Raw genomic sequence first — 144179 nt, forward strand, 5'->3', positions numbered from 1 at the left:
TCTTTGTTGACAGAAGTATTAGCCATTATTCTCAATTCATTAATTGCAGTAGCCTTCATCTTGTAAGTTGATGGTAGGGCTCTCAGAACTTTAGAAACAATTTCATCTTCACTCAGAGTTCCACCACAACATTGAATTCCTATAACAATCTCATTTATCTTTTCCATGAATGCAATAATCCTTTCATCTTCTTCCATCTTAAAGTTTTCATATCTCACCCAGTAACCATCAAGTTTAGCAATCTTCATAGTACGGTCACCTTCATTAAGAGTCTCCAACTTATCCCATATAAGCTTTGTAAATGATTTGTCAGTTAATCCCATTATTTGTTGATCAGAAAGTGCACACAAGAGGGCTCCTCTTTCTCTACAATCATTCTCAAGCTCCTTATCCAAGTTTGTCGGAGGAGGATTTCCATATGTCGGATTATAAGGTGTAACACCATTCTGTGTGATCTACCAAATCTCCTTACCAAGACATGTCAGATGAGTCTCCATCTGAATCTTCCACGCTATGTAATTTATTCCATTAGGCCTAGGAATATCTATCCGAAAGATAGCTCCAGACGAACTAGATGAAATTGAACTGTTAGTCACCATAGGATCTTCCTCAAGTGGTTAATCTTTCTGTACACAGGACCAGAGCTCTAATACCAATTCTTAGACAGTTCAAATAACCAGAAGACAACTGAGAGGGGGGTGAATCAGTTGTCACAGATTACCAAAACATTTAGCAATTAAAAATTTAATACCGGAACCCAAAATATTAATAATGGAATTCTTAAACCAAATACTAAAACAATAGATAAACCAATTAAGCATAAAAAATAATCAAAGAATAAATACCATCCACATGACACCAAGATTTATACGTGGAAAATTTGATAAAAGGAAAAACCACAGTGGGAAGCCTACCCACAGTCAAATAATACTTTTGCAGTAAGTATATGAATTACAATTGAGGGACCTGTACTTGCAGGAAGGACAACATCCTAGACCAAACTTCTCATCACAAAAGGAGTCTCACTGACTACATATAAATCCAGACTACAATATGAAAGAATGAATGAACTGCAAAGATAGCATCTCCTATGCCTGAGTAGAGTTTCAGTTAAGCTCAATACCGAAGGACTAAATCCTCTTACATAAATCCAACTCAATCTCCAATGATCGACCAAATCCTCTGCCTAAATGATACTACATTATTCGCACATTACATATCCATATCCCTTTTCTATGACCACAATGATCTACAATGATATCTTACATCATGTAAATACAAACCCTCGACCACAAACAATAAGGTCGGCCACTAGACAATAAACGAATTACATAATTACAAAACATGTCGGCCTAAGACCAAAAAAATAATATCCAACCCATAAGACATCCCTGAAACACATCGAGAGGTCCAATCCATACGTTACATTAAGCCGATCCATAACCTAGATCAACCGGGACCCAATATAGGTCCACACGCTAAAGCAATGATCCCAATTCACCAAGTCTCAAACATGATCGCCATCAGCATCCTGAATCCATACCAGAAGTTGCACCAACACCACTTATGCATATCATCAAACATCTTCAATAAAAATTTGTCGATGAAACCCTCGTTGGAACCACAAACCAAGCTTCCAAACAAGCAGGATAGCATCCAATCACCAGACCAAAACCAACTAACTAAATATGAACATGAGTAGCATGAATAAACCAATTCCATACCCAAATCATACCGGATCATGCCGGATCCAAACCAGCCAAAAACCACACAACCTACTAGGACTAGAAGAATGTCGGTAAAGAATCCAAAATAGCTAGTGTTGACAACAATGACAAAACATCAATGCAACACATAATCAATTCCTCCAAATGGCCAACACCTTAAGCTGATCTCCATAGATTCCGGAAACAGGATCTTCCTCAAGTTGTTAGGCTTCCTTTGAGGCACCAAGTTGTGATACCAATTGTTGGGATTCAAGAACACTGAGAGGGGGGGAGAATCATTGTTCTAGCAGAATGGGGAAATTTAACCTTATCAATACAACAACTCAGCAACCGATAAACATAAAAGCATATAGCAATAAGCAACAATGCAACCACAAAGATAAACACTATAACACCACAGATTTATACGTGGAAAACCTCAAAGAGGAAAAACCACGGTGGGATTAGAGACCCACAATATCTATCCACTGATCAGATGAATAAATATTAGAATAAGGGGTCTGCACATGCGGGAAGGCCAACAGCCTAGAGCACACTACTCATCACAAAAGGAGTCTCAATGACTACAGAAAACATCAGACAACAATCCGAAATGAAGATTGAACTGCAAGTATAGCATCTCCCATGCATGAATACAGTTCTGGTTAAGCTCAATACCAGAGGCCTTAAACCTCTTCCACAAACCCAATTCGATCACCTATGATCAACCAAGTATTATGCATGAATGATTACAGCATTATTCATATAATCCCATACCATAAATGATCTCCTATGATCTACAAAGAGATCTTACATCATATATATACCAACACGGAACCTAAACAATTAGGTCGGCCACCTAAAAGACAATACAATAAATTCATAACTTAAACCTGCAATCTAATGATCAACCAAGTCGGCTTAGACCAAAAACAACATAATACAATCAATGAATCCAACCGGTAACGCATCAGGAACATCCTCCAACACGTTACAGAAATCGATCCATAACCTAGATAACAAAAAATAGGTCTGGTGCTAAATGCAACACCACCGATCAACTGGAACATGAACATGATAACCATCCGCATCCTAAATCCCTACTAGAAGCCGCACCAACACGTTACAAAAACTAGTCCATAACCTAGATAACACAAAATAGGTCTAGTGCTAAATGCAACACCACCGATCAACTGGAACATGAACATGATAACCATTAGCATCCTAAATCCCTACTAGAAGCCGCACCAACACCACTTATGCATAGTATTAAAAGATATTCATCAAAGCTCTATCGGTGAAACCCTCACCGATAACCAAAAGGCTTACTAGAACAAGTGATAGCTTCCAGATCATTAAATCCCAAACCAACTGAATATGATACACATCAGGAACACATGAATAACCAATCCAAACCAATTCCACAGAACAAAGCGTACCGGAGCATACCAAATCAACATGATCATACCAACCAGAAACCAAACATCCTACCGAGACTAATCAGATACCAGTAAACAGGCCAAAGAAGCTAGTGTTGACATCAATGACAAAACATCAATGCAACACATAATCAATTCCCCCAATTTGCTAGCAATATGAAAAGATGCACTTGAATCAATTAACCATGAATCATCATCTACATGAATAGCCAAAGCTGCAAAGAATGCATCACAATCTTCCTTCTCGGACTCAGAATCATAATTGAACTTCTTCTTTTTCTTCTTCTTTTCTTCTTTGTAGTCCTTATGGATGTGTCCTAATTTACTACAATTATAGAAAATGACTTTGGACTTTCTAAGAGATTTCAATCTCCCTCTGAACTTGGATTTATTACGCTTCTCATTATTTTCACCTTTTTCCTTAGGTCTTCCATGGATAGTTAGGGCTTCCTTCGAACTGGTGGATACCTTCCTCTGCATCTCTTTACCAAGCAGGGCACCCACCACATCTTTAGACTTCAAAACAACAAAAGTAATATTGATAGCCATAACAAAAGAATCCCACGAATCAGACAAAGAACAAAGCAAGATCTGATATTTCTCCTCTTCATCCATCGTAACACCAACAGATACCAATTGAGACACCAACATATTAAATGCTTCTAGGTTGTTTGTAATTCGTCCACCCTCTTCCATTCTGAAGAAATATAATTTCTTCCTTAATAAAATTTGATTTAATAAAGATTTGACTTGATACATATCACCAAGCTTAGTCCATAACTTCTTTGTAGAGTTCTCTTTGTGGACATTGATCAGAGAAAATTTTACAAAGAACAATCTTATTAGACCCTTGACTTTACGGTCCATAACATCATATTGAGCAGTCGTGATAGGATCTGAGGGTCTTGAGACATTCGCATCAACAACATCCCACAGATCTTGATCTATTAACAAATCTTCCATCTTCAGCTTCCACATCTCAAAAATACTTCTAGAAAATTTATCCACCTCTATTCTCCCTGACGAACTTATCATCTGAAAATTCTTGCAACAAGATCAAAAAGTATGTTCTGCACAAGCTCCCACTCAAATCTAGATTAATTCAAAAAACTCAACAACTCACAACTCAAACCAAAGGTGATCAAGCTCTGATACCACTAGTAAGGAAGTTAAGTAGCGGAACAACTTCCTACATTAACCTTGAGAGCAGCGTAATGCAAAAACTTTTACAGATTGCTATAACAGTTACAAAAATAATAGAAATAGACATAATAACATGCATACCACAATACAGTGATTTACATGGGGAAAACCCTTTTGGGAGAAAAACCCCACACTCCAAAAGCAGCTCAATATATTATTCAACAATCAATAACAAATTACAATATACTTGCAGAGAAATCTCTTTACAGGAGTACCACCAATAGGAGACTCAAAGGTAACACAATAGCCATAAGACTCTTACACACAACCTCTATCTCACGTATCTCATATATAGGAGATACAATACAAAAAAAATCGTCAAATGGTATTACAAAACCATGGGGTAAAACCATCCAATAAAGTAGAGACAACCTTATCTCCAATCTAGATGCCCTAGGATGTGTAAAATACATATCAACATGTGTTCCTCACTTTTACAGCTCATTTATGTGTCTGATGCAATTTTATATTTCTCATTCCAGGAGTCCAAACTTTCGGAGGCCATAACTTGTGAACTGAGTGTCCGCTTGACGAACCATTTGATACATTGGAAATCTCACAAATTTCTCTATCACCTTGTAACCTTTTGTGGTGGTTACACCCACTTTTTAGGTGTTTAAAAGGGTCTAAAATCCTCAAAATTAAATTAAAACCTTTCATCACACCTTCAAAAAATGGAAACTTTAATATCTTCAAAACTAGCTATGATCTTGCGATGAAAATTTACCGACATGCTTATCTAGTCAATCCAAAGATTTGGGGAGAATTTCGCACCATTTCGTGCTTTAAAAAATTACTATAAATAATAACCTCTTGTAAATGCAAGGTTGAGACACCATTTTCCCAACAATATGACCATGGCCCTTACATTTAACTCTAAATTGGCTATATCCATAGTTATTTTTAGTATTTAGTCAAATTGAGAATGAATTCTCGCTTAATCCTACTCTTAAGAACATAACATGTAAAATGATTATTGATAAAAGGATGGTTACTGAAATGAAATAAACTTCACTAAGGATGGGTTCCTAAATCCAAGGGTAACAATAGTCAATTGACACAACATACATATTCATGAAACCAAACTCAAATCCAACCATTTAATCTCAACATTCATGCATGACATAAACATTTATTCGCAACACACCAATAATTATACTTATAGATCACTTATTTGCATTCTCACACCACAGTAACATGACCATAGAATTTAATCCATTCCTTAAAAGAATATTGTAAATATGTCACGCATTCACATTTAAATTGCAAAGATAAATTGAAACATCCCAAACATTTCAATTCATATGACACAAAAACACAAATAAGTAGACAATTCTAGAGTATTTTCATTAATTCTGCAAAATGGTTGATACAATTTCATGAATTCATAATTTTGCAAAAAAATTCTATTACCAAAGCTTTTAGACACTTCTATTATACCCACCTAGTACAAAATTTCAAAAACATAACACCTATCAGTGATCTTGAATTCCCTTTTATATATTGCAAGGGAGAAAACAAGATTCAGGTCATTGATACACATGGCAAAATTTGATTTATTACAAAGGTATATACCCAAAGGTATCTTTAATTTTGCATAAGACAAAACATATTTCCACCTTTAAGAGGGAAATGCAAATATAACTGAATTTTTGTTCAAAGATGCTGATATGATTTGTCCTCTAGATGTAGCTCATCTCCAACTGACCTACTAACGTGGAATGTTGAACTGGAAATTGAAGAAAACAATTGAATTGAAGAAAATAAAGTGACAAGGCAAGACACTGAAACCTAGTGACTGATAGATCTATATTTCAATAAACACTCGGCTTCTTTCAATAACTATAAGGTACTCATGATCATATCTTAGATCTGGCAGGGTCCTTATATAGATAGATAGAATATAATTGAATATATAGTTTGTGCCTCCTTCCATTTCATTCCTCCTCTAATCCATGTGCCTACAATTTTCTTGATGCTAATCTACAACTACAAGCTCTGAAGGCCATTGAAATTGTTACAACTGGTGAACCCTAGCAAAATCTCCCTAGGCTTATTCTTAAGGGTTGCTTTGGTATCATTTATGATCTTCGCATACCTTTCATCTATAGCAATAATTCTATTTAATGTCAAGTGGTATACTGGGATTTACAACTTTTTCCTATCATCTCAAACTCATCTTCCAGTCTTCAAAGTTTTTCAACTCATTATATTTATTGAGCAATCCTGGAATTGGCCAATAAGTTAGAGTGTGGAGGAATTCTATTTTCACCTCTATTGCTTGCTCTTTTTTCTCTACAAATGGCAATTCCTTTACAAACATTCTAATCATTTTATATGTTTTTTTAATCTATGAGGGAGAACTTGGTAAGAATTGTGTGGCAAAAAATAATCTTTCATAAACATGTGCTTTAGGATGTCATTGCTCAAACATTGGTTTCAAGACAAGCAAGATTTATTTGCACTAATTCTCGGCCTGCAACAATGCTTGATAACTTTTATGTACTTCAATTTTATCCAAAATCTTTTGGAACATGTTCTTGAAAATACTCTACATGACTTCCAAGGCTTTGTCCTTAGCAATCTTCCTTGCCTAATACAACAATTCTTTGATTGATTCTATTCTATTTGCATAATCTTTCACTTTTTCCTCTAACATTGCAATCTCCTTAGCAAAGGGGTCACATTGTGTAGTACTGGTAGGTGGTTAGCAGATAGTCATTGTTCCTTCTAGAGTTGGAGAATGATCATCTTGTCCCAAGGCTTTCTTCAACCTTATATTTTCCATGTAAAAATTATTGAATGCTTCATTTAAAGTGACATGCATTTTCTTGAGATCATCTCTCTCTTTCTCTTGTTCCTCGGTAGTAACCTTGGAAAACATTTTTGAATGTAAGGTTACTGTGGAAACTTCTAAGGCAATCGTATCCTTTAAAGTTTCCACTACAGCATTGCCTATTTTTTCCTCCACTCTGTGCAATAATTTTGGCTTATTAATCCTTGGATCTTTTGTCCACTGAGCCAAAGATTTGACATTAGGATTTTATCTTGTGCCTCTTACTCCTTTGACACCTTCAAACTCAACTGCGAACATTGGATCTTCTTGATTTCTGATTTGATCCAACACAAAGATATCTTCAAGATTCCAATTTGGGTTCAATAACATCCTGGTTCCTTCACATTTTCTTGGCTTTATCTGGAGTTATGTCAATATCATCCACATTGAGGTAGGATACCTCTTACTCTAACAACTCCTTCATATTCATTTGTAACCAAAAACATTTGAATTTTGTAGTCTTGGTAAACTCATCATTTGAAACGAACTAAGTAGTAGAAATCATTCTCTCATCACCACTTGGTCCATTGGGATGGTATTAGGCATATTCACTCTATTTTCTGGTTTTTGTCCGTCATGTTCCCTAATATCTTCCCTTGGTGAAGATGGTAGTGGTTGACCAACTTCTTGATCAAACCTCATTTTTTGTATTGTATGTGTTTCCTCTTCAATGCCACCCCTTGCCTCTTTACTACTTTATGAGCATTATCATGAGGTCGCACTCCTGTTTCTTGCTCTTTTGTGGGGTGACTTGGGCGAAATAGCCTATGATGCTTGATCACCTAGATCAACAACCTCTTTCCCTTTATCCCACACTCGCTCTACACTTGGTGGAACTTGTTCTTGTCTCTTTCGTACTACAAATGGTTGAATTGTAAGTGATTGGCCATAAATTTGTTCAAAAATTGTCCAACGTGAGGGTCATCCTCTATACATCATCTAGGATTTCTGAATGGAAACCTTGAAAACTTAGGTCTCATTTTCTTCTCTCTTCTTAAAGCCTTAACAATATGGCCCATTTTTCCTATTTTGCAATGCTTGTGAATCATTGGGGAAATTCCTTATTACATCGTCATAAAAGATCAAATGGAAACATGGTGCCCTTCTTAATATTGTAGTACACAAACGTTTCATATATCCTTTATGATCAAAGTCTCTTAATCTTCCACTTTCTAGATTATACATATTTTTCATATGATCCTGAACCTTTTCTAATATGTTACACCCAACTATGAAGTCAACAAATTGGGAGTATCTAGGAATATGAATCCCTTTCTTTTCCTTCTCAATAATTTATATTTCTGTCCACATTATTTGCCACATGAAATCAAGGAAACGTAGTCTGGGAGAGACTATTATGGGAAAACGATGTGGTTCATGTGGGCATCTATAAACTCTAATTAGAGTAAATTATGAATAGAAGAACTAGTCACCAAAAGTGTGTGTGTGAATGCATCCTCAAGCACTGGTTTGTTTGTAGGTTTTCTAATTTTTTCTCTTAAGAGCTACATAATTTTAGGTGATAGTCTAGAGAAACTCAATCCACACTAGCTCAATATATTCATGGCAAAGTGATCATGAAACATCCTATAATTTGAATTCTTACATTTCCTGTCCCATATGTAGGTCCATCTATGCACTAGTTTGGGTCTACCCATATAATCAACAAATTTCACCTCCATGTTGGGAATCCATGTCATTCTATTTTGAAACAAAAGAATATGACACAAGAGGGAATAATATCTGAAATTTATGACTATAGAGTCATTTCTCACCCTCATTAATCCCTCATGAAACTCATTTGAAATATATGTTGCAAAATCATACTCTTCATTTACATTAGGGTGTTGTATCCTCATTGCCATCATCATCATATTTACATGAATCTTCACTATATTATCATCCCTTCCCAATATTTGGCACAATGCATAATATGTCTTCACAAAACAATTTTTAAAATTTATCAATTCAAAACATCCTTTTCTAAGAATGAAATGTCATTCCTTCCAATTAATTAATCTTTCTTTATCTAGGAATTTCATCACTTCTCAAGGTCCTCTTTTGAATCTTGTATTCCTCATCAAAGTTATCAAAGTTGATCTTCTTTAGGGCTTGCCTATTTAGGTCAAAATAGTTTATGATGGCTTGCCTACTCAAAGATGTCATTATCAGTCCTTCGACACTCATTGACTGTGTTGGTCTCAGGGTTATACCATTGAACTAGTATCCTAATCATGTCAGGTTCAATGAATACATCCAACACAACCAACTTCCCTACATCCAAAGTCCATGGGTTTGATACGGGAATATCTTTATCCATACCATAGAAAAACAGAACAAATCCCATCCTCTAATTGGTATAGTTGCATAGATCTGCAATTTGTACATCGGTCTGAAAAAGTTTTTCCTAAGCTATTCTCCATTCTTGGCCCTAGAAATAAGTCTTGAATATCTTGATGCAAACCCATAACATCCCTCTATGTTTTATTTTCTGCCTCAAGGCTCTCCTCTTATTGAATAAATGATTCTACTTGTTGTGCGGGTGAGTTTGTTTCCCTTTTCTTAGGTTTTGATATTTTACCTTATGTCGAAGCTAGGTCAGTGGTTGGTTTCCTTTTGGGAGCCATTCAAAGTTTCAACTATACTAGGTTTTTATTTATTTTAATTAAGTTACCCTAATTATCTTCTATAGATCAAGAAAACCAGAAAGAACATTGTAGAAGCACCAGGGTGACAAGACAACTTACTGTTTTTACGAACCTTGAAACCCTAGCTAGTCGCTGCAATTCTCCCATTATCACCTTAGATCTCGTTCACTTGGAATCTTGAAAGTAGGATGATTAAATTAACCTTGAAATTCAAATTTATCTCCTTAAGTTGCAGTTTCTCTATGTCTCATCACCATTAATTCACATCATCTGAGTGCTTGAGTTGCTAGTCATAATGCAATTCAAAACTTTGGCATTGATCTTATTATTGGAGGGTTGAGATTCACTTTGAGTTATCTTAACTTGATGAGCCGGCAAATACTCCATTGTGGTGCATTGTAGTTTCAACTTTTTGTCGGGCTCCTTCATCCTGCGTCAACTTTTTCTAGTGTTTAATCCTCGTGAGTCATGCAGAGCATGTCATCAAACACAAAACCAAACCAATTTACTCTCCTTGGAGTGCTTGCAAAACCCCAAAGCGGGAATCTTTCTCCCAACTCACCTAACCCTTCACTAGCCCAACTCTGTTAATTTTAGTACTTTCAGATTAGATAACACTCAGAAAATCAGAATTTGTTTCTAACTAGGTTTAATTAGATTTATTGTTTTCAGATTTAAGCATAGTAAGAAATGAATGCATAAAGACAAGACAAAGATACCCTGGGAAAACCTCCTAGGAGGAAAAACCCAGCCAGAAAAGATCCTCAGATCTGATTATGGTTTTAGATTCAATTGATAATTACACACTTATCTGGAGTATAGAAGTTGCAGTCACAAAGAAGATGATATAGAAGACTACACAAGTAGTTTGTTGGCAGTGATCATGATTTGCAGCCCTTCTACCTTGTCTTGTTGTGCATAACTAGAGTTAACTACACCTTCCCACTAGTTCACAGTCCTTTGATTTAGCCTTCAATGGAGATTACTATTTTAATGATGGCTTTGTTGTCTGTTGTGATCTACTTGGTGATCTGCTGCACATAAATGGAGTTCACTGTAATCTGCTATGCAAGACTGGAGTTCGCTGTAGTTCACAAGGGAGTTCGCTATGATCTGCTTCTTTCAAAAGAGTTTGCTATCTTGCATGTGTAATTCGCATTTTTACTTGAGCTGCGTTGATGATATTGTGAGGAGAGAATGCTTTATTTATAAGAGAGCAAACTCTTTAATCAAGTCGGCTTCACCCTTTTCATTTGCAAATTAATTTAATTTAATTTCTTTTGTTTGAGAGGATAGGGTCGGCCCTATTAAGGTGTAGCGTGGAGACCTTTTTGGATTTAGCTGAAGGTATAGGTCCTAGCCCTATATATTGGGAAAGGGGTTGGCCCCCTTAGGCGGATTCCAATGTTGCCTAAGGCAATTAGAATCCGCTAGGCCCTAATTATAAACAACACTCCCTCTTAATTAGGGCAGAGAATCATAACCATAATCTTCCGTCTTGCACACAAGCATAGACTGGATCCACCTTGCATTGCCCACAGAGGGTGGAGAGGATCTTTTTCTACCATCTTACATTGCCCGCAGAGGATGGTCAACAATTACACTAATACCATCTTATATTGCCCGCAGAGGATGGTTTAACAATTATACTTCTCCCTGAGAAGTTTTTACAATACCATCTTACACTGCCCACAGACGATGGTTTAACATTTACAATACCATCTTACATTGCTCGCAAAGGATGGTTACTAATTGCACTTCTCCCTAAGAAGTTTACAATACCACCTTACATTGCCCGCAGAGGGTGGTTAACATTTACAATACCATCTTACATTGCCCACAGAGGATGGTTAATAATTATACTTCTCCCTGAGAAGTTTACAATACCACCTTACATTGCCCACAGAGGATGGTTTGATACAACACAATGTATCACTGAGATTGAGACTCCCTCTCAATTAGGAGTTCATTTTCCACAATACCAAGTCTGTCCCTGAAGTACACAAACTTCACTTTGGATAGAGGCTTGGTAAGAATATCTGCAACCTGCTCATCAGTGCTGACATACTTCAGTTGGATAGCACCTCTTTGCACCATATCCCAAATGAAATGATAGTGGGTTTCCACATGTTTTGACTTGTCATGAAACACTAGATTGATAGACATTTTAATACAACTCTGGTTATCACAATGAATAATTGTAGAATCTCGTGGCTGACCAAACAACCCAGCAAGAAACTTACAAAGCCACACTGCTTCTCTGGAAGCTACACTTGCTGCAATATACTCAGCTTCAGCAGTACTCAATGCCACAGGGGATTGTTTTCTATAAGCCCAAGAGATCACTGCAGATCCCAAGCTAAAACAAATGCCAGAGGTGTTTTTCTTGTCTTTGATGCTTCCAGCCCAGTCTGCATCTGAATAACCTTCCAAGGTTATTGGAATGTTGCAAAGATACTTCAGCCCAAAACCAACTGTGCCTCGCAAGTATCTTAGGATATGCTTGGTTGCAACAAGATGAACATGTTTGGGCATGCTCATGAACTGGCTGAGAGCATTCACAACAAAACATATGTCTGGTCTAGTGTTAACTAGATACATCAGTGATCCAATCAACTGTCGGTACTCGGATGGATCTGCAAATTCAGAGTTAGCTACAGAAACACTTAACTTCTTTAAGTTTGATTCCATAGGAGTAGACATGGGTTTACAATCCATCATTCTAAATCTTTTCAAAATGTCAATAGTATACTTTCCTTGACTTAGAAAAATTTTGTTAGATCTTTGCCATACTTCTAGACCTAGGAAATAATGCATTAGACCTAAATCTTTCATTTCAAATTCTGAAGCTAGTTCTTTCTTGCATCTAATAATGAGTTCATCTTTACCAGTAAGAAATAAGTCATCCACATAAAGAACTAGAATTAGCATTTCATCATTGGCTACCTTAAAGTATATGTTAGAGTCAGCATCATTTTTACAAAAGCCTAGACTTAGCAAGTATTTATCAATTATTTCATACCAAGCACAAGGAGCTTGTTTAAGGCCATATAGAGCTTTCTTTAACCTGCACACATGGGTTAATCTATCTTGAATCTCATAACCCTCAGGTTGCTCAATATAGACTTCTTCCTCAATGACACCATTGAGGAAGGCGGTCTTAACATTCATCTGATGTAGTTTCCAACCCCTAGCAGCAGCAATGGCTATTATTGTTCTAATAGAAGTATATCTAGCAACAGGAGCAAATGTTTCTTCATAGTCTATGCCTTCCTTTTGAGAAAAACCACGAGCTACAAATCTAGCCTTATATTTTTCAATACTACCATCAACATTATGTTTAATTTTAAATAACCATTTAGAGGAAACAATAGATTTACCTTTCGGTCTGGGCACAATGTCCCACACATCATTCTTGATGATTGACTGATATTCTTCATCCATAGCAAGCTTCCAGGCATGATGAATCAAGGCTTCTTCAACATTGTAAGGTTCTGTTTCAATGAGATTGCACATCAAAGCAACGTAGTTGGAGAATACCTGAGGTCTCTTAGTTTCACGGAATGTGCCACTAGGAGCAGCAAATCTTTCAGCTTCTTGAATGGTGTTCCTTACCCAAAGAGGCCTCTTTTTGGTAATGACAATGTCACTAGGAATATCAGTGGGATTCATGGGCTTTGGTGGATCATCATGATCATCTTGAGGTGGAGGTTCAACTTGCTCCCTCTAAATCTCAGGGTTAGAATCAACATTTATATTTTAATTGTCATTAGCTTCATCAATAACACAAGAACCTTTTGATTTCTTAAAAGCAATGTCTTCTTCAAATGTAACATCCCTACTTACCTCAACATACCTTTGACCCGGGAAGAGAATCCTGAATGCCTTGGAGGATTCATTGTACCCGACTAGCATGCCTTTCTTTCCAGAGGGTTCCAACTTTGATCGGTTTTCCTTGGGCACATGAATATAAACAGGACTTCCAAAGATTCTGAGGTGACTAATGTCTGGTTTGGATCCTGTGAAGGCTTCTTCTCGGGTCATGTTCTTTAGAACACGATGAGGACATCTATTCTGGATATACACTGTTGTTCTAGAAGCCTTAGCCCATAGGAAGGTCTGTAAGTCTTGATCGTGGATCATAGCCTTTGCAGCCTCCATAATAGCCCTATTCTTTCTTTCAACAACACCATTTTGTTGAGGGTTGTATGGAACACAAAACTCCCTCTTAATTCCTGACTCAACACAAAAATCATAAAAGCTATCGGAGGTGTACTCACCTCCATTGTCAAATCTTAAACATTTAATTCTTTTACCAGAGGAGTTTTCAGTTAATGCTTTAAACTCTTTAAATTTACTTAAGACTTCATCAGATTCTTTAGATTTCAAGAAGTAGATCCAAGTTTTCCTAGAAAAATCATCTATGAAGATTACATAATAAAGAAATCCACTAGGAAATGCTATAGACATAGGACCACATAAATCAGAGTGAACAAGTTCTAGTTTGTCTTTAGCTCTATTTTCACTTTTATGAAATGGACTTTTAACATTTTTTCCTATAGCACAACCTTTACAAGTGTTATCATGAATTTGACTGAGTTTAGGCATACCTTTGACTAATCTTTCAAGGGATGGAAGAGCTTGATAATGCAAGTGCCCAAGTCTTCTATGCCATAACTCACAGGATTCTGGAGCCTCATTAATGAGGGCTTGAATAGGGTTAGTAGAGAGCTTATAAAGACTATCATATCTATGACCAATTATACGAGCAGATTTAAAACTAGCTTTCTTAGGCCAAGCAAGAACTTTTCCCTTAGAAAATGCAATTTGATAACCTTTATCTTCTAGAGCAGAAATGGAAATTAGATTTCTTTTAATTCCAGGAACAAACAAGATATCACTCAGGTGCAAGGAAATACCAGAATCTAAATTTAGAGAAGTAGAGCCAGAACCTCTTACCGAATAACAAGTGTCATCACCAATTACCACATGAAGGTTGGTATCCTTTTCTACTAAGCTTGAAAGATGATCACAGTAACCTGTAATATGTCTGGAGGCACCACTGTCAATCAACCATGTATTGCTATCTGAAGGAACACTACTAGACAGAGCAGAGATGAATAAGAAGTCATCATTTTGTTCTGAGACTTCATTTAGGTTGGCTTCACTTTGGTTAGGGTTGAACTGACATTCTTTAGCATAGTGACCAAATTTGTCACATCTAAAGCATCAGACATGCGAGGTATCTCTTGGTTTCTTCCAAGGGTGTTGGGAACTAGATGGTCTGAATTCCCTATTTCTTTTAGGATAAGGTTTCTTCTAATTTCCCCCTTTCTTGCATTGAGCTACAAGCATGTGATGATCATCTACATGGGGACTTTTGGTTTGCCCCCTTGTGATGAGGCGAGACTCTTCTTGGATGCAATCATTCTTAAGGCGATCAAGGGTAGGTAACTCAATCCTGCCACTTATGGTTTGGATAAATGACTCCCATGAGTGAGGAAGACCATTTAGGGCAATCATGACAAGGTCTTTGTCTTCCATGTTATGGCCAATTAAACCTAGCTGATTCTTTAGTTTTGAAATTCTCATAAAGTAGGAAATAACAGAATCTTCTTTAGCCATTTTGATATTAAGTAGTTGTTGTCTTAAGGTAATTGCCCTACTGAGATTGTTAACTTCATATGTACCTTGTAGGTGGTTGAACATTTCCCTTGCAGTGGTAAACGAGGCAATAGAGGTGACTAGGTGGTCTTTGATTGAATCAATGAGAATCTTCCTGGCCTTGACAGCATCTTTTTTGAATTGTTTTAGCTCGGCTGCATCCGTAGGCTCAATTAGCTCATTTGCTTCTATGAATTGGAGAAGATCTTCTTCCTCTAGAGCCAACTTGATTTGAACTTTGCATGCAGTGAAATTGAGATTCCCATCAAGCCTATCTTCAACCTTCAGCCCCATTGACCTGACCTGCAAAAGCGACAACAATCTGGAAATAAAGGCGTACCGAATTCTAAGTCTAAAGTTTGATCTAACCTATAGCTTTGATACCATGTTAATTTTAGTACTTTCAGATTAGATAACACTCAGAAAATCAAAATTTGTTTCTAACTACGTTTAATTAGATTTATTGTTTTTCAAATTTAAGCATAGTAAGAAATGAATGCATAAAGACAAGACAAAGATACCTTGGGAAAACCTCCTAGGAGGCAAAACCCTGCCAGAAAATATCCTCAAATCTGATTATGGTTTTAGATTCAATTGATAATTACACACTTATCTAGAGTATAGAAGTTGCAGTCACAAAGAAGATGATACAAAAGACTACACAAGTAGTTTGCTGGCAGTGATCATGATTTGCAGCCCTTCTACCTTGTCTTGTTGTGCATAACTAGAGTTAACTACACCTTCCCACTAGTTCACAGTCCTTTTCTTTAGCCTTCAATGGAGATTACTATTTTAATGATGGCTTTGTTGTCTAATGTGATCTACTTGGTGATCTACTGCACATAAATGGAGTTCACTGTAATCTGCTATGCAAGACTGGAGTTCGTTGCAGTTCACAAGGGAGTTCGCTATGATCTACTTCTTCCAAAAGAGTTCGCTATCTTGCATGTGTAATTCACATTTTTACTTGAGCTGCGTTGATGATATTGTGAGGAGAGAATGCTTTATTTATAGGAGAGCAAACCCTTTAATCAAGTCGGCTTCACCCTTTTCATTTGCAAATTAATTTAATTTAATTTCTTTAGTTTGAGAGGATAGGGTCGGCCCTATTAAGCTGTAGCGTGGAGACCTTTTTGGATTTAGCCGAAGGTATAGGGCCTGGCCCTATATATTGGGAAAGGGGTTGGCCCCCTTAGGCAGATTCCAATGTTGCCTAAGGCAATTGGAATCCGTCAGGCCCTAATTATAAACAACAAACTCAATGGTAATTTTTCACCCAACCTTAAGACAAACCCCAAAATGGTTTAATCTTTCAAGGGCAGACTTCAAAATTATTTAAGGGCATCTTAACAACATCCACCAAACCCTGGTTGAGGTCCCATAACTTGCCTTGAAGTGAGTTGCTTCACAACTAGGTTAGATTCCTTGTAGCCCTACTTAGAGGGTTTTTCCACCATAAATTTTGTACGGACAGTTTCCAGACAAAAGAAGGACATTTATGGATACCTTTTTGGCAGTTTTACAACATATCTAATTTTCCCCAGGGGTTGTTTTAGAAAAAATAGCTCTATTTTTTACTGGTAATGTGACTTTTAGGCCTAATTAGGCCACTTTTCCAAAGAAAGTACTAGAAATTCAATCACCAAACTTCATACCACTACTCATGAGGCTTAAAACCATCACATAGGGTCCCAATAATTAGATTTTGGCCTCCGTTTTTACTCACCAATTGCACACCAACAAAATCTTACTTCTACCTACACTTCTAAGCCCAACACATGAAGATATTAGGCTAGGACTTGCTCAAAAAGGCCTCAAACTTCATCTCCCGCACAAACCCTTCAAAACCCATCTAGAGAACCCCTATACCACCCATTCCATCGATTTTGGAAAGATTTAAATGATGGAATGGTGAGATATTCACATTTCATCGCTTCAAATCCTCAAAACAAGGGTTTCAGGGCAGTTTTCAAATATTTGGTTGTAAAACACTCAAAACTTCATGAAACCTCACAAAATTGGTACCAAATGAAAGGTAATATAATTATCTTTCAAATAAATCCAGCCTTGAGTCATAATATTTCCATATCCGTATGGAATAAACATTGCAACAGAAGAAAACTAGAGAAAATGCAGGAAAATGATACAATTCTTATTGCCATTCTTCAAATTTTGAACCAACAACCTTTGCCTCGTGTCTAAGAGGACAATATATAATTGCAACCATCACAAAAAGGTGGAAACCAATGGTCCCTAACTGATTTTTTGAACTCTTGATCGTTGGTCTTCCAATCAAACCCCAAAATACACAAAACAACATTGCAACTTTTGCAAAATGTTTCCAAAATTGACAAGACTTAAGATATGGACCCTACATGAATCAAGTACATCAAATATGGTCCTAAAGGACCTTATTACATCATGAAATGAAAAAAACCCAAACTAAACCCCTATTGACATCATTGGATCAAAATAGCTAGGGTGCCCTGCACCATACAACTGGCCTGAAAAAGATTCCAAGTCCTTTGGAATTAGAGTTGCTACATATCATACTTCTTCGCATCACCTCTTTGGGCTACAAATGCTCCTCCATTTGGGAAGCCTTTCCACTAAGTCAAAAACTGAAAACTTGCATTGTGTCTTGTGTTTGTGGACTTCTTGCCACTTAGAATCTGCTCCATCTTCACCATCTAACCCGTAGACTATCCCCTCATCTTTCCTTTGACTGAACCTAACGTTGAACTTACTTTCACATCTGCAATCTGACCTTTACCAACTCTGTCCAGGACTTTCCTCTCTCTTGTTGCATGCTCAAACTCAACTACTTGTCTTTGCCAAACACCCTTACTCACTTCACCTTTTGTCTTCACACCTTTTCTTAGGTTCTCTAGCCCAAATACCTATGTTTCATCAGACTTATTAACCTCAGTATTGGCATGATACAACTGCCCACAAACCTTTCTTCCAACTAAAGGACAAAGCATTGTCCCAACCACTATATCATCACACTTCTCCAAATTATTTGGATGCCTCGCAAACAATCCATATTTGGCCTTCTCTTGGCATGTCTTTGCCATCATCACATCTTTTTTCTTTTCCAATACTGAGACACCTTTCAAACTCACTATTTTGGCATCTTCACCTCTTGGGGTAGTTGCACCTTCTTCGTGTTTTTCATCCTTAACCTTCACAAACTCTTTCTTGCCCATCATTATGACATTGGTTGCCTTGGTCTTCTCCTTGACATCCTCATCCAATGGTGTTAATATAAAGGTGTTTCCATCCTTTTCAATTGTGTAAGTGTTACCCCTACCATCATATATGCTTGTCAAATTGTCATGGTCTCCCAAGTAATAAATGACAACAATCCATTGGCACAACATCACATGATATCCTATCCTTGTATCCACCAATCTGAAACTCAACTAAAGATTTTTCATTCACAAAAATGGACAAGTCATCATTCAACCAAGATATCTTATAGGGTGTTTCATGAGGAATTCTTTCTAACTTTAGTTTGTCTACCATTTCATTCGACACAATATTGTCGATACTTCCAAAATCTATGGCTATCTTGCATACCTTGTCTTTGCACATGCATGTGGTATTGAATAGAGTCCTCCTTTGTGTTATATCATTCTCCTTGGATGCCTTGATTATTGTTCTTCTCACCATCAATGATTCTCCCACTTCTGGAGAAGCAACATGACTAGAAAAATTTGTACTTTCACATTCTTCTTCTTGTACTATTTGAGTCATCCTTTCATTTCTCCTTTCACCACCACTTGAAGTAGAACCCTGCTTCTCAAGACACTTGAATGTTGGATGACCAAACTCATTACAATGATACCATCTACCTGAAAATGTATTTGAACTTCTACCTCCACCAAAACTGCCTCTAAAACCCTTGAATCCACCTCTTGAATCTACATCTTGGTCCTTGCTTTTGTTTGCCTCTTCTTGGTCTTAAAAGGACTGTTTTGATCCTCTTCCTCTACTAATGTTGTCTTTGCCCCTTCCTTGTCTTTCTTTCCTTCTCCTTATCCTCTCTTCTGCCCTCATAGCCATTTGGAAACATTCTTCCACTGTCCTAGGAGTATTCAAACTGGTTTCATCTTGTATGTTGTACCTCAAGCCATTTAGGTACCTTGCCACCTTCTCAACTTCATCTTCATGATGGCTTGCTCTAATACTCATTTTGTGAAACTCCTTGGTGTATGCCATGACATCTAATTCCTTTTGTTTCAGATTTTGCAACTTTCTAAAGGTTTGGATTACATAATCAGTAGGGAGAAATTGGTTCTTTATCTTCGCCACCATCCTATCCCATGAGCTTATCTTTGTCTTGTCTTTCTTTACCCTCTCCTCTTGTTCATAGTTCCACCATGTTAGGTAAGGTCCTTTCAACTTATTTTTTGCAAACTTTACATTCTTGTCTTCTGCTATCTCTTCATATTCAAAGTAGCTATCCAAGGTATCAATCCAACTTAGTACCTCCTCGTTGTTCATCTTCCCACCGTACATGGGTAACTCCATGTTCACCTTGGGACCACTTCCCTTAACATATTTAAGCATCCTAACCATTCTTGCCACTTCAAGGTCTAGTTCCTCTTCTTCCTCTTGGACTCCTGCACCTTGAGGGTTTCACTCTCCCCCTCGTCCTCTTGCTCACTTTGGTCACCACCACCACACCTCTTCTTTGATTCTTCTCCAAGGCTTCTATTTTGGCTATGGTTTCTTCTTGAGAATCCTTATAGAGCCTTTCCTTATGGAGCATATTTTCTTTCAACTCTCTAATCTCTCTAGCCATCGAATTGTTCTTAGGAGGTATTATGACAACCTTGTTTTTCTCCAACTTCAACTTTCTTCTTCCTTCCAATCAGAACCTAAGCTTTGATACCACTTGATGCAAATCAGGTCATCAAACACAAAACCAAACCAATTTACTCTCCTTGGAGTGCTTACAAAACCCCAAAGTGGGACTCTTTCTCCCAAATCACCCAACCCTTCACTAGCCCAACTCAATGGCAATTTTTCACCCAACCTTAAGACATGCCCCAAAATGGTTTAATCTTTCAAGGGAAAACTTCAAAAGTGTTTAAGGGAATCTTAATAACATCCACCAAACCTTGGTTGAGGTCCCATAACTTGCCTTGAAGTGAGTTGCTTCTCAAATAGGTTAGATTCCTTGTAGCCCTACTGAGAGGGTTTTCCACCATAACTTTTTGTATGGACAGTTTCCAGATAAAAGAAGTAAATTTATGGATACCCTTTTGGCATTTTTACAACATATCTAATTTTCCCCAAGGGTTGTTTTGGAACAAATGACTCTGTTTTTTACTGGTAATGTGTTTTAGGCCACTTTTCCAAAGCAAGTACTAGAAATTCAATCACCAAACTTGAAACCACTAATCCTGAGGCTTAAAAAAATCACATAGGGTCCCAATAAGTGTATTTTGGTCTCCACTTTCACTCACCAATTGCACACCAACAAAATATTACTTCTACCTACACTTCTAAGCCCAACACATGAAGATATTAGGCTAGGACTTGCTCAAAAAGGCCTCAAAATTCATCTCCTGCACAAACCCTTCAAAATACATCTAGAGCACCCCTAGACCACCCATTCCACCAATTTTGGAAATATTTCAATGATGGAATGGTGAGATAGTCATATTTCTTCGCTTCAAACCCTCAAAACAAGGGTTTCAAGGCAGTTTTCAAAGATTTGCTTGTAAAATACTCAAAACTTATTGAAACCTCACAAAATTGGTACCAAATGAAATTTAATTCAATTCTCTTTCAAATAAATCTAGCCTTGAGTCATAATATTTCCGTATGCATACAGAATAAACATAGCAATAAAAGAAAATTAGAGAAAATGCAGGAAAATGCTACAATTCTTATTGTCTTTCTTTAAATTTTGAACCAACAACCTTTGCCTCGTGTATAAGAGGCCAATATATAAGTGCAACCATCACAAAAAGGTGGAAACCAACGGAACCTAACTGATTTTTTGAACTCTTGACCGTTGGTCTTCCAATCAAACCAAAAATGCACAACAACATTGCAACTTTTACAAAATGTTTCCAAAATTGACAAGACTTAACATATGTACCCTACATGACTCAAGTACATCAAATATAGTCCCAAAGGACCTTATTACATCATGAAATGACAAAAACCCAAACTAAACCCCTATTCACACCATTGGACCAAAATTGCTAGGGTGCCCTACACCAGCGGGGATGGAGGGTAACAATCTTTATCCCCTTTCATTTACCCCTGTCATCATGCGGCTTTTTCTTTGACCTAGTCAATACCCTATGGGGATATTTATAGCTTTACATTCTCTCCCTTTGTTCGACAAATCATTTTTCATATCAATAGTAGAAATGTAGGACCATGGGGTGCATACTTCTAACTATTGGCCACTTGCTTGAAATATCTTCCTGCCATCTCGCGGTGTTCCTTTAGAATTTCTTGTTGAGTTGTGGGGTTGCAGGGTACCTTTCAAACTTTAGATCTCTTGCCCCCGCCACCCTGCACAAGGTTTGCAGCTAACATTATCCCTCTTGCGAGACTGCGAGGTGATTTCCTTCATTGCTTTTTCTTCCTCGCCATTCCACATATCTATTCTAACACTTCATATTAACTCATAGGGTTGTGGGGCTCCTTCTCAACACTTAACTCTTCAACCTTGCCATCCCACATTATCTCTATCACTGACATCATAAAGCTTGCAGGACCATGAGGTCCTAAGCCTTAACTGTGTTCAATGCACTTATTCTTCCCCACTACCATGCACTGAAAAGGTTGACCAAAGTCAGACCTCGTGAGGTTGCGGGGTGCATCCTAGACTTATGAATTTTAATATGCACGTGAATACTTTATTATAAACATTGAGGGGTAGAGGGTCATTGCCTAGGACACAAGTATTTATCCAATATAAGGACTTAGGCGAATAGAAGTCTAGTGCAGGGGTCGGTGATAATGATGACTTAAAAGACTCAAGTCACAACTTAACACCAAGGATGACCTATTCAACCAATCCATGAGAAACTAAGTCATTAGACAACAATGATTTATATGAGACCTTAGGGTTTTGTTAGCAGCAATCAAGGAGGAAGATTGAGAGGGGGGGTGAATCAGTCTTCACCGGATCTAGAAAATTAAACTTCAAAACAAGAACTGATAAACTGCAGCAATACTCAGATAACCAAATTAACAGCACAACACACAACACCAAAAATTTTGACATAGAAAACCCGGTTAAGGGAAAAACCATGGTGGGAACCTACCCACAGTAAGATGATACTCTGTAGTAGTATGTGAAAATATTACAATGGGGAATCCACATGTATTCAGGCACACTGCCTAGAGCTCACTTCTCAAAATATATTATCTCGGAAGGCTACAACCCTCGGGAAGTCTCACTGATTTACAATATGATTTGGACTACAATCCGGAAGGAATGAACTACAATGATAGCATCTACAAATGCCTGATGACAGTTTCGGTTAAGCACAATTGTATGCTCTCCAACACCAAACTCACCTCAACACCTCGATGAATGATATATCCTTGTTCGCACATTCATCTCTCTCTAATAATGCAGACACTATACCAACACATAAATTACATAAGCATCTCACCTATATATGCAAATCATCAACCTTGATAACAAGGTTGGCTAAACCCTCAACCCTCAACTTACAATTACAAAAATTACATTGCACGATACAAAGATCGATCATCAGACCAATGTTATGATTTACATTACATAGCATGGACCTAATTCAAATTCCCAAACGATCACATCCATCGAAAAATCCCGCTAAGACCAACCACAACACGCTTCACCACTAGAAATATCTCATAACACAAAAATCATCACTGGTTCATAAAAATCGCCAAAACTTGCACAACGATCAATGCAGATCACCAAAACAAACAAGACATGACTAGGAAACACCGCAAACACGTTAGAATCATCTGGAATAGTTGCATGAACACCACTTTTCAAATCTTCATCGATTACCATCTAGAAGCTCAAGAACACAATCAATCAGCAATTGTCACGAGGAAAGATAACTTGTGGAGCACATAATCATGAACCAACTGAAATGAAGATTCACAAGATCATCCAAGAGAATATCCCAAAGTATAAACACAAGATCTGATCATACTAGAATATACTAGAGGAAATACCAGATTCTGCAAAACAATGATCAACAAAACCAAACTATAAAACCAGATCAAAAAAATATTCCCAAACTCACCAAAATAGATCACTAAAATATATTGACATCAATGACAACAACATATCCTCGCAACAACAATGACCAACTAAATCCAACAATATCCCCAATAATCCAACAATCTCCCCCTTTGGCATTGATGACAACATATGAATGTGAAAAACAGTCAATGCAAAGAAAGAAGATATCATCAGCAAACTCCCCCTAAGATCAAGATAGATAGAGTGGATTTTCACATGATCTCTCTCCCCCTTTGACAGCAATGCCAAATATATGACTCTCTCCAAAAACATGAATCTCTCTCCCCTTTTGACATACAGCCAAATCAACAGACTACTCCAATAGAGGAGCACACCAACTCATCAATCCGAATAAAATAAAAAGACTGAATTCCACCAGATTGATGCAACTCAATGCATCTATTTCTCATTGGGAGGGGTGGATACCCCTAACTTGTCTCTCAAGTAGACAAATGTATCTACAAGCAAAGGCTTAGTTAAAATATCAGCAATTTGTTCCTTTGTAGATACAAATTCCAGCTTCACCTTTTGTTTAGTGACTTGCTCTCTTAAGTAGTTATATTTGATTGATATATGCTTAGTCATTGAATGTTGCACCAGATTCTTTGACATGTTTATAGCATTGGAATTATCACAGTAAATGGTAGTAGGTTCATCATGAATAATTCTGATATCTTTCAACATTTGCTTCATCCAAACTATCCGAGTGCAATTACTAACAGCAGCAATGTACTCAGCTTCGTCAGTAGATAGAGACACTGAATCTTATTTCTTACTAGCCCATGAGACCAACTTCTTACCTAAAAAGAATGCTCCACTGGTAGTACTCTTCCGGTCATCTACATCACTAGCCTAATCTGCATCAGTGTAGGCACACAACATGAAATCATCATTCTTTGGATACCATAAACCATAATCCTCAGTTCCCTTTAGATATCTGAATATCCTTTTAACAGCAGTCACATGACTTTCCTTCAGATCAACTTGATATATAGCAGTCATACATACAGCATGCATAATGTCAAGCCTAGTCTGAGTGAGATATAACATTCCACCAATCATAGATCTATACAAACTCTAATTATCTTTAGGAGATTCATCATTTTTAAACAATTTACAACCAGTCACCATAGGAGTTCCAACCGGTTTGGAGCTGTCTAATCCAAACTTCTTCAACAATTCCTTCACATACTTAGTTTCAGATATAAAGATACATTTTCATGTCTATGCAATCTACAAACCTAAGAAAAATTTCATCTCACCAATCATAAACATCTCAAATTCTTTTTGCATATCACTGGAAAACTTCATACTCATATCATCATCAAGCCAAAAATAATGTCATCAACGAAGACTTCAACAATCAGAATGTTATCATTTTCAATTTTAAAGTACAAATTACTATCAGCAACACCTTTAGAAAATCTCAATTTTAACAAATATTTGTCTAATCTAGCATACCAGGCTCTAGGAGCTTGTTTTAATCCATAAAGTGCTTTCTTCAACTTGCATACCATGTCTCCATCATCCGACAGTGAAAATCCATCAAGTTGTTCAATGTAAACTTCTTCCTCTAGATCACCATTCAAAAATGCAAATTTGACATCTATCTGGTATACCTTGAAATCTTTATAAGAAGCATAAGCAAGCAACAGTCTAACAGCTTCAATTTTGGCAACCAGAGTAAAAATTTCCTCATAATCAATCCCTTCTTGTTGTGAATATCCTTTGCAAACTAGTCTAGCTTTATTTCTGACTACTTCACCGACTTCATTCAATTTGTTTTTGAATACCCATTTAGTACCAATAACATTTTTATCCTTAGGTCTAGGCACAAGTTCCCAAGTGTTGTTCTTTTCAATTTGATCTAACTCTTCTTCCATAGCTCCAATCCAATTTTCATCTTTACAGGATTCAGCAACATCTTTAGGTTCAACTTTGGAAATTAAACATGCTTCTTCTGCAGCTAACCTTCTTCTAGTCATCACGCCTTTATTCTTGTCACCAATAATTTGATTCTCAAAATGATTCAATCTTACATACCTTGGAGTCTTCTGAATGTTCTAATCTTCATCACCGGCAGCAGCAACATCCGGATTAACAGTCTCATTCTTCTTAGGCTCTTCAGGCTGAATAGGAGCGAAAACAACATGTTGACCATCATCACAAGCTCTGATATCCTTCCCAAGATTCTCATCCACTCTCACATTTGCACTTTCAACTATCTTTCTCAGTCTCTTATTATAGCACCGGTAGGCTTTACTCTTTGTGGAATATCCCAAAAAGATACCTCCATCACTTCTAGCATCAAACTTTCCAATATCCTCATCTCTCTTGATATGATATTTGCTACCAAAAACTTTGAAATATTTCACAGTAGGAACATGACCAAACCAAAGCTCATAAGGGCTCCTACCGGTATCACCTTTGATATGAACTATGTTAAATGTATAGATTGCAGTGCTAATAGCTTCTCTCCAATAAACCTTTGAAACATTTCCTTCAATCAACATGGTTCTTGCAACATCCAAAATAGTACAGTTCTTCCTCTCAACAACTTCATTATGTTGTGGGGTCCTAGGAGCAAATAGTTGTCTTTTGATTCCATGCATCTCACAGAATGAGTTGAACTCACCAGAATAGAATTATCCACCTCTATCAGATCTTAGACACTTCAGCTTCAATCCGGACTCAGTTTCAACTTTTTCTTTGAATATCTTGAATTTATCAAATGCTTCTGATTTTTCCTTCAAAAAGACAACCCACATCATCTTGGAATAATAATCAATTAGTAGCATAAAGTATCTATCACCTTGCACACTTCTAATATTTGTAGATCCACACAGGTTAGTATGCACAAGATCTAGCAGTCCATCAGATGTATATTGTTTGTTCTTTAAAGAAATTTGTGTTTGCTTACCCAACTAACATTCCTTACATACTAGATTAACAGGTTTAACAATCTTAGGTAGATCTCTAACAACTTGCGTAGAACTGATCTTGATCAATGAATCAAAGTTTACATGGCACTTTCTCCTATGCGACAACCAACTCTCATTTATCTTAGCAATCAAACAACTTTTATCACCAACATTCAAATGAAAAATGTTACCTTCAGTCTTAGTCCCAGATGCAATCTCTATGCCGGAGGCATTCAAGATCTTGCATTTACCATTCTTGAATTGTAAATCATAACCCTTATCAACCATCTGTCAAACACTCAAAAATTATGCTTCAACATACAAGACATCATCAGTGTTATGCTTACCATCAAAGGAAATAGAACCTCTCCCACGGATTACACAGGCTTTGTCATCTCCAAATATAACTATTCCACCATCATACCTTTCCAAGCTTACAAATTTACTTTTATCACCATTCATATGATGTGAACAACCATTGTCAATCGCCCATTCATCTTTCTCTTCTACCTTAGCAGCCAATGCTCTCTCCTCAACAGAAAAACTAGTGGAATCACCAGGTACAGATCTATCCTCTTTAGTGGCAATAAACACAATTTCATCTCCTTTTGATTCATCATTTGTAACACCCTCATCTGCAGCATAATAACAGTTCCTCTAGTTCCTAAACTTTCAGTTAGACTTATAGGGCTTATCATACTTTTCATACTTCTCATATCTATCATTTCTATCATGCTTATCAAATTTATCATGTCTGTCATACTTAGCCATTCTCCTCGAGCATCAAGAAGCAAAATGTCCTATCTTATTACAAGAGAAATATTTCAAAGGCAACTTTCCATCATACTTACCGGCACCTTTAGGCAATCTCTAGGAAATCAATGCTTCAAGCTCATCAAGTTCTCTTTCTTGCTTTTCTATTTCTCTTCTTTCTCTTTCATATGTGGATATCCTGCACTCATCAGGATCATATTTCTGCTTACCGGACACAGATGTTGATGCTTTAAATGTTGTCTCAGACTTTCCATGTGATTCTACAAATTCACTCAGCTCAAATGAAGTAAGTTTTCCAACCAACATATCTCTTGTTACTATGGTCACAGTCCGGATCTCATCAATGGCGGCAACCTTATGCTTGTAAGCAGGAGGCAAAGATCTCAACACCTTAGCAACATCTTCCTCAATCTTTCCACCGGCACATCTGATACCAAGGACAAGTTCATTTACCTTAGCCATGTATGAGTGTATGTTCTCATCATCTCCCATCTTCAATGTTTCATACTTTCCTTTCAAACTCTGCAACTTAGCAACTTTCACTTGACTGTCACCTTCATACAGGATCTCAAGCTTCTCCCAGATCTCATGTGCAGTCTGAAGTCCCATAACATTTGTCATTTCAGAATTAGTCAGGGCACTAAGCAATGCTTCCTTCGCTCTGATATTATATTATGCTTCCTTAACCTCATCAGGAGTGGATGGTCCATTTCGAGGAACAACATAGACATTCTTAGTGATCTTCTAGTAATCCTCTCCTAGACATTTTAAGTGCACTTCCATCCGGCTCTTCCATACTGTATAGTTTCTTCCATCAAACCTCGGATTGTCCTTCTTGGAAAGAATACCTTGAGTTGTCATCCCCGATCTCCTCAAGCGATTAAGCTTCTACCAGAGGATCTAGCTCTAATACCAATTGTTAGCAGCAATCAAGGAGGAAGACTGAGAGCGGGGGGGTGAATCAGTCTTCATCGGATCTAGGAAATTAAACTTCAAAACAAGAACTGGTAAACAACAGCAATACTCAGATAACCAAATTAACAACACAACACACAACACCAAATAATTTGACATAGAAAACCCGGTTAAGGGAAAAACCACGCTGGGAACCTACCCACAGTAAGATGATACTCTGCAGTAGTATGTGAAAATATTGCAATGAGGAATGCACATGCATTCAAGCACACTGCCTAAATCTCACTGCTCAAAAGATCTTTTCTCGGAAGGCTGCAACCCTCAGGGAAGTCTCACTGACTTACAATATGATTCGGACTACAATCTGGAAGGAAGGAACTGCAATGATAGCATCTACAAATGCATGATGACAGTTTCAGTTAAGCACAATTGTCTGCTTTGCAACACCAAACTCACCTCAACACCTCGCTGAATGATATATCCTTGTTCGCAGATTCATCTCTCTGATAATGCAGACACAATACCAACACACAAATTACATAAGCATCTCACCTATATATGCAAATCGTCAACCTTGATAACAAGGTCGGTTAAACCCTCAACCCTCAACTTACAATTACAAAAATTACATTGCACAATACAAAGATCGACGACCGGACCAATGTTATGATTTACATTACATAGCATTGACCTAATTCAAATTCTCAAACAATCACATCCACTGGAAATCCCGCTAAGACCAACCGCAACACGCTTCACCACCAAAAATATCGCATAACACGAAAATCATCACCGATTCATAAAAATCACCAAAACTCGCACAACGATCAATGCGGATCGCCAAAACAAATAGGACACGACTAGGAAACACCGGAAAACACGTTAGAATCATCTGGAACAACTGCACCAACACCACTTTTCAAATCTTCATCGATCACCATCTAGAAGCTCAAGAACACAACCAATCAACAACTGTCATGAGGAAAGATAGCTTGCGAAGCACCTAATCACGAACCATCTGAAATGAAGATTCACAAGATCATCCAAGACAATATCCCAAAGTCTCAGCACAAGATCTGATCATACCGGAATATACCAGAGGAAATACCAGATTCTACAAAACAGTGATCAGCAAAACCAAACTATAAAACCGGATCACAAAATCTTCCCAAACTCACCGGAATACATCATAGGAATATGTTAACATCAATGACAACAACATATCCTAGCAACAGCAATGATCAACTAAATCCAACAATCTCCCCAATAATCCAACAGGTTTTACATAGACAAAAAAATTCTATCCGTAAGGGCTTCTAAAGACAAATTTAATAATGAACAAGCTTTAAATTCTGTCAAATTTTGACCTTCCCAACAAGCTCGATGGTTTACAATGCTTAGCAAGGCTTAGCATGATAGCGCTCTACCAAAGAGGTGGGCCCCAATTCCTTTTGTGACTGTGTGATAGCTTGGCATGTGGCACTGATGGTGTAAAGTGCATCTCAATTGGCATGCTCTGATTGGTTTGGGTAGGCTCAAGCATGTAGGCTTATTTTCAAATCTGATCTTTTCAATCTAAGTCATAGATCTTATCATGATTATGTTGAGTCAACAATGTCTGTTCAAACTTCAAAACAGTTAGTTCTTGTTCTATTGGCTGAACAAATGCACAGTAATGGCTAAAAGATTTATAGTCAAAAACTTTCTCATTTGATCATAATAAATACATGATTCAAATTGTGTTTGCAATAAATTTCATCTACAATCTAATTTGCTTAGAGTTTTGAGGTCTCTATGACATAATTGATCAAACTAGGGTTTCCTTCATAGTGGTTTGTAATTGACACTCTAAGCTAAAATTTTGCTCAATTTCCTGGAATTTCATGTTTTTTGGCTTTTAAGCAATGTTATAATCTAATCTAAGGTGAAATTCGAAGTGATTTCTATGAATTTTATATTTTGTTAAGCCCTAATCTATCTGCAAAACCCTAAGTTTGTAACAATGGCCATAGCATTTGGAATTAAAAAAGGGGTTTGAAGAGACCTTGTTCTTTTAGTGTCTTGGGTTTGCTTGAAGGATTGCAAACATTTGTGGCCTAGAAGGTCAGTATGGCAATTTTGTTGATGAGTTGGAGGGCGTCAGAGTTGCAAGGTTGTCAATCCCTAGATGGTCACTTTTCGAGCACTAGTATAGGAAGCAATTGTCACACTTCCCTTTGAGGAGCATATGGGTACTAAATATGGACAAATTGGTTATGCCCAATGTCTTTATTGATGTTTTTTTTTAGATGTGGCAAGGAGGTATGATGCAAAGACAAGGAGTGTCTTAGCCAATGTTGGAGCTCCAATGATATCCTTCACGAAGGCATATATCTTCGATGTGTTTACGTTGAAGAGAACATCAAATAAGGTGATTTCAGCACAAAGTACAAGTTGCACCAAGGTGTGTATAGGTTGGTGCATATTCCAAACCACGAGATCAAGGGTTCAGATGGCAAGCCTAGTGAGATTTCATTCATGGAGAAAGAGCCCTTTGGTCTTGAAACATTTGAAGACTATTTCATCAAAACCTATCATTTGTCAAATTGTGGGGGAAGATGCTCAATTCAAGATCTTGGTTCATCTGATATGTATAGGATCAAACATTAAAGATAACATGGTGAATGCAAAGTTTGATTTTGCTACTTTCTTGGCAGATAGGATGCATAGGTAGATGGTGGTGATCAAGGCTAATGATGCAAAATTCAGCTTCAAATGGTACTCTTTGATTGTCATATGTTCATCCATGTTGGCATTGGTATGTGGGATAAGACTCTGCAGGTTAGACGAGGAGATGAGGAAAAAATGCCCTTCTCGTTCAATGTTGGACTCACATATGGGATAGGGACTGTGATAGCTCAAGCTTCATTATCTTTGAAGAGTTCTTTGTGAAGAAGTTGCTTGGGTATTTTGGTGATCAAGTTGAAAGGATCCCAAGAGACATAATAAATTTCCAAAGACCAACTAAAAGAACACCACAATTGTGTATCAAACATAATTGGGGCAATTGGCATCTTGACCAATACTTCATTTAGGGTATATTGGTGCCCTATCAAGCCCCATCTCTTGTCAATATGTGTGCCTAGGAGGATATCATACTTGGAGACCATCTGGTAACTGAATGAATCTAACAAAACTTAGCTAAGAGGTCAAAAGAAAGGCTCATTCTTTCTCACTTTATTAAAATGCTCTGACTTCCAAGTTGCAAACAAGGATGGGCTAGATCAAATACATTCTCCGTTGAAGAAATACAAAATGCCACATGTTGGCTCAAGGATCAATTTTGATCTAGAAGGATTCATCAATGCAATAAGGGCTAGTGTGAAGAGACCTTCATTTTCAAATGAGATGGATTTTGATGAGGATGCTACAAGGAATTGTCTCTCAATTGAGGAGGTGAATAACAAGAGAAGAAAGTGGTTTAAGAATGTTAAGGCTGAAAAAGATGAAAATGCAAAAGGATTCTAACTTTCCAGACTAGTTTGCTAATGAGGATAACAAAATGGTTAGGATATAAAAGATGTTGGCCAATGCAGAGAAATTAAAGGTTGCGGAAGATGAGAGACCTACAATTCAAAGGGATCCAAGTGTCCCTATCAATCCATACGTCAAAGCAAGGAGGGAAGAACTAGGAGAGCAATCTCAAGTTGTTATCATGCCTGAGGAACAACAAATTAAGAGGAAAAAGACCTTTGATCACAAAGAAAAAGGGAAAGCAATGATTGAAATACTTGAAATTGAAGATTTTCCTAAGCTGCTAGAAGCTATTGAATATGAGTCTTCACCAACATGGATAATTGTCCCTAATATGCCTACAAATAGGAGTGGGGAGAACTTGAAGGTTGTCGTGAATAATATTGGTGACTTTAGGGCCTTGGCTTGTAAGAGATTCTTATCTAATGATGAGCTTGTAAAGACCAGAGAATTTATAGATTATGCAATTAAAGTCAAACAAGATGAATACCAAAAGAAAGTTGCAGAAGAAGGAACAAAGTTAACCCATCCCAATAGCAAGAGGTGGCAGAGCAAGTTTGCCACAACTTAATTTCAAAGTAGATAACATTACTCTTAACCAAGGTAGGCAAATGGTGAGAGATATGGGCATGTTATTGTTACTAAATTGGGACATAACAACTGCCCTTGAATTTGACACAATAAAGAGGTAGAATAAATAAATCTATATTACTAAGGAGCCAACTGAGCAAGCATTCTTTGGATCAAGGTTTATTCCTAGTTTCAAAACCCTTGCAATTTGTGCATTGGCTCCCAACACAGATAAGCTCAATGTTGTAAACGGTATAGAGGAGCTAATTTGAGACATTGTTGTGAAAAGAGTATTAGAGACTCTTGCCCCTGAGGTTGCATCCTTGGTTGTTAATATTGCTCTTTTTAGTGAAGCAATTGTGAAGAAGCTACAATGCGATCACAATGACTACAATAGAGATACATGCAAATTTTAGAAAAGCTTAGAGCATATGAAGAAAAGGAGTTAACATCTTCTAGTGCACATGTTCCAATGGTTACAAACCCTTCAAGCTCTACTAAAGTCTTTCCATTAGATAGAGAGGCTTTGCTCACTGAGATCAAAGAATTGAAGGAGCAAGTGCAGGAAATAAGAAAAGATAAAATTAGATTGTGAGCAGAATGCTCTCAAACTTGGTTAACCATAGGTTAACCCAAATAAATGGCAGGGTAGATGAAGCATATAAGGCTTATGCAAACCTCAATTTTGCTTTGGCTAAACATGGTCATATGATTCAAATAATCTTAAGGATATCAAAAATAAGTGCATGCCAAGGACTACAACAATTAGACAAATTGTCAAGGTGTCAAAGTTTGATCTTGAGAAGCTTGCAGAGCTGAAAGTTGTTGAGATTGTAAAAGCTTTGGAGGAGGTGTGGCCTACATGCTCAAGCTTGACAAATAATTGAGAGACGGATTGAAGCTAAATGACTCAATCGAGAGTAAAGTGATTTTTGGCATCAAAGAAAATAAGGTTTGAGCTAAAACCCTAGATCTATGGAAGGCATAATTCAATAATGTTGGCTCAAAGGTGGTATCCTTTGTTTGTATTAAGGATGAATTAAACATGGGTTTACTAAATTCAATATTAGATGAGATGTATTCTCTAGAGATGCTATGTGATAGTTTCAGTAAGGAAGCAAGGGCAATTTTGTACCAATCATAATGACAAAATTGTCAAAATTCAAGAGTTTCAATGGCCTAATGGGAAGACATATGTGGCATGGGAAGATAAGTATGAAGAATAAAGTGTATTTGCATTTCAATCGGCCATCAAATTTAAATCAAACCAAATCCAATTCAACAAATGGCCTCGTTTTTTGCAACTTTGAAATTGTGCAACCCTTTTTGCCTATGAAAATGGATCAAGCATCAAGATTGGAACACTACATCAACAATCATGTGATCCTAAGTTATTTTCAAATGCAAAATCAAATATTTTAATGGGCACAAGTGTCCAAATCTATTTTGCAATTAGAAAATCAAAATATTGTCAAAGTTGTTATTAGGTCTTAGGTCGACACATTTTGCATTCTACAAAAGGAACTTCTATTGTTGTAAAAAGCATCTTGAACATCTTAAATATAATTGAAAAGATAGTCATGGATCTAGATGAAAGCTTTGTGATTTTTGAAGATATTCAATAAAGAGAAGTACATTTCAATGTTGCAAAACAAATTTTGCAGGAGTTTAAACAATTTATATGACAATTTTCTATTCAAATTGAAGCTAATATGAAAAACACTTTGTGTGTTTTCTTTGCAATTGTCTCCTTGAATATGTGCATTTTCCTTTTAAGTGAACATCTAGGGTTTCTAAGCTTATTAGTATACATTTTCTATATGGTGCATCTTGTTTACTGCTTCTATTCAAGTAATGGATTAAATGTGCTTTGAATGAGATATGAGGGGAATATGTATTATGTTGAGGGATCCTTAAGTAGAATTGTAGATTATACCCTTTGTTAAACATCATGCGGTAACATCTTTAGCAACCCTCTAAGTAAGAAGTTTTGTTGTTAAAAGAAGACATTTGCATGCAATGATTTGACTCTATTGCCCTGGATAGGCACCAATCTAAAGATATTTCCTAGTCCAGAACCTAGATTCTCAAAACCCTTGAATCGAAAACAACATTTTACTTTTTGTTAATGTGTTCAAGTTGTTCCATATTCTCAAAGTGCCGAAATAGATATATTATTAAGCATCTAGCTTATCTGAAGTAAAATCAGACCTTAATATTCATTGTGAAATCATGTGTACTTTAATCAATATCTCAATGTATAAAGGCCAAAACTTATAGATATTGAAATAAGGGCCACCCACTAGTCTAGCAAAGCCTAAAGTGTAGAGGAGAACATGCCATTGTCTCTTATTCGTTGGTCACCGATCTAAGAATCTCAAAAACTAAAACATAGCTACTTTATAGGGATAATCAAACAATAAGTTAGAAACACCAACATATTTACGAGGATAGTTTGTTATATGTGTATATACTGTAAAGAATCTCATGCGATGTATCTCACAGATCACAGCCAAAAAGCATAAAAAACTATTAAAAAAAACGAGTCTCTGTACAAAATGGTGAAACCACCAATGACTGGAATTTGTGATAATGCTAAAACAAACTTTCAAGCAAATGCAAGACGCAGCTCAAGCGCTGCAGCTATAACACGCATTGAGGGTCTCGAAAAGGATGGATTGGCTGGACTGGAATTGACTTACCCAGTCGACATTCAAACAGAGATGTTACATCCTAGCCTAGCTGGTATGATCACTACGAGTACTGAGGTGGTAATCATAAACGTATCAATAAAATAACAAAGAGACGTATTAAAACAGCACTATTTCCAACTATATGACAAGCAAAAGAACCTGTGCGTACCGAGATGAGGTCAATGGAGAAATTTTGGTGTACCTTGCCGTTGACCAGCGGATCACTTGTGCTTAGATCTGGAAAACCTCTTATGAGAAGTGTAAACATGAATAAAGAGAACTATAAATTCAACTTGTATCATTGTATTGAAGTCTTGGGGTAATAATATAATAATACCCACTTCAAATCTCTGTTGATGATTTATAGCTTCGGTTGGAGTAGTCTTATAAAATCATACGTATAAGTAATGCTGATTATATCATCAGTATGATTAATGATTTGTTGACATGAACATATACATATTAATATATGTAATTATATATATGAATATTTATATATACATAATTTATATTAATCACGTTGTTTATACCAAATCGAATATGAGCACCATATCTATATGATCATAAGTATCAATTATAATGATCAAATGAAATGATCAATATAAATCGATTCTCCAGATTAATAGTTCGATATCATTTATCGCTGTGTATATCGACAATAGTCGATCTCCTTCCAAAAACGATTATGTGAATCATTACTTGCAGATACCAACGATTCTAACGATTATGAGAATCGTTAACTATTGTTAACCGATAACAAACGATTAGGAGAATCGTCATCTTGCAAATCGGTAAATTTTTTCGGTATGTTGAGAGGCATCTCAACGAAGAGACGTGGAGGCATGTCTATTCATTGACATGCCTATACCGTAAGGTACATATTATGATGGAGTTTGATTCTAATAGGTAAGTACAGTAATCGAAAGTGCAAGCCATTAGATATCGATCTCCTTCATTTGCAGTCCTGCAAATACTTGATGAATTTAAGTTGTGTTCCCTTCACATAAGCAGCAACCTGCACTTAAGAGTTCATTGTCGTATAGGTTAGTTGTGAAATTAGAAATAAATTAAAACTACTCACATATCTAATCTGATCCAAACTTTAACAATCTTTCCATTCTACTAATATTGAATCCATTTTATTAATTTTTCTTGTTAAGATATCAGACATTTTATGTTCATATGGAATTTTAACGAACTTAGTTTGGGTCAACAACTTCAATTTTCTGCAGTTCAACAAAAACCTACCAAAAAAGGGCTTGGATCATACAATCTAATTGGGGATCAACCAAGAAGGCGGCATTCAACTACTTAAAGACAGCTTGTATTATGAAATAGATGTTACAAAATCAAAACTAGAATTAAAGGTATGACATTGTTTATTAAAACACAAGGATGACAATGCAAACATCACACTGATTGATATGACCAACAGCATCATCCTTCATTGCATAACTTTTTAAGGAATGGAGAATCAGATTGGGTGCACTCCTGCAAATCCCAATAAAATGTTGGCGAGAGTTCCAACTTACAGCTTGGGAGTTTAGCCAAATAAGTGAATTATGTGTCCCAATAAAATGTTGGCGAGAGTTCCAACTTACAGCTTGGGAGTTTAGCCAAATAAGTGAATTATGTGTGCTGTTGAAATGTTTGTGGGAACTTTCCCATCTCCCACCTAAAAATGGCATTTCCATAATGGAAGACAAGTAAGATATTGCTTGCCTCAAAATTAGCACTTTTTCTTATCTAAATAATATTGACACACATTTTGATGGCAGCTACACTTCTATTTAAAGCACATATGGATAATATCTTCTACAGCTGATTATTATACTAAATGACAGTGTCCGTGATTTATAATCATTAACAAAAAAGCAAATCTTATAATAAGGACTAATTTCTAGTGTAATAAATATCATGGTCTCTCATTACAGCATGTTGTTACAATTGGCAGGCCACAATAATAATTTACTAATCCTTTCAGGAATTCATGCTCTTTATAAAGCACAAATTGCACATATAACTTTGACTAGGGGAGAAGGAAGAACTGTGTGTCTTCAAGCACACAACTTTGACGAGAGTTAAACGAAGAACTAAAGGGGGCACAGAGAAGTTATATAACCATCAAGTCACAAAAAGTTCACAAAAGGAATAAATTTCATTCATATACAGCATTTTAAAAAATTCGGAGGGTTAGTCATAGACTCATAAGCACAATTAGTATACCGGAACAATGAATAGGGAAACAGGTATGATTGCAGAAGCACCTCATGGCTCATTAGAACAACACCTCACGGCTTATAGAACAATTTGATTTTACTCATGAGCCAACGTACATTAGGTTAACCAATGTTTTCTTACCTTCAAGATCAAATGTTCCAGTTTACTATATGGGAGAAAGGAAGGAATCACACGACATATCTTTATTGCTACAAAAGAACAAATAAAGACAATTCATTCTCTTCTACCAATGAGATGACAGGAAGTACAGGAAAGGAAAGCTGAAACCCCTTGGTGGTGTCTCTCTCTAATACCAATACTTTTGACTCATAAAAAAGTAATTAAAACTTTCATTATACACAAAAGTGAAACCCTGTACAGACTAGCCATGAACAAACTCCCACTGTTAAGACTATTGAAATAGATAAAGCTGACCCAGAATTAGGTTTCGATTGAGAACTTAAATGGTTAGCTTTGACATTCCCACTGAAATCTTCCCAAACATGGAGCACCAGAATGGTTTTTGCAATCAAAAGAAAACAGTGAATGTTTGTTGCTACTTTTGAGGCTCACGGCTCACCGGATGACAAACAGAAAGGCATTTTTTAAAAAGGATACAACTGCTCCAGTGTTTTTAATCTCTCAAGTCTTAAAAACTAGTACAAAGATGTCACTAAATTTTTTCGAAGTTTCATAATTTAGACTACTTCCAAAGAATGTGACAACTTGGTAAGCCAGAAGTACCAAACTTTGGGAGAGTAAAGGAATAAATATATTTCAACCTGAACCTGTGCAATTAATGCTACTTGCCTTTACAGTGCATTTGTCGGGCATTCCTAGGACACAATATGTTACTTCAACAATTACCTATCTGAAAAAGAATTTTGGTACATCTCTAATCAATTCAAGATCCTCTTGTAGAATGGATGTAAGATACCTGTCTTGCGAGCTAAGTACTAAGGGCATGTTCCTACCTTCGCAGTGATTTAATTGGCTTGAATTTCTGGTGGAATCAATATGACATGCATTTTTTTATGTCAAAAGCCTTGAAACGTTGATTATTATCTTCCAAATCCCAGAGTTTCTCAAAGACCTATTTCAATTAAAGGCCTTCATTATATTGAATGTCAATAGAGTATACTGTCCACCAAAATTTTGAAGAATAATATTACATGGAGCATTTCAGCTCGTGATATAGAATTTTCTTGAAGTACAAATTAAATCTTTGTTATCTTGAGGGCTCAACCCCTAGCAAGCTGCGAACAGCAACCCGAACTGCACCTACGGCTCCAAGCTGTTTCATATTTGATGTCATACCATTGTCTTTTTGCTTGTCTTCTTCAATGTCTGTGACATCCAACTGAACACCAACATAGAAAGCTACCTGTTCAAAAAATCCCAAATTAAATGAAGGAAGATGAAACCTAGTGTTGATTTGGCAAGCAACAATCCACATGTACACAGCATATCAAATCATATTTATAGAAACAAGTCCATATAAAAATAATATCGCAGAAAAACATATTGAACATGCATGTTTGATAACCTCTGGCACATTTACTTGATTATTAGTTCAATAAGTCTTGTTCATAGAATCTTTTTCTGTATATTTTCCCCAAATATGCACAAGGCAAGATATCTGCAGTGTATAAGAAAAATAAATAACTTTGGAACTCCTATTACTCTATTCTGCACTGCCATACCATGTATTTAAGAGATTCTGGAAACAAAGTTTTTAAAATAAGCCTTGCAATTTCCAAGGGCTCTATAGCATCAAAAAAAGGATTACCAAATAACAGTTAGTATATCAACATTCTAAGAGATCTACAAATTAGTATGCCACCAGTGAAAAGCATATAATTTATAAATCAAGTTTATCAGTCTATGTTTTTGTGAACCACAAATTTATTAACTCAATAAGTTTGTGCAACATCTCATTCAATTATTCAACCAGTTCTTTGCTTTGTCAAAACAAAGATCTTTCCTCCCTTGAATTTGCTAAGCCAATGCCTGCACATCTGTTGACTTTATTTCATCGATTGGTCAATGAAACAGTGTTACAGCTCGACTTGCATCCCTTTCCTACTATGAATTGGTGTGCTAGGGTTGCCTCTCCTTTATTTGGATTCTTCCAATTTGACTTCCTTCCAGAATAGCTCATTTCTATTGTCTCTGTTACCACTTTAGTAATCATGTTGAGGGCATTCCCTTAGATACTGTAACCCCTTTCTCATTCAACTAAGAAATAGCATGAACCATATCTAAATTTAGATTATCTCTTTTTATTTTACGAATTGAAAGACCACAATACAATCCTCAATTACACAATTGCCAAAAAAATTTATACATGATATTAATCTATCTGACCATGGACAATCATTCTACCTGCAACCAAGATTGTTTGAATGTTAACAAACAAGACCTTCGAGTCTGCCTCTTTCCTAGCCTTTACATACTGGAATTCTTCCTCTGATATCTCCTCAAACAAGATTAACTGTGCATACAATATGCATAAGCCTTTTTCCTTAATAACCTCTTTAACTGTATCTACAAACACTTTTACCCCATATGTCTTACACATACATTACCACATTAGATTTATATTTACTTATTAATTTTTTCTTTCAATGTGGACATACAAATGGGCCTGCCACAAGAAGCTGGAAGGGGCATTCTAACTTAGACATTCACATAGAACTGTAATAGCTCCTAGACTCAACCTCACATCTGAACACAATTGCTTAAGCCAAGTAGCTTCCTTATAAGCATGAGTGGATTTCATGTACTCTGCTTCTATTGTGGACAATAGCAAACACAACCTATCACTTTCTTATCCAACTAATAGCACCACCAAACACTGTGAAAGCATGTTCATTGGTGGATCTTGTGCTGCCCAAGTCTGAATCCACATGTCCACGAGAAGTCGCTGAATGCTCGTCTTATGGAATTACCATGATAACAAATAAAGTACTCAGAGGTACCTCACAAATATCTGAGGACCCACTTCACTACATTCAAATGTATTCATCCAAGGTTAGCCATGAAATGGCTAAGAACTCTTATTGCTTGGACAATGTCTGATCTTGTACAGATCATAGCATACATTAAGCTCCCAATAGCACTAGCATAAGGTATTCTAGCCATATCCTCCATATCACTAGGAAAAGCCAGACACTACTCAACTGACAACTTAGTTCCCATCAAAATAGGAACACACGAAGGTCAGCAAGCTGACATGGTAAATCTCTCCAACATTGAGTTCGCATATTTTACAATGGCCCAACCAAATTTTTATGTTAGCTCTATCTTTTCCAATTCCTAAGTCCTCCATCTCAAACTATGCTAAAAGTTGAGACTTCAATTCACAAATCATACCCTTCTTGTTACCGAAAACAACATATTATCAACATATAATGCAATGATAAGAAAGCAATCAACATCCATCTTATAATAGATACAACAATCTGATATGGGCTTCAACAATCTCAATCCCAACACAAATGTATCAAATTTTTGGTACTAGATCCTTGGAGATTGCTTAAGATCATACAAATTTTCATTACCTTTTTTGATGCAGTGCTTTGGCTGTGACATAAATTTCTTCCTCCAAATTACCATGAAGGAAAGTTGTCTCCACATCCTTGGCTCAACCTCAAGATCAAATGATGTTGCAACAGATAATAGAAACCATATGGTTACCAACTTAGTGGCTAGAGAAAATCTTACCATAATCAGTTCCCTCAACCTTGAAATATCCCTTCACAACCAATCTCGTCTTGTACTTCTCAACACTGCCATCTAAATCAATTTTATTTCTGAACATCCACTTGCATCCAGCATGTTTACATCCATCATGCAAAGGCACTAGGTCCCATATGTCATTTTTCTTCAACGTAGCCATCTTCTCATTCATAGCAACATTCCACAACTCTGCATCACTCATACCCATAGCCTCCTTTACAATCCTAGGATCATTAGTGTTAGTAATTAAACCAAAAATACATCTCCAATTAGGACGATTATATATGTTTGATCATTCTCTATGACGATTGGGCTTCCAAAAGATGAGGTGAAGGTTCTACCCCCTCTTTAAAGTTTTCTAAATTAGCTAAGCTCTCCTCCTCTTCAAATCCTTAGTGGGCTTCTTGTTCAAATTTCTTGGTCTTTAGGGGTAGCTAAACCATATCATTTTTCTATCCTTTTCTAGTTGCAATACACTCGTTCAATTTTCTTAGTGTTTGGGGGTAGCTAAACCATATCGTTTTTTCTATCCTTTTCTCGTTGCAATACAATAGAAGGCTTAACTTCTCTAAAGATAATACTTCTGTTAATTTTAGCAATCAGATTAATAACTAAAGAACAGAAATCAGAACATAACACAAAATTAACACGACACACATATACCCTGGGAAAACCTCCCTCTTGGAGGAAAAACCCAGCAACAAGATTCAGATCAGATTATATTACTGTCAAATGATAGCCAAGTACAAAATTGCCCACCTAGAGCATGAATAATTTGACTTATCTGAATCTTGAATTCTGATCAGAGTTTGCCTTGCTTTCAATCTAAAGATAATCGGCTCCTTAGGATGAATTCGCTCAGCTAGAATGCAGTTCGCTGTCCACCAAATGATTTTGCTATACTTAGAAGTTTAGAACATAATTTGCTGAGCCATGAAGGAATTAACTATGCCTTGGAATCGCTTGCAGATCAGATCGCTGATTGTAGATGAAATGCTTGTGTTGTATATTAAAATGGATTACAATGCATTGATTATATAGGGGGTACAAGTAATTTATTTTGCCTTAGTCGGCTATAACCACTTTGGCGCCAAAATGCAATAAGTTTGAATTTCATTGCAAGTTACATGAATAGGTCCACACGTTGCATTTAACCTCAGCACGATATCTGCTCATGCGCTTAAGTGTGACCAAAGATTTTATTACAAGTTACATGATTGTAATCGATTTGGTTATTACAATATGTTTCAATTATTATTTAATTAATAATCCGATCTTAGCTATTAATTTCAACAACTTCAACTATACAAAAATCTCTCAACCATAGAATACCAAAGCTTGTACCCTTTCACACCAATACCATAACCAATGAAGATAAATTTTATACCCTCGATCTGTTAAATTTAAGTGATCAGATTATATGAATAGAAAATTTATACAAAATACAGAGTGTATGTCCTCGGAAAACCTTCCTCTATGAAGGTGAAAAAACCCAGCCAAGAAGTTCCTTATTATTTATTGATACATAAGATGTTTATACAATGAATCTGCCTTATTCCTTGATGCTAGAATCAATTCACTTCTATATACAATCTGCTAAGGATAAGTTCAGTCTGATACATGACCTATCCACTCGCTATCTATGATGCCAATGCCGTGTGTCTAGAATATCTGCTAGTAATTGATGCAACGCAACACAAGGATGAATACGAACTGTATACTGATTGTGAGATTCGGACTGCTGGAGATCAAGGTTATTTTCTAAAACACAGAACACGATCTGCAGAATATTATATTATATGCTTCTTCGATGGTAAAGTCTCGATGTATATCCCATATATATAACTGATTATAGTTTCTTCCAACCAGCAAAACTTCTCTAACAAGTCGGTCATAGCATTAGTCATCACGACTCTTCAAGGTGGCGTGATATCTGAATTAGACTATCTTAACAAGTCATTGACTATAACCATTTCAATGATTAACAACCGGAAATATATATATATATATATATATGTTGAATATAAAATGTGTAAGGCCAAAGGCCCTTCACGCATTTTATAGCGAAGTCGGGTTTTGAGAATCCGACCAACGCTATTCATCAACACTCCCTCTTAGCTAGGGAGGAATCCTTTTGGACATTTGAGTTACATAGTCATGGCCACTCCCAGAGGGTGAGTGCACTCAAATGCTAAGTCATGAAATCTCTCACATGACACTCACCGTACCTACTTGCAGAGGTTGAATCCACCATACCTACTCGCAGAGGGTGGAACAAGGGCTGGAACCTCAAACTTCTCTCGCAGAGAAGAATGCAACACAAGGGCTGATACCTCAAACTTCTCTCTTAGAGAAGAATGCATGACAAGGGCTTGCACCTCAAACTTCTCTCACAAAGAAGAATGCATTATAAAACATATCAAGTAATTACTGATGCTGAGACTCCCTCTCAGCAAAAGCTTCATTTTCCACAATCCCAAGCTTGTCTCGAAAATGCACAAATTTCACTTTTGCAAGAGGCTTGGTAAAAATGTCGGTCGTCTGCTCCTCAATACAAATGTATCTCAACTGAACAGCATTCCTTTGTACCATATCTCTGATATAGTGGTGCTGTATCTCTACATACTTAGTTCTGTCATGAAAAACTGGATTGACTGAAAGCTTTACACAGCTTTGATTATCACAATGTATGATAGTAGGCTCCAATGATTGACCAAACAATCCTGCAAGGAGCTTACGAAGCCACACTGCTTCACAAGTTGCTACACATGCTGCAATATATTTTGCCTCTGCAATGCTTAGGGCTACTGAAGTCTGCTTCCTGCTACACCAGGAAATCATAGCAGATCCCAAATTGAAACAACAACCAGAAGTGCTCTTTCGATCAGTAACACTCCCTGCCCAATCAGAATCAGTATATCCTTCAAGAATCAAGTCCATACTGGAAGAGTATTTCAAGCCATATCCAACTGTGCCACGCAAGTATCTCAAGGTATGCTTGACTGCAACTAGGTGTATCTGTCTAGGTTCACTCATGAACAGACTAAGTGCACTTACTGCATAACAAATATCTGGTCTAGTGTTAACTAGATACATCAGGGACCCAATCAATTGTCTATACGTAGTAGGGTCCACAAGATCTAAACTAGTTGTGGCTTCCATTAATTTCTTCAAGTTAGTTTTCATGGGTGTGAACATGGATTTACAATCAATCATCCCAAATCTCTTCAAGATGTCGATGGTGTATTTACCTCGACTTAGGATAATCCCATTGGGCCTCTGCCACACCTCCAACCCTAGAAAGAAGTGCATGATTCCTAAGTCCTTCATCTCAAATTCTGAAGTCAGCTCCTTACATCTAATAATGAGATGATCTTCTCTGGTAATAAATAAATCATCAACATAAAGTACCAAGATCAACATATCACCATTGAATACTTTGAAGTAAAGGTTTGGATCAGCATCATTTTTGTAGAACCCAAACCCACTAAGTATCTATCAATTCTTTCATACCAAGCCCGAGGAGTCTGTTTAAGACCATATAGAGCTTTCTTCAATTTACACACACGAGACTCTTTCCCATGAATCACGAACCCCTCAGGTTGCTCGATGTAGACTTCTTCTTCAATCACGCCATTGAGAAAAGCAATCTTCACATCCATCTAATGCAACTTCCATCCTTTAGCTGCTGCAATAGCAATGATGGTTCTAATGGAAGTATAGCGAGCAACAGGGGCAAATGTTTCTTCGTAGTCTATTCCTTCTTATTGGGAAAAACCACGAGCCACAAATCTAGCTTTGCACGTTTCAATGCTGCCATCAGCTGCATATTTTATCTTCAACAACCACTTGGAAGATACAACAGACTTCCCTTCTGGTCTAGGCACAATATCCCACACATTGTTCTTAAGAATGGATTGATACTCTTCGTCCATAGCATCTTTCCAAACTTGTTGATTTGAGGCTTCTTCTACACTAGACGGTTCAGATTCAATAAGATTACACATTAATGCAACATAACCAAAGAACCTTTGTGGCCTTTTGCTTTCCCTGAATGTGCCTCTAGGAGCAGCAAACTGTTCTGCTTCCTACATGGTGTTTCGTGCCCAAAGAGGTCTCTTTTGAGACATAACAATATCCCTAGGCCCATCAGTGGGATCCAAGGGTTCAATTGGATCATTGCTTATATCAGGTTCTGTAGACTCCCTCTGAACCTCAGGAGTATGGTCAATATCCATGTCTTGAGGAGTCTCATCATCTATCTCCATGCATGAGCCCTTTGATTTTTTGAATGCAACATCTTCCTCAAATGTGACATCCCTGCTAACCTCTATTTGCTTTTGACCAGGAATGTAAACACGGTAGGCTTTGGAGGTTTCACTGTAGCCTACAAATATTCCTCTCTTGCCAGAAGGCTCCAACTTGGTTCTCTTGTCCTTGGGAATATGAACATACACAGGACAACAAAATATTCTCAGGTGACTAATATCAGGCTTGATACCTGAGAAGGCTTCTTCAGGAGTTATATTTTGTAATATCCGATGAGGACATCTATTTTGAACATACACTATTGTTCTAGAGGCTTCTGCCCATAGAAAAATCTTAAGGTCTTGATCATGAATCATAGCTTTTGCAGCTTCAACTATAGATTTGTTCTTCCTTTCAGCAACCCCATTTTGTTGAGGGTTGTAAGGAACATAGAACTCCATCTTGATCCCTACCTCAATACAGAAATAACGAAAGCTACCCGAGGTGTATTCACCTCCATTGTCAGACCTTGGATTTTAATTTTCTTTCCAGTGATATTTTCTACAAGAGCTTTAAACTCTTTAAACCTACCTAAGACTTCATCAGACTCTTTAGACCTTAAGAAATAAATCCAAGTCTTCCTAGAGTAGCCATCTATAAAAATTACATAATACAAACATCCACTTAGGAATGGAATTGACATTGGACCACATAAATCTGAATGTACAACATCTAGTATTTCTTTAGACCTACTTTCACTGCTATGGAAAGGACTTTTAACATTTTTACCCATAGCACAACCTTTACAAGTACCATCATTTACATGAATGAGTTTAAGAATACCTTTTACCATCTTCTCCAAAGATGGGAGAGCCCTGAAGTGAAGATGTCCAAGTCTTATGTGCTAGAGTTCGCTAGAACTTGCAGAATCATGAATAAGTGCTTGAACTGGGAGAGTGGAGAGTTTGTATAAACTCTCATGTCGATTTCTGATCACACGAGCAGTCTTGATGTCGGAGTTCTTAGGCCAAGCAAAAACTCTTCCTTCAAAAAATGCAATTTGATATCCCTTATCCTCCAAGGCTGAAATGGATACTAGGTTCCTCTTGATCCCTGGAACGAACAATACATCACTTAGGTGTAGAGAAACTCCCGATTCAAGTTTCAGAGATGTAGCACCAATTCCTCTTACAGCATAGCGTGCATCATCCCCAATGATGACTTGGAGATGTGACTCTTTCTCTACTAAATCAGAAAGGTACTCCCGATGACCGGTGATATGTCAAGAGGCTCCACTATCAATTAACCATGTATCACTGTCCGTAGGAACGTTGCTTGATAATGCTGATATGAAAAGAAAACCATTGAAGTTATCTTCAACCTCCTTCTGAGATGAGACTTCACTGATGTTTGCTCCTTGATGATTAGGTCTTGTTAAACAATCCTTTGCAAAGTGACCAAACTTGTCGCATCTAAAACACTGGATGCGAGAGAGATCTTTCTTCCTCTTCGTAGAATCGAGTGCAGAATCTGATTTGAAATTTCTATTCTTTTTGAATTTGCCCTTCTTCCAATACTTTCGCTTCTTGGTAGATTGAGTGGCAAGAACATGTGTATCTTCATTTTGAGAACTCTTGATGATTCCTCTGGCAGTCAATCTTGATTCTTCTTGAATACAATCTGCTCGAAGTCAATCAAACTTAGGTAATTTTAACCTTCCACTTATGCTTTGATTAAATGGCTCCCATGAATGAGGCAGACCATTCAAGGCTAGCATGACAAGGTCTTTATCTATCACTTGATCCCCAATTGCGCATAGTTGATCTCTCAATTCTAAAATTTTCATGAAGTAGATTATGATTGAATCTCCTTTTGCCATCTTCACTTGGTGGAGTTGTTGTCTCAAGGCAAGAGCCCTACTTATGTTGTTAATCTCATATAAACCTTCCAAGGTCTTGAACATATCTCTTGCAGTTGTCATCTTGGAGATGAGAGGTACCAAGTGATCCCTCACGGAGTCGATTAATATCTTTGCTTTGATGGCATTTTTCTTGAATTGCAATTTCTCCTCATGATCTTCAAGTTTGGATAAATCCTTTTCCTCTATGAATTGAAGAAGATCATTCTCTTCAAGTGCAATGAGCACTCTAAACTTCCATGAGGTGAAGTTAGATGCGCCTTCAAGTCTATCTTCGACTTTAAGACCATTCACCATTTTCAAGATTTAGAGATATTGCACGGCGGGGAGAGAGAGGAGAGAATATTTAGAAGTTGTTTAGAATCTGATCACGATCTTCTTTCATCGTGGCTCTGATACCATGTTAAATTTAAGTGATCAGATTATATGAATAGAAAATTTATACAAAATACACAGTGTATATCCTAGGAAAACCTTCCTCTATGAAGGTGAAAAAACCCAGCCAAGAAGTTCCTTATTATTTATTGATACATAAGATGTTTATACAATGAATCTGCCTTATTCCTTGATGCTAGAATCAATTCACTTCTATATACAATCTGCTAAGGATAACTTCAGTCTGATACATAACCTATCCACTTGCTATCTATGATGCCAATGCCATGTGTCTAGAGTATCTTCTAGTAATTGATGCAACGCAACACAAGGATGAATACGAACTGTATACTGATTGTGAGATTCGGACTGCTGGAGATCAAGGTTATTTTCTAAAACACAGAACACGATCTGCAGAATATTATATTATATGCTTCTTCGATGGTAAAGTCTCGATGTATATCCCATACATATAACCGATTATAGTTTCCTCCAACCAACACGACTTCTCTAACAAGTCGGTCATAGCATTAGTCATCACGACTCTTCAAGGTGGTGTGATATCTGAATTAGACTATCTTAACAAGTCATTAACTATAACCATTTCAATGATTAACAACTGGAAATATATATATAAGTTGAATATAAAATGTGTAAGGCCAAAGGCCCTTCACGCATTTTATAGCGAAGTCGGGTTTTGGGAATCCGACCGACACTATTCATCAACACGATCTCCAGATTTGACCTCTTATCACTAGGCACATGAGCATATGCCTCACAACCAGAAATTGTTAAGATGTCCCAATGAAGGTTTTTTACTTGGCTATACCTCTATAAATGTCTTATCAACAAGAGCTACTGTAGAAGACCTATTTACTGGGTAACAAGTTGTAGCAACCACTTCCACTTCTACCCAAAACTTGACCCCACTAAGCATACTTCTAGCCATCTCCATCAACATCCTATTCATTATTCTTGCAACTTCACTCTATTGAGGGGTGTATAGAGTTGTCTTATGTCTTTCCATTCCATGATCCTTGCAAAACTTGTCAAAATTCGTTAAACAAAACTATCCTCAAAATCTTAATCTCTGTACTAGCCTAATTCTCTATGAGAGTCTTAAACTCTTTAAACCAACTAAATTTTTCAGATATATTCCTAGAGAAATATACCCATGTCCTACTATAGTTATCAATTAATGAAACATAACAAATTTCAAAATTGAAGGAGTATTAGCAATATCAAAACATCAAAATATATCAAGCCCAATACACTAGAACATTTACTGAACATGGTTTTGTTTTCCATAAACACAATGTTCGCAAAAATCAAACTAAAGGTTACAATCATTTAGCCCCCTCAACAAGGCTTTTTTTTTTCAAGGCCCTTGGACCCTTCTCACTTATGTGACCCATCCTTTGGTGCCACAACAAAGTTTTCTTTCCAAGAAGCTTACTTTGCAAAGCATGAGCACCCTTAGGTACCTAGAAAGCACGACCATCAAAAAAGCATACAACACTTTTCTTTGCTAAGATCCCCAATGGTGAAGGTGAAGATTCTACATATCACTCCACTACAGAAACAAAAGAACTATTGCACTGAATTGTGCATGCATCCATCTGAAACAAAGTATCTATTCAAACACCCTTAGCAAGCACCATAGCTCTTCTCACTATCTTACATCGACTTGATAAACAATCAAGCATATAAATCAATCAGATCAGAGGTTTATTATTTATAGCATACAATAGCAATCTTATTCATCTTTGTGGTATGCAGCATGATAAAAAATTTATGCATAATTCCTCACATATTAATATAGGCAATAATATGAATGCAAAATTAATAATATATTTGATACATAACCTCTCATAATTTGGATATAGGCAATAATGTGGAATATCTAGATTCCTAGTCTATTCATCAAATTGCTGCAATCAATCATGGCGAGGTTAGTAAGGTAATACGAGGGAGAACTAATATGAGATCCTCTTCTATGTACAACACCTCATGGTGGATGGCTGGTGGCCTGCCATATGAGGCCAAGGGGGGGTGGGCAAGGTGTATCCTACCCTTGGGCTTAGATAGGAAGGATACTTCGTGGAACCTATTTTCCCCTCCAACCTCTACCATGGTTTATTGTTGGAATGGATTTAAGGAAGTCTCAATCATAGGATGGGTGAACAAGGTGGCACGAACAGGGATGGCAAAGACAAGATTCCCCACTAAGTACACCACCTCATGATGGATGGATGGCAGATTGCCACATGGGGCCAAGAGGGATGGTATGTCCGCTCTTGGGCTTAGTGTGAGGATTGCTTTAGGCACCCTATCATGTCTCCTCATCCAAGCCCTGTTATGGTTGAACCCCAATAATGAATTATAGATATTAAATAATTTATTTCAATTAAGATGGTTATGAATATATGGTCTTTAACCTTAATAAAAATGATTGATTTGGATAATTGTCTAAAATGATTGCAAGATCTCAACCAGGATCTATCTTGCTTAAGCATTTTTTTGGATAAAGTTATATCTCTAACTATATAGGGCAAAATTTAGGGCAATCCCAAAAGGGGACATTACAAAGTTCAATAAACAACGCATTTGAAGAATTGAAACAAATGAAATTTTAAAACAAAAACATATAAAACAACTTAATAGTTAATTCGCTTTAAAAAAATAAGCATGTTTATAAATACCTTGAAGAATGAAAATAAACCAAAATCTTCAAAACAAAACAAGGGAGTTCATTTGTAAAAAAAAAAGCAGGAGAAAAACCCAAAAACTTCAAAAAAACCTCTTTTTTGAAGAAATATTAGTCTACGATCTCCTTGACAACAAACGAACACTTGCAAATGCATAGGAATAGCACAACAAGCAAATTGGAGCATTCAACGGTCAATCTTCAACTCTATTCGTGCAATGGAAAGCGAGAAAATAAGTTCAAGAGTGGAGGAAAATATTTTTGTTTTTCGTTCACAATATGAAAAAAAAAAATTGTTTTTTCCTTTTCAATGTTTTGTATGTCACATTTTAGAGTTAGGGGGGCGAATGGCAATTTTTGGAGTAAAAACAAGGTCAAAATGTTTTTTTTTAAATGTGTCAATTTTCCGACTGGGCGAACAAGGGGGGGAAATTCTTCCCCAGTTCATCAAGGCCTGACCCACAAGCTGTGGGCAGAACCCTCACCGAACCCACAAGGGATTGGATCCAGATCCGGGTCCTCCTGTGGACAAACCAAGAACATAGCAAGAAACATTCAAAAATGCTTTGATTTTTATCATGGTGAACAATATAAACATGCTGCATTATATTTTTAGACTACAAATGCTCCTAGCGAAATCATGAAATATAACATTAAGCTGCAACCAAAACACAATTTTCTGATTATGACTTGTGGCCCTATATATGTGATAAGTGAATAGTACCTTCCTAAAAGAAACATAAATTATTAGGGCCTATAAATTAAGTTCCACAGCCACCAAAATGCATCACTAGTCCAACTATACAGAGAACCAAAAACATTAGCTAGATTTCTTTTGTAACATAGGGGTACTGGCCAAGCTGATAGGAAAAAACAATTTATCAACAAAATTAATAGACTTGAAATCCATGCAACTATATAATACCTTTCCAGTTGCATTTCGAACAGGTGCTGTATGCAAATGATTCCAGAATGGACTGCCATCTTTCCTGGGATGATAAGAACACATAGTGGATCAAAGATGTTAATAAACTACAGACAAATTCTTCAACATAATAAATATGACTAATAGTAAAGTCCTAGCCACTTTATAAGTTCTTAAGATACTCTCTTTTGTTAACCTCCTCATAGAAGGCTTTTCCACTTTCAAAGACAAATATACCTATAATTTAGGATGTGCACCGTACAAGGCTGTTCTACTTCATTACTTTGTCGTATCTGCAAGTAGTATTCATATAATCATCAAAATACTTAAAACCATCACATGCTTTAGGTGACCTAGCTACATATTAATGGAGAAAAACATAAAACAAAGCAAAATCTTAAATCTACCAATGCCAACATCTTAAGCTAAAGCACTGAGAATTCATCTGAGAAAACAATCAAATGAATAGAAATATAATGAAAGAAACACACTTTTATTATGTCTTCTTGGTTTGTGCCTTGGCCCTGTAAAAATCTGCAGTTCTTCCCCAATACTTCATCTCTAGAATAGCCTGCAGAGTATTTAACAGTTTAGAATAGAATTAGTTTATATTCTATCCACAATTCTTCAATCCTAGGATATTCTTCAAAGAAACACCTGTTGACATAAATTCCTTTTTCTCCTTACCCAATAATCTATCTTGGTAAGATATTGAAGGACTTCCAAAAATGAAGCAAGTTATTTTTTATGCAGAAAGCATAGCGTGAACCACATAACATCAAAATGGAATAGCAATTTACGAAGCTCAAATTCTTATTCAGATGATGGCATAGCAATTTACGAAGTTCAAACTCTTGTTCAGATGGGGTTTAAGTATGGTACAATTAAGGTTAAAAATAATCTCTCTCTCTCTCTCTCTCTCTCTCTCTCTCTCTCTCACACACACACACGCGCGCGCGCGCATGTGCAAAGAATGTCGCAAGATATTGACTTTCACAAACACAAAATGACAAAATATGAACTTTAAACATAGTATAATTATATGCTCACACACATGAAATGTCACAAAATATGGGCTTTAAACATAGTACAATTACATGCACGCATGCAGACATACAATGGAACAAAAGATGGACTTCAAACATGGTACAATTAAAAACTAAGTGCACACACACAAAATGTTACAAAATATTGACTTTCACACACGAAAATTTCACAAAATATGGACTTCAAACATGGTGCAATTAAGACCACAAACCTGAATCACAAAATATAGACTTTAATAGAGATATGAAATGCCACAAAGTATGGACTTATATGGTACAATCACTCACACTCACACACACACACACACATGCTCATGCACAACACGCACACTCACACACGTACTCAAGCACAACGCGCATGCACACACACACACACGAAATGTCACAAAATATAGACTTTCACATATGCACAATAATGTCACAAAATATGGACTTTAAACATAGTAGAATTAAGGTAAAAAATAATCACACAAATTCAACAAAATATGAAATTTAAACTCTTAATTAGATGGACTTTAAACATGTACGATTAAGGTTTATATGCACACAAAAATCAACAAAACATGGACTTTAACCACAATACAATAGGGTTAAGTATAATAACACACATAGATACAAATTCTTACCTAGATGGACTTTAAACATTGTAAAATTAAGGTTAGATTTATTCTCACACATGCAATAGCACATGCACGCTCAAGAAATTCACCAAAATATGCTATCAAGGAAAGATCCAAGTAACTTGAATGGGCTATTGATAAACATCTGCCCTTGCTACTATTGGTTCTTGTTTCCCAAATAACAAGGAAAATGGAAATTGATAAATATATGGGCATAGGAAATGTCAATCTTCTACAAAATGCTAAAAACAAAATGAATTGTAGGCCTGAACACAAAAAATATTACAAAGAAAATATTTATGACTGTAACCAAAGATAACATAATATCCAATGATCCATTTTTTGTGAATGAAATTCCAACACCTGGAACACATAAATAGTTCAAGATTTGCAATGTTGCATATATAGTTCATAATTTATGGTTTAGAGGCTCAAAATACAAAACTACAATCTACATAACTGAGAAGTAGAGAAATATTTCCTCAAATCCAAACTCCCTGAATGCAACTGCAAATATAAATATTCCAGTTTGTACAAAGAAGAACTCAAATCCAAACTCCCTGAATGCAATTGCAAATATAAACATTTCAGTTTGTACAAAGAAGAACTCAAATCCAAGCTCTCTGAATGTGATTGAAAATATATATACTCCAGTTTGTACAAATAAGAAAAAAATTACATAAAAAGGGAGGAGAAAATCGACCTTCACAGTTAGCCTAGTGTCATTGAACATTCTATAGCTTCACAACAAACAGAAGGCAGAATTGTCCGTTCTTCAATTTCACATGAATAAATGCTTTTAATCTTCTGTTTTAAAGTTATACTGAAAACCTTAAACCATTTATGTGTTCCATGTGTTATGTTTGTTTATTAGTTACTTAGGAAACAAGAACCGATGACAGTGAGGGAAAATTTGTATCAATTGCACACTCAAGTTAATTGGATCTTTCCTTGATAGCCCCTCAGTACAATCACCTATTTCAGATCAATATATTTGAGTGTATTTTTGTTGCTAGCTTTTTTATAGAAAAGATTTTCCCAAGATCATGTGTCTTCTATGTTGATATTTCACTGAAATTTTTATAAATTCGTTTCTACTTGTATTGCTCCTTTCATTGGATTAGTGTCAATCTAATCTAGTTTTCTTTCACTGTGAACAATCTATAAGAAATGCTCAACATAAGAATCCAGGTGCTAAGAGGCTATCAAGCAAAGATCCGAGTAACTTGAATGTGCTATTGATAAATGTCTTCCCTCACCGCTATTCCATCTTGTTTCCTAAGTAACAAGGAATATAGAAATCAATACATGTATGAGTACACGAAATATCGATCTTCTAGAAATTGCTGAAAACAAAATGAAAAAGGAAATCTACAGGCAAAAGAATATTAAAAAGAAAAATATAAAACCATAACCAAAGATAACATAATATCTAGTTCTGTGTATAAAATTCCAACACATGGAACACATGAATAGTTTGTTGGAAGTTTTTGTTGATGTGTTGTTGCGGTTGTCATTGATGTCAAACTTGTTGTTCTGGTTTGGTCCGGAATGTCCGTGGTGCAGAGTTATCTTGCTGCATAGTTGGTCAGTTATTGTGTCGGTTGTTCCGGAAGTGCTTGGGTCCGAAATTTGTTGCTGGTGTTGAGTGTTATTGTTATCTTCATTGGATATAGTTTCAGCATCATGGATATGATGGTTCTAAGGTCCGGAAACAACTTTGTGTTCTTCGGGTGCTGTGGCATTGTTTGTTGCTGGTTGTGAGATTCTATGTTTGACCTATCCTTAGGTCCAGATATGATTTGCGGATGTGTGATTGTTATGTTATGGATCTCACCGTAGCATGTGGAGATCCAGATTTGAGTTGTTTGCATTAGAGAGTATGTTTTGATCAGTAATTGCTTATATGGTTGCGTAGCGTGTGGATATGCTATTGGTTACGTTTCAGTGATTGCGGATCGGTGAATTAATCTTTGGAATATGTGTTTTGGTCCTCTCTTTCTCCTAGAGTGGATCAATATGTGTGTTTTTGGTTCGGAAAGTATATTTTGATTTAGGCAGACTTGGTTTAAGTTTGATGATCTATCTTGTATATAAGGCATGTGTATGTTTGAGTTAGTGTGTGAAGAGAGATGTGTAGTAATAGATGATGTGGTGAATAGCGAAGATCAAAGTAAGTGTGAGCAGTGAAGAAGAGTTGTGTTTGAATGATATGCAAGCTGTGCTGAGACTGTGACAGAGAGTTGAGACAGGGTATTGGCTATTGAGATCAAAGTTGTGTGTGTGTGTGTCGATGTTGGTCGCTTGATGCAGAGTTCAAGGACATCTTCATGATCAAGAGATCCTTCTTTTCATATCATTTTTTGCACCTTGCCCTGAGTGCAGTTAGCTTCAAGTTTTGCAAGTCCTCTTTGTATTTTGCCCCATGAGCAGTTAGCATTGGTGTGCAAGTCCGAAGCAATTAGCTCTATTTTTGTAATCATTTCTATTCATAGTGGATATATTCTTGTAGTCAGGTGCTCACAGTGGTTTTTCCCTATTTGGGTTTTCCACGTATAAATCTTGGTGTTCTATTGTTGGATATATGTTGTTGAGTAATTGTTTATATGCTGCAGTAATTGTTTGTTTAGACTGATTCACCCCCCCTCCCCCTCAGTCCTGCCTTGGGTTCAACATAGTTTAAGCTTTTATTGAGTATATAGTTCATAAATTATAGTTTAGAGGATCAAAATACAAACCACAATCTAGATATTTGATGAGTAAAAAAATCTTTCCTCAAATCCAAACTCCCTGAATGCAATTACAAATATAAATATTCCAATTTGTACAAAGAAGAAAAAATCCACATAAAAAAGGAGAAAATCATCGTTCACAGTTAGCCTAGTTTCATAGAACATTTGACAGCCTCAGAACAACAGACAGCAGCATTGTTCTTCCTTCAATTTCACATTAATGAAAGTTTTTAATCTTCTGTTCTAATTTTTGTTTGTGGAGCAGGGGAGTAGACTGTGGGTTCGCTCAGATTTAGAGTTGGATGCTTTTTAATTTTTCAAGTTTTCTTTAAAGGGACACACTCCCCTAGAAATTTCTGGCCACTTCAAAGCCATTTCCAGGAACATCCTAGTGGTTGTCCACCAAGCTTCAGTACATATTTTCAGACCAGCAGCATTTCAATGGCAAAACGTGGGAAACAAGGAGAATTTTTGGCAGCTTGTCATTCCTCAAATGAAAAGAGCAAGGAGAGGCATTTGAGGAGTGTCCAATTGAATGAAGTTGACCAAAAAGATGGCAATGGATTGAAAAAGTAAACTGGTATTAGAATACAAACAACCTTGAAGACTAGTGAGACCTGAAGACCTTGTCGAAAGAATGAAATATAAAAACACACTCAAATACTAGAATATAATGATAATATGGATAAACAAACATTGGGAACCCTGCAGCCCTCATCTACAAGGTCAAGCATTTTTAAAGCTTACCACAACTCCACAACTGCCTTACCCTAATGAAAGAAATGTCAAAATTCAAGGTAAAGATAGAAAATTAATGTTGCTATTGTCTGATCTTCCCTAACATAGTACACAACATGTTCCTTGTCTTTGTATGGAGAACCCTCAGTCCCATTAAAGATCCGCCACACATCTTGTGTAATGTCCCCTACTAGATTTAAGCCTTTTCTAACCATAATCAATCCATCTCAACCTACTTGTGAGTTGTGACATAAACTAAGTTGATTAGGAGATAAAACTATGAATCAAGTGAATAATATTCCCTAGTTCCAATTAATTTATCAATTATTAATGAGTAAATAATTCATCTATTATACTAGATAATCAATCTATCATTCATAATTCTAGGTCTCATTCCCCAACCACTTAAATACTGGCAGTCTTAACAGAAAAACATACTTTTCTTTCTGTTATTAACTTATGAATTCTTCCTGATTTATATTCCAATATTAGTTTGTCGGATCAAACAATATTCTTTTATATTTATATATGTACTTGTATATATTTTATATTATATTTTTACATTATATATATCTCTATATATATATACTCAGATATTAACATTATACGTATTACTGTAGAGCAGTCCTCACAAGTACTATAATAATCATAATTATTCTGTTATTAATATTTGTATTATTATTAAATTCTTAGTATTAGTGTTATTATTAAATCCTGTATATGAGCCAGCGGCTTCAAACACAATCACATATTAAGTATGTCCCATGCATATCAGCAAGAACAAAGATGTTACTGCCTGTAACATAATAACAGTTCTGATCTGATCTGATCCATCCTCTGACCCCCTTTTATGAGTACAGACTATACGATAATCCCCCATCTATAAGATGGTTGCCCATAACCCCCCCTGAAATGAGAGTGTATCCTCCCTAAATATCATACCAGAGACTTGACGTGAGGGGTTATGTCTTTTAAACATTGCATTCTTACTTAACATATTGCCTCTTCCTTAATTGATTTATCATTATTTAATACAGATCATAAATTATACAAGTTTGCCTACTTGCAATTAGCATACATCACACCCTTAACAATTGCATCTTTTCATGTGTCATAATCATGGCTTATTACCAATTTGTACCACTTGATAACATGTCCCTTTTTGTTAAACAGATCGCACTTTTTTAATTATTGTTTCTTATTTATGAATCTGTCAAAACATTTCTGTAATGAATCACAGCAAGACTTTGATTATAAGTGTGATTCTGATGGCAGCAATCATCGATGATAAACTAATAGTTAGTTATCAACCTCATCGATCCTTCTATCTTCCTTCATCGACATATGCAATGCACACTATCTTATTGGTCACTTGTATGTGCAATTGGGTGGATAGCAGATTAAACCTCTTGTCTTCATTACTACAACTTATTCATTAATCACACATGTTATTATTTGCCTTAGCGGATATTCTTTGACTGTTATTTCTTAAGCACTAAATTATCATTAATTGGGGTAGCGATAATATGATATCTTATGTTCTACAAATATAGATCATTGCTCTTGCAATATTAGGTATGCTCGATAAAATAGTCCACTTCTCCTGTTGCACCCTTTGATACGGTATTGACCACGATGGTCATTTTGGCTTGGCTCAATACTTTCATGTGCGATGATTATAATCGCTCTTTTCTACCTTTCCGTAATTAACATTAACCGAGTTTATGGAATGTTTGTTTGATAATCCCTGGATTCGATAATCTTCCATGTGATAGTGTTGATTACGGAAACCTATATTCATCAACATCTCTTAGTTGGGATCGTATACGGAAAGAGTTTTGGTATTTAGCATAGTTCGACCATTTGCCGGCAGGGAGGAATCATTTATTGTAGAATTCCCAAAGTCGGTAATACCAAAAGATGATAGAGGAAATTCTCGAGAACCATAGTCCATTAAATATTAATCAAATAATAATATTTAATGGATGGATAAATAAATTTTAAGAATATTATTACTAAAATATTAATTAAATAATAATATTTAATAAATAAATAAATCTCAAATAATCATTTGTTGTTTAATTAATTGTTTCTTTTAGGATACATATAGCGATCAAGGAGGGGACATGACAGTCCGCCCTTCCCGGAATTGCTTGTCCTCAAGCAATTGACAAGTTCCTCAAACTGAGTCGCCCTCTAATACAAGGTATGCATATGTATATATGAAGATATGAAGCATACATGAAGTGTACACACAATACACATAAGGTCATGAGGCATGAAATCTGAGTACATGCAAGGAATGAAGCATGAGACATTAAAAATATGTAAGACATAGATGACATGAAGTAATACATAAATTCATTTAAACACATGTAAGACTTCAAGTATACATGGGAATCTTGGAGTATGGACATAAATAATGCATGTAGCAATAATACACGTAAAATCTGAAGCGTACACGTCATATGGATGTTCAAAGCGTGTATATGAAAACATTTAGAGTAAACATTGTATGCACAAACCCAACACATTGAGCATACACATGATCACACATACGAAAACACATAGGGTGTAAACCCAAAGCATATAAGGCAAGAAGCATCTACATAAAACATGGAGTATACACATGAATATACACAAGGTGGGAAGCATATGCCAGTATAAGTGAACACAATCAAGGCATGCAACACATAAGTAAAATACACGTAACACATGAATCTTATAGTGCACAAGCATGGATCCAATTAAGTTAGGAGGCACATAAAGTGTGAAGCATGCACATAAATTCTCTTAAGTGTCCTGAAGCATATATATGGAGTGTATGTGGTTATGAGAGAAGTTCTTACGTATATGCTAGATAGGAAGCAATCACATATAAAGCATACATGATATCTACACTTAGAGAATGCACATGAGGTCAGCATTCAGAAAACACATCAGTCCTTAAGATATGAAGCATTTGAGAAAGAAACATAAAATGCACATGGAATAACACTGAAAACATATCAATCATAATGCAAGCATATTCAAGACATGAGCATACCTAAGGAAGGCATGCGTGACACAGTCATGCTGAAGATGAGACAATCGTCTAGAGCAATCATATAATTATACAATACAGGTATACATGTACACATATAAAACATACAATGGAGCAATCATATGGAAGACACAAAAGACACATAAATATCCACAAATTATGAAGTATACATACATTTAAGAGTAACATGCAAAAGGCATGTGAATACACTTAAAGCATGAAGCAATTCACTTAAATACATATCAGACATGTAGCACAAACCCATAAGTATATACATGAAGTATGAAGTAGCACACATGTAAACATGAAGTAATATACATAAGGCATGGAGCATAGACGATACATTCGCATAAAATACAAAGTAATATACAAATGCACTGAGGCACGAAGTATGCGCATAATACATAAAGGGCTTGAAGCAATGCACACAAGTACCAAGTATGTATAAGAAAGACACTCATGGAGTGAACACTCTAAAGACACATCAGTCATAAGGCATACATAAAGATGCAAGGCATACATTCTGAAAGTGTATCAAACATGAAGCAAACACACGAATATACATAGTATATAAGCAAAGAATACTTGTAGCATACATGCTGAAAACATGCCGATCATGAAAGAAATGTCAAAATTCAAGGTAAAGATAGACGATTAATGTTGCTATTGTTTGATCTTCCCTAACATAGTACACAACATGTTCCTTGTCTTTGTATGGAGAACCCTCAGTCCCATTAAAGATCCGCCACACATCTTGTGCCACAAAAAGGATTTTCATTGCCTTGGCCAATTCTTTATAATTATGTTCATGAAGTGAAGGTTCAATAAGGTACTCCATCTTCTGGATCTTTGGAGCACCCCTTTTTCAAAAGTCTCCAGATCCCTTCAAGCTATGTACCACTAAAAAGATCACAAAATGATCTTTCCAACACTCCAAAAACCAGATCAAACAAGTCCATGTGACAAAGTTATGGCCCTTGAAAGTGACATACTAAAACCTACAATTTTCTCCAAATATGCAGCATGTAGTGTCATACAAGCAATACCACTATAAGTGTAACAACACAAAAACAACAACACTCTCGAGAGCTCTAAAATATATTTCTGATGCTTTGAAAAGAAAGAAAAACAAAGCCCATGTGGCAACAATTTTCCCCATCAAAGTTTGTGACTCTAAATGCACACTAATCCCCCAAAACAAGAAAAATGATTCAAATTTTTGATATCTAGTAGGAAAATGCCTAATTGCACCAAATGCCCACTCCTCAGATATGTATTGATCATAGCTGCAGGTATGACAATAGTGAATACCATATATTTATCTCAATCAATGTCCCCAATTTTTAAGTGACATTTAATTAAATTGATTTTTATATAGTCGTCAAAAAATAAATAAAATATTCAAATGACTACTTAAAATTAATTAATTTAATTAGTTAACAATAAAATATTATTATAAATTTATAATGTTACTTTATTAAAATATTTCTCCAGCAAGTCGGCCTATCTTCTAGATACTTCCTGGAGATCTTTATAAGGAGGTTCATGATGATGTTTTGGGTATGCTGGGATTTGATAAACGGTTTATACTTCCTGGAGACGAAACCTTCAGAAGTTTGAGAAGGGCTGGACAAAACCCTAGTTCTTCCTAAGGGTGGATTCATGATGGAGTCTACATCTGTACCAAATTTGTGAAGTCTCCTTAGGAGACAAATTTGTAAGGGTTTATTGCAGAAATATAAGATGTTTGCAGATCTGAGGTAATTTATATCTATCGGGAGATAAAAGAATATTTTATTCCGACTATTGAAGTTCAATGCCAGAAGTTCAATATTATTTAATTGGCCAAGTTCTATGTATATTTCATTTTGGGCGATTGGATGTTATGAATCGGTGGGCATGATTAATATTTTCCTTGAGACATAGAGGCTCTATTTATCGCAGGGTCATATTATATTTGGGTAGAATTATAGTAAAGGTTGCGAATATATGCTTTGCCGTGAAACTAATTAAATCGTCCTCCAATGGTCTATGGAATAATAAACGGAAACATCTTCAAAGCTCAAATTTATATTTGCTTCCTCCTTATTGCTGCGGCGCTAATGTATGGTGACATTGATCATTGAAGATTTGTGTATAACTGCAGCTGTTTGTGAAGTAGCGAGATTGTATGTGGATTTGTGGAGCGTGAAGGAGACAGCATGGGCTCTTAGAAGGATTGCATGGGTTCTGCGGCTGATAACACCTTTTGAAGTCTTCCAGTTGAGGATACCAGGAGGCCATACAATAATAAGGACAGATACGACATCTGATGATCTACGATAACTGTAGACGGTGAAGCAACTCAGGCTAGACTTGGAACCAGGCCACGATAGCAAGCAGATCATAGCCGTTGTCTGTAGCTAATGCTTGCGCCTGGGAATGCAAGCCAATATGGAAACATCATTTTCTACGACTGCCACTGCAAATCTTCATTTCCAGAAAAGTCAGTATGTTGTCAATGTTTAATTTATGAGTTACAGATTGAAGAGAGAAATTATTGGCTTCCAAGGTTATGATATTGTTTGGTCATGGTTCTATACTGTATAAACTGATGAATTGAAGATTTAAATATATGAACTAGAAATTCAATGGAAATGTTTGCTTACTATTCTCTGTGAATGATTTGATAACACTGTGATTTCTATTAAAAGTCTTCTTGTTGCATAAGCGGGTATCTTTCACTCTAATTGCACCAAATGCTCACTCCTCAGATATGTATTGATCATAGCTGGAGGTATGACGATAGTGATACCATATATTTATCTCATGTACTACTACAACTTGGAGGACAACACATGATTTCCTTCCAATCTCTATTCTGCTAAAACTCATGATTCCCATCAATTTACTGAGTGGGATCACTGCACATAATTTCTTCCTCGAAACAGTGTTTCTTTCCAGATTCCCTAATCTTCTCAACAAACAAAACCTTGTGACAAACAAGCACAATACGCTTCAACCACTTAAAAATACCCATGCAATTAATAAACCTATAGGTGAGAGCTCCTAGAAAACATACATCTCAATGTATTCCATTACATTGATGATATACAAAACATAGCAGAAAAATTATTTCTCAGGGATCACTCCACAAACCAAAGAAAAAAAGATTTTTGCAATTAATTTGGATTAAACTGGGAAAATTTTGAGAACCCCAAAAATGCAGAAATTTTAAAAAGGAGAGAGAGAACTAATGTTTTTATATTTGAATCAAAATAAATTGCACAGAATTTCAGAAAGAATGAAGAAAACAAGAGTGTACACCAAGAATTTTTAAATATGAATTTTTTTCATTAATTGTAAAATTGCTGGTTTATAGTGCATTACTACATAGTTAGACATCAAAGTTTGATCTTGAAAATCAATTATGAACTACAAAATATTGTGAAGCACATTTAACCCATGTTTGTGAAGCATTCATGTTTTGTGGCTATTGCATTGGGAAAAATCGTCTAAAAGATGTGGTAAAATGCACAAAAGACAAAATAATGTTATTTCATTACTAAGAATTTATTTTTCCCTTGAATAGGACTGATTTTATTTATCACAACTTCTAACATTTACATACTTCACTATGTTTCGTTTAGCCCAAAACCTTATAATCTTTATACCCAGGATGATTTAACCTGATAGTGATGGTTTCCAGTATTTTGGTTTCATTAGAAGCTGAGTCATGTTAATCTGTGTGCCAAAGTTTGATCTCCATGACTGTTCAGGGAGATGTAAACCTTTGACAGATAGGTTCATGGGTCATAGTAAGAAAGCTAATTCATTGTAGCAATAATTTAGAATAAGTCCTGGCATAGATTACCAGTAGTATAATGACTTTGCCATCTGCCCACATTCATGGCATACAAAGTGAATGATTTTAGGAAAAAAGTAAACAATCCGATGATGTCCAGGTGATAAATGATCCGACAAGTAATGATAAAAAAATTGACCCAAAATGATCTGGAAGGTTGTTAAAAAACCAATAAAATATAGCACACAATCAGAAAAAATAGCAGGGAACATATAAGGATAAAATCATAATTTTATGGACAAAATATCACAATTTTGTGCAAAAACTCTTGATTAAAGTATGATTTTATGAGTCAAAAAATCAGTTGAGTGATATTATACAAAAACACAAATTTTCAATGAAAAAATCTTGTGATTTTTAAAAGATTTCTGCTTCTATGATACAAAAGGCCAACGAAAGGGGGATTTATATCTTCTCTGAACACACTAGCCATGAAAGGATGTTTTACCTAGCACATTTGTAGGAATAGTTCTTCTTCAGCCAGAGAGAGGTTTGCCATTTTCAAAGAGGTGCATGGAAACAGATAAAGGATCCACTATAAATATGGAAAACTTTTACAATTCCCTAATGTGAAAACAGCTGGATACATTTTTTTTATATGTATTTTAAACATCAAAAGGCATACAATATAACATAAAAATAAATGGATCTAGATTGTTTGCAACTTCAACATGTGTATTTCAATGTATTTGTTCATAACAACAAAAAAAATCTGTTTCCCTATTGACGGGGTAAAGGATAAAATTAATATTATAAAAAAGAGCGTGTGGTCTTGCCCTCACCTTGGATAATTGGGGATTTGCCAGAGTGGGTGTAGTGCTGGGAACGGATAATGGATTTTTCACAAAAGGAGGACTGTTATATATTGGTGTCAAATCTAACAATGAAGTTGAAGTTGTGGTAATTCTGGAAGGCCAGAAGTTGGCAATATTGACATATTGCAGCAAGCTGAAAGTGAAGCAAGATCCTCTAATAATCATCAATGGATGCAAGAAGTCAAAAAATCAGGATTGGGACCTTACGAATATTATAGACAAAGTGTTCACAGCAGCAAGAAGCTTTTAGGATGCTCTTACAACAAAAAGGATAGGCCTAGCTGATAGGCAAACCAACTGCGGCATTTTTCAATGCTTCTAAGCTATAATTTGTGATGATGCTAAGGCCTGGCCCATTGAGAATATAATAGGTTTCGACTCCTTACTTGTGCAGCCACACCCACTACCAAACATTCAATCACCCTAACTTCTCATGGTTTGGCACATGGGAGGTTAATTCAAAGGTAATGCCATGTAACCCAATGCAGTGGCCGCATGTGAAAGTACAACTTCCAGTGTGCAGGCAACTCAAGGGTGTAGTTACATTGATTTGTTCCTCGTTATTTATCTGTCATTCCCTGCTGTAGGTTTAATGGTTTTTGTTTCTCTATGGAAAAGAATTAATGCAAATGTCAATATGCAGCAAAGAAGCTACAAACTTGCAGGCGAGAGTGGAGTCGTTTCTGATGCTGACATTAGAAGGATCTTCTTTGTGGAGCATGACACCTCATTAAATAATAAATTTCATAAAAGCACTAAGAGACCCAAAGGTTAGGCTGCAGAAGGTGGAAACAAAAGGACAAATGTAGCAGCAACATTTGAAGCTAATCTGCAACTCCAGGTGACAGACGATGAAGTATTGTTGATGGTGTTTTGATGCACTATCGAACACAGAATAAAGTATTGAGTACTCTATCCTCTCTTGAGTAAAGACTCTCAAATGCTGAAGATTCGCATAAGGATCACTTGAGATGACTTCAAGGTTCTTTTATGTCAGGTCTTGACTTGTCGAATAGCTTCAGTTGTATTAATGTGATTTGCTGTACCTGCGAGGGGACTTACATTGAACACCTGAATGCTTGAATGATGCTGGAACATGGGATGTCACTTGACTTGATTTAAAAGAAAAAAGAATAAGGGTTGAAGAGACTATTCTAACTCTAAGAATGTAGGAGCAATGGATGATCTGTGATGAAATTCTAAGTAAGTCTTGCTTTGACATGCTATGAACATCTCCACAAGGCTAGTGCGATCTTCTAAGGATAGCTTTATGATTTTCAAATAATCACCACGAGCATAGACACCATCAAGTTGATGCATATCAATGAAGAAAAGATAATTGAAGTTAAGCTTTGGCTGAATGATTCCAGTTGACTATGGAAGGCACTTTACCATCGGCAAGGTGTTAGTAGTATGGATGTGCGAATTTCACCATTGATCATACATAACATCTTCCATTCAACTAAATATCAATATCTAAAATGAAGATCCAACGAGAAACCATGCAATTGTAGAAGAAACAACACATTCCACCATAACTTCAATGAAAAGGAAGTTTATTTACAACTTTGACAACAATTTCTGCCTTCCCTTCCTACTCTACTCTAATTGCTAATTGTTCTTTAACTACTAACTATTCTCTATTCTTGAACTACTAACTATTCCCCTTACAAATGAAGAAGTGAGGCCTTTTATAGTGCTCTCATTACATTTCAGTGGCTCGGATCGATTTGAGATTAATGACCAAGATTACAAGATAGAAACCCTATTGCGAAGCATTTAATGCTTGACCAATGATACAATTACATTTAATGGGACACGTGTCCTTAGAAAATTCAGCCAATAGGTGACGGTGGTAGGTACATCGAACTTTGTGCCCTTGTAGTAGTTATCCCCTTCAATGGATGAGTTAGGTACATCGAATCTAGATGCCTCCTCATGAGGTGATGTGATTGGATGTAATGATGACTAGGCGCCACCTCATCTTGATTGATTGTGTAACTCATCACATTTGTGCAATTGAATGCGACATATCTCTTGGTACTCAACATTTGCGAGTGCTTGATGTGACGATGACTCCGCTCATGTCAATATTCTAACTTTGATTAACTCTTTTGAAACTTGCCTTGTTTCGATCACCTACATTCACGCGCCTTCATCTAGCTATACTGGCAAAGATACTTGGATTTCCGAAGGAAATTCAAGATTGTAAAAAAATTTCTTGAATGCGTGACGCTAACACTTATCTTTTGCCTTGATGAGAGCCCGCCATGAACCTGCCATAGCACTTGTGAGAGTTGACTAAGTTAGTTGTATTGATATTACAAATAAATAATTGATAACTTAGATCAAACCCTTAATGATGACTGTTATCACAAAAGCTCGCACCCTTGCTGAGCTATCAACTCAACAACCTTGTGAAACATGGAAACAACCTCGAAGTGTGGGACCTTGCGCAAGGGATTGAATCTCCGGATAAGGCCCGCTTCCTTCTCAATCTAGGTGCAGGTGTTGAACCAACTTAACATTTCAAAACTTACTCCTAAGCCTATCCTAACAACTTGCAGAGGTAAAGGGAAGAGAGAATTGCTTGAAATAAAAGGAGGTGATGCACCAAGAAGAGATTGTTTCTCTCCCTACCCGAAATGACACAAAGAATCAACTAAAACACCCAGGAGATGCACAAACTTCAGTTGTATGAGTGACCCCAATGCATGTATGGAGGTTAGACTTTGTTGAATGTCAAGAGGGGAGAAGGTTTCCCACAAGTCGCACTCAGAAACAAATTTAACACAACATATATGAGAGAAGAACCACAAAACATATACCTATGATGAAGGTAAGAAACATACACAACATACATAAGTTGAAAGAAGGCAAGAATGGTGATTTCAATTAATTATATTATTATAAGGCCAATGGCCAACTTACAGTTGCAAAATACAGAATAATACAAGAGAAGTGGGAGAGCATAGAATATCTCAAGCCAGTAGGGAGAGAACCCTTTACAATGAGGCTTAATAGCCTTTATATAGAAAAATGGTTACAAGAGTGATCATGACCCTTGTATGTCAGTCTGGGAGTGCAGGGAAGTGCATGCACTTGGCTTTTGTACATGCAAGTAACTTAGCCATACCCACAAAAGGCAACCCTGAGAAGGGTGGATTGACTGACCTTCCAAAGTCAAAGTATGCAGACATGACATAAGTCACCACAACAAGCATGGTCACCGAAGTTGGGAAGACTTGGGAACCTGGAAACTTCGGGGTTCCAGAGTTCCGGGGTTGAGGAAGAGAAGTTGGGGAAACTTCGGAGACCTAGGTCACCAAAGTTGGGGAAACTTCGGAGACCTGGGTCATGAAAGTTGGGGAAACTTTGGAGACCTGGGTCACCGAAGTTGGGAAGACTTGGGAACCTGGGAACTTCGGGGTTCCGGAGTTCCGGGGTTGAGGACTTAGGAACTTGGGAACCTGGGGGTTCCGGAGTTCCGTGGTTGAGGAAGAGAAGACTTAGGAACTTGGGAACCTAGGGGTTTCGGACTTCCGAGGTTGAGGAAGAGAAGACCTAGGAACTTGGGAACTTGGGGGTTCCGGACTTCCGGGGTTGAGGAAGAGAAGACCTAGGAACTTGGGAACCTGGAGGTTCCGGAGTTCCAGAGCAAGAGAAAAAGAGACCAAGGAGGGGAACCTCGGAACCTCGGGGTTCCAGAGTTCCGGTAAAGAGAGAGGAAGAGAATGCTTGGGAAAGGAACTTCCGACAAGACAACACTTCATACTTCATGATTCCATTGTTTTGTCCTTGATCAACTGAGGCAGTGGTGGTCCATAGAACATATCTTTGATCGGTTCTCACTGATGGACCAATGGTGTCATAAAATGACAACAATGACCTTGTCCTTGATTAAATTAAGCATCAATAACATGACAATAAAGATGAAGGCCTCAAAATAAACCAAATCTGTCCTAATATGAGGTCTGATTTGTCTCAGATCTGAGACAAATATCTTGTATCAAACTAATTAAATTATGGAAATTTCACTAAGTACTTGCTGATTGTATTCAAACCTCAAAATCTTGTCAACTAGCTGCCTTGGGAGGTGGTTAGAATTTTGATATATCACCGACCAACAATAATAATCAGATCAATACAGTGATACAAATTTGGCAAATAACATCATCTTGGTAAGGAAACAGTTTGAGACAAGGAGAATAATGTTCACTAAGGTATTACCACTCCAAGGACACAAAGTAGATGTGAATGAGAACCAGTTGTAAATCAATTCCATTGCTGACTGAGACAAATTAAGTCTCAGATCTGAATCCAATATCACTCCTTTGAAAGGTCGAATTTGTGTATGATGACTAATTTGATGTCCAATCAGCCCGCCAATCACATCAAAGATGATATTCCTTCAAAGTTGCCTCAATGTCAAAGGTGGAAAGGCTGCAATGTAAAACAAATTCGCTGTCCAAAGCCAGTGCTATCAAAATGATTGAAATCGATGCCACTTAGTAAATTTGCATATTCAAGCATGTGTCGATTTGTTGATAAAAGAAATGAATTCGCTATGGTGCAATATGATCGATCAACTCATAGCGAAGTTACTGCATGTATGGGTGAATTCGCCATGGCAAGAATACACTCGCTATGCTTGAGAAACGAACTCTCTGCGCCGATATCCTTTCAGTCGCTATTCAAGTGTGAATTTTCTGATCAAAACTCAAAACCGTGGCCCCTCAAAATCGAATTCAGTATGACTTGTATACTTGTGAAGCCGCCTTGAACATATATCGCTGAGTATGAGTGATTTTTGGCAACCAAAATCTGATCATTGTGGGAAAAATACGAATTCAGATTACTTGATCAGAAGTGATCATGTTGCAAGATATCAGATCGCCAAAAGGTCGCCAACTTTGAACGATATTGCTTTTCTTGCCAATGGTTTGATCATAGAGTCGCTAATCACCAATTCGCCGTCCTCAATTTGGAGATGTTGCCTTTGCCAAATGAAATTGCACCATGAAATGTAGTTACTGATATTATCGATAAAGTTGCCCAATGATAGAGATGGAATCACTAAAGACTAAGACAAATTCACTGGAGTCTGAGATAAATCGTTGTTTTATGTATGATCAACATCCACGGTGAAGTCACAGCATGTCAACAATGTAGTCGCAGGGTCCAAGGCCAAAGTCGCTGACAGAATTAATCTAATTCAAATCGCCAAACTCAAAATCGCCATCATACATGATCAAAAGTTGATCAAAACTTGAATCGCTGCATCTCTCATATATAGTCGCTCTTGCCAAAATCTGATTAAAATCGAATGACTGATGATTGATTTATTCATACAAGGCAATATCGATATCAGATTGATCAAATGAAATGATCAATCTGATAATTATAATCGTTTGAGACCATCACTTCACCCATCGCTGCCATCTTCATTCAATTGCAATTAACATTTTGGGTGCTTTGATTACGATTATTTAATGTTTGCCTTAATGAAATGGGAAAACCGTTTTGCAAAATGGCTGCCTCTATAAGCTATTATCCATATCGCATACATTGAATAGATACATGGCGCCACCCCCTTTAATATTTGCAATCGATTTCCATAGGCATTTAAAACGAGCATCGCCTGAGCTCCTTTCTGCATCGAACTTGTTCAAGCTGAACTCACCTTTCCTTGTTTGAATAACTCATCACAAACCATATTAAATGATTGTCTTATTTTGTAAAATCACCACCTTGATCAAATAACTCATCACAGGTTTGTGCTTTCACATAACTGACTTAATACTTGATTGCCTCAATCATTTAATGTCATCCAATTGACAGAGAAGATGCATCAAAATTGCTTTGCTGATTGTGCAATTGAATATTGAACTCGTTTTGAGTGACTTGCATCGTTAGGAGCATTGATGAGCAATGCACGAAAAGTGCAATGCTTTCGAGAAGCAATGCTTAAATAAAGCAATGCCATTGGAAGGCAATGCTTAAAAGCAGTAATGACATTAAGGGACATTGCTTAAAAGCAGTAATGACATTAAGGGGCACTGCCTAAAAGCAGTAATGACATTAAGGGGTACTGCTTAAAAGCAGTAATGCTCTTGAGAGGCACTGCTTATTTTCCATGCCTTAGCCAAATTTTCATGATTTTCATTTTTTTGTATTTTTAAATTTTTTTATTTTTTTGGATTTTTTAATTTAAAGGGACTCAAACTCTAAATTAAGCTAACCAAGACACCTTATTTACAACTATGCTTGAAAAAAAAAAAAGTGGGGGTCCCCATTTGCGATGGGGCGATGTGTGAATACTGAATACGTCACAACAAGTATGCAATTGAATGATTCATATGCTCTACCTTCCTTCTCACATTCTATGGATAGATGAATGCCCAAAGGTTGAAATTTTTGGCTCTTCTTCTGTAGCAAATATGCTACAATGGCTGGATGACCTAGGGAGAGAATTTTCAAATATTGATAACTGTATTGCAGATGTTGAGGCACTTTGCATGGACCCAGCCATAGTTATGGGCAATCTGTAAGTGATTCTACATAACAATGATCTTCATGTGTCTAATGTTTGTAACAGTAATGTACATAATCCACGGAGTAGTAGGATAATATTTTATATTTTGTATCCTAGCTACACTATAAGTTGAATGGTCCTCTAGAAGATAAACTAAACAATTATTTTCATATTTCCTAACTACACTATATAGGTTGAATGGTCATATAGAAGATAAACTGAACAGTCATTTTCATACTGTTAAATATGTAATTTGATTGAAAGGAATAAGCTTTTACTGATTTATTTTCAATCGTTCATGTCCTATTCATTTGTCAATCTTTTCTTGCATTACATTCTCAGGCCTGACCTTAGTATCAGAGTAGGATGAAGAGCTTTGACTGAAGGAGAAGAAAGAAGGAAAAATAGGGATAAATTGGGCAAACAAACCATATTGCCAAAGGAAAGTAGAAGATTGTTCTTAATACCCTTCTCAACATAAACTTTGGCAATAAGGGAGCATGCCTAGTTTAAGTCCTTCAAACCTCACATTGCATTTTTAGGACCATAATTTCTCAAGTGCACTAGAGTACCAGTTTTGGGATCTTCGAAGAAGTTCTTTGCTACTACTTTTGCATTTTCATTTTGTTTTAACTTGTGGTCATCTTTATGAGCAGCAAAGAAGGCATGTTTGAGGAGGCAAAGATAGGGTTTGTACCATACTATTAAGTGTCGATGGCTCTAACAATTGCCACAAAAGAATCTTCTCTCCAAACGACAATCACTCATATACCTTGGTCTTGAACTTTACTCATGGCATTGATTTCTGGTGTGATGCTTGCTATGTTTATCACAACTTCTACCACGCCTCCAACTGGATCCCTGCATCAGATTCAATCCTGCAACCTTTCATCTGTAGATGCAGATCAGTGCCTACTATGTTGATGTTGTTGCCTTTACGGAGAAGAGAGTTACTAGCCATAATTGGCGACTCTTCACATGCTTGTTGGTTCATTTCTTCTCAAAGTAATAAGTATTATTTCTTTAAACTTTGGGGTTTGGGAGTGACATTAGGGAAATTTTTTAAATATGTCATCTCTTATAATCAAGGAGTATTTCAATTTAAAACTAAAACTCTATTACGATAGGGATTTTTATTAGAAATTGAACACTCTTTAGAAGGTCATGTTAGACATTTTTCTACTTTAGGGGGGCATTGTATATCTCAAGTATAATCTGTCCTTCATTTTTTAGCAAACGAAATTCAAAACAAACTTTGCAAAACTTAAAACAATTACAAAATTTGGTATTCAAGATACCTCTAATTCATGTTTAGGGGTCAAATCATCACAATTAAACTATTGTACCCAACACCTAATATAGTTGTGGCAACAGTGTTTGTGGCTTCATCCCTATAAATCTTTATAGAGAAATAAGGGCATTGTCATTTTCATTTCCATTTCCCTCCATTACCCATCCGTTGCTATTGTAAGACGTAACACTTGACTGAAAGAAATTTTTGTTTTTTTCTTGACAAGTGTCACTAATAGGACAAATCTTTTTTCACATGTTGCCCAAGTGCCATGTACCTCTCTAATCTCGCATGCTTTAACGTTACTTTTACATACTAACAAGCATATTGAAAGAACAAGCATATCAAGAGGTCATCACTCTAGCAGTATATAGAAAAGGTAACCTCTTGGAGTGATAATGAACCAATCCATTTCCATTTGATGGCAAAAGCCATAAAGTGTTGTGAACTGTATTGTCTCTAGGCATTGTTGGTGGAACCCAACTACAAAGTGTGTAATCTTACTAATCGTGTCCACATTACATGACAAAAACTTGTTATCTTTGCAAATTAATATTGGCAACAAACAAGAAGCGGAGATAATATAAAAAATGTTGGCATTAATATAAGCCTTTGTTTATGCAATTGTGCAACCAAATTAATAAGTTGCAACAAGAAATAAATAGGTTGCAAAATCAACTACAAGATCAAGCCACCCAACACCTCACCAAAGATGAAAGATGATGTCAATGATGATGTCCCTTCTTCAAGCGATTCAACTCAAAGGACTACTAAAGATAAAAAGTCCTTGAAGAAGAATGCTAAGTCCTTTTATTTGTCACAAAAAAGTGTTTTAGGGAAGAAAAGTGTTCATGTTCCTTCTTCAAGCAGTGTTGATCCCCCTCATGTACCACAGAACAATGTTGGGTCTAAAAGTGTGTTGTCAAAACCCATCAAGGATACAATACTTGTTAGTCCTATTGTTGAATCTCTACCTGTTGTGTGAGTCTAGGAGAATAAAATCCAACAAACGTCATCTTGGTCTAGGGTATATCGATGTTGTGAATTCATGTTTCACTACATAATAGTCAAGTTGAGTCTTCACCTATTAGTCAAACTTCTGAAATTAAAAAGTTGCCATGTCAATCAAAACAACTTGCACTAAAACCCATCAAGTCCAAATTGTCATTGTGGATGTCAATGACATACCTCTTGTGATTGTTTAGATCTTCAATTTGTCTATTATGCAGTCAACACATACATTCTACAAAACAATGTTATATCAGAGAACTACCAACAAACTCAAAGAGGTATATGTATCCTGGATGGATAGATTACAAAACAATGTTATATCAGAAATTTGCCAACAAAATCAAAGAGATATATGTATTTTGGATGGATAGATCATTCAAGATGGCAAAATGTGCCTAATTTGTCAAAATCCTATAAGAGAGTCTTACGCATCATTTCAAATGGTGGCTCATCTACTAATAATGTGAATGTTATTGTGAATTAAATTGATAATAAACTCAACATTACAGATATTGTTGAGCAATGGTATGAAATCCTATTGAACTTAAATACTCTTGATGTGGATGTTATTGTCAATTAGCTAAGCACTTCAAATACTAATATTTGTACTATTGAGTGTCAACCTACCAAGAAAACTGTAGGGTTGCACTCACAAAGGATAATTATGCTCTCAGTCTCTTTGGTATCAATAGGAGCAATTATTTTGTGTATCTAATATTTCCCAGTGGATATTGATAATGAGCACACTTAGATTGCCATATATTCAAGTACAAATTATTTGAGGCCATGGATAGTGCCTCTTGTTGATCATACTTTTGCACTTGAGTTGTAAGTTGAAAACCCAAAAGGCTAGCTTACAAACATTTCCCATTAAATTGAAAACCCAAAAGGCTAGCTTGATAGAGACTCATGATAAAAACCCGAGAGCATCATTCAATTGTGTATTTTTATACAAAGTTTCATATATGTTCTCTTTCCAAGGGGGCATTTACAAAAATTCTCCAATCTTATCTTAAAGGGGAGAATATATACATTCAAATTTCAAGCTCTTTGAACATTGTACTCGAAGCAAGATCAAGATCCAAATTCCAATCTCTTCAAGCATGGTACTTGGAGATTGCTCACTTTATCCATTGGGAACTTGTCATTGTAGCATATTGCAAATTACAACATATTGCCAATGCATCTCTTGTTCACTTGAATAACTAAGATTGCACACTTCATCCTGGTTTTGATGACTATGCATTGAGCATGATCATCATATTCCTTCATTTTTGCCACAAGGTTTCCTACCACAAGATTTTTTTTTTGTGTCGACATCATGGGCAAGTGTTTCATATTTTTATCTTGATAGAAAGTCAAATCAACGTGTTGTTGATATGAGTTGTAGACCCTAAATCCCTAAGGTCCAATAATCTCCCAAGTGCCAAGGGTGTCAAACTTAGGAAGATTACCACAAACCTATATTCAAGCAAGGAATCTTAGGACCAATTATTGAGGTGGTTAAGTTCTCTTTTGGCTCTGCAAGACCAAGGTGGGTTTCCTTAAGGTGTTAACCTGGTTATAGAAACTATGATTAAACACTTCCTTACAACAAACTATACGCGTTGCACAATGTATCCCAATATTGGTGTCACAATATACCTATGTGTTTGGACATGCAAGGTTTAACACCTTATTAACAGATGATATGGCATACAAGTGTCTAAGAATGTGTAAACCCCTTATGCTATTGTATGCATTCAAACATGGCAGTTGGAACAAACACACAAACAAATAAAATTGAAAAGATGTTGAGATTGATGTATTTTGAGTGTGTTGAGGAAAATGGGAGAGAAAGCTAGACACAAATTAGTGCCTTTAACCATTTGGGCAACAAAGTCTCTAAATTCAATCAAACATGTAACAATTGAAACCTAAGTCATTGTGTTCACCGAATTTTCGGCTCCAGGTTTGAAATTCAGCGAACCTATAAAAAATTAAAAAAAATCGTAGAAGTTCGTCTAAAAATTCATACGATGGAAGGGTTAGCATTTTTTAGGTCATATTCACCGGCGATTAGATGCATTTCGCTTAGATTTGAAAGTCGCAACCTCTACCGATTACTCCCCACACATCATCGTCTCTTCATTTTGAGGGTTTCTGCTCGTTTTGTCTGTCGCATGTCCGTGCCATAGCCTGCCATCGAAGCTCTATGCTTCCTCAATGTGAGCCCCTACCCCACGTGTTGTTGTTTGCCCCGCAATGCCGTCGTTAAAGCTCTCAATTTCAACTTAAATTTAGGTTTGTATATTACATTTTTTGATTTGTCTTGAAGGTAAGATTTCATTTTAAATGTAATTTTAATTTATTTATTGATATTAAATATAAATTAAAGATTTCCTATTGAATTTATGTTATTTTAATTTACTTATTAATATTAAATAGATTTAGATTTATTTACTATTTATCATTGTTATTTATATTAAATAAAAACATTATATATATTTAAAAATAATAATAATTTATATAAGGCGAATTAATATCGAATTTTTTTTTCGAATTTTTTGCCCTTGTCGAATTTTATCCGAATTTCATAGTTGTCGAACTCGAACTTGAATTCGAACGCGGTGACATAGATTGAAACCAAGGTAATGCCTTAATCAAGACACTACAAAAGACTATGCCTTTTAAAATGCACAAGCAAACTAGGCTCTAAATATACATTAAAAGTAACAATAAATGGTTGCAAAATATTAAGCAAGTCTATTTAGTAATCCATGAATGTGCCCATACACTTCTTTTATTATGTTAAAAAAAAACCTTACAAAGGCTTTGCAAGGATTTTACAAACTTCTAGTTGCCCAACTAAACAACATATATCCAAAAATGTATACCATACACAAGGAAACACTCACTAAGGTTGATTTTGTTGTTAATTATTCAATCTTCAAGGTTTACAATATATAATTACAAATTCGAGATAAACCCAAATCATTACATACAAAAAAATGCACTACCCAGAATTAAAATTTGAAACCTGTGGGCTTCCTATGAGTATTTTCTTTTGTTGGTTTTGCAACTGCTTTTCCTTCATCCAAAATGTTATCCTCTAATCTCCTTTATTATCTTCTGCTATCCTCTTCAAAAATGACAACTAAGGCAAATATACCTATGGCAATAAGGTGCATCAATTGTTAGAAGACCACAGAGCAAGAAGAAACTCAAGGCACAACCCCATCCAATTACATGTGAGCATGTGTCCTTTGCAAATTTGATTTGACCACCAAGAGGCATGAAAGAAAATTCAGAATGACCACACCATATCTAAGCATTGATGATTCATGGGTTTGAGTGTAAGATTGTGTAAACTCACCCACGAAATCCGCCGAAATCATGTCTTGAAATATCGTTTGATAGAGAAGTGATTCTACAAATAATAAATGAGGCATGGGCATTGTTATTTCCCTTGGTTCTACACAAAAAATCATTAAAGCCCATTATAAAGCCTAATCATTAAAGCCCATTATAAAACCTTCCTAGGTCGAAATTTGGGTAGTTACAGAGGTGGTTGCACATTAATGGCATTGCAGGAGGAGCCATTCGTTCATTCTGACCTTTTGCAAGAAATAGAGTTCTAAGTGTATATGTTCATATCAAACCTTTGTCCAATTCACATGAATCTTCCTTTCCTTTTACCTTTACCTTTTCCTTTGTTGTTGTCCTTATTTGTCTCTTGTTTCAAGACATAGAATGGCATTGAGAACTTGTCAAGTTCCTTCGAAGGACACACACACACACTTATAAGAACAGTGATACTCTATATTGATGATGTATTATGTACTCTATATACATGATTTGACATTACTTCATGTGAAGATGTAATATGTACTCATATATTGATAGTGTTTCATTTCATTTCCTTATTAATGTGAAATTGAATTATTTATTTGATTTTGTGATATAGTTTCAAGGTATGTCCCTTACAAAAATATTCCTTAATTAGGATTAGAAGATGTATCATTAATGGTTTATTTCCATTTGCATGGAGATAAGTAATTATATTCATGTAGAAGCTCCATTTGAAGTTGTCATATAAGGGAACCTTGTGGATACAACTTTGTCTTTTATTTTGTATTCTTTAATGTGTTCTCTATTTAGCACCTTATCAATAGAAAATACTTTCCTGATTGAAGGATGCTTTAGACTTCATACAACAGTGTTTTGGTTAGACATATTCCTCTTGCTGATCTTAGTGATTTCACTGTTTACATATATTTTATGTGCCACTACACCAGTTTGAAGTTCATTATTAACTCTTTGCCACATATGAATATCATATGAGAAGCAGTTTCCCTAATACTTTTGTATTCAAATTGGTGTTTACTATGGCATGTTCGAAAGTGTTAGTTTATTTCAGGATTGTATAAGATTTAGAAACCCAAAAATTTGCATATATCAATATTGCCTTGAGAAGCCTTGGCACTTGGTTTGCCTATGGGTCCTTCACAGAAGAACTCATAGGGAACTTATGCACCCAAGTGGTACCCTAGGTGTACCCAAGGACAAACCCATACAAGACCAATACCAAGACCGAACCCACATGCAAAACCTAGTAAAAATGGAAGGACCTAATAACACGGGCAATTATATATTGTTTTGTTGACTGTCTTGACAAAAAGTCTTGTGTCTTCAAATTCAAAACTCTTGAAGTTGTTACTCAATGAATTTGTCATATCAAGGTCTTGGGGCTTGTTTTAAACCATATTGCAATCTAACCAACTTGCTCACTTTACTTTCAACTTTCAACTACAAAACCTTTTAATTGAGCCATGCAAACTGTTTTTTGAGATCTCCATTTAGAAAAGCAATTTTCATGTCCATCTAATAGATTTTCCATCTGTTTTGTGCATCCAAAATCAATAAAACCCAGATGGTGGTCCAATTTGTTGTTGGTCCAAAGGCCTCCTCATAGTCTATCCCTTCTTCTTGAACATATCACTTTGTGACAAGTCTTGTTTTATATTTGTCAAGTGAGCCATCTACTTTATATTTGTTTCAAAGGACCCACTTGCAGCCAATGGGTTTAAAATTGAATACAGGATTAACTAACTCCCAAGTTCCATTCTTGATAACATTCAACTTTCATTGCTTTTCTCCACACATCAAGTTTCTCAACTTGTTTGAAAGAAGTTGGTTCTAAATCAAAAGCAGCATTGATTTCTTCTTCTAGATGTTATCCCAAAGTAAGCTTTGCTAGCTTATCTTGAATCTCCTTTATGGCCTTTTCTTCTTGTCTAGCTTTGCATGTACTTCTAGTGCATTTTTTTCCAACTTCATTCAATTGGACATCTTTCAATGTCTTTGTGGCCCATCTTGGCATATTTATGTGTTTCTTGTAGAACAACTGGTGACGTAGTTTCTTAATATGAAGCTCCTTCACCTTTTGGTTGTTGCTCCATAAACATTTTTCCATCTTTTGATGAAGTTTCAATTTCATCCTCAAGAGAAGCTCCTTCTCCAATTATTGAAGGCAAATAAATTCAACAAATTCCAACCATGCTCCTCTCCTCCTCCCACACACACCCTTAATGTTTGGAATATCCATATCATTCTCCTTGGAAATATCAATTTTTTTGTCAAGTTGACTCAATTACATCTCTTGCAATGAGAAATTTCTTGTTTTTCTCATAAAACATTCTATAGGCCTTTAAGGATCTTGAAATCCTAAAAAGATGCATATTTTATTGTTGTTCTCCAACTTGTTCTTTTCCTCCTTAGGAACCAAGGTATGGCATGTGAATCTGAAAATTTGAAGATGCTACACTAAAGGAAGATGACCACACCAAATTTCATACCAGATCTTCATCTAAAGAGCTACTAAAGGTGACTTGTTATGGAGATAGAATGTTGTTTGAGTTGCTTTTACCCAAAACTGCAATTTTACTAAAAATACAACATTGTTGGAACCATATTAATCACAATCTTGTTCATCCTTTCAACTACTCTATTCTATAGAGGAATGTGAGGGACTATGAGGTGATGCTTGATTCCATTTTTACTAGATAATAGTCTTCAAACATTGTTGACTTAAATTCACCACCATTATCAATCCTTAGTGTGCCAATATGAGATAGTGCTTCAATTTCAACCATAGATCCAAGTCATTCTACTATAGTAAAAAATGAACAACATTAAGTACTTATTACCGCCAATGGAGGGAATTGGTAGTGGACCACACCTTGAAGTGGATCAACTGTAGTTTCCTTTTAGTTCTACAATTGGAATTTTGCATGGCTCTCTTTTTTGTTTAGCTAAGATGCATGTTTCACATTTATCAATCGTTTTGGCCAATTTTGGCAAACTTGCAACACCTTTTTTTTTGCATTGTTCAAATGTTGTAGTTGGCATGCCCAAATCTTCAATGCCACAAAAGACTTGGTCGCATTCCTCCTTCAAGGAGATAAGCAAAGTTTCTTGAAATTGAAGGCTCACCTTTGAGTTTCAACAATTTTTCCTTCCTCAAATATAGTCAAGATAACTCGCATTTTCTTTTGATTGTTACCTCTCCATCATCCAACAAAATGGATGGCCTTATTGTCAAATAAGCACTAAGGACAAGAAGTTTCGTTTCAGTTATGGAAGATAAAAGGCATTGTGGAGAATGAAATTTGGAAGTCTTGGTGACTTGAGTCAATTTGTCCCTTTTCCTTCAAGTTGCAAACTTGTTGTGTCTGCCAAATATGACCACATCTTTCTTCATGAAACTCCTAAAAGAAATCCCTTAAAAATGTCATGCATTGTGTGGCATCAATATCTAGGACCCAAGCATCCTACTAGGTTGAATTTATTGAGACATTTAGGCCTCATATAACATGGAAAACACATTCACTTGCAAACCAAGCCAAATGTAATTCTCAAATTTTCTTCTTTCCCTTATTTACTTCCTTTTGTTTTTTATAAGCCTCAATCTTATCCAATGATGCTTTGCATTCATGAGTCTCATGACTTCCACTTCTACCACAACATTTGCAAAATAAGTTTTCTATCATTTTGCTTCCCATGGTGTTGACCATTGGTTCTATTGGTTTTACCAATTTTGCCTCTTCATCCTCTATTTCTTGCTTTGCCTCTACTATTTCTTTCATTCTTGGATGTTGAAAACTTATTGGAATAATTATATTTTTGATGAGCATAGCAAATATTTCTCCTATACTTTCAATCCTTTTTTCCATAGACCTTTTCTCTTTCAGCCCTATTTTCAACCAACTGATCAAAAGTGAGTCACTTCAATCAATTGCTTGTTCACAATGACTCCAAAAAGATGAACATTTTGGGAAGAAGTGCTTTTATGAAGGTAGTCACATACATCAAGTTTACCACCAGCAGTTTCAACATCATGCTCAATTGCTCGGAATTTTGAACCTTGGCTTATTACATCACCATTTTTCAACGCAAGTTTTAACAACTTCATTTGCAATTGCGTAAATTTCAATGTTGCATAGATCATACAAATCCTTTAATGTATTTAGTGCTTCTAATCTATTGCATCCTTGTATATGATGGCAAAATTCTCCATCAACTAAGGCCCTTATCAAAGACAATACATTAGAATGTTTATGCTTCAAGATGTGTATTTTTGCCTTCGCTATTGGTTCAATTAATCAGGTCTCCATCACAAATGTCAAACCATAAATCATTCAAGATGAGAATGTTCTCAACTTGCCTTGACCACTATAACTAGTTGCCCTTCCCAAATACTATTATTGATGTGATTGAATGAATTTTGTTGTCAATGGGAAAAATATTTGTTCCTTATCACTTCAATAGCTTCAACATCATGCTCAATTGCTCGGAATTTTGAACCCTGACTCATTACATCACCATTTTTCAACTCAAGGTTCAACAACTTCATCTCCAATTGTATAAAATTCAATGTTGCACGGGCATCATACAAATCTTTTATTGTATTTAGTGCTTCTAACGGCATGTTGCATCCTTGTAGACGATGGCAAACTTCTCCATCAACTAAGGCCCTTATCAAAGACAATGCATTAGAATTTTTATGCTCCAAGATTTGTATTTTTGCCTTTGCTATTGGTTCAATTAATTGTGTCTCCATCACAAATGTCAAACCATAAATCATTGAAGATGAGAATGTTCTCAACTTGCCTTGCCCATTCTAACTAGTTGTCCTTCCCAATTAGTGTTGTACCGACTATTGATGTGATAGAACGAAATTTGTTGTCAATGGAAACAAATATTTGTTCCTTATCTCTTCAATAGGTTTCCTTTTCTATAAACTGCCAAACAATCGTATCGAACCTCTTGATACATGTTAGCATTTTAATTCACAACTTTCAGTGTGACATAAAACAGAACAAATGTGAAACGAAATCATTCTTTGAATTAGAAAGAGAAGCTCCCTATAAATGAAAAACTAGCCTAAAACTGCACAATAAGTAATTGCAATCAACAATCCTTATAATGATTTTTGTGATGTTTCACATTCATGCTAAATAAAATGTATCTTTTTGGTTTTGCCTAGGGTAAAACTCTAAACACTGTTTGACACTAGAATAAGGATTTTTCATTTTATGCTTTTTGACTAAACATGAATCCTAAGAACGAATGCTTGCATTGTTCAACTAAATGTAAAGACTGAACAGTGCAAGTATACATATGAAGTTGAATAGACTAGTGCTTAAACATGAAGGTTGAGGTAAATCAAAGACAAGATTCAACACAATGCCATTACCTACACCTTCAAGCTAACGTATAATACAAAGCTTGCACATTCATCAAAACAACTTAATCCTTAGCAAACACAATGAGACATCTCCATAAATATGTATAAGAAAGATGGGAGTAATAAATGTCCTTGAATGAATAGCAAATTTTCAATCATAATAACATTGAATACTCAATGAATAGCAACTCTAACAACATGCAAACTGATGTAGGGTGCTCCCCTAATACAAAGAAACTCACAAAAACAACAACGAAATTACTAGAAAGATGCAAGACATGATTCTTGCTTTCAATTATTTTTCCTGAAAATGGGATTACAAAGCTGTTTTGGAAGTTACAATAGATTTCAGCAGTATTGGCTTCATAGAAAAATCAGCAACATATGATGAAAATCAGCAACCTGCAAGCAATAACTACCATGGAATTCTTCAAGTTTTCAAATCTGATTTCTGAACATAAACATGCTCCTCAATCCTCCCACATGCAAAATCTCCCTTTGCAAAACTACTACCTCCTCCTTGAGAACTCCGGAAAGAAGGTTAACCCTTAATTTTGCAAAACCATGGGTGGTTCCAACTCCCAAATTCTCATACCAAGATAAGGAGACTACAAATGAATTAGAAATTGCCTAAATTGCTCTCCCTTAACTACCAATGGCCACCTCCTCCATAACTAGTTAAAATAGCAACTTTCCCGGACCCAGAAAAGGCATGTTTTGCCGAGTGTGCTTGGACGCCCAAATATGAAATGTATTAAATGGCAAGTCTCAACATGAGTGATTATGGAAGGAAAGTTTCTTTCCACTCCCATATTGGAAGCCAAAATGATAGATTTCCAAGATATTATAGTCAACAATTTATTCCAAATGTTCATAAATAAATATTTTTTGTTAGCCAAGTGTTAATTGTATAAGTATTAATCGGCTACTTATGTAATATTGTCATTCGTTCTCGACGGGTAGTTGGGTTTGATAGTTCTTGGCAGTTGGTAATCTTAACCAACCGTCGGATAGTAATTATTGAACTCATTTTGTTGTGTCAAGAACCAGTTGATTATTGTACACATTGCATATGGTAATGAATGATACATCTTTCTAAAACTCTATTATTCTAGCATTGTAATATTGTGTCATTCTATGTTCCACAAATGATATCTTTGTTTACCCTGAATATTAAATAGTAGTTCCCTACAATAGTAAACATTTTGCCGTCGTTGCCAATATGAATCCTAGAGATCTAAGCAATAGAGAGGCAGTATGGCAATAAGCGCTATGGCAATGTAATTGGCAAACCATTTGAACAAGAAGTATCGGAAATTGAGGAAGAGGAAAACACGATTGAGGATGAGTTGACACAAGACCGGTATACTTGTGGGAAGCATCTGTCAACCAATATGTTTGAAGGGAGGTTCTCCAACAAGAGGTCCTTGAGCGCATCATCCGAGATAACCTCATAGTGAACGATGCAATCGACCATCTCCTCCAAAGACTTCCAAAGTTGTTGGCACGTAACTTTTTGCTCTTTGAGATCTTCGAGAGGAAAGGGATCGAGAGCGATGTCAATAACAAATACTACAATGGTACAAGGAAAGGAATCAAAAGGAGGAAGAGACGAGTGATACAAACAGATGTCGTACCTTCAGCAATTAATGCCCCTATGGCCAAACAAGGACATAACACATACTACAAACAATCGAGAGGAGGGAGAGGGACCGATGAAGAGATCTCTCCAGCTTAAAGAGCAAAGTGAATGATGACGACAATTACAGAAGAATGTCCAGGAATCACAGAGTCCAACAAGAAGTAAAAGCAAAAGTGTAAGTCAAAGCCATAGTTGGGAGAGACAAAAACCGTTTGGTCATAGAGAGACAACACGTTGTACATGGAGTGAGTGGGAGGAAATTGCCAAAAACCCACCAATCCCTATGAAGTAAATGAAGATCTTGTCGACCAAGCAAACAACCAATTCATACAATCAGTATCAAACGAAGAGAACTTTGAGACTGAGTCCATAGAGCATAGCTTGTTTGTACAGTCAGTACACAACAAGAACCTTGAAAATGAAGTTGCCAAAATATTTGTGAATAATTTGCATCGCATTGAAAACCTACCTATAGCATAGGACCTAAAAATAGGAGGACTTGAGCCTAAGACCCCGAGGAGGGAGTCAAGAAATGAGGAAGGTAACCAAGGTGCAAAGGATGTTGACAGTGGACTTGTAGAAGTCTTGCACATGGCCGAGAGTGCAAGTGTAGCACCAGAACATTGAGAGAAAAACAGTCCAATCTGGTCCTAGGCACACGGTACATATCAATCAAGAACGATGGTGACCCTCCCACGAGTCCAAGTGTTGACAAGCAAAAACTCCCCAAGTTAACAGAAAATGGATCGGAGGATCCTGTAAGGCATTGTAAGACATGTGAAACTATTTGGTTGGCAAGCAGTCAAATTGATAAGGACTATTGGTTAAGGTCATTTCCCACAACGTTACGGGGAGTAGCAATTGACTATTTCTCAGAAATAGAAGATGCACACAAAATCCTGGGATAGGCTAAAGAAGGTGATCCAAAAAGAATTTAAAATGTTAAGGGATGATAATGAGATTGTTGTTGAAATTTATAACACCAATCAGGGGAAGCAAGAGAATGTGTGAGCTTACAATTGTAGGCTCAATGAGTTCCTAGGTAAAATGAAAAACTAGTCAGTCAACAAGTTGAAGAAAAGGTGGTTCATTGAGGGATTGGTTCCCCCCTGAGGAAGATAGTGAAGGTAGTACCTCCATCCTCGTACACCAATGCTTACAATCGGGCAATGGACATTGAAAGTGAAAACAAAACATCACAAGGAAAGAAGAAAGCAAGATGAGAGTACAAAGGACAACAACAGTAACGACCAACCATAGATAGTACAAGCCTTGAGACTAGACATGTTGCCCATGATGAAAGAATCAAAAGCCAAGAAAGAAAGTCCCAAAGAAAACAAAGAAATGTGGTGCACCCGCTGTAGAGTATAAGGCCTCACAAAAATGACTTGCCCATTGTTTTGTGACATCTGTAAGGTACTGGGACATTCCATCAAGGAATTCCCGTACAACTTAAAAACAAGCACACAAGTGCTCTTTTCTCAAGGGCAAGAAGCAACCCCATTGAGCACACCACCAAAACCACCTGCCAATTCCAATGCATCGCCTAGCGAATAACGCAACAAGCGAGGAAACAATAACCGCTACAATAACAATAGTAGCCCAAGAAGTAGAATCTAGTACAACGCGAAGGGGAAACCAAATGATCCAGTGTCGGATGTGCAATGAGTGGGGTCACTTTGCCCAAGAGTGCCAAAGTAGTCAAAATAACTTAGGCATGTTATGTAAGTGGTGTGGACCCAAGAATCACAAAGATGCCAATTGCCCGAAGCAGAAAGAGGTGAATATGCCGGTTGTGGAGGAACCAGACGAGGAAGTTCTAGTGATCACCAAATTACAAACAAAGAAAGCAATATATCCAGATCCACATACGGAGAAGGAGAGGCTCTGAGAAGCTAATGCCGACATAGAACAAGCAATGGCGTATAAGAGAAGAGCCTTCGATGAAGCCACCAATACTCTATTGCAATCAAGAGTCTGAAAAGAATATAGTATGACAGGTGTTGCAAACAACAATACCTGTAAAGGTAACAAACTTTCTACAAACTATGCCACAATTGAAAATGGCAATCACTAATATAGTCAGTGAAGACACAATTGGCTATAAACAAGATAAGTCGTAAGAGGAACTGACAGTGAAACCACCACGCAAAGGTAACCAGGCAATTGATCCTATGTTGCTAACAATGAGCATTGGTAGGAAGTCGATTGACGTTGAGATGGAAATAATGGGAAGAAAGTTGACAAATATCATTGTCGATGGAGGCTTGAGAGTCTATGTGCTACCAAAGGAAACTTGGAAATGCCTTGGAAAGCCGACAATTTGGCTACGAACCTTCCACTTGGTGGGTGTCGACCAACATGGCACAAAAAGTAACGATTAGGACACAATACTTTTTCCTGCACTTTGTAGTCATCTCATTGCAGAAGAAGGCGTACAATGCACTTCTTGGGAGAGGTTGGTTGATTATTGCCAAGGCAAACCATGATTGGAAGCGACACTCTTGATCGAGAGTGAAGGGAAGGAAATACGTCATCGGCCTAAGGAATCAGGCGGTGAGCAAGGAACTATCATCCTCCGAATTAGTCTAAAGATGGAGAGTCGAGTATGGATGAAAGAAGGAAAGGCACGAAACTTAATGACAAAGGGGTACTCGAGCTGGAAGACTGCTCCTTAGATGAAACGAGCTCCCTAGATGGATTATTCCACTGGAAAACGGAAGACTACAAAGTCTTCCACCCTGAAATAAACGTGCTACAAAATGGGGAGATCAAGGAAGGTGACCAAGGTGCCAAAAGTGCTACCTTCCCCCACAGTACAAGTACATGAAGGGAGTGGCACGAGTGGATGATACGCCCACTAATCACTTTGAGAGGGACAAGATAATAAAGTATGATGAATCCAACGTAAAGAAGATAAATTTGGGCGATGAAGACAACCCAAAGGTCATCTTGGTCAATGACGATTGGGGCCCTGTACTAAAGGCAGCTGCATTCAAGATATTCATGGACTACGAGGACACCTTCGCCTAGACAAGGACCTAAAAGGGATACCACTAGAACATTGTGTACACAAAATTCCCCTTGTACTGGGTGCTCAACCTACATGAAAGAGACCCTATAGAATGAGCAAAAATTATGCCACCAATGTACATGAAGAAATTGAGAAAATGTTATATGCAAGGATAATTTTCAAGGTAGAAACGAACGAGCAGGTCTCACCAATTGTCATATCCCTCACGAAGGCAAACTTCTATGTGGATTTCAAGTGCCTAAATGCGGTAACAATTAAGGATCCATTCCCAATTCCATTCACTGACACCATACTAGAGGAGATTAAAGGCCATGAGATATATTACTTTATGGATGGATTCTCGAGGTACAACAAGATAAGTATTGCCAAGGAGGACAAATTGAAGACTACCTTCGTAGTAGAAGGGGTGTACACATACAACAAAATGTCATTCAGCTTATGCAACAAATATGCCTTGAAGATGCTTCCAACATGAGTCCATCTCCCTTGCAATTTGAAACTTTAGTCTATGGCCAAAATATTTATTAAATATAGGCCCTTATTACATAATTTATTCTCCGAAACCTTTATTCCTCAACATTTGCATAAAAATTGAATTAAAATATTTTTGGTAATGTAGGATTGCCCTTACAACATGGATGCTCCTACATCACAAACATGAGAATTACCATTGATAAATGCAACTAAGTTCAAAAAGACACTTATTAATACAGTTTACAAACAATTACATGAAAATAAATGAAATAAAGTAACTGCGCTTATATCCTCACTACAACTACTTGCATGATTTGCAAGTTTTATTATAAATCAATCCTATCCACTAATTCTAATTCTAAAACCATGCAACCTCCAATTAAATCTAGATGAAATTTATTACAAACTATGACTTAATGCTCATATCTCTTGCATGGTAAGAGATCTAAAAATAGCTTACTCCAGGATATAAATAGCAAACATGAAAAATAGCACAAGATCCTTGTGCTAAAAATAGATAGCTAAAAATAACATGAGCTATAAATAGCTCCAACTCAAAATAGTAAATCCTAGAATATGCTCTTCTTTTTTAAAAAGAATGATAGGTAAAAATAATGCACATGCTAAAAATAGAGTTTTGTATAGGTAGCTCTAGATGACTTTGATAATTTTTGTAACTTTTCCTCTAATCATGGTCATACAACCCTCATTTATATGGTGTGTCCTTGTTGGCAAGTGTGCACCTTTTCTGTATCGGTGTGTGCCTATGCTTAGGTGCATGCTTTGGCATTAACACGAAAGGTTTGGCCCCTCTATATTATTATTGGGTGGGTGGGAGGCTATAGATCAGGGTGGGTTCAACCACGCTTTCCCATCATTAGATCTCCCCTTGCCTTCAATTCCCAATAGTCTAATACTCGTTTGTATTGGCGTGCGCCATTGTCCTAGAGTGCAGCTATACACGACTTCAAAGTTTCAAGAAATCTACCATCTTTGTATTGACACATGCAATTGTCCAAGTGTGCACATAAACATTAGACTTGAAATTTTGTAGTTTTTACAACCATTATTTAAGCGTGCATCGACCTTCTTAGGTGCACCTAAAAAATTTCCTAACAGAATGAGTTTCTTTGTATTGGTGGGTCCATAGTCTCGAGCATATGCCATTACTCAAGAGGTGATATTAACAAGGTTGCATGTTCCTTTATGATGCACACCCTATTCAGTTGCAAAAAAATAAGCATTAAAACTCCTTTCTTCAACCTATATGCTTCATCTACTCCATGCATGCCTAGATAGCTTATATATAAATCTTCTAATTCTTTGTTTGAGTACATTGTCTTCTACAAACATACCACTACAAAATATTTTCATTATTTGAAATCAATTCTTTTATGAGGCACATACCAATTGCCCAAAGTGCACTACAAAAAAAATTTGACATTAAATGCCTTTGTGAAGGGGTGCACCAATACTCTAATTATGTAATCTTTATTTGTTCTTGTTGTTACACATGTCTAGTTTTCATAGGAATTTGACATTAAATAGGGTCTTTAATACCTATGCATCCTTCATCTTCGATGTGTGCTTCTTCCTTTGTACGCACCTTTAAATTACACTTACCACATCCTCCTTTGCTTTAGTGGACACCAAAGCCTAGGAGTGCTCTATTACATTGCAAAAAAATCAGATTTCTTTATGTTGGTGCACCTACAATCCCCTTGCACCTATGAACTTCCTTGCATGATCCTTTGTTTTTGTAACGTCCCCTTTTGGAAGGACACTAAATCTTGCCCAATATAGTTGTAGAATTATTGCAGGTTATGTATTTTCAGTCTGCTGTGGCAATTTGGACAGATTCAATTTGATGTTGTTTCCCTCTTTAAATACACAGGTCTGTTGTTTATATCAATCTGATCTGCTGCCTATACTCAGATATATATATGTGTGAATGAGAATCCTTTCTATTCCATCAGGTCTGATTCTCTGGTTATTGATCTAATGTTTCCTCTTCTTTTCCTTCAATGCCTGCTTTATTATTGTTTGCCGATTTGCATTTGTGTTCTGATCTGTTTGATAAATGTTCATATCATTCTTCCAGATTTTCTTATAATTCTCATTTAGGTCTGCTCCTAAATCTGCTTTTAATGCTTCAGACATTTTGTTCTAGTCCATGGATCCTTCCTTCCCAAATAAAAACTTCTCCACTTTATATCCTGCAATGTGAGGGAGAGTCACACCTCTTCTTAAAGGTCACAACCTTTCACAATTACCACCCTTTGAAAGGGTCACAACCTTTCATCTATGCTGCCCCTTTGAAAGAGTCACTTCCTTATCTTCTTCCCATTAATGCTTCCTTAATTACTCTTCTCCCTTCTTTCTTCCTTTTTTTCATCTTTTTTCCCAAATGAAGTTCTCCTCTCCCTTTTATATATCATGTTTGAGGGACTCACAACTTTTCATTTCATGCCTTTTGACCATTCATTAAACTTAACTAATTTTTAATTATATTAATTTTTATTTTTTATTATTTTATATTTTAGTTTATTATTATTATTTAATAATAAAAATCCTATTTCAACAAGGGGGCATTACAGTCCGCCCTTCCCAAAATTGCTTGTCCTCAAGCAATGTAGGTTTCTAAAAACTGAATAAATCAACCCTTGGAGATTGGTGTTTCTTCTTTAATTTGGTTGACCCAACGCTTGCACCATACGATGGATATCTCTTTATGTTAAAGCACAGGTGATCTTAACATATATCAAGACGAGGATTAGAAGCATTGAACATTTCTATGACCTCAAATGCAACATATATCCTTCTAGTTATTCACATCTCTAGAACATGTCAAGTATGAACCAAACCCGGAGCATACATATAAAAACACGAAGTATACACATGAATATACGCAAACACGAAGCATACACATGAATATATGCAGTCACGGAGTATACAAACAGATCACATGTTGTTAGATCCCTTCAGTGGGTCTAACCCTATCTTTCCATTGGAGCCAGAAAGTGGGCCTAACCCCAATCTTTCTGCTCCTAATCCATTTTGAGTCAAAAAGTGGGCATAACCCCAATCCTTCTGCTCCTAATCCATTTTGAGTCAAAAAGTGGGTCTAACCCCAATCCTTCTGTTCCAAATCCATTTCAAGCTAGAAAGTGGGCCTAACCCCAATCCTTCTACTCCTAAAACATTTCGAGCCAGAAGGTGGGCCTAACCCCAATCCTTCTGCTCCTAATCCATTTCGAGTCAGAAAGTGGGCCTAACCCCAATCTTTCTGCTCTTGTATGCTCATTGATGTGTCGTAAACTTTCTCCAATACGCTTCAAACATTTGCTTAATATGTCCCATAGACCTTGAAGACGTAAGGGCGCCATAATTACTAGATTGGCTCCTCCACAAAGCTCCATTTGTTTATTGTCCCTTCTTCTCCTACTTGGATGCTTTTAAAATCTTCCTCATCGTGCCTTGTTTTCTTACTTTGATTACATAATTGGCTTTCTTCCTTTCTCTTTCGATAGCCCTTAAAGCTCGTTGACTTAATTGCATTAATTAATTTCCCTCAAGCTGGCAGGAACATGCTATGATACCACTTGTAATGTCCCCTTTTGGGAGGACACTAAATCTTGCCCAATATACTTGTAGAAATATTGCAGGTTATGTATTTTCAGTTTGCTGTGGTAATTTGGACAGATTCAATTTGATGTTGTTTCCCTCTTTAAATGCACAGGTTTGTTGTTCATATCAATCTGATCTGCTACCTATACTCAGATATGTGTGTGTGTGTGTGTGTGTGTGTGTGTGTGTGTGTGTGTGTGTGTGAATGAGAAACCTTTCTATTCCATCAAGTCTGATTCTCTGGTTATTGATTTAATGTTTCCTCTTCTTTTCCTTCAATGCCTGCTTTATTACTGTTTGCGATTTGTATTTGTGTTCTGATCTGTTTGATAAATGTTCATATCATTCTTCCAGATTTTCATATAATTCTCACTTAGGTCTGCTCCTAAATCTGCTTTTAATGCTTCAGATATTTTGTTCTATTCCATGGATTCTTCCTTCTCAAATGAAAGCTTCTCCACTTTATATCCTCCAATGAGAGGGAGAGTCACACCTCTTCTTAAAGGTCACAACCTTTCACAATTACCACCCTTCGAAAGGGTCACAACCTTTCATCAATGCTGCCCCTTTAAAAGAGTCACTTCCTTATCTTCTTCCCATTAATGCTTCCTTAGTTCCTTTGCTCCCTTCTTTCTTCCTTTTTTTCCCTTTTTTCCCCAAATGAAGTTCTCTTCTTTCCCTTTTATATCTCAAGTTTGAGGGAGTCCCGTCTTTTCATTTCATGCCTTTGGACCATTCATTGAACTTAACTAAAATTAATGAATAAATTTTAATTTCTTATTATTATTTACTTATAAATCCTATTTCAACAAGGGGACATTACAGTTTTGGTGTATGACAATATATATTGGCTTTTGAAGATCTTGAGAACTTTCAACTCTTGTTAAGGTGTGTGTTGGAGGATCTCAATGCACCAATACACTAGCTTGTCACAAATAAGTCCTTGAACTCCTTAACATGCATGATCATTCTTTTGAGTGTGCATCTTTCATTCCATTTCACAATGATGATTTGATTTCTCCAAGTGCTTGAATTTATGATCCTTTAGGGGTTAGAAAAAAGAAACAACAAGACAATGTAACATAGATAAGATTCTAAAACATGTCAAGGCTAGGTAAAAGAAGATTTCAATTGAGAAGCTTGACACAATATGAAATTTTCATATGGGTCCAAAAATATACTTGTCCTTCCTATATACCCTTAAGAAGCTCATCCTTTCAATATACCTATAAGTATGTGAAATAAACTTTAAAGCACATGAGAGCAGAGTGTTATGTGGCACTTAGGCAGCACATAAAAAGGATTCACCCTATCAATGGCCCCTGCTAAGAAAGAAATCATTGTAAACAGACCTAACTTTCCTATATACTCAGAATTTCTTAGTGTCAAAATTTACAACTAACAATAGAGGTGAATGGATGACGGAAAGAGAGGAGAAAATGAAAAAAAAAAAGTTGTCCTTGTTTATCCAGAATGATTTATAAGGTTGAAGCCTCAAAGCTTTGTTGTTGCAGCTATGTTAGGTGTAGGGTGCAATAGTTCAAACATGACAACTTTAAACATGAACATGAACATGACAACTTTTAATCATAAACGTGAACAAGAGGGACCCCGTGTACCACATGTACCAAAAACTATGATTTGTTTTACATTTGAGAAAAAAGTTTTTACTTTTGAATTTGAAACACACCAAAATGACTTACTTTTCAATATTTTAAATAAGAAATAATTAAAAACCTCTATAATGAAAACATTTTTTTTATATATCCTCCATTACTTTTGCTTTTTCGCAATAAAGAATCATCCTCTAAACTTAGAATAAGGGAACTAATATTTTGCTTTACCCAAGAAGTGTTTTCCTCCAGAAAAATGTTAAATTAACTTATATGAACTAAATGTTGTTCTAGTGTTTTAAGGGAAAATAGATCCACACTACAGAGAATTGAAAAAAGGGAAAGAAAGCTTGCAGGATTTCCTTGCGATGCAAATTTTAGCAGCCTTGAATCTGCTTACAAATTGAAGCCATGATGAACTAGGACATAGCCGCATGCTTTGCACTCTACTACATTGTGAGCAAGTGGGCAAAAGATTACCGGGTGTAGATATCATTTTCATTTCTTAAAACTCTTCCCGAGCTGGACAAATTATCCGTGCCCTGTTTTTTTTGAAAAGAATCGAGACTGCAGTTCTTGGGTGCAATGCAGAGATTGTTGCAGGCAACATGGATGTTGTGGTCAGCACAAATATTGCAGATTGTGTGGATGAACAAATAAATGGAAATGCTAAGTATTGCAAGAGAGGGTTGTGATGGAAATGAAGAATGAGTGCAAGGGAAATATAAATCGTGCAGGAAAATAACGAATACATGCAAGGAGAAAAGAATATCCCAAAGATGCACGACCATAAACAATAAACAATCATGAACTAGAAGAATCATTTCTTATATCCTGTACAATAAAAAATATGTGATCTTCTTTGCAGGGTTGAAAGGAGTAGAGGAAGATTTATTTGACACCCTAGATGAATGGAGGAATATTTTATTGCAAAAATGGAGGATAACTAATCTATGCTCTGATACCGATGTCAGGCCAGAAAATGGACAGCAAAAATGGAAATCCAATCCCAAAATTAAATTCATTGAAATGAGATACAATGTACATATTTATCAACAATGTGTAACCATTCAGTTCATCTTCATGAACCAAAAGAATCATTTCTTATATCCTGTACAATAAAAAATATGTGATCTTCTTTGCAGGGTTGAAAGGAGTAGAGGAAGATTTATTTGACATCCTAGATGAATGGAGGAATATTTTATTGCAAAAATGGAGGATGAATAATCTATGCTCTGATACCGATGTCAGGCCAGAAAATGGACTGCAAAAATGGAAATCCAAACCCAAAATTATATTCATTCAAATGAGATGCAATGTACATATTTATCAACAATGTGTAACCATTCAGTTCATCTTCAAGATGACTGTTCAGAATTCATAAGAAAACAAAATTTTAATACTATAACCTAAGATTATATACATAATATTAAACTCTTCACTCTCTACCCTGCAAATAGAAAGTATGATTAGACCTTGATGCCTTTGCATTTGCAGTCTCTTATTCTAATTTATAGAGGTTGAGAATTAGGCTCTAGCGGAGGATGTGAAGAACGATACTTTGAATCTGCAAACTGAGCAGATAAATGTAGAGATGGTAAAGTTAGGATGCAATTGCTTTGTAAGTCAAAAATAAGATGTTGGAAGGTGTTTAGCAGGACCATGACACAACTCATGACAGTAGAAACACACTCAATTTTACAACAGTGCTCAGTTGAAAGCTATTGCCAATGAAACCTTCTTGGAGCTTATAATAGAAATCAAGGAATTTAGGTTTGTATGCTTAAAGAAATGCAGTTGACAAGGGAGGAATTTGGCTGCCTGCATAAATGTATGTTAGTCTAAGCCTCTAACGTGCATATTGCTTTTCTGGACAACATGGTTATAAGGGAAGACTACTTTCAAATGCCAACGTAATGTCATGAACAACCAGAACCTGGAATTAGGGAAGAACTTTGAAAGAAATCTCAAGTCTATATTTTCTTTACTTGGATTCATTCTATTATTACTGATATTAAAGTTTCTCCATATAATTAGTGAGGAGTATTCCCTTGCACCTGTAATTTAAAGAGTTTATTAGGGGTTCTTGTTCCTCACTGATTTCTTTCTGGTAAAAAGGGTTCATCCTTCTACCTTGCTGGTAACAGTGATAATGGGCCCTTAAACTCTATTATACATTTTGAGTATAGTAATTATATCTCCAGTGGCTTGCATTTGATATTTATTGACCAAGCTTTCCTGATATTTAAATATTTTGCATACGGACATGTATTTGGGTCTGGTTACTATGGGATTAATATAAATTTCTATTGGCTTTATAGAAAATGGACTGCTAGCCTTCTCGATGGCTTGAGTTTGACATACAGAGAATCTATTTCCTGGATAATTGTTTCAGTATCACTGCATATTTTGTGACTTTTGTCCTCTGTCCACATAATTATCCCATTTTGTGCTTGAAAAATACAACATTACAATCTGTTTTCGCTTAAAACCCTTTCCTCAGCAGCTTTAAATATATGAGAGCATTACATAAGTTATCTATTCTTCATAAACAAGAAAATAAACTTTTCATAAGGACAGAAATATATGTTAGGTGTAAAGGCAATTATGTGTTGCAACATAAAAATGAAAAGCATACAAGACTATATCAAAACTCGGGTCATCAAAAAAGAAATGAAGGAAACTATGTGCACGTCACCCTCAGTTGAAGAACAATAATCCAAAGAAGTAGAAACACTTTCCTAATAAACCAAGTTGCAAAACAAATATAACTATGACAAAATCTCAAAAACCATCAACTGACTTAGTCAATTTGGTGTCAAGAAGCACCTTCCAACTAGAAGAACTGCCTTCTAACATGAAATGTGCTTTTAGCAGCTTTTCCATGGCTTGGTCCTTCTTCAAACCAAAATGGCCAGTGCAGATCAACAGGGCATGACCACTCCAATAGCCAGCGGGCCTTTCAGAAAAATTTCATGAAGCCTGAAACGGAAGAAGACCTAATGAATAAAAAAACTTGAAACCCATATCCAATAGAGAAACGACCAAGGATTCCCACTGCATGCAGTTGCTAAATTTATAACATATGTGCAGCAGCAACAACTCCAATTTACTTTTTGTTTTCTAACATTTTGAATTTGTTAAAGATTATCCTAAAAGAACTTTAAAAATACCAGATTATATCAGTAACATGTTTACAAAATTTGTTTCTTGTATGAAGGGAAAAAGAATCTTAACATTTGATTTTCATCAAAAAGGCTTCATCTGCGGCATGATCAGGAATTACTTCCAAGATGCTTCTAAACAAAAATATATAGACAAGATTACTGCTCTGATGAAACATCAGCAAATTGCTGCTTCCATGAAGGGAAATGGATATCCTAAGATATCTTTTCCCATGCTTCCTTTTCATGGATAATACTAAGAAACGTCCAACAATCAATCAAGTGTTATCTATGTAATACTACTAGATATAAGTTTGTCTAGCAAATAATACCTTATAAACTATATTATATTCACTAAATCATAGCCTTCTGATTATAAACAATGCTGCATGAGAAAAGCTCATTCATCAAGAATAGTTCTAGCAAAGAATAATACTAAATGGCACAAATTTGAAATTTCAAAGAAATTTAATAACGTGCTATATAGTATGGGATTTATCAACTTATTCACACCTTAGCAGTTACAATAAAGAAAATGCACAAAAAAAGCCATGCATCAATATGAATTCTCAAACTCAAATATCAAATGGCAAAACTCTTCTCAAGCAATAAAGGTTTATGCTTTTTGTCAAATAGATAGCTGAATTTTATTTTAGATTGATTGCTACGATTCCAGGATACATTTCAAATTGCAATTACAAACTTGCCTACATTTAGGTACAGGTTGTTCACTTTTGCCAACTACCGAGCTTAGACTCTGTCAAATGTATAATTTGAGTTCTAGCTCCCTGCCAACTAGACATTGCTCTTGAAATCAGATGTGTATTAAAGTATGCTCCACCAAGTTTTGGAGATGGGAGCGGCAAGGGATGGCAGGATGTGCTTCAGGTATGAAGGTACTTTTTGGCCATTTTTTAGGGTATGCCCATTAAAAAATAGGAATATTTTTTTAAAATATAGATAAATTTCAAATATTCATATCATAACATTCATAAAGCATTCATCATAGACATTATAGAAGCTTAATGCAAAACATTAGACTTGAATTGAGATTTCACATGAAAATTGACAAACAAATTAACAAAATTTAAATACTTTCATCATCAATGTGCATATATATTATATAAGAATTATAACAAATTCCCAAAGGCTGCAAATTTCAGCTACAAAATGAAAAAACATAGAAAATGTATGGCTGTTCCTAATCAGAAAATGCAACTAGTAGGTCTATATCAAAGTTGGAGCTCATGTCTAAGTCACTACCAATACCAGTGTAAGGGGCTGCCTTAGGCAATGAAACCCCAATCAGTCCCTCATGTGTCTCCTGCTCATCAGTCTATATAGCATCTTTAGGATTAACATCACAACGTAAGGCTAGGGTTTGACAATACTTTGGGATTTGTCAATCCTATAGCCGCAACTTCTCCAATCATCTAGAGGTAAGGTTGTTCCTCTTGACTGATTGGATGAAGCTACACGTGGACAACCATTCCTCTCTACAACAAAGGAATTACAACCTATGAAAGAAGACAAATGGCAAGTACCCACAATTTTGGTGCATCCTTGTCATGCCACATCCACCATCCAATAGGGTCAGTTTGAGCTATTGTAGCTTTATCCAACCTTGCCTCTAGTTTGTTGAAGGATGGACCATGAAGATTGATAAATGCAAGCCACTATGTGTGAAGTAACATATCTCTAATGTAGTGAATTTGATGCCCTAGTCTCCTCTTTCAACTGTTGCTTTTTTCTTATTGCTCTTCAACACAAGTTTGTAAATGTTAAAAGGAGAGAGTTTTTTTCTTTTTTATTGTTTTGATAGGTGAATTAGGTTTAGTTGTTGTATAAAGCAGTGGGGGTCCCTGTGGGCCCGCCCATCCCTTTTTTAATCTAAAACTGTGTTTTTTTAAAGATCACAACTTAAAATGTGGTAGGCCATAGGGGATGACTAGCCCTTCTCGTGACAATTGAGGGACTCCGACAACTACTTATCCCCTGACGCCCCATGCACATTCAAGGACATTTAAAAAAAAAATCCTATTTTCGCATGGTAAGGAGATGGGGAGGGGACATTTCTTAGGCGTCCCCAAAACATCCCCTATAGGAAACAGGGTTTCTCAGGCAAGTGACACATCCCTAGGGAGTAATGGTATTAAATGATAAATTAGAAGCAAAAAATGAAATATATTCACAATCCTCTAGTGATATTCATCCATCTTCCCCACTAGTTGATTCTAATAAACATATAATGAACTACCAAGCTCTTGATATGGCAATTGTTTTGTCGACGTGTGCTTTTGTCTATTCACCAAGCATGTCTCTTTCACAAAGTAGAGAATGATATCAAAATTGATGACCATTGCTTGTCCTTTCCTATATAGTCTAGCAAGAAGTAGGACCACTTGTTCAATGATGACACATGTTCAAAACCCATTGAGCATCCAAGCATATCTCATTCACAAAGTAGAGAATGATATCAAAGTTGATGGCCATTGCTTGTCCTTTCCTATATGGTCTAGCAATAAATAGGGCCACTTGTTCAATGATGACACATGTTCAAAACCCATTGAGCATCCCCCTTGCATATGTACAAACAACAGGTGACAACAACCAAATTATACTAAAGATTGACAGCCAGCTCCCAAAAAGTGATAACAATAAAAAGAAAAGAGAAAAAGTTTAAAGATTAAAGACACTTAACTATTCAAAATATTGTTCAGCAAGGTACACATCACAAGTTATGCTCCTTCAAAAATCAATTAAATTTTGAAAACCCTATTAGAAGATTGACTTCCATTGAAGCAACACTAAATTGGGTCAAGCAGCCTACAACCTATAATATGGATCATCAAAATACTTGTTCAAACCCTTCTATGTATTGATCTATACAAGCCTAGTGCCAGATAATATCAAGCCTAATACGCTTTACCAGTGGGTTTTACTTCAAATATTTTACTCTCATGGTGATGACCGTTTTTCATTTACAATGTTCAAATCCTCTTCCCTCATGCTTTTTAAGCCTCTTCCTTTATGTTTAACCAAGCCCCCATCTACGAGAGATAGTAAAGGCATGAACACAAATAGGAGACACCGAGAAGTACCCGTAGAATCCCACGAACAATACTTGAATAGGAAAATAGAATGGGGGCAAGGTTGACAAGGCATGGATGGTGAACAGAGGCAGGGATGTGCTCTTGTGGAACATTGTTCAGATCATTTTGGCCCTTGAGGCCCCTTCATTCAAACCAGCAACTACCTTTAGAAAGTTCATTTTGGGCCCCCCAATTGATCCCTTTAGGACCTTTCATTTTAACATTTATTTATTTAATCTTTGATCACCTCCTCCTCCCCTGAATGCAAATTCTCTTATGGAAAAAAAGTTGCATATTCATTGCTCATCACATTTTTCATTAGGAATCCTAAATGTGAGGTACTTGAAGTTCTTGGTTCACACAACAAATGTAACTCAAGGGAATGCCTTCCATAACTAATCAATATTAGGGCATCTTCAATAGATTGCTCGCAGATTTGAAACTTTAAGCTTTGTGATGCATCTTGTAACATACTCAAATTTGCCTACCATAAAGAAAACAATGTTATCCATATGGATATTCTGTATTTAGGATAAATACACTCTTGTAACATACTTAAAATTTGTTGGGTCTAAGGTTCATCATTGATATCACTAATGGACTCTATCTTCCCACACATCTCACCATATTTTTGTCACTCACAGGATATACAGCAGAAATCTTCTTTGTTGTCTCGGAGAGTTCCCTAAGTATGACAAAAGCATCTTTGTCATCTGCAGCAAATTGTGCAAAAACTAGTTTTTGCACTACACAGAAATGTATATCAAGGCAATAACAATCTAAGACTTTTATCTCTACCTTTTTTACTCGAAAGTTTCCTTTACGACATTCTTCAGCTTTAACACCCTTCGTCTAATGAAAAAAATTCTCTCAGAACCAACTAGGCATATAAACCAAGTCTTTTCTACTTTATTTGTTCAAGACATAGTAGCCATGTTCATAAAAAACAGAATACAACAGGTTTAAAAAATGTAAAACATGTCGAGCAAGATCAATCAGGGAAAAATGAACTACAAGAGGTTTCATCCTTGGACTAGAGAAATCCTTTCTTTCAGATCCCATTAGACAGATAAACCAAGTCTCTTCTACTTTACATTATCATTAACAATAGAAATTGTAGCCATATTCATTAAAATGAAACAGAAGGTTTTAAAAATGTGAAATATGTTAAACAAAATTAATCATGGAAAAATGAACAATGGGAGGTTTCCCCTGGAACAAATGGAAATCCTTTCTTTCAGAACCTACTAGGCAGATAGAACCAAGTCTCTTCTACTTTACATCATCAGTGGTAATTTATTGTTCAAGGCATAGTAGCCACGTTCATAAAAACTTAAATATGAAAGGCTATAAATATGTGAAAGATGTTGAGCAAAATTGATCAGGCAAAATTGAACTATGGGAGGTTTAAAATATGTGAAATATGTTGTGCAAAATTGATCAGGCAAAATTGAACTATGGGAGGTTTAAAATATGTGAAATAAGTAAAGAAAAAAATCAAGAAGAAAACAAATTATAGAATTCTTTTCAACCAAAGATCCCAAAACATGGAACGAGTTGAGTGAGAGACCCACTCTATTCACAGAAAGAGCATTAATAAATGCAGCAAAAGATCATGTGTTTGTATTTCAATTTGAAGGATTCTGCAACAGTGGTTCAACACAGATAATCAATTACGTCAATCTGGTCAAAACTGTGGTCCTCTACCACTGCCGTGCTGAAAAATGGAGAGCCAACCCTTATCACTGTCCACTTAAACAGCTTAGTATATGTGCATATATAATCCTTTTTGAGGCCCTAGCATCCCATAATTCCACGATGCACACAAGAGTGACCTGTTCTTTGGGTTTACAAACACTGCCAGTGCATATAGATGAAAAAATCTATCTATATACAAGTCAGTAGTTCAATGTCTAAATTGTTGTTCACGTTAAATGTAAAAAGCAGCACGATTTTGAACTATTTCAATTTTGTAGGTGTTCCACCTGGATGTAACACTATAGGTTGAATTTGCTTGTTTGTGTTTCCAAGGCTGGTTGTCCTTGAAAATAATGTTATAGCTGCAAAAGTCAACAAATAAAGGTCTTCATAAACCTAAAGGTCCTATCCATCCCAATAAATTTCCTGTGCATTTCTGATTTTTTTTCCAACTAATGTGTTTCCCATCTATCACATCTCCTCTTGAGAAAAAATTTAATAAACTGTAAACAGGAGTGAAAAAAACAAAGCACATGAACCTATTTCTAATCTTTGAAACTGTATTAAAGTATTTCCCACAGTTGCTAAATTTAAAAAAACTCATTTTCAAATATTTGGGTAAAGGTCCAAGATATTGTGCTTAATTGGTTAAGGCATTGAGTTCTCAATGTGGAGACCCAAGTTCAAGTCCCAATGGGACATCTTCTATGGAGTTATAAGCTGTGACTCTTGATCTTGCAGAGTTGGCTTCTAATGTGGAGGTGGTTTCTAAATAAGTCGATCTCTAAGTTATGACTCGTGGTCTTCCATATGTGGTTTATAGTGTGGTTGCTCAAAAGAAGCTGATATTAGTCTCATTGTTGTGCTCGCAAGAGATTGTATTGGTCTCATGTTGATGCTCATATGAGCAGAATATTTATAAACAATTAGCAATATATATCATTAGGATTCAATCTTTTAAGCTTAAACTCAATCAATAAAAAGTGTGGAATGTCATAACCATTATTATGAACTTATCCTAGATTATTTTTTTCAAAGTAAATGGAATACATGCCCTGAACTTAAATCCTAGATATATTGGTCCAAATCAAATTCATTGACTTGAAAATAAATCTAGGATTTAAGTTCAAAATCTGGTGTATCTGGTTCAAATCCTACTGAATCCAGATTTTTTGGACTGGCCAGATGTGACTGATTTAGTCCAAACCTTTCAATTCCTATATAAATTTTACTAATTTTATATTTTTAAATCCAGATTTCCAATTTTTTTTACCTCCTGAACAAACCATTTTTTTTGAACCTGGTAACTACGCTAGTTGTCACTATTTTGGAAGCCTATTGTGTACACATGCTTTTCACATGTTGCAATTACACGTTCCCACCATTTATCCTGAGCGAATATCCAGTGTTCTAAAACATTTTAAAAAATAAATCAGACGTCATTTTCATTAAAAGCATAGAAAGAGGACAAGGAATCTGTAAATGTAAATGAAAATCCTGAAAGTTAAAACAAATCCTCCCCTAATATAAAACAAAGAGAACAATACCAAGAATATGGGAAAGAGAATGTAGTTATATTAATGTTCATGTTGCCACTTCAAGGTGGCAATCCTCCAATAGAGTACCAGCTCCAAATACAATGTTCTCAAGATGCCTATGTCTTGCTTATGCGCCACAATATATAGCACTCAACTACCTGTAACTACCACTTACCCACACATGTAGGATAAATCAAAATGCTTCTATTCTAATTAGATGGTGGAATGACTTACAAAGCATAGACACCCAAGTCTTTATTATTAATACCTAGTAAATATATCAGAAAGAGTTCCTAACAAGGAGGTTCATGCCATAAGAGCTTTCACAATCTTATCAATATCTGGCACACCAGTACCATACATGCAAACTCTTAAGACCGTTTTCAGGACCATTTACGACATGATAAAACCATAAAAGTTTCCCTACCTGAGACATTCCCTGGCAGATGGTACTGTTCTATAAACCATGGATGAGTTAGTAGCATAAGAATATATGCAAAGCATTTATATTTAAATTTTGGGTTTCTTCCATTCATTGTGGCTACAGAAGATGCCAACTATACAATACCATGACTTATGTTCACATTGTTATCTAGACTCAATAATTTTTTGTTTTCTACTGCAGCTTTTACACTCCTTGAATTCTTAGCTTGTCTTCTTCCTTCTTTGCCCTTGATTGGGTGAGTATACTAATTCACTTACTTTAGAGAGCTAGCCAAATTGCATACAATCAAACTGAACAAAAAGTTACTAGAAATTTACTGCTCTGACAAAATTCATCATGGCATTTCTAAAAAAGACGGAGTCACTATGTTAAAATCGCACCTGTCAATTGTAGAAATAAATTGCTCGCATAGACAATGGGCATGTCGTGTAAATGGGGGTCAGCTCTGTAAAACACACAACAAAAATAATAGCTCAAGCTAGATCTTTATGACAATGCTACTAAACAAACAGATAGAAAAAAAAATTCTTTAAATCTTGTGAAGTATAATACATGTCAGAAATTCATTTCCAGATAGATATGGACACTCACAGTACAAAACTCTGTTGTATTCTGCTCAGTGCAATTGATAAAGATGAACTAATAGGAGTTAGTCTTGCTAGATCTGCTGATTCACATCTTCTATTCAAAACAGTCTTCCCTGTTAACTTGCTGAAGTGAGCCAATTCGGACAAAATATCAGTTACACCGGTTAATGCTTTTTGCTTGTCAGATTCCTTAGCTTCACATGTATGTTTCTCCTCTATACCTGTATACCTCAGTCACATGAAAGCATGCCCTTTAGGAGAAAAAAAAGAGACAATCAGCCTTGCAGAGGACCAGAAAGTTCCTGCAAAAGGCTTGGAACTATATATAGATCAACTAACCAATTCTAACCTTTATTGCCGTCCTCAGCAAATGAATTGTATATTCCGCCATGGCCCATGTCCACTGGACAATCCCTGAAGAACTCCCTTCGGCATGAACCAAAGTAAATTAAATTGTTTGAGGAATTTGCACTTGATGCATGCTGGCTGAAAAGATCCTTTCCTACACATGTAGGGTGATTCCTATTTGTACTGCAAGCAAACATATTGGTGGCAGCTGATCTACAAACTCGTGAACACTGTGATATGGGAGTTTGCAGTCCAAGAAAATGAATTACTCGACCTTCCTCCTTGGAAAACACTGGAGCCAAATGAAAAAAATTCCAGAAGGTTGTTCCATCCTTTCTATAATTCAAAATGCTAACCTGACAAGACTTTTCTTGTCTAATAGCTTCTCTAATTTCTAGCACAGTTCTCCTATCAGTTTCAGGTCCTTGAAGGAACCTGCTATTTCTACCAAGCACTTCGCCTCTGGAATACCCTGTCATTTTCAGAAAACCTTCACTTGCATACACTATTGGGTGGTCTAAAAGACATGGATCTGTTATGACAAAGTTGTACTCATACTGGGCAAGGGCTTCTCGTATGCTATTTGAATAAGGCTTATTCAGAGATTCCTCCAGTAGTTGGCTGCTACTCGATTCAGTGGACATCCTGCTCTCTTTGACAAGTAGCTCACATCCCATAACTCTTTGATTGAACTCTTTGGCACCCAATACACAATGATGGTATTGGAGCAAAATATACTAATCAGACCCGTATTGTTAACGAGAATCAAAAACCTTATAGTAGGTATGATTATACTAACAAAACAAAATGATTACTCTTCAGACTCGGTCAGCAAATTTGAATTTGTCCCACTCATAATGAAATCCCAACTGTTTCAACTAGAGTCTCTCCTGAAGAGTATTCAATCCATGATATGTGAAGGCTGAACTCAATATCTGAATACTAAATATAAAAAACAAATTTCAAACGTATCTACGGTGTAGTCCTGCATTTATAGTCTTCAAATGGGTTCCTGGTTTTCATCCATTGTCCTTTGAGATTCACTCAAGTGCCAATTGGGCATTCTTATTACAATCATTCACCCTCTTAAAGATTGAAAATAAAAATCGGTCTTCCCCGGATCAGCTGATTTAAGTCTCTGCCCTCTAAATTCAATTAGGATTGAAAGCGCTGACCAGACATTTCAGTCTTCTTCTCCTAAAGCTCGATCGGGCTTGAAAGAGGTAATCAGATTGTGATGTTTTTCTCCTCCTCGAGAGCCTCGACCTTGAAAATGGGTATCCAAATTTCAGTGTTTTATTAGTGACAACCTATCAAATGCCAGTTACACTGGAAGTGGGTAACCAGATATCATTAATCTTTTGAGTCTGCAAATGGGTATCAAAATATTTCAGTTTTGCTAGTGAAATTCAATCGGCGCTCAAGTGAGTGTACTGTTAATGCCAGCGAAACCCTTACAATATTTCCATCACAAATACACAAATTTCAAAAATTCAATGTTCTGAAAACCATTCAGACTTTATCCATGATTCTAAAGCTGAGAACCAACTCATTCAGGATAGATATGCCCAAAAAGCAACCTGGGAATAAATACTCTGTAAGTTACTTAAATTAAATGAAATAAAGGATAAATTACATTTTCTTTCGGGTTGCTAGCGGGCAGCATTACATTAAATTATAATCTAAAACACACAATCTAAAATCAAAACTATCTAACAAAACTCTAGAAAAATCGTTTTAAAATTGAATATACACAGAAACTCTCTTCTAAACATGTAAATATACCTTTAAGCGTACTACAGTTCAATTTGACCTAGAGACTTCATCTCATATACACTTGGAATTACTCAATATTCAGGTGGGATTTCAAATCTCAATCCTCCCTTCTCTGACGAAGTCTTTCTGCAGATACTCTGGCAAACTCCTCCTGCAGATGCCAGTTATCTTCCTTACGTTTCCCAAAATCTCACGCAGCTTCTTCGGACAAACGGTTTATAACAGGGTATCCATTCTTTATTATATAAACGGACATCAAAACTGTGACTGCAATTCTATATAAGACCAAAGGTAAAGACGCTAAGCCTAAAAGCACATGTCAGATATTTGCAGCAATGTGTCGGGATCGGATGACAGGTAGATGCCCTCAACCATAAACCAACCATTCATTTATCTAGTTGAGGAACTAGCAAGGAAGAATGTCTGGAGGCGTCTAGTTGGGTGAATTGGAAAGTTTTCAGGCCTAATAATATAAGTTAGAACCTGATAAAATCTAGCTGAAAGTTAAATCGCAACAGATATAAACCATGGAAAACTGTCAGGAAAATAAATGGGTAATCAAAAAGCAAAACGAGTGTAAGTGAAAGAATTATATAATTTTTTGTGGGTACTCAAAAACTTATACGGGTAATTCCAAAAATGTACATTGCATCAAGGAAAAGTTACGTGTACATTCATCTGATGATGAACTGACAAAGAAGACAGCGTCGTCTCTTCACATTTATTGGGTGGGCTCAGCTGACAAGTACAGGGCCTACCATGAAATTATTCGTGCTAAGCGACAGCTTAAGTTAAGTAGCACATTAGAGTGTTTTTTATTATTCTGGTCTGGTTAACATCGCCTCCAAATCCACTGTTTAAAGGAGCTTTTGCTTTGAATTATGCCCTAAAAATCTGTGCCCACAACTCCATTGTTATTAATATAATGAGAATTGCGTAAGCAAAAAGATGTGGATAAACTTTATATGGTTGGTCGGTTTCTGTGTGCCGGGGTATTTGAGGTATCCAGAGATCAATGGGACAGGACACGCGTGCCTAGCAGGATCACAATGCCTTGGGCCAAAACAACCCAATAATACATCAGATATTTTGAGAATAATGATTTGACACTTGTCCAATTGCTTTCTGTATACCACGAATACATGATTAGCCTCTTCAATTTGTTCATTGAATGCGTTATCACAGTCATGTAAAACGAAATTGAAACAACGTTTAATGTGAAAGGTAAAGGTATAAACTCCAACAAACAAGCAATTGACTATGAACAACGTTTAATGTGAAAGGTAAAGCTCTAAACTCCAACAAACAAGCAATTGACTATGAGTTTATTAGTTAAAATGATAAAAGGCTTATTAAAAGATAAAAAGGGTGTTCTCATCAAAATGATTAATTTGGTCAAAGGGTTGTTCAATTGGATGAATATAATTTTAAAAAGAGGAAGGAGAAGAAGAAATAATTGTAATGTCCACGAGACTTAACAAAGTCTATGGGACACCACATTAGATCTAACCGATTTCTGCAAATCTGTCCGCTTTTTTTGTAAAATGCTGACAAGTGGCTCCAACCTCTCGACTAAATCCTCACTGAAAAAATCATACCAAGATCCCACAGTCAAGAATTTATTATACTTGTCCCTAACATCCTTGAAGGCGTCACACTCTAAAATGAAGTGTTTTTCAGTTTCAACTTTCCCAGATGTGCAAAAAATACACACTCTTTCCTCCCAAGTTTCTTTTGGTCTTTTCCAACGACCAGTTTCACTACGAAGCTAATGAGAGTTAGTTCTTAATTGAGCAATAATACACTTAGCTTTCCACGAAATATTAGCCCTTATATAAGCTTTTTGATGATGATCATAAGCAGGATTGAACTTCGTGATATAATATGTTTTCTTTCTCGCTAACTCTTTACCCCAAGCCCGCAAAAGCCTTTATGTCTTTACTATTTGTAGGGCACGAATTTAGGTAGATATTCCATTTACTCAACCATTTGATGTTTTGTTGCATCCAAGTCTTCTTTCTTTTGCACAAGGTGTCATTGAAAACAACTTTAGGCCATCTTCCTTCCTCCATTTGCCCAATTCTTTTGAGATAACTAATGAGACGAACCATAGCAATAGCTTCAATAGGAGCAGCCCCAGTTTCACTCAACATGATATCATAAGGAACTGTATTTTTAATCTTGAACTTGCTTGTTATCAAGCGCTTTTGGATTTGCTTGATCTGCTTCCACTATGAACCTGAAGTGTTGTTGGCCCATAATTCACAACCATAGAGGATAACTGGAAGAACTAAAAGCCCAAAAAGAGTTTGGGAGGCCTTCTAGTCTCAAAACTTCACTTCTCTACATCTGTTCTGAAGAGCATACCATGCTTTCCAACCACCTAGGATTCTCTTCTTCCTACAACCATCCCAATTTAGATTTTTGTTGAAGTCAATCCCAAGATATTTATAGTCTAAAACTTCTTCAAGAATATTGCCTTCAAAGTAAAACTTATGTTGGTTTTGTTTCCTCTTATTAGAAAAAACCATGATTTTTGTCTTGTTGATATTGACTTGCATCTCGACCATTTTGCAAAAGTGCTCCAAAGCATAAAAATGTTCTTGCAAACCAAGAGTTGTTTTAGCAATAAGAATGAGGTCATCCGCATAAAGAAAAAGTTTTATCACAAACTCACCCAGACGAACACCATCACCATCCTGAGAGTTTAACCACTCTTCCACCTTGTCAATGTATAAACCAAACAACGTAGGAGATAACGAACACCATTGCTTGACCCCGATATCGCTTCTAAAGCTTTCGGAGAGACTATCAGAGGTTTTAATTTTGACTTTAACCTCCTCATAGAGCCTATGGAAAGCTACTCTAAGATGAATGGGAATCCCAAGTTCTTCCATTCTTTTCCAAAGTTTAACCCTAGGAACTGTGTCAAAAGCATTTTTGAAATCAACAAAACAGCAAAAGATCTCTTCTTTCTCTTCCCGTCTTTTTTCAATTAAAAAAAAATATTCATCAAGATTCAAGGCATATTTAAGTAAGATTAGACACTGAACTAATTTTTAGTTTCAATGTGTGTTTGTTCAAATTGTTGCTATATATAGAAAAAGATATCAATATCTATGTAGTCCATTGATTTTCATTAAAAAAATCAAACTCATTGATTTCATATGTATTTTTTACTTTTAGATTTTGGGAATCTTTTAGAAGTCGGCTTTGATTAGATAGGTTGTATCATAGACCATCCTTAGCCTTTTGGAAGTTAAAATTGTCTTCTTCTAAACTAGTATTTAAAGAGTAAGTAGTGTTGATGAATATTAGAAAGTTTATTTAGTGAGGATCTTTTCCTTTTAAAGACAATATTTGCATCAATGTTTTGAATCACATTATGTTGATACTAAAAGAGTGTGTTTTTGTTTGAGATTATATTGTATCTTTTTACATCAATGTTTTGAATCACATTATGTGATCCACCAATGTCTTCTCTTCTTGAGAATGGAACATAAAGTGTGATATAAAATGTTGTCGAAAAATATACTACGAGATTTCATCCAAAAGAACTCTCTCTCACTTTCTCTTTTTTTCAAATTATTTTAGCAATATTGGAACAAAGATTAAAGGTACAAGCAACCATGCAATTTGCCCTAATCTTTCATTAAAAGCATATTATGATATAAGTTGATGATATGATGGTACCTTAATACATGATTGATAATGTTATATGATGCATGAATAGGTCTTAGATACCTAATAATGAATTGGGTAAGTGCACCAAGATGGTGAACAAAAAGGGGTATAAGTGGCAACTTTTTTTCTAGAATTAGGTAAACTTAAACTTCAAAGAGATATTTGAAGGTCATGCACTAAAAACTAGGAGTTGAGAAAAGAATAAGAATTGCAGTGCTCTGAACCTAGTTTCTAAACTACTAAAGTTTTTAAAAATTAGATAAGATTAAGAGAGTCAAACCTCTTGTGCACGAAATACTATTCCTAATTTTTTCATAAAAACATAACATAGTTGTTTTCGTGCACTGCACAAAATATATAGTTAGATTTAGTATTTTGCAAAACCCTTTGGTACGATGACAGGTAAGAGTGAAATATAGAAGTTGTGTATTTTTTTGTAATTTTATTTTGAGTATTTTATTTTTATGATTTTTTGAATTGACCGCATTCTAAAAATTTGATACATGTTTGTGCACTAGGCATAACTTGCATCAAAATAATTGAAAATGCAAACTTCTTTTTTTAAAAGTGTATAGAATCTAGTGTAGAATAATAATATATAATTTAATTTGAATTTGGTCAAGTAGATCAAAATTCATTAAAAAAATGGTAGACATATGTCTGTGAGGACTGTCAAAACACTGGTAAAGAAAATTAAAGTTTACTATGCTATGTTGTCCAAAAATAGAAAAATCTATATGGTCAGAAAATTGAGAAGACGTGTGAGATTATGGTGGTAATTTTAGAGATACCCACTTGATCATTTGTAAACTTGATGATGACGAAGTCGAGAAATCATGTTGGAAGATGAAAAAATGTGTAAAGGGACAAAAATGGGGGCAAAATGGGCTTGCAAGCCTTAGGATCGTTTTCCAACCCTCTTACCAAGCCAAAACCCGCATGGGTTTTGAAAAAAAAAAGGTACTATTCACAGTTCTCCATAACCCACACGGGTTTTGAAAAACAAAAAGTACTATTCACAGTTCTACATAACTCGTAACTAAAACCATTATTTTGTGTTTCACAAAACCCGTACGGGTTATGAAAACATAATAATGTATGCTTGTAAACTTAGCATTTACTACACATATGTATAGACATGCATATATAATATGTGTTTATGTATGTATATATGCACATCTATAGTTATATAGATATATGTATATATGTTTGTATACATGCATGTCTCTCTTCTTTTCCTCTCTCTCTCTCTCGTCTTCCTTCCCCCATCACCTTCTTTGTCTATTATGAGCCCTAATTATCCTCCTTGAGTTCTATCTCATCTCTCTCCCCCTCACACTTCTCTCTCTGTCGAGTCTCTCACCCTTTTCTCCTTCTCGTTCTCTCTCTACCTCATCTCTCTCTCTCTCTCTCTCTCTCTCTCTCTCTCTCTCTCTCTCTCTCTCTCTCGCGTTATCCTATCCTATTCTCACCCTCTCCCCCTTCTCTATCTTTCTCTACCCCTCCCTCTCCCTCTCCCCCCTCTCGCTCTCCCTCTCGTTATCTTATCCAATTCTCTCTCTCCTCTCTCTCTCCTATTCTCTCTTATTCTCTCTCTCTCTCTCCCTCTCTTTATTATATTCTCCCCATATCTTCCCTCCCCCTCTCCTTATCATATTCTCTCCCTCTCTTCCTATCTCCTATTCTCTCTCTCTCTCTCTCTCTCTCTCTCTCTCTCTCTCTCTCTCTCTCTCTCTCTCTCTCTCGCTCTCTCTCTCTCCCTCCCCCTCTCCTTATCTTATTCTATCCCTCTCTTCCTACCCCCTACTCTCTCTCTCCACTTCCTATTTGGTTCCTAGTTCTATATAACCCGTACGGGTTATGTAGAACTAAGGCCAAAACTTCTAGTTCTGCGTAACCCGCAGGTTTCTAAAAAATATAATGTTCCTCAAAACCCGTATGGGTTTTGAGGAACTTTTGATTTTTTATTATAAAATAAATTTTTGTTTTTTTAATTGTTTTTGGACCAAGCCTAGCACGTTTTAAATTTCCAGAACACGCACGAGTTATGAAAAATTTAGTTTTTTTTTGCATGTGGCCACTTTTCTGTTCACCCTCTTGGTACACTTAACCAATTATAATATGTGCTTGCACTCAATTCATAAAGTAGTGTCTATGAGGAAGGGAATTAGCTTGGACTTGGATTTAAATTTAATTTTGAAAGTTTTGGGATTCTTTTTGTACCCTTTTTATTTGACCTAATTAAAGGAATGGGCAAATGAAATATCAAGACCAATCTTACGGGATGTGTAAATTTATGATTATGTTAGATTGAGTATTTGTCAATTTTTATGTAGAAACATGTCACTTGCACACTAGTAATTATGTTAGAGCAATCTAATTAGAGTGAATCCAAATGAAGCGAAAAAAGTGCAAGGTATCAAGTTTTCACCCCTTACATTATTACAACTAATACTAGAAGTATGTTATGTGGTGTTCACTAATTTGTTTCATATTCTAGGGAAAGAAAGCATACTTCACAAATAAGCTAGAGGATAATTTAATAAAATTCAAATCTTAAACAAAAATGAAGATGACAATGCAATAACCAATCTAGATCAGTAAGCACAAGATTTATAAACAAATGGGATATTTTGCACACTTGTTCATTACAACATATTTAAATCTTAGTTTAAGAATGAAAACATGATTAAATTCGCATTGCATTAATTAAGAAAGGAAAGAAACTTAAAATAAAGAAAACACAATAAATGAAGATATCTGTACCCTAAATAAATCCCCTTCGACTAAAAACTTTCGCTAAAAGTTGAGCACAATTTTACTTAATACTCCATTAATGGCATTACGAAGAAATGTTGGACCTTAGGATTATTAAACCAAAAAAAAATCACCTTTGTTGAAGCTCTGAAACAACCCCTAGGAACTCTTAAATCACTTCACTTGCCTCTATTACTATGCCATTCCCAAAATTCAAAGATTTCATGGTAATTCATGCTCAATGTTTATTATTACTATTTTAGAATATAATTTATATGACTATGTTTTAAGTATTTATCAGCTTTCAAGAATTTATAAACATTGGTTGATCGATGGGTGTGCTCCTCTTAGCACCCATCAGGTCATTTAGATATATTGTGTATCATCAATAAAAGTAGTATGATCTAGTCAGATCGACTTTGATCTTTGATTGACCATCTCGTGTCTACTTCAATAATAACTTCATGTGTGAATAGAGATATATGTTTACTCCTTTATTTGGTATGCAATACTAATTATTTTTGTTATTCCAAGTATTTATTGTATCAAATAGGAGAGTAAACATTCATAATAAAACCTCTAGCTACAACTCCTTGTAGTGCATACAAAGCACTTGAGATTCATTACACACATTCCATAAATTGATATGTATCATCTTGTCTTACACCACAATACTAACACAAAAAAAATTTGGTACACTTTTGTCTTCAACTATTCATATTATAAGAAGGAACATTGTGTAAACATAGAGGAATTTGTTCAACATTAATTATCTCAAAAGGAAGAATTTGTGTGTTTCTACTCTTTCTATCATGAAGATCTAAGACCTTCGTAAGCTACTCTTTTCCCTAGTATACATACAACATGAAATGTTTCCCACCTTCAAAGAGACAGTATTTGTTTTCCTTCTTATAAAACACTACTTTTTGTCATTTACATGTATGAATTTCTCAAGATAGCACCACACATATCTAAATAAGTGACATCAAATGTTTTTTTGTCAACTTAGTTAGTCCCAACTAAAAATCTCAAATTTCATTACTTGCTAACTAGCACACCAAAACCATTTTTGACCCAACCATACCTATAAGGCTTGGGATGTTGAACATTTTTTAAGTTTTATTTTTTCTACCAAATCTTGAGAAACCAAGTTAGTTTAAGAACATGAGAAAATAATGCATCAAATGAACACTTTTAATATCAATCTTGATTTTAAATAATGCTTCTTTTGATAACAAGCCAACTTTCTAGGAATGTAGGAAATTGTAGAATCCACTTTTGAAGCGTAATCGATTATCTTAGATTATTTATCTTTTTCAATAAAAATATTATAGTTATTTTTATCTTTATTACCCTATGAGGGTTCTTTTCTAGATGCAACTTTTAATATGAGGACTCTTATGGCCATCCTTACCACAATTATCATAATTAAGTGTAAGTTTTTTAGTATTTGTGGAATTTATCTTTTTTGTCCTTGGATTTGGATCCTTTAACCTTAGGAGAGAACATATAACCATTTGTTACCCAATTTCATATAACCAAATGGCTAAATGTTTCTACATTTAACCAAGGAAAGGCTAGTAGAAGAATTTCTTTATAATAACTCTTTTTTTTTTGTTAGTTTTAAAGAATCATGAGCTTGCATCCAAGGTTGTTGAATGCTTGGAATGATCTAAAACAATTTTGTAGGAGAAAATGAGCTAAGTTTTTTTTCCAAGTTTGATGAGTTTATCGGTGGTGATATTGTTAATTTATATGGTAAATGAGCATTTTCATCAAATGTCATAGCTAACTTGCATTCACCTCTAGAAAAACTAATGAATTGACCTTAGGTCAAGTAGTTTCTAGAATGTGAAGGGTTTCAATTGTTCATTTCAATTTCTTTGCATTTTTTTTATGTGTACACACATTCTTGAGGGATGTGAAGGAGATTCTATCAAACATGTCCGCATAGGAAGCAAAGATTGGCTCTCATGATAACTCTTGGAGAAAATGTTGTAAGTAATTATCATGTTTGAGCAAGGTTTTGAAACTATGGTAGACATTTATAGTTTGTACATGCTCTTGAAATTTTTTATAAACATCATTGATCATATTAATACTTTTCTCTAACATCCTTGGTTGTTACATTCTAGAGTTGAAAAGTTAATGCTCTTCATGTTGGAATCTCTCTTATTTATGGTTTCTCTAGGCTAATTCTTCTATATATTGTTACATGTGTGATTATGTTAGAATATCATTTTATGGTTAATATGTTGTTTAGAAATTAATACACTAACATTTCATGTTGTTTATATGTTTTGAGTAGTCTCACATAGTAAAATGTTATTAGTGCTCAATTAATGAATTAGTCTAGACCTCAAAGTAACGAGCACATACACACATGTCATCTTAGAAAGTAAATAGATCTATAAAGATAAGTCTGAAGGCCTCTTATGCATTTCATTAAGACTTTATTCATCTTGTACAATTTTTTTCATTTATATTAATCTTCTTTGAAATTCATTGGTATTTTATTGTATACTTTGACCCTCTTGGGTTTAAGAATTGTCAATCTATATACATATTAGTTTGTGACAAATAAGATAGAATTGTTTCTTGACCAAGTTCTTATCGTTCCCAAGAACTTATAAGGGTTTATTTTTTCATTGTAATAAACCAAAAGAAACTCTCAGACCAAGTTAAGGCATTATTTTCCACTCTTGACCTAGCAAAGGAATTATTTTCATTTTTTTGTAAGTGAATGCAAACTAAATTATACCTTCAATTGTGCAAACTAATAATCAATTCACAATCTCAATCTCAATCTTTGCCTCTACTTTGCACAAAGGCTTGTTTACAAGACTCTCTTAACTAAGAAAAAAAAACTTAAAAATATGAGAGCACAAGATGTAACCAAGCATGCAATCGATTCCATCTAGCATGTTATTTTCTTCATGGCTCAATTCTATACTCTACTAAAATAAAGCTTTATTGCTTGTAAAAAGTGTTGTCAATTAATCTTGAAAGAAAAATAATGTGGCGATAAGGAGCATTGTTGGATTTCTACTACACAAGTGTTGAAGTGTACATGATTTCCTTAATACTTAGTCAATCTCCTTGGATTGAGTCAACAATAGTAAAGAAAGATAAACAGTGATAATGAATACCGATTTGAATGGTGGTATTTAATACCAATGTGAGTAGTGAAAATGAATATCGTTGAATGTTGCTAAAACCCAACTCGAGTAGATGAGTGATTGTATTAGATATATACATTTATAATATAATTTAGTAATGAATGTTGATTATTAATTGGTGTTGATGCCACATGCTATTAGATGAGGGTTGATAACTAATTCTTATTAAAAAAAGAGTAACTCTCTAAATGTTTGATTATTTTTGTAATTGATATCTTATAATCAATTGCTATGTAGAACTTTCTTAAGACAATATATTACCTTATTAGTAGTTACGTTGAGGGGTAACAATTAAAACCCTAAAATATTGACCTCAAAAAACAAGAATTTGAAATTTAAAAATCATGGACAAGACCATAGCTTCTATCCATTATAGAGAATAGAATCACAAGTGTGGTTTAATATAGAATGAGAAAACTATTAAACATTGAATCAAATTGATTTTGATAAAGATAGTACATATAAAATTACCAAATTCATGTTTGAATAAACAAACATATGAATAAAATTAAATTTTACACTAAAATCATACATCAAAATCATCCATACAAATAACATAAAATAAATAAAAACTATGTCAAACACAATTTTATTTATATATATAAACAAATTAATACTTAAATAATAATAGAATAGAAAAATAAATCTTAAAAATAAAGTTACCATAGTCTCTAAATATAAATTTGTATATAAATAAAAAATTAGTAACTAAATGAACATCCACTGTTTTGTCTCGAGATATATGGGATACATTGTAATAAGACAAATTTAAGTATTTTGTTTCAAAAAATTGATTTAATATTTGAAAGTTTATTATTGCTTTAAAGTATTGATTTATATAAAACAAATATATGTGTACTTAATGAATTAGACTTTGCATTTCTACAATAAGAAGGTAAAGATTCTCTTAAATATCCTAAAGATTTATAGTATTGAAATTAAAAGTTTTAAAAAATTGTCATTATTATTTTTATTATAATCTTTACTACATCTCAACTTAAAACTAATACATGAAATATTCCCCCAAACTTCCAAATTAAAGAGGATATTTTTTTATAAAGCTAGAATATGTAAAAATTCATTAATTTAAGTGAGTTTAGAAAAATAGGAAATACGTTGCTATATTATTGAATTAATTAGTTAGTCATGCTAATGCGACACTCCAGCTATACTTAGTTTGACTTTGTTAGATTTTCTAAATATTAGTATTTGCCCTACTTTTTAAAAGTTTTATTAATTATTATAGGTATTTTAAAATACTTTACTACTATTGCAATAAGTTGTATCCAATTTTCTGGGATCTATTTTTTAGATGAATTTTTTAGTTATCCCCTTCCAATTTGATGATAAAAAAAATTTGATAATAAATCTAAACTTTTTTTTATTTGATATATGTTACAAGGTAACTACCATGACAAATAGATTTTGCCTTTATTATTGAAATTAGATGTAAATATTTTGATGCTAATTAATTAATTATTAATTACTTGTGAAAATATTGGTAGTTACCATTACAAGGTAACAAATCTTTTACTTTTTAAGTAATTTATAAATAGTTCTTGGTTTGTTAGGTTAGCATTATGCTCACCTAATTTAATACTATTAAATTTTGATAACATAACAAGATTAAAACAACAATAATAGAATAATAACATAATATAATATAAAACATTATTAATATAGTCATAAAAATTATAAAATAGTAATATAATGTTTAAAATAAAAAATATTCTAATAATTAAAGTATTAATGTTGATAATAAGATTGAGTTCTTTGATTACCTATTCATTCATTATAATTAATATAATATAAATTATTAATCTCTTCTATTTGCTAATTGTCTAAAAAAACCATATTCAATTGCTATTACAAATAGGGTTAGGATTATAGTTCAATTAGGATTAGATTTATAGCTTAGTGATAGAGTTTAATTAGGAATAGGGTTCAATTAGGATTAGTGTATACGCATAAAAATAGCTATGAGCGCAGGGAAGAGGGTACTGAAATAATATTGGCTTTATTCATCTTTTGAATCTAAAAGTTCATATAGTGGATATGCAGAGGAAAGTATAGAAATCTGTTTTGCAGGAGCAGATTTCTTTTGTTTTGCGGGATAAGCAGAGGGGACTAGGATGATAAAAGGGAACTGAGAGAAGTGGACAAAAAGACAACATTCCATACCAAGCACAATTTCTACATGTGAAGGGCTTTTTTGTACAAGCCTGATTGTAAAACCTATAAAAGTTCATTTGTAATTTATAGGTTATTAGTTTAACTGGACCAATGGTCCTGGGCAAGGCCGAAGGTTTTCTCCTCTCTGCTCTTTCCTACCGGCGCCCACACTGAGCGAAGATTGTAACATTTTCTATCAATAAAATACGGCTAAGGCCTTTTACCAAAAAAAAAATTGAAAAAAAATGGCTATGAGCGATTAAATAAATATTTTTTATTCTTCTATTAAATAGTTAATTTGAAAAGATTAATTTATTTAATTCATTTCATGTCCTTCTATTAATTAATTTAATTGAAATATTTTATTAATTAATTCATTTATCCTTTTCCTCTAATCAATAATTAAGTATCTAATATTTAATTATTCTTCTAATCAATTAATTAAATATCTAATGTTTAATTATTCCTCTAATCAATCAATTAAATATCTAACACTTAATGATTATTCTTCTATCCTATAGTCTCAAATATTAAATGATTTCTTAAAGTATTTAATCTCTTTTCCAACTCATCCTTCCATCTCCACTTCATCTTTCCTTTGCCAACTCATCCATCACGTGGCTAAATTAATTCAACAAAATTAAAATAAAAAATATATTTATTAGCCACTTATCTCCAACTTCCAAAATAAATGAAATATTGTGTACGTACACATATTTCTTAACCTTCTTCTATATTCTCTCTAACATCCCTACATCTTAGGAAGGACTTGAGTCCACTTGTCCTCTCGTGCCTAAATATTTTTCAACCATCCCTAGATTCCCTCAGTCAGCAACCCAGTCAAGGTGAGATGAGTGACACTTGTCTTTTCCTTCCCCCTTTCTCTCAACCTTCACCTTTGCTCACAACCATCCAAATTTACAGATCTGACCATGATCGTTGATGTACGACACATCATCTTATCCTCTCAAAAGTCTATAAAAGTAGGAGTTTGAGTTGAGAAAGAGTTAGTCTTCAAGTTAGTCTTCAAGTGAGTCTTCAAGTTAACAATTTGAGTAAACTTATGCATCTGTGAGTTTTATCTTGAAGCAATTTAGCATTTCTCATTTAGCGTAATCATTTACCTTTAAATCATTTGCATTGCATATCATAGTATAAGTTAACTATCAGTTATCAGTCCATTCTTCATATGCCATCTTGGAAGTTGCCAGTGCTTGTCTGAGAGCAAATCATCTGCAACCAGGAACAGTGGAGTTAGGACACAATGAGACTTAAATCATGAAGGTAATAATAGTGTTTTTATTTTATATCAATTTCATGTAGTTTCATTGGTTGAGTTTGGATTTCCTGTAGTATTTCCTTTGTATTTTGTGAAACTAATATGTTGTAGGTAGTATTCTAATGATGAAATTCAAGTCGACACAGTTAGGACTATGATTCAACTACTATTTCATTAAAGTTATAAAAGAAATTTTTGAGTTTGGGTTAAGTTATGGTTATAGTTCAAACATGGTTAGGGTAAGGGTTAGGTATAAAGTTAAATTGGAGTTAGGGTTAAGGATCAATTAGGCTTATAGGTAAAAATTTTGATTTAGGGTTAGGGTTAAATTATGGTTAGGATTCAAAGAGGTTAGGAATACAATTCAATTAAGATTAGAGTTATAATTGGAATTAGAGATGGGACTTTTGTTAGAATTAAAATAGGGTTAGGGTAAGGGTTAATATTAGTGTTCAATTCGGGTTAGGGATGATTATGTGTTAAATTTAAGATTCAATTAAAGTTTCAGTTACATAATTATTAATCTCTTCTATTTGCTAATTATTTGCAAAAAAAGCATACTCAATTACTATTACAAATCTAAACGACAAGTACTAACCACTACGTGGCACTTGTTCTTTAAGGAATTTATATTGAATTATTTTTGTATGATAGGATTAGTGTACTCAGTATATCAAATTTGAAACTTGAAACTAACATACCAATGGAACTTTTGAGTATAAAATATAACTAAGCTTAAACTAATTTAAACAAGTTAATCCCCAAGGTGTGTCTCATTGTTCTCTATCTCACAGGACTCCTTAAGTCAATTGTTGCTCTCAGATTATTGAGCAACTGACTTTTGGAATGACAACTCCAAGAATGAGTGATAGTGAATGATAATAATCTATATGCAATGCACTCTAGATCTAACAAAGCTTACCAAGACATGATCTTAAGCTATGATAAAGATGATGACATGATAATGAAACTAATTAGCTATGTTAACATGATTCATTATTAAAATGTTATATTAAAGTGCTCCTAAAAGATTAAAATTCTATATCAAAGAGAGGCTAAAATGCTTGTTAAAACTAAACTATAATGTAGATGCCAGAAAACTTGGATGATGAATAATGAAGGAAATGAAGCCTATTTGTAGAAGAAATGGGCAATTGGAAGGTTAAGATTGAGTAATCTTAACAAGGGTTAGGATTGAATGATCTTCAATCCTTGTGAGATTTCCAACCCAATCCTAGGTTGACAAGTGTTACCATGAGGAGGCTTGACAGAAGATGTAAGAGGCATTAAATTGCCTAAGAAGACATGATGGTTACCTTAGGAGGTAAGGTTAGGGTTGAGTTATTGGATAATCCTTTTGTCCAAAGGATAAACTCTTGTGCAAGAGTTAATGGGTAACCATGGTCAAAGCAACAAATGCTTGAAGAGACCCATGGGATAGATAAGAGTTAAGTTAGAGAGAAAGTCTCTAACCAAGGGTTGAGATTGAGTTAACCATTAATGGTTATTGAAGACTTTGGAGGTTAACTTGTTGGAGACACAAAGTCTTTAATGGTTTATGAAGACTTTGGGGGTTTTGAGAAGTGACTTGTTTTTGCTTAGGAATGTGACAATATTTAGGATAGGATTAGATTTAATTAAGTGGGATTTAGGAGGTTCTAGAATAATGATTAGGATGCAAGTGGATCTTGTAGGAGGATACAAGTGGGAGAAAATAGGATTTTAATTAAAATAAAATATTTTATTTCAACGAAAAATGGATGCAACTTGCATTTGTAGGAAAATGCAAGTGGGGAGGGGGGCGGGGTATAAATAAATATTGATTTATTTATATGCAAGAAAGGATTTTAATTAGATATAAATTTAATTAAATGTAGAAAGAGGAATTAATCAAATAAATAGAATTTATTTAATTAACAGAAGAAAGGTTAATTAATCAAATATTAAATTTGATTAATGACTGGATAGAAGAAAAGGAGATATTAATTAAACCTTAATTTAATTAATAGGTGGATGAATGATAATTAAATAAATAAAATTCATTTAATTAAGTGTGTAGATTTAGGTGTCTACAATTTTAAATATAAATTTTTAATACCATTAAGTCAGTGAATAAAATGTTAAAGTAATTAATATAAATAATAAAGTTGGGTAAATGATATAGTAATAATGTTAATTTAGAAAAATGATTTTGAAGGGATATATGCATTTAATTTTTAGAATTATGATGAAGAAGAATTTTGATGTCATGTAAAATTCAATTGTTTAGGTACATAAGAAAAATGTATCTTTGGGCTAGTAATTGTGTTTAATCCTACATAGACCTATAAATCTCTATGAATTGATCCTATTATTAGATAAATTCTACATGGTGTAGATTTGATCCTTTATATGTAGTTCTAATTTGGTGTATAGAAAATATTTCTAGTCCAATTTGTTGTGATTCTTGCTCTCAACTAGCTTGTAAGGACTAGTGGTATTAAAAAATACCTTGAAGAAATTGTTGAATTGTGAGGATTCACATTTTTCCTAATTAATACTTAGAAATAATAATTTATGACCTCAACAAATGTTGACAAACAACAAGCGGGCATGCAAATGATATAAGATATGTATTTGATGCAAGTACTATTCTCTTTAGTGCATCAACTCAATATTTCGTTTGAATATTCCTCGATGTTCAAAGATTTCAAACAATGTGTAGTGCCCCTCCCCGATTCATCTTGCCTTTTGTACATCAATAGACCATGTTGATATAACTTAGTCTACTTTATGATGATTTGATGGTATCATAGTATGTACTAACCCTATTTCATGATTATATTGGATATGATGATGATTATGATAGTGCTTGGTTGTTGTGACTGTCTCCTTCTGTGTTTGTGATAGGGACGATGTCATATCACTCATTGCGAGCATGATATGACGTTGTGATTCTCTTCACTTGTCTGGTTATTTATGATATATGTTATTGTATATGTTCTCTCGTGGTTAGCGAATGCAAGATTGCAGGTACTAGACATCGATTCCACCTGGCTTCATAGGTCTGAGTGTGTCTTCATCCCAATGGCAAGTTGATTGAAGATGATATGAAATGTCATTCTACAATCTAGGTTTAAGTTGGTACCCTGTCAGTCTTAGTTTTGTGATTATTGATTAATTAAATTATTAATTAATTAATTGGTTTATATAGTTTATTAATATTAAATTAAATTAATGGATGGCACAAATATTTAAATATAATTGTGTATTTAATTAATAAGGGCTATTATTTATTAATTTCATTTTGTGGATCATAGTATTTGGCATTAATAATTATGCATAAAAAATTATTTATTTATTATATTGGTTGGAACATTTATATCTATCCGTACATTCAATTATTTGTTTACTGTTTATTTATTTATTTATTGTTGGTTTATCTATTTAATGGTTATTTAATTGTTATTTATTTATTTACTTATCACTTGTTATGTTTGGACCCTCTTGGGAGTTGTGCTTGTGAGATATTATTATTTGATTGTTTATTTATATTATTATTTCCTCTTTTACCCTTTGGGTTATTAATTTAATTATTTATTCTACCTACCCTATTTTACTATTGGATGAGAATATTGGGTAAGTTAATTGAATAATATTTTTATATTCTTACCTTGGTATTTGAAAAGGGTTGGTAAGAAATATATTTTAATCTATTATTTTCATTTGCCGACATGTATCTATAGTTTTTGAAAGATTTTCTATATATTGGATTTCTTGTGCATTTGTCTGGGTTGGCGTTTTGGATGCATTTTGCATTTGTTGAAGGATTGGAGATTTGGATTTGGTTTTGGGCTTGGATTGGATTTGCATTGCACTTCTTCAAATTTTCTTAGCTTTTCATAACTTCTAGATCCAGGTTGGAGTTTTGCTCCTTAATATTTGTAGTTTTATTTTTGGAAATAACTACCTTCTTTGTGATTGAGGAAAAGATTGTTTGTGGGCACAGGAAAATGATAATACTATAGAATCATTTATATAGTTTTATTTACCATATCATAGGGAAATACTGTTGTATTTTATAAATTTAATTGTAGGTGAATGCCATGTATGTTTCTTTTACTGTATCGTCTATGTGCCTTGTCATAAATGGTCGTGAACTCATTCTCCGTGTCACTACATTTGTTCTGGTTTTCTAGTTGTGTGAGTCCCTCATTTATAGCCATTAGGTTAGACTTGTTTTTGTGTTCTTATTTGTTGGATTTCGGCTCGCTTGGGGGAGTCTTATTGATCACAGTCTTAATTTTTCCATTTCTAAGTCATATGCTTCGTCCTTAGTGTTGAATGCGTTGTTTCTGCAAAGGCGCTAATATATTTGTTATATGTGCTACTATCTTGTGTATATGCATTATTGATTTGTGTATATGCACCATTCTGATGAATGAGGGTGTTGATTTATTTGTTAAAGGCGCTAACTAGTTTGGTATATGCACTAAAGTATTCAGTAGAAGCACTAATCTAATAAATAGAAGCATTGTTCTAATTGCCAAATACACTACTCTGCGGAGTAAAAGCACCAGACTACTTATTTGAGTTTCTATTTTAGTTTTGTCTTTTTCAGTTGGATTTCTGGGTTTTGAGTTTGACCCTTTTGTCAGTCCAAAGGTTGTGTCGTATTTCTTTGGTGCTCTTCAGTGATCTGGAGTAGAGATATGGTTTATGATTGGATATTTGCATTGATATGTTTTATGCAAGATGAGAAATACCTTGCTACAATGTTTGGGCTCTTCAGTATATTTGTCATTTGTGATGACAAGTGATTTACGTTGCCTATGTGGCTGTGATGTTGACATTGTTATGCATTTATTATATTATTATGTATTTGGAAATCTTGGTTAAAGGATTATGCTTGTGAGCCCTTTTGATTTTGCATATGTATGTGAGGATACCCTAAGGTCTAGGTGCATGTGTTAGGGGGCATGGGCTTCCATGAGTCTGTCGAGGTCATGAGGAATAGACTACTAGGATTCCTTGTGTTATGGAGCTGGGGTCTAGATCGTTGGGATAGCTCATTGGAGGTTTTGTTGTGTAATCAAGTGAAAACCTAATAATTAATTATAGGTGGGTTGGGTAGTAGTAACTCATCTTAATAAGATAACAAATATATATGTAGTGCCCCATCTCATGGCCTAGAGTAAACCAAAGTGAGGTATGGGAAGATCTAGTAACCGAATAAACTGAACTCCCTTGATTTTCTCAAAGGTTGAGACGATTCCATATGTCTATAACAGATGTCGGGATAGAGTTCTAGGATATCGCTCGAAAGTGATAGCATGTGATGACACTCTTTCCCTACATGTAGGTCCTAACACCTTGAGTCTTGATTTTGCGGGTAGCCTCTGGAAGTCTTATGATTTATTAAGCTTTGATTTAGCCACGTAATGTGTGGAGTGTTATCCTTTGGTTGCTAGGTGTCAACCTAGATATAGAGAGTGTGTGGGATATTATGTCATCTCCTAGCACGGGAGGTGGTTCCTTATGGTTCCACATAGTTGGGTGGTTTTATGCCTTCTTCCATTGGGACGTTCTTCGTTGGATGCTCTTGTGCATGATGTGGACTCTTCTCTCTTTGGCTATGGATACTTGTAGCAAATTAATGTATACAATTCTTATGACATATGTATGTGTATAATTCATGATATAATATTATATGTAGTTGAGAGCTATGCTTCTTGATGTAACATGGTTGATGTGTATGTAAAATGGTTGATCACAATATGTAATGTTGTACCTTGTTATATCTTGGATGATTCTCATTAATGGTATTGGTTCTATGGATATGCATTTAGTGTTACGTTGATGTCTCTGATTATAAAGGAAAAGGATTAGTAATATGGTAATTAGCATTGGAAATGGAATATTGATGCTAGGATGTCGAATAAGTAATCGAGACTAGGTTCATTTGGTATTGGTGCTCTTAAAATAAACCTAAGGGGTTTTATAGGATTTGCATTATAAATGGATGATAGACTAGTGAGGTATCTTATCTATGTATGAAAAGAGAAATGTTATTTGAGTTAGAATACATTGGATCATGGTACTAAATGTGAAGTTATGCTTATATGGATATTCAATCTTGATGAGATTGTAAGTAATGGCATTGAGATACCCTAGGGAAGTGTGGAGTTGTGTTTATTTCCACTTGCGTATGGTGCTTTTATGTTTACGTTCATGACGGATATTTGTTTATCTTGTTAATGGATGTTAGATGCTTATGAGTAGTTAGTTGCATGTGTTGTATTAAGTGAGGTTTTCAAAAATAAAATAAAAAGATTATCTCTATTTGTATGTTAGTTGACTATATTTCTCTAGGGTATTTTGGTGGGCATTACACAATGATTGCTTGGTGAATTGATTCCCAAACAAACAAATAAATAAAAAATTATTGCACAAACATGTAGTGAGTTGTCTTATAATGGCTACAAGTAAAGGGTGGGAGTTGATCTTTTGAATTTTAGGGCATTTTTATTCCATGTGGGATCATTGCCATGCATCATGAAAATGGAGACAAAGGAGTGACAATTTTGAGTTTGAAATAAAGCATATGTCTATTGAGACTAGTAGTGATGTGAATGTATGTAGGATAAGGTCAAATGCATGGGAATGTGCGAAAGTGGGAGCAAATAAGAGTGAGAGAGGATTAGAGAAGGATCTAGACTTAGCACAAGAGTGTGTTAGATTTTTCTCTATAATTATGTTATTAAAATATTTTCTCAAATGGGCCAAAACTAAATGAGAATTGACATGGGTATACAAATTTCACTATTACATTTTGTCCCCACTTTAAGGATCGTGTGAATCCTAAATGAATATGTATGTCAAATTAAATGAGCACTCACAAACATGCATGCAAAGTAAATATTTAGACATATAAAGGATATTGGGGTCCATGTAAAGTACAAGTAGAAGAATTAAATTGATTTAATTATCTAGTGAAATAAAGAAGTAGAAGTACACAATTGAGAAAATTCTACTTGTATGAAAATTGTTGAAATACTCTAGCTTACATGGTGGTAGTCAAGTGATATGGGATAATGGACATTACCATGTTTATGGTCAATATTTATCCAAAAAAAAATTGTGTCAAATCTTCACCAACTAGAAAATAGTTCAAATTGAGGCTTTCATTTTTGGTAAATAGGGCAAGCTTTAAAGGGAGTTGAATCAACACCTTTTTACAAAAAAAAAAATAGTTTGGTTTTAGTTAATCACTTAAATATTCTTTTTATTAAAATTTTAAATTAAGTTGTTTCACCACAATAAATGATGCATGATTGAAGTCTAATCAACATAAGTTTACAATATTATTACAAATCTTAGTTATTTTATCATTGCTTTAAAATATTCTCACTTATTTTTGGGGCCATATCACCATTACTATCAAATTATAACTTTTTGTGGGGTTGTATCAAAAAAAAAAAAAAATTAAGTATAAAATACATCAACTAATTTAGTAGCAACACATTAAGCATCAACACATGAGAATCAACCACCGACACATGAACACCAGATTTGTGTGGAAAACCCAAATAGAAAAAAACCACAGTGAGAATCTAACTCACAATATGAATATGAAAGATTACAAAGTTTTAGGCTTACAACCAAGGAGAAACAACACCTAAAAGACTTGCAAGGCTACGACACACTGCCTTAGGGAAAGATACAAGGACTTGCACAACCAAGGCTCATTGCTTTAGGCCAAGATACACATTGTTGTCAAAAGACTCGTTGTCAATCATCATTGAAGAAAATAGATGGCTTGAAATTGAGAAGGATTCTCCTGAACATGAAATTATCCTTGAACAATTAGATCAAGTGACCAACATCATGGCAAACATCTCTAATATCTTCTATTGTCACAACAAACTGTCTTATTGAACATATCACCTTCAAAGGTCTTTTCAATCTGACTTTTGCACATTCACAAACTCAAATATTCTTGCATATAATTCCTATACACTTCTCACCAATTCACACAATCCACTTTTCCATGCTTACAACTCATCCATCAATGCTCCTTAAATATGAGATAAATCATTGAAAACCTAATTGAGGGTAATAAGCAATATTACACAAAATAAGCCACCTAGACCAAAAATACTCAAAACAGTCCACTCCAGGAGAAAGAGGGAACCAAAACATATTACAATATATCCTTCCAAGATTAATCCAATAATCTACACATGCTAATACATTCTCTAAAGTCATTACCAAATGTAACGTGTAGATATAGCAATCAGTTGGCCACAAAACATCTTTCGATGCAAAATACTTCATTTGGATCTGTACACGCCATGGTGAGACCCATAACAATATCCCAATACAACTTCCAACTCATATATAAACCAAAAGAATATGATTCAATTAAGATAACTGAATTGGACACACCGAGTCATAACATAACTAAATATCCTGAACATAAATCAACAAAGCTCTCTTGCAGAACAAAGCAAACCATCTAAGAAATATACTGAGAATACTAAACATGCCATGAAACCACATCCACTAAATCGCAACACAATCTGCAACATATCCAAAGGGCACCAAAGGATTCTCAAACTATTCTAAAAAATACACTTCTTGCCAGAGAACAAAGATAACTATCCAAAATAAAATACCACAACCAACACCAAAGGCACAAATGCAATAGCCAAGAGCATATCCAAGCCAATATCCATCTAGATAACCAAGTTTGACATCAATGACAACCATACAATCTCATACTTCCAACAATATCCCCCTTTGTCATTGATGGCAACACTCGATCACAACTCTCTCTCTCTCTCTCTCTCTCTCTCTCTCTCTCTCTCTCTCTCTCTCTCTCTCTCTCTCTCTCTCTCACCCCCATACAACAAGTCTTTCCAATAGTCTCATAACAATTCTCTCCCCCTTTGACAATAATGACAAAGAGTGTTGCATATGAAGGGAAAACAAACATCCCAGACAAGACATCTGTGATCAACATGCACATCCAACATTAATTACAAATGCACACTATTATACCATAAAATGGAATCATGCATAGATTATTTCCCACATTAACCCTTAGAGGAAAGTGATTGCAATTTAAGATCTTCCCAAATCGAACAACATCAGTAGCATGCATACATTTAGATTCAACAACACAAAATTATAAAACAGAAGAAAAAAGATAGAAGAATAGAACACAAATTTACCGTGGGGAAAACCCTTTCGGATAAAAAACCCCACACTCCAAAACCAGAGAGTCGTTGTATTATTCAACAACAAAAACAATTACAATATAATCTTCAGGCTCTAGGCATTTACATGGAGATTTACACCCTGCTCCATCTTGGAGAAAGTTTGATAGCATAACCCCTATAATAATAAACTCCTCTCTTCTAGCACCTCTAGCAATCCTTATATTTATAGAGCTTACAATGCAAAAACAATAGCCTCTCAAAAGCGTCCACATTCAATTTATCTACAAATGTAAATATAAACTTCCTTTTGCATAACTCTTGCATAAATAATATTTAATACAAATATTATTTATTCCATAAACATAAGTCATCCAAGATGAAATAAACAAACCTTTTGCTAATTTGGAACTTTCCATTTTACTCCAAGCCCATCTGAGTGGAAGATTTGGGCCTACTGAGAATCTTTCCAAAAACGTGCATAAGAAAGGAAAACAAACTATGCAGTCACTTGTTGCAAAGAGGGGGTTTTGAAGAGCTCCAAAGAAAATTTCTTCTCCAAAGTTCCCTCCTTGTGACAAGTGTCACAATTTTGCTTCCTCCTTAATGCTTGTTGCACCCAACTTGCCATCAAGCCCCGCAATTAAGCTTTGCACTTTGGAAACTTAAAATATTCGATTAAATAAATAAAATCAGCATGTAGAACAATTTAATTAATTAAATAATTTCCTTAGGACTCCTAAGGTTGAGGCACCTTAATCCCAACAATCTCCCACTTGACGAAGACCTTACATGAGTCATCTCATTACAAGATTTACATTTCTAAGAGCCACCTGATGAAATCACATCATCATTGCCATCCATGAAACCACATATATCCAAAACATGCTCTCGTGCTCCATCAAGCCATATGCAAAAACATACACGATGTCCACCATCTCAGGCAACAATCCCTATCATCCTCCAACACACCACCTATGGAAGAAAAGGAACAAGCCAAGGTGAAAATGCACCAGTCCAAAAAACACAAGCATAAGATCCCAGTGAAATCAAAGGTTACATGATACTACCACCACTCCACTATGCTCATGAGCTATACATAAGCATCAACAACATCAACTTCAAAGCCCATTACTAGAACACAATTATGAAGTAATCCTCTAAAATACAAGATAAAACACCAGCTTGAACAATAGTTAGACTGACTGTTCCCATCCAACTGATAAACCCACACAACTAAAAATAGCACCCACAACAACTGTTAATCCATCCAATCACCCATACCTCAAAAGTATACACTATCAATAAACTCATCCTACCAACATAACCAACCCCAAGAAACTACACCCTCAAGCTCCATGTGCAAACTAGTGAATGAAGACCAAACACATTCAAGAACTCCCATTGCATCAGTAATGTTGAATCTAAAAGGATCAAAAGCATACAAAGTCTACCAATCACAAGACATAGAAAGTGTAACCATGTAGCACCAAGGATCACCCACAAATATATGCACATCATGGAAACAATGTGCTGCAAGAAACATGTCTCTCAACAAGTCTCCATAGTTCTCTGAAGTTCTCCACATCTGACAAAAGAAAGAGATACAAGAACCTCCATGTCATCATCCAAGTGATAATATATGACCACAAACTAGTGATCATTGTAGCTCCATACAAAACCTCACATCCAATGCCAAGTGAATCTGAACCTCCCGGAAGATCACAAAGATAAAAGAGAGAAACTGCAAACCATAAACATGTAGCATGTCCTTCTACAAACACCTCTAAGTATCAGTTGTGCCAAGTAAGATCTCCTTCATGTCCCCATGTGAAAATCCATAGCAACATCCAAGCTCGTTCAACCTCAAGAGATCAAACATAACATATGCATCATGAATCTACATGGATGTAAGCCTCTCAAAGAAGATCAAACTACTCCATTTCCCATTTTAGGAAATCGTCCTACTACCATCCCTATGATCATTATAAAAGAAAACACATTCCAAGGAGATAACCATGCTATCCATCTCTCAAAATGAATCCTCCAGAACTATTTAACTTTAGCTCAAGATCCATGAATATGAAAGAAAAGCATAACCTACTTGAGAGAAACAATGGGCACTACCTCTCAAGTTATAAATCGCCGAGTAGACCAAAAGTGGGGAATGAGAATTCTCCTCCAAGATATCCAAGTCATCATGACTCATCCAAGAGCAATATCCTCATAGGTCTCTATTGAACTCATGTCCAATCAAGGTGTAGGCTCCTTGGACTTCCAGCTAAAATCTAATCAAGAGTAACCATCTCAACATATGTCTCTCATCTCAAGCGAACTATAGCCTCACCTAAGTCTCCATGTATCCATGGGTAGTAGAAAATGATCAATCCATGCCACACTCCAAATACATTTCTACACTACCATGAAGTTCTCAAGTACATGACCAATGCACTCAATACAAAGAGAACTCACCAAACCACTGTCAAAGCTCCAATCAACTGAATTAGGAACCCATCATGGCATCGTGATATGACCATCTCCTCTTAGGATATCACATGCTCTAAGTGAACATACCATGGTCTCAAGAGCAATGTAACATGCCAAACTCTAATGCACAATAAAGAGAATACCATGACATAACACCAACATACTCAAAACCAAAATCACTCGTCAAGCACCACCAACACCTCACACCAAAGACTCTAAGAGCCATCCATGGCTCCAAGATGTTACACATCCTCAAATAGTGTACATGCAAAAGATGAAAGAGCCCTTCTACAACAATAGGATCTAAGAGTCCCTCCAAACCATCTACATCACTAAAGAAGATCATCCTTCACCAAGTGATGAACACACAATCACTGATAAAGCTCCCACTGAAACATGATACCGAGCTCTCCAAGCACATGACACACCATCTCCCAAATCTAAAAATTATCTAGGTCCACACACGTGCAAGTGTACAACTAATCACACCAAGTGAAACCAAGATCTCCAAACCAAGGCAATACACCATGCTACAAGACCCCATAACCAACTATCCATGTACTCACTTATCATCCATCCTCTCATCTCGAAGAAACCACACCAATGCACAAGTGGCCACATACAAGGATAGATAACAAGTCTACACAAACATTGAAACAAACCTCATGGATATAAATAGTCAACATTTGAGTTATCCCACTGCAACTGGATAGGTGATCAACCCACACAACTGCATAACTCATAGATCTGATCATTGCAACATGAAAACCCACTATCACATCAGCGAAATGCAAACTAAGATCTCAAAGAGAACAATCATGTAGACAACATGACTCAAGCACCAGATCAAGCACAGATTCAATTTGCCAATCATGTCCACATTGAGCACTATAGTCTAGGAATCCACTAAGCGTCATTGCAAAAATATTGAGTGACTAATCACGTACCGACATCCCCATGTAGAGAAAGCATCTCACCTCCTCTCAACATGCACGAAGCATGCATGAAGAACTGCAACTATCTCATCCAGTAACACCCCAAATGAAACAAGGTCTAGAAAATAACTCCTTTGCAGCTCCACAAAACTACAAGTTTTTTTTTGAGCATGTAAAATCTACAAAACCACTATGTTTGAGAACACCCATGCACATCCATACCCACTTAACATCTTGAAGACTCAAAAGTTTGAAAAGAACCAAACAACTTAACCTATAAAAATGGACTATCATAGATGAGAATCACCATAGATTTTGAAGGAAAATCTATAAACCCCTTAGATCCAAGGAACATGAATCCAAGCCATGCAAGTACAACCATCCATTAGGGAAAAGTAGCTCAGGAACTCTAGGCCCATTCGTAGGCCAGCTCCATAACCACCATCAGTACATGCATTTGAGGGAGACAAGCTATTCTAGATTATCTAATGATCAAATCCATAGCCTCCATGCATTCAAGGTAACAAAAGCAACACATTCCAATATTGGGAAAAGCAAGCACCCAACATAAGAACATCACTCCATAGTTGAAACAACCCAAGCTTCTTCATATTACCAGGGAGCCTGGTGTAGGAGCACCCAAAGACACAAATGAAGACACAAATGAAGTCTAAAAGAGCCTAATATCACCCATGAGGTGAAAATGATAATTTGTTATAGGTTGATAGTTTTGTGAGTCAATAAGACCCAATTGATGTAAGGCATTGTCATGGTTGCATTTTATAAGACACCATGGACAAATGGCCACATAGGTCAGTAGGAGTCTAGGCATGAGTCAGGCAAATAAATATTGGTCTTAGAAACATTAGACCAATCCTTGGAATAGGTCGAATACACCTTGGAGTCGCAAAATTTGAAAAGTGCAAGTTGACAACTTTTGTTGTCATTGCAAAATGTTGTAAAAAAGGGGATAACTAATCCTCCAATGGTTCCAAAGTTTGAAAAGTGGTTGGAAACTGTTAGGGAGGATATATTATACCCACTTGGATTGATTCCATGTTATTGTTGGCGTAGTTGTTGAAGTTGATGAAATTTGATGATGTTTTGAAGTTTGGAGCAATACAATATACTTGGAGTTTTCTGAGATACAGTGTTTTTGTTGTTCATTTATGATCAGTATAAATTGGTGGATGTCTGAAACCAATTGGATCAGTTAGGGAATTCTCTTACCTTTCATTTGAATCAAGTTTTAGGTTTTGTAACAATCGGGTTGTAGGGATCCATCAAAATCTAACCAGATTGGTCACAAACCCTACCGACACCTAGGGTTTCACTGTAAAGATGCCCTTAATCCGACATTTTCACCAGAGGACCAAATAACATGTGGGAAAATGTTAGAAGGGCCATTGTATCATAATATTTTTGTGTTAGTTTACAGGGAGACTCCAAGTCTGAAGAGATTGATTTGACCCTAGGCGAGCATCTCTATGTGACTGCCTGAACTGTAGAAGTGACAATCACTTGCAGAAGATAAAGAAGATGAGATCAAGTCTCAAAACCTTGGATTTGGTGGTTTGACACCTTACCCCACCTTGAAGAAGTTTTGGTTTAGTAGGGGGGCTAATACAAGGGGTACTTGCTTTATAAATATGGCCTAATTTGCTTAATTAGGTCTAGAAGGACAATAAGGGTACAAACATTTCAACTTGTGGTTAGAGCCTAATCTTTTGGGGAATTGTGTAAATAGATAAAGGGTATCTGAATCTACCTTTATTTTGTCTTGTCCTTTGGAATTTTTTAAAGTTGTGTTTGGAGAACTCAACCGATAGGGCTACTAGGCTACCGGTAGGGATACTAGACAATAGGACAGTTGTGAGGCAAGTATGCCCTAACACATCTAATAGCTAGATCTTATGGGTGTTTTGTGTTGGTTGGATCACCAATAGACAAAATCCAATAAGTTTCCATCCCATTGATACCAGAAGATACTAAACCGGTTCACACAAGGGTAGAGTGTTTTCATCATATCGGTACCAGAAGATACTAAACTGGTATGGATCCGGTCACAAACATTGTTGTGAGTTGAGTATTTGGTAGGTGTTTTGTTCACACCTTGAACAAACAAAAGAACTTGTTTTGGACATAGTAGTTGTGGGTGAGAGAAGGTTTTCACCTAGTTGTTGCCTGGCTCTGCATTAGAGCCACTCACAGACACTCAATATGTTACATGCAACCACAAAGCGTAAAAAAGCACACCCCATGCATCAAGAATTATTTTTTTGCCAAATAGGAGCTCTAGATCAAAATCATTTCAACATGACCAACTCCATTTTCTCTGTCTTAACCATCCTTCAAAATGTGTGTTGTCTCCTGAGACTAAAATGACTGCCAAACTTCCACTCAACAAAGGATCAATATTTATTCGATTCCTTAAGATTCCCTCAAGCTTGCTAGTCTAATAAATCTTCACAGAAGAAATACCCAAAACCCAAAACACCATGTCACAAACCGTATTTATCTATAATTATTTAATTAGGAAAATAATGCTTATTTTTTGCTTATGAAATGAAATTGAAATGGAAATGATAATGAAATAGAAATTTAAATGCAATGGAATGATTTAAATTGATTTCCTTTTTGACATGTAAATGCAATTGAATGATCAGTATTATTTTTATTATGAAATTGGGAATCATCCTAATGAGCAATCGAGTGCAAGTGAATGCAGGAACAGGTGAACGTAGATGAAGGCAAGAACGTGGTTCAGGTAGAGTTGTTTTAGCTCTTGGACTTTGGTAGAATAGATGGAATCTCACACACCACTTTAGAATGCATATGTGCATCTTGCAAAGATTTAAGATTTGCATGACTTAATTTGATGTTGGATAAAATTCGAAGAATGAATTTGTATAAGTGATCGTAAATGATATTTCTTTATTTCAAAGAAATTTATTTTAATGTTGTTTAAAAAAAGGATTAATTATGTACATTGATCATCGATATATGCATTCTTTGTGTGCAAATAATGTATAAAGAGATGAAATATCATGTTTATTTGGTCACTTTTGTATTTGATATATATATGTGTGTGTGTGTGTGTGCGAATAAAACATATAATGACACACACGCGCCTGGGCGCGTATATATGTATGATACCAATTTGAATATACACATGTACATATGCATATAATTATACATATATACTTTTAAATCATGAAACTGAATTATTTAACTTCATGCATTGCCTTATGTGTGTGTGTGTGTGTGTGTGTGTGTGTGTGTGTGTGTGTATACATATACATATATATATGTATGTATGTATGTGGTTAAAATGTGAGGGATGCCTACACCTGCAAGAAAACACAAATCACACACACACATGAGACATTACGTTAGTGAAATCAAGAGATTGAAAATGCAAACTAATCTACTTGCTAGTCTAAAAACTCTCAATATTGCTAAGCCCGTCCCATGCTCCTCTATCTCTAAAGATCTCTAAGATTCAAGGTGGCCCTCACTTGGAAGAGCACTTGATCCTCAAGATGACAACCTAGAGAACAAGTTATGAATGATGATTCTAGGATCAAAATGACTACAACTAAGATCCTAGCTAAGATGAGATGATGGATAGAGATGCAAGATGTAAGATGAAGTTATGAAATGAGTTCCAAATTGAAAGATTAAATTAACTAATTAAGCTAATATGAGGATGAGATATGAGAATGCTATGGAAATGATATGGATTAAGCTAGGAAGATATTCTAACATCTATAAACAAACTAAGCTATAATGCAATTAAAATGGTCTAAATACTTGGTGATGGGGATTGAGCTCCTTGATGACCTGCACAACACAATTAGACTATAGATTGGATGCAATAGAAGTGGATGGATAGAAACTTGGATCATGAGAATGAGGAAATGGGATCTATTTATAGAGAAAATATAGAGAAATGGATTGTTGAGATTGGGTAATCTCAAAAAGGGCTAGGATTGAAAGTTATCAATCCATGTGAGGGATTCAATCCAATCCCAAGTTGACAAATGTCATCTTGAGAGGGCTTGAGAGATGCTAAGCAAGTATTAGATACTTTTAAGCATTAGGGAAGACTTCAAGGCGTGACATAATTGGATAATGTTTTTATCCAAGGAAGCAGGCTATTGTCCAAGAGGTAAACTCTTGTGCAAGGATAAAGGATGGTTAAGTGGACAACCATCATGGGTTAGGGGTGTGGGCTTGTAAGAGGCATTAAATGCGTTTTGAATACTTTGAAGGCTAACTTGCTCCAAGAGGAAAACCAATAGTGGTCTAGGGGACAAATTTGTAAGAGCCTTACAAATTTGGGGGTATCCAACAAGTTACCTTGTTGAAAGGAGAAGGTCTTAAATGCATTTTGAAGACTTTCTCCAAATTTAGGAAAGTGATTCCCCAAATTTAGGGATTGGACATGATGAGGAGAATTAGGTTAATTAATGGAGGATTAGAGGGATTCTAGAAGAAATTAGGAGGGCAAGTGGAAAATGTAGGATTTGACAAGTGGGTGAGGGGAAATAGGAATTTTAGTAAATTAAAAAGATTTAATTTAGCCAAAAGAGGATGCACCTTGCATTTGTAGGATTTTGCAAGTGGGAGGATTTGCAAATAAATTTTGATTTATTTAGGTGCAAAGGAGATCTTAATTAAATGTAGATTTAATTAAAATAGGAAAGGGAATAAATTGATATTTTTAATTAAATTTGAATTTAATTAAAATGGCTAGAGGGGGGTATTTAATTAAATGCGAATTTAAGTAAATGGCTTAGATAGAAGAAGGGTATATTAATTAAATCTTAATTTAATTAATTGGCGATTAGAAGAAAAGGGATATTAATTAAATCTTAATTTAATTAATAGGCAATTTAATGATGATTAAATGAATAAAATCCATTTAATTAGTTGTGCCAGTTTTAGGCGTCTACAATATGTATGTATGTATGCATGCATGTATGTATGTATGTATATATTTTTACATATATATGTATATATGTGATGTTCTGCAAAAAGGATTAGAAAATCTGTTTGATGGCAACACACACAAGAGCACAAGAAACAAACGTTAGTGTTAGCAACAAAAGATTATCCTAAACAGGCATATCAAGAGAGATATTAAGCATGAAATAGAAAGCATATAAACATAAAATGAAATAGCTAATCAAGATGCTCATAGTTGCTCCTCCCTTGTTCCTCTCCTCTCCAAGTCCCAAATGAGTGTAGCTCTCAGCAGCTTTTTGCACTATGGATGCTTATGGAGGATTGAGATTTAATACTAAGCTTCAAATATGAAATGAAAAGCTAAATACTATGCTAGAGTAGATAGTGATGCTATGAAAAAGCTCTATGCTAATGCCAGTATAACAACAATACTCTAAAATGCTTCTCCTTTTGCTTGAGGAGAAGGGTTCTATTTATAGAAGAAATGGGGAAATGAAGGGTTAAGATTGAATGGTTTAATCAAGGGCCAAGTTTGAAAGTTGGGGATCCATGTGCACAATTGGCACCAATAAAATGGTGACAAGTGTCAACATAGGATTGGGTTGAGAGAAGAGGTTGGAGGCATTAAAGGCCTGAGAAGACCTCATGGTTATCTAGAAGGTAAGGGTCAAGTCTAAATTAGGATTACCCACTGGATTAGGAGTTAATGCAAGGATAAACCTTTGTGCAAATGATTAAGAGATAATCATGGTCAAAGCATTAAAGGCTTGATGAGACCCTTGGGTTGGGTAGAGGTTGAGTCAAAATAAATGTTTTAACCATGTGGGAGGGTTGAATTAACCATTAATGGTTATTGGAGACTTTGGGGATTAAGTGGTTGAAGGTTGAAAGCCTTCAATGGTTATCAAAGACTTTGAGCCATTTAGTGGTTGAAGGTTGGAAGCTTTCAAAGGTTATCCAAGACTTTGAGGGTTAATTTGTTGAACACACAAAGCATTAATTGCTTTTCAAAGACTTTGGAGTCTTTGAGAAGTGACTCCAATTTGCTTAGGAATGTGACAATATTTAAGGGATGAATTTAGGCTAATTAGGAAGGGTTTAGAAGAATCTAGAAGGGGTTTAGGCATACAAGTGGATTTTGTAGGAAAATGCAAGTGGGAGAAATTTTGGTATTTTCAATTAAAATAAAATCATTTATTTCAATTAAATGGTGTAATTTGCATTTGGATAAATATTTAAATAAATATTAATTTATTTAAATGAGAAAAAGAAGATAAAGCATTTAAAATGCTTGAAGACTTTGAGGGAAACCATTAAAGGCTTGAAGACTTTAAGGAAAACCATTAAAGTCTTTAAGAAGACTATAGAAGGAAGCCATCAAGTTTGAAGACTTTAAAGCCATCAAGTTTGAATACTTTAAGGGAAACCATTAAAGGTTTCAAGTGGGTGAGGATAAATAGGATTTTAAATAAATAATTTATTTAAAATAGTTGTGCAACTTGCTTTTGTAAGAAAATACAAGTGGGTGGAGGATAAAGGTGATTTAAATAAATTATTTATTTAAAATAAATGTGCAACTTGCATTTGTAGGAAAATGCATGTGGGTGGAGGATAAAGGTGATTTAAATAAATGATTTATTTATTTAAATGTGAGAGGTGGGATTTTGGGGGTTTTAAATAAATATTAATTTATTTAAATGTGAGAGAAGATTTAATTAAATAAATATGATTTATTTATTTAATTAATGGTCTAAATTTGGTTAAGTGAATTAAATCAAATAAATTGAATAATTTATTTAATTAATAGGAGAATAGGGTTAAGATGAATTAATTAAATATTAATTTAATTAATTATTAATTGATGGTTAAATAATCAAATAAATACTAAGTATTCATTTAATTAAGTGGACAGATTTGTGTGACTACATTTGCCCCTCTTTGAGACGGTGCGGTTTATCGTGTCGTTTCAAAGAAAGAAAAATAGGTGTGAAGAAATGCCCCATAAAATGTAAATTTAATGGGTGGTATGCCCCCTCGAGAGATGGGCCGAATTTTTTTGAAAAATCGGGCGATCTCTCGAAAAAGAATGAAAAGTGGAGGGGAGGTAGAATAGAAGAAATTAGAACTAATGATGAAAGAATGGGAGAAAATGGAGTGAATATGAAGAAACAACAAGCCAGCGAGTACCCTGAGGTCATGCAAGAGATACATAGCAGATGTAGTGTGGGGTTTTTATTGATGCTATACAATTGATCAAAATTGGTTGGACAATCTGGTGCAATCGGTTGAATTGCCCCGGTCAAGTCAAAGCGTGACAGTTGATGTCAGTTGGTCGCTTGGACATGATAAAGTCTGAGTAAGTGAATCAAAGTGACCTGATGTGACTTAGACAATTGATGTAATTGCCCGATGAAGTCAAGGTATATGAAGCAAAATACTCGTTGAGACGTAGACAATTGATGTAATTGTCCGTTGGATTGTGTTTGATTGGTTTGATCAATTGATAATGTGTGCATGTGATGGATGGCTGTGGGGAATCATGGCAGTCCCGTTGAGACTAGGTCATTATGATAAATGCCTGATGTAGTCTAGGATTACCATAATCGATTACCTGTTGAGACCCGAAGATACTTGATCAGAGTATCTGTTGATAGTCTAGGTGTGTGGGAGTCGATGTATCTGTGTAGACAGAGCAACTTGCTAGATTGTGTGGATGAATGAGGATGGGAAGCGATGAAGGGATTAGGATGATGTTGATGATCAAGATAGGGAGGGTGAGGGGGGATTTGATGTTAGATAGAAGATATGGAGGACTAGGATCGAGTCCTATGGAAGAAGATGTGTAAAATAGAGTATGCATTATTATGACTACGTATGCATGATATGCAGCTATTATGAATGTATGGATGGGTGGAATGCAACGAAATGCAATATATACAAATGAGATGGAATGACGATCCATGGTGCTTTATTTTTCATCATTGAGCTTTAAAATGTTGTAAGAAATTACAAGCAACTTGACATAAAGATTCAAGATGACCAGAGTATTTCTCACATGGATTTTATATAGCAAGTTAATACAAGCAACTTGATATAATGGATCAAGTTGACCTGAGTATTGCTTGTAGAACAGACAAGGATTATCTCTATTCATGCATGACTTGGATCGTCCTCCTTGATCTTAGGCTGATCATATCCTGAGACAAGTGCATACCGTACAAAGAAATAAAACCTTTATCCAGTTTGGACGAGGTAGGAGGAACCAAAGGAAGAGCATTGTACCTGCAAACAAACAATATATACATAAAGAATAAAGAATAAGGATCCTTGGTAATGGTTCATGCTCATATGGTCGAGGTATACGCTGTAGTCAGCAAGCCGTAGTGATCTATGATTGCATTTGGCATAAGATCACATAGCCTAGTGAACTTCCCACGTAGACACCATTAGTACATGCCCCAGAACTTCATCGGAAATAATGCACAAACGATACAAAACAATGTTGAAAAGATCCCGATACAGATAAACAAATGAATTACTCACAAATCAACCAAGTATTTGACAGCCTAACAGAATTTTCTTGTCAAAGAAAACATCATCTTGTCTTTGTTTTGGTAAGGAAGGATGCATCCTTGTTTTAAAGACAGTTTTGGATTATTGATGTGGATTGTGTGGTTGTTTGGTAAATGGTCATTGTGTGAGTAGTTTGTCGCAATGTTTGTTTTGGTATCTGCATGGATGAGTATGTACAAGGTGTTGCCATGTTTTTGTGTGATTTTTCAATGGTTTTGTCGATGTTTTTGGATTTTGAATTGTTTTGAATGTTTTTGGTATTTTTGCGAGATATTTTTGAATGTTTTTGGATTTTTGATGATTGTTTGAATGAAGAACTTAATGAATCATAAGACAATGTAGAATCCACTTCCATCAATAGGTTAAAGGCATTGCCCCCAGTTTTAGACATGACTATGAAAAAGCGGGATGCAAGATGTATGGAGTACTATCATAATTGCAGAGGAATAACAAGCCATGGTTGATGGATGGATGGATGTATGTATGAAGTAGATGTGATCGCCACAAGTCTGAAAGATAATGGAGCCATAGCCTTTACGAGTGGCGCCTGTTTGCCAGGTTTTCACCATCGTTCTTACCCAAGGTGCCACCGGAGTGGTTGTTCACCGTTTGGATGCATGATTTTTCTTTACTTTTTTGAATGTTTTTATATTTTCTTCAGGACATTTTTCTGAATGTTTTTTGGTATTTTCTGATAGGCAGGGGAGCCTGATGCTCTGTACAGCTTATGTGTAAAACCGTTTGAGGTGCATGCTGTTGATTGGATCTGCGAGCGGTTCTCCGTCTGATGTAGCCAACTGATATGCCCCGGACCCAAATACAGCAGTGACAACATATGGGCCTAGCCAATTTGATTCAAACTTGCCTTGATGTTCTCTGTTTGGTTGGTTGCGAGGATTCTCTCGAAGAACAAGATCACCTACCTCAAATGTACGAGATCTAACTCGGTGATTGTAGCTTCTACTCATGCGCTGCTGATAGGCTTTGAGGTGATTGTATGCAGCTTGTCGCTTCTCATCAAGTAACTCTAAGTCCTGAAGACGGGATACTCTGTAGGCTTCATCATCGATGAGATTGTGCAAGGAAACCCGTAATGATGGTATCTCGACCTCAATAGGCAAGATAGCTTCTGCACCATAGACCAATGAATAAGGAGTTGCACCTGTAGGGGTTCGAATGCTAGTTCGATATGCCCATAATGCTGGATTCAATTGAACATGCCAATCACGACCGGCATCATTGACTGTCTTCTTTAGGATTCTCAATATGTTTTTATTGGATGCTTCAGCCTGACCATTGCCTTGTGGGTAATAGGGGGTGGAAAAGCGATGTTGGATATGAAATTTCTCACAAAGCTCACGGACATCCTGATTTTTGAAAGGGAGACCGTTATCTGTGACAATGGACATGGGCACACCATACCGGCAGATGATGTAATTGAGGATGAATGAGGCGATCTGCTTGCCGGTGACTTGGGTAAGTGGAACAGCTTCGATCCACTTGGTGAAATATTCGGTGGCGGTAATAATGAATTTATGGCCATTGGATGAAGATGGATGGATTTTACCCACAAGATCAAGACCCCATTGACAAAAAGGCCATGGTGTTGTGATTGGTTGCAGTTCTTGAGCTGGTGCATGTATTAGGTCACCATGAACTTGACATTTTTTGCACTTCCTGACAAAGTAGTAGGAATCCTTTTCCATAGATGGCCAATAGTATCCAGCTCGCATGATCTTCTTGGCTAGTGATGGACCACTTGAGTGAGTCCCGCAAATTCCTTCATGTACCTCTTCCAAAGCCTTTGTTATCTCACCTTGTTCTAGACATCGAAGGAGAGTACCATCAAGACTGCGTCGGTATAGGGTTTCGGCAATAATGGTATATCGAGCAGTTTGGCGAATGAAGGTTTTACGTTGGTTATTTGATTGGTTGGGAGGAAGGGTGTGATCGCGGAGATAGGTGTAGAACTCACCGTACCATGGGGATTCATAACCGACAAGGTGACATATCATCTCGGATTTAGGGATATCATAAGCGGGGATCCAAAGCTGTTCTACCAAGAACTCGTAGCGTGTTGAATTCTGTGGAAGATCTAGGAGAGATGCGATGGTAGCCATGGCGTCAGCGGCTCGATTCTGATCTCTTGGTATCTGCTCAAAAGTGATAGTAGTGAATGATGTCTTTAGAGTGTCCACCATTTGCTTATATGGCATGAGTTTATCATCTTTGGTCTGATACTCATCTGTTGCTTGTCGAATGACTAGTTGGGAATCGCCATATACTTGCAGTTCTTTTAATTTCCATTGTATGGCTAATCTGAGTCCTATGATCAAGGCCTCATACTCTGCTATGTTGTTTGTGCATGGAAATGTGAGCCTGTAAGACTTCGGGATGCTATCACCTTGAGGTGTGATAAACAGAACGCCTGCCCCCGAGCCGTGCCTAGTGTATGAACCATCAAAGTATAATTTCCATGACTGTGCTTCTGTAATCATGAATATCTCTTCATCTGGAAAATTGGAAATGAGAGGATGATCGCCTATGAGAGGTGCATCAGCCAACTGATCTGCAATAACTTGACCTTTGATAGCTTTACGGTCCACATACTCAATGTCAAATTCACTTAGAATCATTACCCATTTGGCCAAGCGACCTGTCAATGCTGCTTTGCTGAGTAAATACTTGAGTGGATCAATCTTTGCAATGAGTTGTACTTTGTGTGTTAATAGATAGTGCCGCAATTTAGTGGCTGCCAGGATTACTGCTAGGCAAGCTCGCTCAATAGGTGTGTAATTGAGTTCATAGCCAACCAGTGTACGAGAGATGTAGTATACAGCACACTCTTTGCCTTCTGCATTATGTTGTGCCAGTAATACACCTAATGCTGTACTTGTCGCTGAGATATAAAGTAACAACGGTCTACTTGGATCTGGTGGCATCAACAATGGTGGATTCATGAGATAGTCTTTAAGTGCCTGAAATGCTTGCTGGCATCGGGCATCCCACTGAAAGCGGATGTTCTTGTGTAGCAGGTGTGTGAAGGGGTGACACTTATCAGCCAATTGTGCAATGAATCTGCGGATGGATTGAAGCCGTCCTTGTAGTGTCCTTAGCTGACTGATATTCCTTGGAGGTGGCATGTCCATGATTGCCTTAACCTTTGCTGGATCGACCTCAATACCTTTGCTTGAGACAATGTATCCTAGAAGCTTCCCGGAGGTCACTCCGAAGACACATTTCTTTGGGTTGAGTCGAACATGGTATTGTTCCAGTCTATCAAAGATTTTATCTAAGATGTGAAGATGTCCTTCTCTAGTAAGTGATTTTGCTAGTAAATCATCCACATAATCTTCCATCATAGTATGCATCATGTCATGGAAGATGGTGGTCATTGCTCTTTGATAGGTCGCTCCTGCATTCTTTAGACCAAAAGGCATTACATTCCAGCAGTATGTGCCCCATGGACATGTGAAGGCTGTCTTATGTTGGTCCTCTGGTGCGATCTTTATTTGATTGTATCCTGAAAAGCCATCCATGAGTGAAAGCATGGCATGTCCTGCTGTCAAATCTACTATGATGTCAATATTTGGTAGAGGGAAGTCATCCTTAGGACATGCTTTATTCAGATCTCTGAAGTCTGTACAAATGCAAATGCCCCCTTTTGGTTTGCCGACTGGCACAATATTGGAGATCCATTCTGCGTAATCAATTGGTCTAATGAAACCAACATCCAGGAGTTTCTTGAGTTCTGTTTTGACTAGCACGGCAATCTGAGGATGCATCTTACGAAGCTTCTGCTTGACATGTTTGGCTCCTTTTGCTACTGTGAGATGATGCATGACTAAATCAGGATCAAGCCCAGGCATGTCTGCATATGACCATGCAAAGTTGATCTGACGCTGTTGGAAGAACTCTATAAATTGAGGTTGTTCCTCTGGAGTGAGAAGAGATGCCAGATGTATGATATGAGGGTTTTCAGGAGTCCCCACATTGTATTCTTTGGTCTCCTCAATGAGGATCGTTGATCGTTCCTGTTGTGTATTAGCAGGGAGAATGTCAAACCCTTCATCCTCAGGCGCCTCAGAGAGGTTTTCACCGTTGGATACGCTCTTTCTTTTTACTTTTGTCGGATCAAATAGTGCCACAGTGTGGTTTTCACTGGAAGATCCATGTTTTATTGTTATATTTTTGCAGCTGAAGGATTTGGCATCCGCCCCGAAGTATGCTGCGCTATTAAGTTGAATGGCGAATCCAGCTTTGTGATCCCCGCTTGGTAGATTATCCCTTAATTCCAAAAAGTCAATGATAGCCTCATCGTTCTGGAAGAGGTCAAGACATGGGGGATTTGGTTGGTTCCATTCGATGAGTTCAGGGTGGATAATGGGCATTACTTCATCGATTAGGTTAAGTGTGGGAGATGTATCAGTGAGGGTTAAGACGGTGTGGTGAAGGTCGTTGATGGTACTCTCCCTGTCAGAATCAGGCGTAGGATGAGACGTAGGGTCTGTGGAAGATGTTTCCAGCTCAGGTACCCAAGTGGTCTTTATCTGTGCTTCTCCGTAAACAGGGATGTCTTTGCGGGGTGGAGGTGGTGATGTGTCTTCCTCATCTGAAGTGTTAAGTTGCACCGAATCGAATTCCCACTCATGTGAGTCGGTCTCTGAATCACTTTCCAGCATCCGATTGCTATACCATACTGGGATGTCTTTGGAGTTAAATACTGCAGGCGTGATTGGTTTATGTACTTTTGTGGTGATCAATGCTGCAGGAACCGTGATGGGGTTTAAAGGATTTGTTACTGGAAGTATTGGTAATGGTGACTCAGTGGCTTCTGCTAGAACTACTGGCGCCATAGATGTTGCTGCGGGTTCTGATACAGTTGCTGCTGCTATTGGTGTTATTGACGGGATTACTGGTTCGATTGGTGGTATGTTTGGCACTGGTGATGGTTGCGGTGGGGTTGTGAGCCTCGATGGGGCAATGGCAATATTGCTTGATGGTGCTTTGATTATGAAAGGTGTCCTCTTTACAGTAGGTGGGCAAAATGGTTTGCTAGGTTTTCCTTTAAATCTGAGTTTAGGAAGGATCTCTTTTTCAAAGCCTAGGCCTGTATTACCTTTGGGCTTGAACTCTGGTAGCAGAGGTTCATGTCGTCCTTGTTTGCAGTATCCCAAAGCACTCTGACCATCATATCCCATTCT

At 35.8% G+C, this 144179-nt stretch overlaps 1 protein-coding gene across 2 annotated transcripts; it reads right to left on the reverse strand.

The window, feature by feature from the left end:
- Positions 1 to 38464: 38464 nt before the first annotated feature.
- On the reverse strand, positions 38465 to 105628 carry LOC131052769 (protein TWIN LOV 1). 2 transcript variants are annotated; one of them, XM_057987372.2, is made up of 8 exons: positions 104748 to 105628; positions 102964 to 104329; positions 102619 to 102835; positions 102408 to 102472; positions 51789 to 51868; positions 51535 to 51590; positions 51298 to 51361; positions 38465 to 38767 (listed from the first exon to the last, which is right to left on the reverse strand). In XM_057987372.2, the coding sequence occupies exons 2-8, from the start codon at positions 103637 to 103639 to the stop codon at positions 38612 to 38614; spliced, it is 1314 nt and encodes a 437-aa protein (XP_057843355.1). In that variant the 5' UTR covers positions 103640 to 104329; positions 104748 to 105628; the 3' UTR covers positions 38465 to 38611. The 2 variants fall into 2 exon arrangements, with proteins under 2 accessions (XP_057843355.1, XP_057843354.1); XM_057987371.2 differs by having other exon boundaries at positions 102964 to 104542.
- Positions 105629 to 144179: the final 38551 nt, after the last annotated feature.

This window comes from Cryptomeria japonica, chromosome 6, assembly GCF_030272615.1.
Source record: "Cryptomeria japonica chromosome 6, Sugi_1.0, whole genome shotgun sequence".
Lineage (NCBI taxonomy): Eukaryota > Viridiplantae > Streptophyta > Pinopsida > Cupressales > Cupressaceae > Cryptomeria > Cryptomeria japonica.

Bases quoted from the DNA above. Each gene is read 5' to 3' on its own strand.
- LOC131052769 (XM_057987372.2), bottom strand. From the start codon at position 103,639: ATGGGATGTGAGCTACTTGTCAAAGAGAGCAGGATGTCCACTGAATCG. The intron at 51,869-102,407 runs GTGCGATTTTAA...AATACTCTGCAG, and splicing joins TTTATTTCTACAATTGACAG to GCTATTCTAGAGATGAAGTA. The intron at 51,591-51,788 runs GTGTGTTTCTTT...TACTACTTGCAG, and splicing joins ACCAAGAAGACATAATAAAA to ATACGACAAAGTAATGAAGT.